The 125689-nt window shown below is 39.7% G+C and overlaps 4 protein-coding genes and 1 long non-coding RNA gene across 5 annotated transcripts; 4 read left to right on the plus strand and 1 right to left on the minus strand.

Moving 5' to 3' along the window:
- Window positions 1–402: 402 nt before the first annotated feature.
- fz2 (frizzled 2) lies at window positions 403–68713 on the plus strand. Its single transcript, XM_070284972.1, has 6 exons — window positions 403–442; window positions 11995–12020; window positions 25830–25880; window positions 34388–34439; window positions 51546–51601; window positions 66417–68713. The coding sequence occupies exon 6, from the start codon at window positions 66626–66628 to the stop codon at window positions 68711–68713; it is 2088 nt and encodes a 695-aa protein (XP_070141073.1). The 5' UTR covers window positions 403–442; window positions 11995–12020; window positions 25830–25880; window positions 34388–34439; window positions 51546–51601; window positions 66417–66625.
- Window positions 68714–68740: 27 nt separating this feature from the next.
- LOC108083048 (hssA/B-like protein 36) lies at window positions 68741–70993 on the plus strand. Its single transcript, XM_017178677.3, has one exon. It carries the CDS (start codon window positions 68741–68743, stop codon window positions 69074–69076), a length of 336 nt encoding a protein of 111 aa, XP_017034166.1. The 3' UTR covers window positions 69077–70993.
- Window positions 70994–73684: 2691 nt separating this feature from the next.
- nan (transient receptor potential cation channel subfamily V member nanchung) lies at window positions 73685–76729 on the plus strand. Its single transcript, XM_017178640.3, has 7 exons — window positions 73685–74083; window positions 74219–74445; window positions 74515–75308; window positions 75378–75604; window positions 75659–75810; window positions 75878–76409; window positions 76464–76729. Exons 1-7 carry the CDS (start codon window positions 73685–73687, stop codon window positions 76635–76637), a joined length of 2505 nt encoding a protein of 834 aa, XP_017034129.1. The 3' UTR covers window positions 76638–76729.
- Window positions 76730–91267: 14538 nt separating this feature from the next.
- Window positions 91268–93220, plus strand: D (Dichaete). The gene has a single exon (XM_017178613.3). It carries the CDS (start codon window positions 91479–91481, stop codon window positions 92646–92648), a length of 1170 nt encoding a protein of 389 aa, XP_017034102.1. The 5' UTR covers window positions 91268–91478; the 3' UTR covers window positions 92649–93220.
- A 16946-nt stretch (window positions 93221–110166) lies between these two features.
- On the minus strand, window positions 110167–111820 carry LOC121502253 (uncharacterized). The gene is made up of 5 exons (XR_005990897.2): window positions 111508–111820; window positions 111326–111441; window positions 110818–111023; window positions 110311–110503; window positions 110167–110242 (listed from the first exon to the last, which is right to left on the minus strand). It is a non-coding gene; the product is annotated as an uncharacterized lncRNA (long non-coding RNA).
- Between the last annotated feature and the right edge of the window lie 13869 nt (window positions 111821–125689).

The raw sequence follows: 125689 nt of genomic DNA on the forward strand, positions 1-125689 counted from the left end.
CCAAAGTAACTGCCTGTCACTGGCCATAACTGGACAGGGCTTTTTCGCTCCTTCTTACCACTTTCGGGGCTGGTCAATGAAAAACTTTTCCATTTCCTCTAGTCAATGACAGACTCTTTTCATTAGGCAAAAGGCACTCGACGCAAAGTTGGCGGAACTTTTCCCTTGTTATGGCTGGTTCTTGGGCTCTGGGCCGGGTCTTTGGACCTGGACTTGGACCTGGACTTTGGCCAGTGGCGCTGGGAGGCTTGTGACATGGGCAGACATTCCACAAGTCTGCGCAAGTACTATGACCATGTAATGGCATGTGTTTTGTCGGCTTTCAGGAGTCACTTGATCTCGAACTTTGGACTAACAAACATTCGTTTTCCTCTGTTTTTTTTTTGCTCGTTGCAGACATTTCTCGGAGAAGCCTTTAAGTCACCGAAAAACAGGAACAACGGTAAGTGTCAAAAATGGTTAGTGATACCGGGGAAAAGAGGTGGACAAAGTGGGGGCTTTCCCCCTTTTGTTTTCAGCAAGTGAGCGAGTGAGTGAGTGACATTTGCCAGAGCGCCTAATTGTAGGCAATTAATTTCTGGCACATCAAAGCAACGGAAGGAAGTTTAACCGACAGGCAGAGCAAACAAGGAAGACAGCAAAGCAAATGCAGCTGGTGTCCGCTCTTGGGGGTTGGTTTTCTACGCTTCGGTTTGGTTTTTCCCCTGCCCCAGGAGCCGCGGCTCTTGGCTAACCGCACCTTTTTAACCCTTTGAATCCGACTTGGGGGTAAAACCGGAAACCCCATGCAGCTCTAATGTGTTGGCCAAACAGAGAAGGGAGAGAGAGATAGACCCTGGCCGAAAAGCAATTTGCTTGCCATTGCCCGGGCGTTAAGTAATAATGAAGAACGGAAAAGCGGCAAAGGCCATATTAGATAGTCATCATGGCGTATACGCAATATCAATGACTCGGTGTATTTTCAGAGGGGGCACAGTCGCAGGAAAGAAAATGTAACTTTAAACTTTTGAAATATAAAAAGGAACTTTCATAAATTGTTGGCTGGTTAGCTATCTTCCATTTTGTATAATTTTTAAAGGCTTTAAATACTTTTATATTGAAGAAGTATTTATTTTAAATTTTTGTACAAGCCTAAAATATTCTATTTTATTCATTGTTATTATTATTTTCACCCGTACTGTATTTTAATATTCTTCATGCTATTTTTTTCCTGGAGAAACCCTGACTTATGGAGCAGGTCAAAGGGTGTGATGGCCAAATAAAATATTTATGAATTGCCCAGCCAACGACGAACCGAACATTTTTGGGGAGCGATCTAATTGCATTACCCGAGATATCTCCCAGTCGATAAGTCCTAGGAAGTAACCCGCCCTTGCCTCCCTAAGTAGCACACGGGTGCGAGGGGTACTGTGTGTGTATGTGGGTGAGTGAGTGGGTAAGGGATGGTTGTGGATTGTGGATTTGGGGACTGAAATTGGAATTGGTTCGGCTTTTTGGGTAATTGTGGCTACAGGGCAAAAGGCATTACAAGTGCGGAACCTGTATTCCCGCTGCTTTTCTGTGGCGGGGGGGAGGGGATAATTTTCCTGGTTTGGGGGGGGTTGTATTGCCTGCAGACACTGTTGCGGCGAAAATTTGCGAAATCAATCGTGTGGAAATTGTACAAAATGGCTTTCCGAACACTAAATCAAAAGGAGGGAGAAGCTGAAACAAGTGGCGATGCCTTTTGACAAAGGATAACAGAAAAAAGGGGATATATGAAGAAGGATATAGAAATTATGGGAGAATTTTAACTTGAATTGGAACATTAAGGATTAAAAAAGAAAGAAAATATAATATTACAACGAAATGTGGGGATAAATGAAACATTTGGTCATTTAAAGTATCAAAAATTCCATAAAATGCCACAAAAAATATATTAAAATTCAATTCATTTAAAATTGTACAATAAAACGAACACCTTTATCGATAAATACCCAAAATCAAAGTAAATAATTAAATAAAAACAATTTAAAATAATCCTAAAGCTTTTAAACTTTATCACATTTTCCTTTATTTTCCTCTATTTTCCTTCCAAAACTCATTGTTTAATTTCTTAAAATGTATTTGCCTTACAATTTCGTTTGTTGTTTCTGTCATCAAATTCTATTTCAACACATTCACATGTAAATCGCTATTGCCTCTTTATTTCTTTCTTCTACCATTCCACAGCTTCCACTTTCCTCCCTTTTCGCTGTGTATATCTCTAAGCGTTAATGTGCTCAATTGTTTGTTTGCCTCGTGCCTTCATTCGCCTGAATTTTCTCCCGTTTTCCCCGCTTTTCCGCCCACACCGCTTCATTGTCAACGCAGGGCGCTGTGAAAATTAATCAAAAAAACTTTTGCCAAACAACATTTTCAATTGACAATTTAAACTTTTATCTTGGAAGACATTTTACATAAAAGTTTTGTGTTAAAAAATTTGCCCAACTAAAAATGAAAAATGCCGACTGAGCAGAGCCTTAAAGAAAAGCTGGAGCTGAAGCTGAAGCTGTAGCTGAAGCCGGGGAAAGGCAGCGCCAAGTCACTTGAGTAGGCAGCTCACAGGCTATCAAAACTTTTGACGCTTAACTTGGCAGCACCAGGAATCCAGGGAGGAGGTGGAAAGGAAAGGGGCTCTTTGTCTCTTTGTTGTTGTTCTCTGGGTTGATGATAGGCTGCGTAAGCAACGCATAATACTCACAAAAGTGGGCTCTGAAAATAGGTAAATATTTGGGGGCAGTGCCCAGAACCAACCCCTTTGGGGTTAGCAGGAGGAACCATAAGCCTTCACAACAAGGCGCTGAAACCAGAGACCAGAATGGATACCATCCAATATCCCTGTCCACAAAGCATATGTATTTTGGAATGGTTTATGCGGTATAAAAGGAGTATAAATAGTTAAAAGCTAATTCACTTTTTCTAATTAGGCTCAAATTTATTAAAAACTTAAATAAAACATTACTAGAGGCAGAAGAAAATGTTGACCAATGGAGGCAAATGTTTCTAGGAAAATGTTGATAAGCATCCTTATAAATACAAATTTTTGAGATGAAATACATTTTAAAGTGCTTACAAACAGTTTTTGGTTTGTATATAAATTTAACCTAAAAGCAAAGCTTATAAAATTTGATTTTCCGCTAAGGATTCTTTCTAAACTTTAAATATTTAATAATACATAATATAATAATTACTTCTAAATACCATTTCTTGCCGCATAAACCTTTCAAATAATCCAACTAACCAAACAAAAGCGATTTTCCTTCTTGGTCGTGTCTCTTCGTATTTATTTACATTTTACAAGTTCCAACCAAAAACACACGAGCACGTGAAGGCAAGGAGCCAAGGAGGTGGAGGTGGAGTCCTGAAACATGACAACAAGGCGCAAAATTATGCACAGAGTTGCCATTTGTTGTCTCCTTTACACTCGGTGCTTGGTCCTTGGGGCCGCAAAACGATGAAATCCCAGCAGCGTTAGCGATGTCAGCGATGATGTTGCTCCTGTGCTGTTGATGTTGCTGTTGCTCCTGCCTTGTTGATGTGTGTGCGACAGGCAGAGGCAGCAACAAGGTGGTATGAAGCCAGGATACACACTTCCAGGCTCAAGGAGGGGCGGCACCACATGTAGGAAATTCAATATGGCGTCAGAGCTGCTGCTTCCGACTGCCAACTTCTGACAGATGACTGCCCTTGTGACTCTGCCCACAAAGTAAGGCAAGAAAAACCAACAGAGGCAGCGGGGAAAAGCAGCAGCGACAATCAAGTAGAAGCGGGTCTGTGGTGTCATATGCCTGGCTTATAATGCGAATTTCTGTAGAGTCTAAGGACGAGGTTATACCCTGTTAAGTGATATTAATTTGAGAGATATAATATTATTTTAAAATGTTATATTTTGCTGAATATAAAAAGATAAACAGACATTCAAAACAAACATTTCATAGAAGATTGTACCATTTTTTAAGGTATTTATTTGCTCTATAAATAAAGTGATTAAAAGACTCATATTTATTAGCTTTTTTTTTATTCCAAACCCTTGAAATACCTTCTAAATAATATGTATTCCTCATATTTCCTAAAACACTTTATCATTATTCTCACATACCTTCTACTCTTAGCCCTTTGCTCGCCTCGACAATATGCTTTTGATGATGTTTTCCCACCCAATGAATTCCCTTCTTGTCAACATCAGCAGTCGCTTTGATTTTATTGTAAGCATTATTTGGAGAATTTGTGCTGATTCCGATTTAGTTTGATTTCGCTCTGAGCTTTGCAAACTTTTCAGCGTCTGAAACTTTGAACATAAATTGCTTATCGCATTCGCAATTCTCTCCTCTGAGCATATATATATATATATATATATATACATGTACACGATAGGGCCTAAACAATAATTTTCATTTATGCCAAAGGAGAGCTGCCGGGGGGAAAAGTTAGGCAAGTTTGCCTGTAATCCAATTTACCTAACAACAATTACGGAAAAAGGCGAGCGCAAATTATGTATTATAATTTATGTTAATTACTCAATTACATTTGGGCCTCCAGAAGCACCAGTAGAAGCTCCCACCCCCCAATTATAAATTCCAAACACAAATGCGCCTCATTAATAAATATGAAACGTCAATGGGGGCGAGCGACACTATCACCGGAAAGAAAATGGGGGGCGGGTTCTAAGAGGTATGGGCGTGCCGCAAAGATTACGCAAGAAATCAATATTCAAGTGGGACGAAAAATGGGGTTGAAGCACGTGGAGAAGGATACTCCAAAGACTCTCGACCCTTAAATTTAAATAAATTACACACGTTCGACTTTTTCAGTTCGACTAGCATTCTGCTTCTTACCTAATCTGCTGGCATTCTCCTTTTCCTGTGGGGTTGACATACGAGCCGGTAATTTTTCAAGGGCAACTTCCAGAACTCCAGAAGGTAAAACAAAAGGAAAGTCAGAGCTGCATGCACAGGAAAAATAAAGGGGTAGGTTTTCTTAAAAAGAAAATCAAAATAATTATAACAAAGGGTTTTTAAAAGTTGAAATAAATAAATTTTACTATAAATTCGATATATTAATCGATATTTGATAGTTTTTCGATATATTAAATTATTATTAATTAAGGATTAATTGCAAGGTTAACTTTAAACTTCTAGCAATATACTTAAAAAATAATTAAAACTTCAAACTAAAACTTTAGACATCAAAGAAAACTCATTTATTTTCAGTGCATAGAAAATGGAAGCTTTGGGTGTGTTTTTAGGGGAGTCCCCCTCATATTAAGCAATTTCCTCGTATGTTTTTTTTTATCCTGCTCCATTTTCATGCCATTGCCAGACTGGGAAAGATTAATGAGGTTTTTTGACAGCGAAAAATTAGGCAAAATGTGATTTAAGGGTTGCTCGGGACCAAAGCCCACCTTTCAGCCATTTTCCCCCATTTCACTTTGCTGGTGTGGCCAGAGATAAGCTTCCAGAAAAAAAGGAGAGTGGTAGAAACGAGAGTTAGGGATGGTTGGGAGGGAAAAGGGGGAAAGGGGAAAAGCTCTGGGCAATTTATTTTATTTGCCAAATAGTTATATGGAGCACGGCAGTCAGGCAACACTATTTATTTGATGATGTATTTTTATTACGAAAGAATTTATTAGATCGTGTTTGCTTCGCTCTCCGGAGTTGTGTTCCACTGAAACGGAAAAAACAGATATTGGCCCAAGCTTTTTGTTTCACTTAAGTGAGGCTAGATGGAATATTTATGGATTTTTGGTTTATGAGCGGCCATTTATGAAGAGCATTTCTGTTTTTAGTTGGGCATAGAAGCATTCAAGAGTTTCAAATTTCATTAGGTTTTTTGTATTATTTATTTTAAGAATTTATGTGAATTATTAAAGCTTGTTGTATTAGTAAACTAAAATCTTAATGTTTCTTTAAATGTAATTTTATGGGATTCATATTTGAAATCAATTGAAAAAACATTTAGTTATATTTTAAAGTAGCCTTACCCTCGTTATAATATAATATACTTTCTGTAATATATTTTTCTTTAAGTTACAAGTTCATTATAAAAATTTAAAAAATTGCTTACATTAAATCTGCAAATGAAAAATTGCTTAATAATGCATATTAAGTGAATGGCCTCAACTCGAACGATTTTCCTGGTCGGTCAACCATGCTTTCTCGCCTTTTGATAATTTCAGCAGAGCTTCCCTTAAAACTGGCCTGGAAACTCCATCAAAATTAACTCGCTGAGAGTGCGAATTCTTTTCGCTGAGATGTTTTTCACGCGACGCACTCTGCACAAACTTCCTGCCTTTTTTCCATTTTCCGACCTAGGCCATCTTCTTCCTTTTGGCTCACTTCCGTCCGAACAACCGCTGACAGCTTAATGGCCGCCTGCTCAAACATTTAAAAATGAAAACGAAACGGAGAGAAAGACAGCGACTGGCTGGGGAAAATCTCTTATTTTCCATTTGAATATGAGGAAAATTCTTCTTTGTAATCATATCATTTACAGACCGCCAACGTTCCGCCTTCATCGTCATCTTTTTTTTTTATGTTCATTTTCTCTGTCATTTTTTACGCAATCCGCCAATGAAATTGTTTGTCAACGCATTAATTCTTTTGCCGGCAACAATCTCGTTGATTTAATAAGCGATATATTTATGAAATCATTTGTCGATTGAAATTTCTTAAGCATTCGAAAAATGTTCTCAACTGATTGTGCAATTAATCAAAAGTTTTGCATTTTTCAAAAATATTTCAAACTTTGTGCCTTCCATCAGCGCCAACAGAAATATTTTCTAAATGTATATCAGAGCTTCCAGTTTATATGGGAAATGGTGGAAATAGTTGAGTGCCTCTAGATCAAAGGCAAAATCGTATTGCAATCAATGTCTTCGTTCCGCTGCTAATGAGCCAAATTTGATTTTATTGAGTTGTGCGCTTTGGGTTGAAGTGGTTTTTGGTTTTTGGGCCTGGTTAAGGGTAGAATGACGTCAAGACATCCTGGGGAGATGATGACAGACAGTTTGTATGAGGCCAGGAAAATCAGGGGTTATTTATTTTACCCAAGGTTAGATTTTAATTAATTACAAAAACTAGGAAGTCAGTTTGAAGGTTTTTTTTGTGAAATTTAGTTTTTCAAACCTTAAAAAAATATTTAATATTTTCACCCTTTTGATTTCCCCTTTATTACATTATTCATCTCTAATTTTAATATATATTACCTTGTTTTAGCGGTTTTTTCTGTCTTTTCCTGCGCGTTTTTCCTAATTTCATGTAGCCTTGTTCGTGTAGCTTCTGAAGCAGAAAAATAAAATGAATGCTTGTAAACATTTTCGGTCCCCATCGGTGTTGGTGGTCCCTTCATACATTTTTTTTTGGGGGCCCTGGCGAAATTAATAAATTAACTTCCTTGTGTCATAAATCATTTTGGTTCTTCTTCACCAACTGCGAACATTTTGCGCCATTAAGCAGCCGACGGCTTCCTCTGGTTGCGGTACTTTTCACTTACCCTTAACCAGAGCAAAAGGAACCCGGAGGCCCAACACCCGAGACCGAAAGGAACCGCAGAGACCCCAAGCACCATTATCATCATCGTCCACATTCCAGGGATTTCATCATGAAGCTTGCATAATCAACGTGTTACAGCTGCTGCTGTTGCTCCACTTGGCAGTAGGGATAGGCCTAGTTAAAGGGATGGCTTTGGATGCACAGGGGAAAATTTAAGTTAGGTTCATACAAAATACAAAAAGAGCTTAGATACAAAAAATGAATATACAAATCTCTCAAATATGTTAATTATAGGGGGAACTCACTCGGATTTTTTTAATAATTTAAAAAGGTTTTCTAACATTTTTTATCTTAAAAGAAATCAAATTTACTCTTAATTTCAGTAACACAAAAATTTCACTTCACACTTTTAGACACATTTTCAAGGGTTCTAAAAACTATGGACATTTCTAAAGCACTCTATTATATCTCCTATCAATACTATAGATTCTAATAAACCCCAAATGTCATATTTTTATTCTCCCTGTACAAGGCATGACCACCCAAAATTTTCCTACACCCCAATCATAATTTGTGCTTTACATAAATTAATGACCCACCCCCTGTGCGGAGGTCTGTTTTTGATTTCATTCCGAACAAAAAATGCTTGCACATAAATTTCTTGAGATTGTTTGTGGTGGAGGCAGAAACGCGAGGCAAAAACAGATTCTTAAAGGTGTCCAAAGGCTTTTTTGCCCCACTAGATTTCCACTACTTCCTGTTGGGTGCTTGTGGGTCTCTCTCTCTGCTCCCCGATATCTTCCTCATCCTGCAGCTCCTTCTGTTATTTACACACTTCTTCATGTGTTTTATGGCATGTTCTCTTGGATTTGGCGAAGGGGCAGCAGGAGTCGAGTCCCTTGCAAAGATTTATGAGTTTGTCCTCGGTTTGTTTCTCTTTGGTGGTCGTGTTGTTGGGTTGAGAGTGTGTGATTGTGGCCCCTTAACCCCATAATGCCGCCTCTTGGCTTTAATATTCCAGTTGGGTGAATGTCTCCATAATATCAACGAGGCCTATACTAATTTGCTCTTCAATATTCAACCTCGAATTGAGTTGTTGCCTGGGTCAAATCAATATTTACGACATGTACGAGATTTGCTTGCCTTTCTCCAGTTTAATAGCCACATTTCCCCCAACTCTCGTCTGGTTCTCTCACCCACACTCGCTGTAATTGTCGTAAACTTTTCCCCAGTAAAAATTAACGATCATAAAGTAGAGCCATGAAAATTATACCGAATGAAACACAGAAAATACAAAGGAAAGGCAACAAAAAAGCGAGCTGAAATCATAATAAAAATGCATTCATAAACATGAAATACTACGATGTGAGGCAGGGGTGATGTTCTAAGCGTGAGTCTATTAAAAGCGCATAAAAATAACTTCCCGATTTTACGAGGTCTAAGCCCAGGCATAACCTCTGGGAAAGAGCTGCCTGTAGAGGGAGGGACAGTGATACGATACCCTCATCGCCATCATAATCATCATGTGGTCGCCGTGTGCGGCAGGGGTTAGCCTGTCTGTCTGTTGTGACCCCCTCTGCTGCTGCTGCTGCTGCTGCTGTTGCACTGGCGGGTTAATTAAATGACGCCAGTTTAGTTTTCGTGCCGCACACGTGTTGGCAATTGTGGACGAGCCAGCGAGAGGGATTCGGTAAATGCATTTTCCCTATTTTCCCCTCCATTTTCCCGGCTCAGTTGCTCCACTGATGGCCAGTGTAATGGATGGTATTGAATTAGAATATGTCTCGTAAATGGATTAGAAAAACTGTTTTACGACGGGGAATATATCTGGCAACATCTGTATTCGGATGGATACACTCGAAAAGAGCCAGCAGATGAGTTTTATGTTTTTGAAAAGCCAACGGAAAAGCGTATAATTTATGACTAGGTGAGACTTTAATTTAATGTTCGCTCTTAAATAAACTTAAATATAAACGTATTTATTTACTTAATAACTCTAGGATATTAATACATTTCAGTTTAAAGAATTTAACTATGCTTTATCTATTAAATATGCAATTTTGTATGCAGAAATTGATCCGATATATATCAGCCATCGCAATACGATATCTGACTTATCTACAAACCATTCATTTTGAGCCTGGACTGCAGTCAAGTTATTTATTTATGCCCTGCTAGTTACGTCCTCTTAGTTTGATTTATTTTGCAGACCTTTTCGTTCCTTGATTTATTTTTTCCTTACACTCTTCTTAATTAAGAAAGTATTTCTTTTAATTTAAAAGCTGTTTGTACATTGCTGGCTTCACCACACGAACCCTCTCTTTGGTTCCTGGCCCTGACAGCTGTCAATCTGGACAGGAGGTCCATCCCGTGACGGCACCGCCCCCTCAAAATTCCCTCAAAATAAAACAAGAAAATGCTTACTGGCAATGTCCAATGCAATGTCCACATAGCCAGCCGTCATAATTGATGAATTTATGGCATTTCTTGGAAAACGAATCGAAACGAAACGAAACGAAACGAGCCCCAAGTCTGGAAGCTACTCGAATTATTTTCTGTATTCCGAATGCTTCAATCTCTTTGTTTTACTTTGTTTCGAGGCGATGCAAACGTGCGAATTGCTCAATTCCTCAATTCCTGGCAGCCCGATTCTTGCCACGCTTGGAAATCTTGGCGCGGCGGCTTTTCATTGACCGCAACCGAATGGCAGAACAAGCAATGTACTCGTACTACACAAAATATGCGAAAATATGAGTGTAAAACCGACAAAACTCATTTTCAAATTGTTCACCGACTACGTGACTTCCGCGAGAAATAATCTAGAGTGTGTGTTGTGTGTGTGTGTGTGTGTGTATGGAACCCTTTGATGACTAGAACTGCAATGGCAATGGAGTGTGGGTAACACTAATAAGGAAAACGGTTGACAGAGTCAACAAATTTTTAGAGTTCCTGAAAGCACTCAGAAAAAAGAAGCTTGCAAAAGGGTCTTTTAGATGGAATTAATAAAATTATTACTAAAATTATTAACAGAATACAACTAGTATATATTGGGGCCTTAAGTTTAAATTTATAAAATAAATCAAGGTTAATTTTAAACCTCATCAACTGAATGTTTTTTAAAGGCAATCATATTTAACTTACATTTAATTATCTAAAAGGACACCACTCTCAATTCCCGTGTAGCAAAACTATTCCATTGTATCTTTATATTATTTTTCACCCTTCTCTCCTTCAAAAAGAATAAGCTATAAATTTCATATATCAAATTCAGACATCAGACATGAGTTAATTGCATTTCATAACTGCCCAACTCTCGCCCCCATCGTCAATTAAATCGAACACAAATCATTTGTGATAATTATCGTTCCGATGATCATACCATTTATCTGTCACTTATTTATGGGTTTTTAAGCATTCAAAATCGAATTGTATTTTATATAGAATTTAACAGCCAAGTAAAGTAAGCGAATTATACATGAAATCGAAACAAGGCAAAATTAAAGATGCCTTTAATTAAAAACGGGTTTTCGATTACGACTCTGATGTCTCCTTGAAAGGCGAAAAATATACAAGTCTCATTAAGGCGGTGAAATGACGCCAAGAAGAAGGTGGCCAGACGGCTGTAAAGTTGTCAAGTTAAATAGGAGCAGACTGCCAGAAAAAAAAGAGGCAAGGAAAGGAAAGTTTTTCCTTTTCACCAATGCCAAACACGTGCTGTTTTGCGGAAAATTCTGCCTTTAATTCCCAAGCAAAGCTTAGAGTTCCCCTCAAAAAAAAATATCCTAAAAACCAGAAACTTTTTCATTCACTTGTTAAGCGCAGAGCAACTTTATGGCCTCTCTAGTTTCGTCTCATTTTCAAGTGGACCGGCCATAAATCTTATGTTAATTTATGCTAAAACTAAAGACCAAAACAAATTTCTGTTGTTACCACACACACACACACACAGAGAGAGACGCCAAGATCCAGCCATATAAATACAAATATTTTGTTACCAGTTTTTATGCCTTTTGTCGTCGTTTGGTGTGGCTGTTGATGACTCTTTGGACCGGCTCTTTGGAGAGGAGCTCCTCCACACCACCACCTCCACTTCACTCCGAAAACTTGCTTTTGGCCCAGCGACTCGCTTGTCATAAAGAAATTTTAATAATGTGCGGCGCCAAAAAAGTTTTTTCTTGTTGTTTTTATGAGCCGGCGACGTTTTGGGAGTTTCATATAAAAGTGTTAAATTCAAATGAGTTCAGAATGGGCTAAAAAAGCAAATGGCTTTTCCAGCTGGGGCCAACAGTGCGTATGTGTGGTATGTCAAGTCATCAATAAAGCATTTATAAATCTGATTATATAATAAGTTTTGGGTTTAGCTTTGAGCTGGGGGAAAATTACTTGCATAATATGAGTTTGATAATATTTTTGGAATTATTAAAATAATAAATATGTATAATGTTTACTTTTACTAATGAACATTTCTTTTTTATCATTTCAGGGTTGTCTTTGACGTGTAACCAACTTGTAAGTAAACTTAGTTATATAATTTTTATGAATTTACAAATTGCTAGCTTAGATTTATTGACTATTTTGTTATATTATAAACACACCTAGGACTTAAACATATGTTTTTCTTTCTTCATTTCCCTTTAAAAACAAATTAAAGTTTATTTTTAAAATCCATTCAACCAATCAAACATTTTTAATGCATTTCCTTCCATCTTCCCCACAAAATGTCAAGCATTTGCTACGCTTTAGTGAGGTATTTGCCTAATTTGACTTGGCACTATAGCTCATTCTCCAGCTTTGTGATTCCTCCAGGGCTAAAAGTGACCCACAAATCAAGAGGCATTAAACTGTCTGGCTCTCTGTCAATCCCCCTGAAAAGGCATTCAACTATCTTGGGCATTTATCGCATTGCTATGACCACATATTTACATCAAAGTATACTTGTATATATATATATCCGGGGAAGATCTCCCCTCTCCAGTTTAATGATGGCATAAAATCCACGAAATCATTTACACAAATTAAAAGTTAACTCAGGCATAAAATTACCAAGTTAACACCCGCTGAAACCTGAAGAGAGGAGGGTCCATAATTTTTGCGAACCAAAAAACCCACCTGACTAGGCCACTTCCAGTTCCCCCTCTTGGCAGTTTTCCTTTCATTAAAATTTTCGCCTCTCTACACCTTTGTTTTTCTTTTTATTTGTCTCAAAGCTTAGCTCACTCAGTGCCATTACCCATGTCTGTCTCTATGTAATTTGCAAATTTTCTAATTGTCGTTTGAAATTCAAGCCTTTTTGAGAGTGACGTCCGACCCGGTCCGGTTGGGTCCGGTCCGGAACCGGCCTAGAGAGTGTCCAGGTGTCCGGTTGTCCTAGTGTCCTGGTGTCCATTTGTCCTGGTCTCCGGTCTTCAGACTAGGTGTGTTTTGTGTTTGCTGGAAAGTAGGTCGGTCGGTGGCCAACGCAAAACTCTATTTAATTGAGGGTGTTCATTTCGCGGCGTCTCGTTGCGTTCGCTCTCGTTCAGCTCAGCTCAGCTCGGCTCTTTCCTTCAGCACTCAACTTTAATTGCAATTAAGTTTCAGTTTCAATTTTTATAACCATATTTTTTCTGTTATTTTTCTGCTCTTTTTCCTAAGTAAATTGAGCACAAGGCCTTGGGGCCATGCAAGAAAATCCAATTTATGCACGGAGCCTCTCAACTATGTAGTTTGATTTGATTTTTTTCTGCATATTTTTTCATATTTAATATGACGTGTGTGTGTGTGTGGAAATTGTAATCACAATTTTTGACATTTAATTATGGATACCCTGTTAAGGGGTTGTAAGTTTGACCTTTCAAGTTGTTAATTAATTCAATTAAATAATGTTAAATTTTCTCTATTTAACACAAATATTCAGCTCTAAATATAGCCACAAATATATTATTTGCTCTTAAAATTATTTAAACTCTCCTATATTGAAACTTATCCAGGGCACCACCTATTCGATTTCAAAAGACACCCCTTTCATCCTTTGCAATTTATTTATCTGCATGACATTTTTTTTCCTGGGTTATACCCCATAAATAATTCACAATTCATTGACATATTTTTATGAATATAACTTCCGATCGTTAAACAAGGCGTATAAAAAACTGAGAGGGCCGGCAACCAACCAACCAACCAACTGACTATCAGCATCTGTCGGAGCCCCAACAGAACCCCCTGATTTTATAGGGAAGGCCCATTAAAACAACATGAACGCATAATTTAATTTATATTTTTTCAAGCGTGTTCTCCACTCTGGGGCGACACTTCATTGTTGCTGAACAAACAAACTGGGGGGAGGAGTGGCTGGGAGGGAGGCTGTCCTGCCTCACATATCCACCACACATACCCCTCATATATAACCGAGTCATCGTCAACCTTTTCGGAAATATAATCACAGCATAAAAATCAATTCCAAACGCGTGTGCAGAGAGTAAACAGACAGCGTGGTCCAGAGTCGCTACGCACACATGGCATCGCCTGTGTCCCCCCCCAGAACCCCCAAACACTGCTCCCCAATCGCTTCCATGCCACCGCACAAAAATGTCACAGATTTGTTAAACATTCGTGAGTCTCAGTCTGCAACGAGTTGACACCCCTTGCCCCAACTTCATTTTAACCAAAAAATTACAAACAGAAAAAAAGGAAAACCCTCTTGTCTCTTGTCTCCGATTCAGCATCAGCTAAGTAAACAACACTGCACTGCCAAACTGCGGACGGGAAAATCAGCATGCAGATAAAATAAAATAAGCAAATAAGAAAAACAATCAAATAAATGTGACAAAAGTTCGAGGGAAGAAGTGTAGTATACCCTTTGTGGAAATAAATATTAATAAAAGTAGGGAGAACTATGAAGGTGTTTTTGGTAAATTATGAGACTTAATAAATTGAGAAAAATTTTAAAAGAGGAGTTGTCAAAGGGTTCTAAAAAATTTTAGAAAGCTCTAAAAAATCTGAAAATTATCATTGCATAATTTTAAGCACCTCTCTAAGGGAATTGAATCCGCTTAATCCTCTTTTTTTTATAAAAAATGATATTTTCTTTGCTAACTCTAGTACTAATATCCCCACTTTCCCAGGGTATTTTAGCTAAGCAAATCCGAAAGGAAAAAATGTCGCGCGAAAATCATAAATAGCTGGAAAACGAAGTCACCGCCTGGCAGGAGCCGAGCCAGGAGTCGCGCGCTGTAGGTTCAGCTCCTGCTGCCGGATTTTCCTGCCAGCGACGAGGCGCAAATAGGCTGTCAGCCGCATACCAAAATGTCCCCCCAAAACACCTCCCTTATCCGCCCAAGTCACAGATGTGTGTAGGCGCATTAATATAGCCAGAAAAAAAGCTATATATATATACGTATATATGAGAGGAAAATGGGAAATACTTTTTTGTGATTTATGGGAATGTGTAGAGGAGCCCCGGAGATATGCTGTAAATGCGTAGAGCTCCGCTGCATACCACCCGCCCCCACCCTTCTCTCAATGTCACACACAAAAATGTTTTACAAGCAATTTTCCAGCTGGTTTTTATGTGTGTTTGTGCATTCGTTTAACTATTTGGGCATAAAATATGACAACGATCCCCCGCACATTTGTTCTTTTTCCTCCCAATCTATAAGCTAAATTGTTTTTGCCTGTCGCCAGTTTATGGCCACGTGTTGGTGTCCTTCTGGCCTCTCTCAATTTCCTCCTCTCTTGGCTTTTCCCTCTTCTTTTTTTCCCGATGGCTCCTCCACTCTTTTGTGTTGTATTTGAAGTTGAGTGTGGAAAATTTTTATAGCCAGTTGGCAATTTTTTTTTTTCGAGCCCAAGGCAAGCGCCCGGCAAAAAGTTGTCATAAGTGCTAAGATACGGTGCATATTGGATAAGAGGGATGATTGCAAAGAGTTGGGTATTTGTGAGTACTTAAAAAAATATTGAATTAATTTTTATTTAAATATATAAAATTAATATTAAGTGTACTGGCAGAGTTTGTACTTTAAAACTATTTCAAACGACTCTAAACATTTTCCTTTTACGGTTTAACAATTTTTCAGCGTTTTGATAATTTTGTTTATGTTTTTTTTTATTCTAAAATAATTTGCAAGTATTCTTATTTAATATATAAAATTCTAAGTATTCTAAACATAAAACTTGCAATTTTCCCTAACAATTTAAAAGCCCTCGAGAAATAGCAAAGTTGAAATTTCTTTATATATATTTACGGCTTTTTTACTTCCTAAATATTGTATACAAATTTGTTGTGGTCCTTTAAATTGTTTAAAAAATATTTAAAATGCCTAGTTATTACTGTCAACGTGCTTCCCCATGAAGCTGTAACTTTTTTTAAGTTGTTGCTGGCGCTCTCGAGTGGCATAAATCTTCAAGACATCAACTTCAACAATGTATCGTTGTCTCTTGAGGCTGCCACATTCTCTCCTCTCGGCCTCCCCCTCCCCCTTGGTCTTTCTCCAAAACCGTCAAGTTCAAGTGGCACTTGCCGCGTTTTTTAACAACTTCATAGATACAATGGGGCAGAAGACGAAATCTGCGGGTGTAGAGGCTCTGCCACAAAAAGTTTTGCGTGTGCCACTTGTAAGCAATTTCAGCTGTCAATAGCTCTGAAATCTGAATACGAGTGAACATAAACAAATGAGCGGAGCGAAAACTGCTTAGGTTGACACCCGAGCGGCGGGTCTAATAGCTCAAAACAGAAAAAAAAACGCCGAGCTGGCTATGGAAACTTGTTTCTAGACCCCGAATATGGCATGTTGCGGCGTATGGGTATTGGCAAACCCATTCTGCTGATTTGGCAAAAGAAATCTCCGAGATTCGTATCTTACAGATGCAAAATGGGTGCCACTCATCCAGCCAGCCAGCCATCCATCCATCCATCCATCCATCAACAACTGTGACAAATGTCCATCCGGCAACCTTTGGGTAGCCACTCGAAATCAATTTGCATGGCATACTTCCCATACTTCCCATACCCGAAAGCCATAACTAAATTATAATTTATAGGCCCTAACCCCAGCTGCTGCCTGGCGAATTCCTTCTTCACCGTCGCCCACAAATAATACCACTTCTTGGCCAAAGGAAAATATTTTCAACAGTGGGTGGAGCTGTGAATATTGGCCATTAAATTTATGCCCAGAGATAATAACGCAAGCGGCAAGTCGTTATAAGTACAGGGGCCCAGAGCTGGATGGGATATTGCAGGAGCCGGGCACAAGAAGCGAGGAGGAGAGAGGATGGAATTGAGGATGCGATGCGATGACTAAAAATAAAATTATTGCTTAGCAAACTCGTCTCGAGATGCAAAGGCTGCGATAGAGAGACAGACTCGAACTCAGCTCCAGGTGGTGACGGCAGTGCCACTGCTGCCTGAGAGACGGGAGGAGGAGTAAGCAGAGCAGAGGGAGGACCTGGACCTGGCCAAGAGCTGGACCCGGGCACCTTGGCCAATTACCCAGAGCCCCGCGCTCCGGCTGTCCCTTGTTTTCACTGCCAGCTACAGTACAGTGGGACCAGGAGAGATGAATGCTAATCAATATTATAAGTTAAATGGGTAAATAATGAAATCGGTTGTTGATTATTATTTTTCTTATTTATTTAAAAAAAATATTATTATATAAATTCTTGGATGCGGCATTTTAAACACATGGAAAATGTTCAAAAGTAAAATTTCTGTTTAAGAGAAAAGAAAAACAAAAGTTACACATCGGATTGTAAAAAAGACACCTCCAGCTCCCAGATCTAGACATCTTCCGTCTTAAATTGTCACTTTTCTCTATGCTTATTGTTATTAAAAGGTTTTTTGTATACGCAGCATCATTTAATACTTTAGAATAAACCTTAAACACTTATTAATATAACTAAATAATATTTAAAACTAAAATTTCTACATCATCTAGTCCTTAGCTTTATCAATATTTTTCCAGTACTTTTTATACAACCTCGTATCACTGTTTCGTTCTCTCACTTGTTTTGTGTCTGACTGCAACAATATTTGGTTGCCAACTTTGCCAATGTATCAACAGCGTTTAGGCTGCTGCTGCTGTTGGCTCTGTTGGTGCTCCTCCAAGTTCTCCCGATTCTGCTTCTGTTACTCCAGGTTGTGGTCGGGTGTATCGTTTGGTTTGTGTCCGTGTTTGTGTTTGCATTGGGGCTCAGGCTCAGTCTCTGGACTCGGACTCCAACTCGGACTCGTCTCGGGCCTCAGTTTTGGTAAATATGTGTGGACGGGCCCTTGGCTAGCTGATTCTCCACTTGTAGGCAGCGACTAACAGCCAAGGCACACATCCACATCCACGTCCACGTCCTGTTGCTTAGTTAACTATGCAGTCAGCCAGCCTTTCGTGTGTTTTGCCCACTCCTCGGTCCCTGTGCTCCTATCTGATATTGCCAGCAGCTCACCTTCCCCTCCCTGCCGCTCAGTTCTGTGTGTGTGACTGTTGTTATTGGCTAACATCGGATCCACAAAGTCATCAGCATCATCATCCTAGCAAAGGCGGCTTCAGAGGCTATGGCCCAGTGGAGAGCTGTTTAGCTGTTTGACTCACCCGCCTTGTGTTTGGGCTGCTAATATGCAAACAGAGTTGCCAGCTTAATGAAATTGAAATGAGCAAATTAGACAACGTTTGTGCAATGGGCAATGGGGGATTTGGCTGCGAGGACAGTGTCGGGAGGAAATATTCCCCAAGATGCAAGAGCAGCGCATTGGAAAGTCGACATGGCCGAGAAGAGCTGTCAAAGGCACTAGGATATGTTGAATTAAATGAAACATCTATTAGTACACATGTAGAAAGAGAAATAATGAAATAAAATCCAAATAAAATTACCCTTCTAACTTAAAAACAAAGAACATTTCAAGAGATCAGCCAGGAAGATGCAAAAATGCATCCCATTTGCCTTCTTCCTGGAGAAAAGATAAAAGAATCGACATGAATCAAACAGAACGAATGCCAAACTTGGCTGCATCTACTCCCCCAAGCGAAATCATTTCAGACATTTCAGCAGTAGCCAAAGCCCATAAATCTCTCATCTCAATTTCTCAACTTAGCAGCTGCTGCCCCCATGGAAAAACTAGTCTAGCCATTAGGACACTCTCCAATAAAAATGCAACTCCCACAAATAGCATGAAAAAAAAGAGGAGTCCCGAGACTGTAGACTGGAAAGTGTAGGTGAAAGGAGGCGTTGCAGATGGAAACTCACATGTCATGGACTTTGGTGAAATGCAACTTCGATACCAAAACATACTGATAGATACAAACGACGTCATGAGGATACAAAAAGAACTCCAACGATGATGATGATGATTTGCACAAAAAAAAAAAAAGGAAAACCTCTGAGGGAGGGAAAGGAAATTTATTTTTTCAACTGTCTGCCTCCTCATTGAATTGGCTAAGCAAACGGACGTTTGATACGAAAAACTTGACGAGCTCAAGTGGCAGCAGTTTGGACCAAGGAATACTGTGGATCAATAAATGCAGGGAGTGGAGATGATTCAACTCATTAACCTCAGGCCCTTGCCTTTTGTTTATTAAAGTTTAGCATAGCGCAAAGTTAAACCGTCATGGTCTCTCACTCTCATAAAAATTTATGTTAATTTCATTTAGAGTCCCGTCCCGGCTGCAATCTGTGACTGCATGCGTAATGAGCTGTTTCGAGTTAGGTAAACACACACTCGCAGCAAAGGCAGCTAGCTCCCCTCCACTTGCAGCTCATTAAAACATCACGAACAAATCAAAAATTTAAATAATGATTAACGCCGGGCCCCAAAGAGTGTTTCGGATAAATCCACCTACAACGGCAGAATCTCTCTCTCCTCTTCGTAGAAAACTTCATGCAATAATTGAGAATTTCTACGAAAGATGCTCGTTTCGTGAAAATGCAATGTAAACATTTAAAGTAAACAGAATATCTCGACGGCGACGTGAGTTCAACAAATTAACTGCAGTCGTTTTTTTTTTTTTTTTGAGGAGACAACGCGTCGTATGAGCAACCATCGAAGCCTTTGTGTTGCTTTATTTGTATTTATTTTCCAGTCAATATAAACTATGTGAATTTTTACTGTACATAAAGAAGTAGCATCCAGAGTCGGGGCCAAGTAAATAAATCAAATGCAACAGCACACGATCCAAATAGTTGAAATGACTTCAGTCGCGCATCGTCTCCGGTTCGGGTTTTTCTATAGCATTTCCCTGGAAACGCAAGCCAGGCTGGCTGGGTAAGAGTTTTGTAAATAAACAAAACTGATAAACTTTGAAATAAATTCTAGAGTCTGAGTTGGTTATCTCTCCATTTGAAAGGGCGATAGATTTCTCTATTGATTAGGGTCCATGGAAGATGGGGTAAACGATTGATTGCCTTGACTCTTTTTTTTTTGTGGGGATTATATGGGAGCTTTGAAAAGAAAACTGATCTGTAGTTGTAAGAAAAAACCTTAAAAGACTTAATTTTCAATGAAAAAGAAAGCGGAATTTCAAGTTGAACTAAAGGGTAATTAATTAAAGTAAGAGAAATTGGTTGATTAATTAAATTTTAAACCAAATTAGGTTGAGGGTAAATATTTTAAATTAATTTCCAAGACAATTTACTTTCTAGGAATTTTTAATAATTATAATAGTATTTATTTAGTAAATGCCATATTATTAGATTTAATTTGCAGAGTAAAAATAATCTCCCTTTTTTGTTTTACTTAAAAATACTTTAAATATAAATTGCAACTAGCATTAATCTCTCTCCCTGACCAACAAAATTTCCATCCGCTTATAGAAGCAAAACCGCCATGGAATAGTTTTTGTTGTGCATTAAAATTCCTTGAGTGTAATCTACTAGAAACGTTACGCTCTTGCAACCTGCCAAACTTTTCCTAGCCACACACAAACTCAGCCACGTTATATAATATAAATATATATAAATGTGTATATATATTTACCCGGGGATCAGGGCCTAATCTGAAACCCAGGCAACAGGAGAAGCTGCAAAAAGGAGAAACCAGGGGATTCCCCATTTCAAGTCAAAGTCATTTGCCAAAAGCTGAGCAACAACAACAGCTCATCAACACCTTTAGTCGACCATTTTTCAACATGGCGATAATGTGGCCTCGCAGGCACACAGGTAGGAAAAAGTACACTGAAAGAAAAGAAAATAGAAAGACTTAGAAGTATTTTTAAACTAATTTAAGCTTAAAAGTTTAAGAAATTCAAAAATACTAAAATAGTAACTTAGAATTAAAATAATTTAAATTAAAACAAAATCCTTTTCAGCTTTTTCTTCAGTGTAAAGTTAGGCAGAGACAAAAAGAAATGTAAAGGAAAAGCGAGGCAAATACGCAAAAACCCAGGCGCACACTAAATCCACTTAAATTAATTGCAAAAGGTGATTACGTTGCTGTTTTGCCTGTGGAGTGCGGACTTTTTCGCCTGGCAGCCAACAGACAGCGAGCAGACAGCTGAGAAATGAAGCCAGGACCAGGGAAATCAGCCCTCCTGGCCTCCCTCCTTTTCCCTGTATCCCCATGGCCCACGCAGGATATCAAGAAGCTGCATAAGGGACTTAGTACCTGCGACCGGGCAAGCGTCGCCATTTCTCTAATGCCAGCGGGCAATGGCAAACACTCGACGACGACAGGCTGCGAAGCTGTGGATAGATATGCAGCGAGTCCTTGGTCCTGGCTCAGGGATCCTATTCCACACGGCCACCTTACACCTCATTCTCTGTAAAATAGCCTTGCATATCTGCACTGCGGCAAAAAAGGACAACCTCACCTTACATGTTGTAATGGCGCAAGTTCAGGGATATGACAAAATCCCTAAGCAATTAATAACTAAATGGGTTCAAAATGTGTGGAGAATATGAAATATGAAATTTATACATATTTTTGTTCAGTTTGTATTACATATTTCCCGGAAAACATGACACATTATAATGAGAATTAATTCTCATCTTGTGACTTTTGATTTTAATATTTGTTGCCGTGCATAATATATGTTTCAGTTGAAAACCTGCACCAACCGCTGTCTCTTCATTTTTGCAAAGTAATTTGCAAAGAGGCAAGCCGGGAAAAAGGTGGAAAAACAGAAAGCAAGTGCCGCCAAAATGCAGTCAAGGATAAAACAGCAAAAGACCCGAGATGCCGGGATACCAATAACAGGAGATGAAGGCTTCCTGCCTTGCTCAAGGCTGCTCCTTTGCTCTCTTTCTTCTTTTGGATGCTCGGTTCCTTAGAGTAGTTGTTGGGCAACAACGTGTTAAGGTGTCTCGAAGTCGTTAACTGTCAACTGCGTTTGCAATTTGCGTATATGCGGGCCCCTAAATTACGAAGAATTGGGAGTATAACCGCTAATTGTACTTGAAGTTTAAGGCTCTATAAAATATAACGAAATATATTAATTAAAATATTTTTTAAATATTTATTTTTATATATATTTTATAACAAAACCCATTCTTAATTTTCATTCACTCATAAACCTTGTTTTTCCTATATTTCCTTTCCCAACTTCTCCCCATATTGCCTTTTTTTTTTTTGCATACGTGCGTGTTTGTGTGCTTAAAATGGCATTAAAGCTCGAAAGGGGCGTGACTGCCAGGACAATTTCAGGAGAAAACCAGAAGAGGAAAGCCCAGAGACAGAATCCAGCCAAAGACCAGAAGCCAATCGAGCTGTGTGTGGGTTGGCAAATATTTGGGGGAAAATACATATACATATATATATTCCCCACTCGACAGTTCATAAAGACCATCGAGATGTCTTCGACACGAAGATAAAAGCCAAAACATCCTTAATAAGCGTCTGGAGGCTTGGTGGGGGGCGTGGCATCAGTTGAATTTATTGATAATTGATTATTGCTTCGTTAGGTCGCATTTAGGCGGCGCTTTGTGGTTCCGCGCTTATCTTTCTCCTTCCCCTTGTTTGTTGTTGCAAATTGAAAATGCAAATTGCCCAGATGATTGCTCCACCGGATCCCGTTTTCCGTTTTTTTTTGGTTCAGAGTTTTTCCTTTTTCCTCACGACTGCAGTTTTGCTTGTTTTTGTTGTTGTGTCTTTTGATGTTTGTCGGCTTCCTTTGGGGAAAAACAAATTTTCATAAATTTTTAAAACAAACATACGAGCTGCTGGGGAAGTAAAGAAAGGCAAAAAGGAAAAACTGAACTGAAAGGAAAGCAAAAGCTAAGAGCCTCGAGTGGCGGCATTTTTACCACCATTTTGTGGGTACCCTGTAATTTAGAGGGTGTCGTGTTAGGGGATACTAATGGATTTTCTTACCTAAAGTTTTTAAAAAATAAAATGGAAATTATAAATATATATCCTGCAATTTTATATATCCCCATCTTAAATGAAAGGGTATCTCATTATTCATCAATCTTAACCATAATAAATACAATTTTTGCAGCCTTTGTTGGTGCTTTTGTCCCTGTTGTTGTTGTTGTTAGGACGTGCCTATGTGCATTGCTTTTGCTCACCTTTTGAGCTTTTAAATTATTTTCCAAGCACGTAGTCTCTGTCGGCTGTTTGCGTATTTAAACATGGCCAACATAGGTGGGTGGTAGGGCGGTTTTTCGAGGGGGGGCGGGGGCGTCGAGTGAAAAGCGCGTACCGGCATTCGCTTTGCCATTGCCTTTAAAAGGATTTGCGCAATTTGCGTTTTTCAGGGGTTCCGAGGCTTCCGTTATTTTTTTCAGAAGAGTTCTCTGTGGGGGTTTTGGGTGGCATTTTGTTGAGGGTGTGATGGGTTCGGGTTGTTGACAAACAAACAGCAGCGTTGAGTGACGCCGAAGACAGGCCAAGTGAAGCGAAGGACCTAGGATATGCTGAACAGGACAAGCGGCAAGCTTTGTGTTTGACAATGTCCTTGCTGATGTCGCGCTTTACCCCCGCCACCCACTCGACCCATCCTCGTACGTGACTTGCATTTTATTTTTTACCAAGCTTCAGCCCACCCACCCAGCCGTCCGCCTGCCAGAGAAACTCGTTAGTAATTTAGCAACGGGAAAGGGAAAGAGCTAGAGATTCAGCCTCTCAGATATAGTAGAATGCGGAAAAGCAGAGGCACACATATTCAGCTGAATGTTGTTTTCAAAGCAATCAAATTCGAGTATATATTCCAACTAAAAATATAAATCCCGCAGAAAATAGTTTAAAGTGCCCACAAGTCTATACTTTTTTTGGTGTATGTGAAGTGCAAATAATTCAATCATCGAAATCGTAAAATTTTGGGTATTTAATAGAAACAGAAACCGGCAAGGGCAACGAGTGATAGCCACTTGAAGAGCGGCCTCTGTTTTGCCTCCATTTTTAGATACACTGAGAGTTTATAGTAAATATTTCTTATGTTCTTAAAATTTTGCATAATGAATAGTTTAAGAATGTGTACTTATAAATTTAATCCAAATATATATAATATTTTAAAAGCTTTTTTTTATTTTATTTTACTTTTTTTTATATATATATTTACGTTTTTTTTCTCTGTTTTTCCACTGATATTTCCCAGCTGCAGTGTCCGCCAGGGAACTCTTTTTTTGGGTGGGCTTTCGGGCACAGTGGGGCACAAAAAGAAACGCACTCTTCTACAAACTACATACTACTGCTTTTGAAGGGAAATCCCAGCATGTGCAGTTTGAAAATATTTGTCGGGTTTCGGTCCTGGGTGGTTTTTCGGGGGGGTTTATTCAATCCTTAATGGCCTCAGTCGCAGCGACGAAAGAGTTATTGAAAATGTTTTATTGTGTGCATTTGATTGCTGCAAGTGCCGAGACTCTCTCTCTGTGTGTGTGTGTGTGTGTGTACACGGTTTGGTGTCTAACTTATAAATATTTCAATACCATTTGAAGAACGCCCGCTGGCGCACCGCCACCCGAAATGTAAATGCACTCTCCATTGTGTCCGGGTGTCTAGTGCTTTTGGCACTCCAGATTCAGATCGTAGGCCATAGCTGCTATGGCACTTGCCATATTTGGATTTTCAATCCGACAAATCAAAAAATACCAAATGCACTCAGTTTGTGTGGACAAGGTTTATGCGGTGGAAAAAGAAAGCTAGATTTGGGTTTAGAAAAAAGAAAAGTCGATCAAAAAACAATCTAAAATTAAGACAAGCTTGTATCATTTTTAAGAATTGATTATAAAGTTATTGTTTTATTTTTAAACTAATAAAAGGTGACGAAAAATGATGTATTATGAAAACCATATTAACTGTATATTAACTAGTTTTCCAATAAATACTTATGTCAAACACTACTTAAAATATTTAAGTTTAAGTCTACAATATCTTCTCGTTTTATATTGTTCAAATCATGAATTTCTCTTTCCAATTTCACCAACTTCTGTTTCCTTTTAACCGCATAAACGCACAACTTCTGACCCTATTTGAATGGGCTTTTGGCTTGTGTTGTTGTTGGCTGGCATTTGTTGGCTCGCTAGATGAATTCTATGGCACGTTCGATATGGTTCGATATGCACACACACTCTCTGGCAAACACTTTCAATTGCCGGCCTGAGTGAGTGTGTCTATGTGGGCTTTAAAACTTTCCATGGACGAACTAGAAGAGTTTCGACCCATCGACTGATGCAATCGTCGGGGCTCACTCCATTTTTCCTAAAAAAAAAAGCCTTTGGGCCTGGCCTAGAAAAGTTTAACTCAATTACGGACCGAGTCGACACACGTGACTAACTGGGATTCTGTATCAGATGAGGTAAGGTTAGCCGGGGTTATTCAAGACTAAACCGAATGGCTGGGAGTGAGCCAGAAAGCTGGCCAAGCATTAAGCAGGTCGACACAGGCCACCTACAAATCCCTTTTTCAAAACTCATTAGCACAAATTTGTGCCTTTCAATACGAGTAGGGGAGGAGGAGGACCCCCAGACGTTCCAGGCTTCCCAGGAAATTTCTGTGGAAGCCAGCCACTGAGGCTAATTTGGGCTAGCTGACAAAATTTATGCTGATTGTGGGGCAATTTACGAAAATTCCTTCAGTCTACAGTTGGAAAATTGGCCGTTTGCCTGCCTAGTAGCTTGAATGTAGAAGAAGCCTTTTGCCTTAAAATACAAAATGTTGTGTTTCTGTTTTCCATGAAAAGTACAGGTCACTCAGCCTTGAAACAATGGAAATAAAAGAAAAGGGACCTTTAGCCTTTTCTTTTACCATTTCGGTTGGTCTTTGTGAAAGGGTTAGTTAGGAGTCTGGATTCTTTAAATAATAATTTAAAAATTGATGTACTATAAACACTTTTAGGCATTAAACTTATAGAAAAATATTTTAAAATATTTTCTAGTCCCAAACTCCCAACTAATTTTTCACTCCTTTCTTTTCTTTTACAGATCCAAGCTTGACTTCTGTCTAGTTTATTGAGTGCAGTCGCCAAAGAGAAGGTAAGCTAAATAAAAAAAATCCTTTTTTAACCCTTTTTTCTCGAGCCAGACTCTCTTTCTATATGCAAAGTAGAGTTAAATGATAAATGAGGGAGTGGGTGAAGTGGCCTCAGCCGACTCCTTGTGCATATATAAATTGTATAAGGCCCGAGGTCTTTGGTCGTTGCTTGGTTTCCGTTTCCGCTTTTGGCTTTCGCTTTTTCATTTCCGCCTAATAAACTACATAATTAAACTGGCAGGCAATGGGATTAAAGGATTCGGCGGGCGAAAGCCCCGAAGGAGTCCAACTCGCACACATTCACTCGCGTATCCTGGCTCCTGGCCTCAACCAAAGTTTCGTGGACGAATTAAGCTAAATTAATTTTTGCTCTCTGCCGCCGTTTGTTGCCAATGCTACTTAAGTCCTTTGACTTCTGGCTCGTTTGATGATGAAGCTCTCTCTAGCCGTTAGTCCTTTCTTCTAATATATGTGCTGGCCTCGTAGCTACGTCTTAAATTAATGATGTGTTTTATGCCGTCCTCGTTGTTGCCCAAAAAAAGTGTATATATAGAGGGGGAAAATGAGGAGGAAAAATCACAGAAAATGCGATTTAGACGTCAAAAGCGCAGCATTAGCAGTAAATAAAATAGGATAATGCGGCAAGTCGACCGCATGGCAGAAGCTAACTACCCGAGCCAAAATTAAAGGCAGCCAAAAAAGGAGGTATGCTACGGGTAAAGATAATTTAGAAAGAACTCGTCGACTAGAGAATGAACTTTTTCTGGCAGTTTAAGAACTTCTTTATAATGTTAGAGTATTATTTATGAAATAGATTCATAAAATATAGTACTGTTGTCTTTTTATTTCCATTTTAAAACAATATACTGGATTATATGATTACATAATCAGTTATAAATCAAATAAATATAAATTTAAAGTGGGTTCTCTTAAACAGTTTTCTAAATAATCTTCAATAGTAAACATATACTTACTTAATTTATACATTTCCTACAATTAGTCTCAAACCAAATCTCCCTCAGCTAGGCTTCTACCAGAAGGGTATATCAAGCAGGACAGATGCTGCAATGCAGGAAGCCAAAGGATAAGATTGCTATGACAGGGCCAAAGGATTATGTGCTCTTAGGCTTCCCCGCTCCCTCTCTCTCTCTCAGCTGTTTGTCTCTGCCTAAGCCAGACATTTTTCATGGCCAGAATAAAGCCAGGAAGCCGGGGCGTTACACCTGGACATTAAACCAAGCCACATATCCAGGAAACTCTTTTTCCTCACAAATGACTCAATGCACTCTGACTGCTGGCATCGATAAGGACCCACAGAGACGGTTGATTGTGTGTAAACAATATTTCGGCCTACAAATCGGTCTCAGAAATCTGTTTAGCTCCGAATGTGGATTGCTCTGAGGTCTTACACAAATATTTTGACAAAACGCCTGCTGTTTTCCACATAAATATTTATATTTGCTTGCACACAGACACACACACAGACACAGAGACACTCAGAACCCAGACCGAAGGATACACGCAGTTTGTCTTATCGAGGCATCTTTACCTGCCGCAGACTTCGAGCTCTCGAACCAGCATCATCGTATCTGTATCTTTGTATCTTTGGCATCACACGGGCGCATTAATCCGTCGTGCGTATACAAATTCGGGGCCCCTCTTGCTGTATCCTCGGAAATCGAATCCACAAAAATGCAGTTAAATAAATTACAAACGCTCTGTCACCCAGCGGTCGAGGTCTGATCATACCCAAGGGCGGCTCAAGTTGGGCTAGGGTATATAGGTTACTTAAGATATATTTATTATAGATCAAAATATACATAAGAATTTTTAAAAATATTTCTCAGAATAGAAAGTATGTTTTAGGGAAGAATATAATATTTTCTATTAAATTCATATACATATTAATTTATTTAAGAAAGATAATAGTAAAATTTACAAAAATTATAGGGTAAATAGGGTTCTTTTAGAAATATTTTCTCTTAAATTAAAGTTATAAGTTTAGGTTAGTATATTCTAAAAATATTACTAATAGGTACCTCTTGGTCCTGAGAATTCTTCAAGTGGTTCTCTCTTATTTCGACTCGCATGTCGCGGGTTTATCGTTGGCCGGGCATCGTCTTGACTTTTCTTATTCGAATTTTTCTCTTTAATGAATTTCTTGGTTCTCGGTCTCTCCTTTTTCCAATTCCACATCCACTACCACTTCTCCTTTTATCCTGTCCCCCGATCAGCGTGCTAATGAAATAAATGCCCGGACAGCCCGAGTCGTTTTCTCGAATAAGTTCTCAAGTTACCCGCTGCACTGGAACACGAACATGAGCAATCTGTGACATTGCCCACATATGGTAAACGTTCGCGGCCGATAAAAAAATATATATATATATGTGTACTAAGGGGACTTTAAAAATACGATACGATACGATACAGAACAAAATGCATACAGAAATTATGAGACAGTCATGGCACATAAATTCCTCAATGTGTGTGGGATCTCCAGGCCAAGGAGTGTTTCTTTTGAGCTTGAGAAAGAGTAATCTTGGAGGAATCTTGTTAGGCTTTGTGTGGCTTGGGTTTAACAATTTTATTAGAGTGATTTATCAGCATATTTCGTCTGGCTTTTTATAAAGGGTTTTTTTGTGTGCCTTGTATTTATTTTGATTTAATTATATGGGAGTTTAAATTGATTCATTAGAGAATGGAGTAAACAAAATATACCAATTAGAATAGGCCTTATTTGAAGCTTATTAAATATTTTATTTGTAATATATAAATATTTCTAAGTCTACCTCACATCTTTCATTCTTGCAATAGTTTTTGCTACATCAGGCATTTCAAAGCCTTAATCTATATACCTTTATTTTCACCTCTCAAAGGCAATCCATCCCCAAAAAAAAAAAATGTAATCACACTTCGTATACAAACCAATTGACATGGGCAATAAATATTCCCCCCAACCTCCCAACTTCTAACTCCTTGCAGTTGTGTCTGCTTAATTATTAATTTCGCATTTACCGCAAAACGTTTATTGGACTTCGTGTTCCGTTCCTGGCAGCCACATCTACATCCACTTATGCCCCCCCCAAAAAAACCACCCAATACTCAAGCAATCCAAGCCAGGAGAAGCCGCATCCCGCAAGCAATCTTGCTCAGTCGTTGGACTTATTTCCTCAATTGCATAAATCGAACAGAAATTTGTGTTTTGGCGCGTGTCACGAATGAGCAAAAACAAGTTAAAAGACCCGAAAAAGACGACAAAGACAAGAAACCAAAGCGGCAAACTCCTTCTCTCTAATTTTTTTCCCCGGCTTGCGAGACAATGTGACAAGCTCTGGCCGACGGCCGCCCCCAAATAGCAGTCTATGGTCTATAGTCTGTTTGTCACCCAAGTCATTTACATGCTCCGCCCGGCTACGTGACTCACATAGTATATAGTTAGACCGGCCCTTCTGAGATATTTCTGTGGGGATTTCTGCGGCTGCCAGTGACTGACTTCTTGGTCCCGGCCACATTTGATCAAACTGCGAACGTCCGTTGGGAGAAAGAGAGAAAGCCCGGCTCTGGGACTCAAGTGAGTCACGAACGGCGTCGATAAAATATTTAAAATTCATTTCTAACATTTTAGACCGCTCTACTCGTCACCAACATCGATTACTCATGCCATCGAAGATGGAACAGAGCAAGGCTGCAGTTAAATGCACTTGAAAAAATTGAGAATTATAGTTTTTTAAGTATTAAACCAAAAAGAAAATACAATTTAAACATTAATTTCTTTTTACGATTTATTTGCTTCGATATATCAAGCAGAATATCGATGTAAAGCAAATATATATGTATAGAAATAGTAAAACTTACGTGTTCCTTTCACAGTGTAGATAACTGTTGTTCCAAGCTGCTAGTTTTGTGTTGGCTTTGCCATATCTTGATAACACTCAAGTTGTGCTTTGATTTATGCCCGTGCCGGTTGCACTCACCTGGCCAAGATTGTATCGAAGGTAAATAGCGCAGGAATCGTTTGGCATCGAAACGCAGAGCACCTGGGGTGGTCGATTGGTTGGTTGCCTCAATAAAACTCGCACAATTGCAGTTTATTAGTTTTGCTATTGAATTACATATCAATGCATTTCTCATTCGCCTGGCGAGTGTGTGTGTCTGCTCAGATACAGATGGATGAAGTGATACCCATGGATCGATGGCTCCATAAAGTAGTTTGGCTACCAAGTGTTGATTGTTTGTCATAAATATCTGAGCAGGATTTTATGGTCATGACTTGCTGCTAAAGAAGCATTTCTGGAATTCTAGCAGAGATTTATATAAATTTAATAATTTCATAAAAAAAAAAATCATATAGTAAACCAGATTAGGATTTCTCTATCTTTCTCTTGGTTAAAGTTCTGCTTTGCTGATAATATCCTTAACATTCAGTTTATCCCTGGCAAATATTGAAGCCATAAACATTTCACATATTCCCAACCTTATCAAACCGAAGGGTGCCCTCTATCATATTTTATATATGTATATATAGTATTTCTTTTTTTTATTTATTTATTATTACATGTTATAGGAGGTCTTCGGCACACCCCATCTCCTCCATCCGCATTCCGTTGATAAACCGGGCTGCCACTCACCTAAACTCACTTCAGTTGAGTTCAATTCCTTTGTTGATTTTTCTAGATTCGAAGCACTGATTGTGCGCATTTTACAACCGTGAACGTAACCATAGTACCTCCGATTCCCGCCCCGGACTCCAATTTCCTCCGGCAAGGTGTGAATTGTGGTGGAACTCTGAGACTGCAGTCTGCACTTGGAACTGGGAACTGGGTCTGTCTCCCTTTTGCTTTTTTGATCGACAGCTTGCCTAAAACTGTCAACGCGTTTCTTTATTTCTGTTTCGATTTCGGCACCGGGCACCAGTCCGTCCTCCTTCCCCACATCCTGTGTTTTATGGCACATTTCTTTCGATTTCCAGCGATTTGTTTGAGTTACCTGCCGGTTTGTGTTTGCACGGCTGCACCGTGGATTGTCGCAGTAATTGTCGTTGTCATCGTGTGGCCTATACGGGGATCGGAATCGGAGGGGCTTTATATCACAGTTGGCTGAGCGGATCGGGGTTACGTTAGACCTCTCTGAACAGACGCTTGGATTAAGATTAAGGGCGTCTATTGTCGGCATTTATTTTCTACCTTTTGGCCTGTCACAACAACAGTTTGGTAATCATAAATCAGGGGAGTTATAATCGAGCAATATGGTATTGGAGGGGATTATTTCAAGAGTCAAAAAGTATTATAAAATTTATTAAAATTACTGCCTAGCCTTGTTATATATTCTAACTATTAAATAATAATATTTTAAAAATATTTTATAGTCTCCTATTAGTATTTATTATGTGTAAAGCTTTTATTTCTATAATTATTATAAATTTCTAATCCTTCTTCTTTGTTTGTTTTCTTGTCTTAAAGTTTTCCTCCCATACGAAACCATATCTCTCCACCCGTCTCTTCACTAAACTTTAACCATCGAGGATAGCATTTAATCAATTTCCCATAAATCACATGGCAAATCAGCTCCACGTCAGGCTACTACTTGAAGGGTTCAGTGCAACTTTTCATCTAAGCTCCCCTGCTTCCACATATCCCCTGCATATATATCATGACTGCAGAAAATTGCTTAACTGTATGGAAAATTGACAAGTTTTGATGGCTGACAGTGCGGTTGGGCCGCAGCGCTAGTTTCCTCACATTACCCACAGTCAAGCATGATTTTTGCAGTGGAAAATGCATAAATGGAAAACTTGATCTAAAAATTGCACGGCCACCCAAACGGTAGTTTAACAATTTTCCCTTCTGCAACTCGTTTACTTTTCACTTTTGACATGGCGTGCTGCAATGCATTTGCCATTCGGAATTATTTCTACGTTTCTGGCCAATTTTGTGAAATAGAAAAAGTTTTCCTCTTTTTATTTTCCACCGCTTTTGTTGTTGTTTTGGTACGATGATTGACTGACAAAAGGATTGAGGGGGTAGAGGAGGTCAACGGGAGTGGAGAGTTGATTGAACCTCGGCGACATTTTCTCCAAGAGTCATTCATTGATTTGGAGGAAATGGGTAAACAATTTGTCAACGGTGGATGGCATTAAACGATCCATAATATTGTCTAAACAGAAAGTAATTTCAAAAGCGCTGAACCTTAGATGTTGAGACTGCTTCCGGTGTCCTGTTTAGGACACTTGGAAAAATAAGGAAGAGGTAGCTGTAAGAATTTTACCTAAAGACACAAATATATATAAATTTATAAGAACATTTCATATTAAAAGGTTGTTAAGCAATACAGAAATATTAAATTAATTGCAAATATGAATTTCTTAATTAAAAAAATAATTATAAAAAATTTACAATATAGTTTTTTACTCTTGCATAAGCCAATAAATATTATAAATATATTAAAGTACTCCATTTTTAATAATAGCCAGCAACATTAATCAATATAAAAGCGTTAGATCCACAATTGTTGCTCAAAATATAACCCCATTTAAATTACTACAAATTTCTTAAAGTAAACTAGGTACATTTCTCCCTGTGTACATTTTCCCCGCCCGCCCGTAGGGACCAACCGCAGTCGCAGACGAGACATGTCAACTGCTAATGTCACTTAAATGCCAGTGCCGTGTCTATCACAGCTATACTCCTCCCTCTCTCTCTCTCGCCTGGCTGGTGCATGTGTGTCCTTTGGCTTCTTTTGTGTCGTTTTCGAGAAAATGCGAGGACCACATCCGCTTAGGCGTGCTGGAAATTGGATTTTCACAGCTGCCAGACAGAGACGCATTGAATGGAACTGGACGAGAGCGAAGGCCATTGAGGGACCCTGAGATTTAACACGCTTTAGTTTTCGTCCCGCTTTGTCTCCATGGGAATTTCGCATTGCCCGCTTAATACCACGTCCATTATCCTTTTTTTTTTTTTGGGCAATTTCAAGCCTCATTATTAGCACTGGCTGGCCAGACAAACAATAAACCAAAACAAATATCCACTAATTGAATTGGCAATAACTCATTGGGATTGAGTTTTCAGGGATTTGAATGTGAATATTTGAAGGGATCCTGTGTAAGGAATGGCGGTGTCTCAGGGGAAAAATTACAGTAACCTTAGGTAGGAGTAAAATCCAATTAAAGAATGAAGGATTTAAAATTGACAAACTGACAATTGATCGGCAATAAAAACTCCACTATATCGATCTTGAATATTTGTCCAACTTTTAATATCTTTTTATTAAAAGTTGATCAAATTTTAGTTAGAGAAATTTATTATAAAAGCTGTAACATTTGTTATTGTTACGCTGGAAACACTTTCCATTCACAGCAACTTAGCAATCCATCACGCAGCCACCTGCACCTATCCATCCATCCGTTCATCCATCAGTCCACCGGGATAACCATGGCCAAATCCATTCAGCTCGACCAACTTCCGGCGGCCATTTTGCCAGAGTCGGAGATCCAAAGTAATTTCCTTTACCACTAAACTGTGTGGTTGATGACAGATAAGCCGAGTCCTGGATTCCGGCATCCTTTCGTGCCCAGGCCCAAGGTCCGGTTCCCTTTGGCCGCAGAGTCCCATGAATAATTCGCAACTTCTCCGGAACTAGCTCCCTCTCTTTCACGCCTTCTCCTTCTCTTTATCCAAGCGTATTTCCATCTCCCTCTGAGACTCCAAAATGGCAAATGCATTGAATGATTTATTTGGTGTGATTGCTTCACACACACGTACTCAATGTGCATATACATACATATATATAGAGGATATATACTCCCAGCGATTCCTCTTTGATTTCCCTTTGGCAGCAATCAAACAGCAGTTGCCGTTTGCGGTCAACAGAGGGCGCACACACACACACACGCACAATCCTGCAAAGGACGACGGAAGGGAGGCTCAACTCGGCTCTGCTCTGTGGACTTTTGTGAATTTTAATTGCCACGTTTGTTAAAGTGTTTTGATTGCTTTGTCATTGCACTAATCAGCACTTGTTCTCACTGCCTCACTTGGGGGCATTTATTAATTATAAATTCCCTTCGATTGCTCAAAGCGCAGGGAGCAGGAAGCGACAGGGGGCGCCACTCAACCGTTCAGTTCCATTGATTTCTTTCGAAGCTTCAAGAGTGAAACAAGCCCTCTCTCTCGTTCTGCCCCGATATGCCCCCTCTCGCTCACTGGCCGCTATGTAAAAAGCATTTTCAATTGAGATTTATTGTGGCGTGTATTGGTTTAGGGGGCGTGGCAGCTTCACTCGCTTTGCATTTTCCAGGGCACTACTTTACAGAGCAGTTCCGATTTGATACACTTTCAGGGGGTATTTTTATTTTGGCTGAAAAGAAGGGAGCCTACGATATATTGAATATATTGAAATATATTTGTAAACTTTATAAAATTTAACAAAATATATAAATAATAATAGCAATTAAGGCTTGGAATATAAAATATAATTTTAATTATAATGTTTTCTTTTTTTTCTATTTCAGGTAACATTACAAGGAATATTTGCACCTTTATCTTCACTACTAACTAAGCCAAGTAAGTACAATTTTAATACTATAAAAAACGTATTTTTCAGCTTTCCTTGTATTTTCTAAGCACAGTTTCACTACCAAATCTTCTATATATATCATCTTATTAGGGTATTTTATAATTCAACCTTTGAATCAAGCTATTCATTCCATTTTTTCTCACTCAGATCAGAACAGAAGCTCTGCTCTCGGGTGCCTTTAGTTAAGTTTTTAGATTGAAATTTATTGTGGGGGGAGGTCCCTCTTTTTTTCCGCCTCTGCTGGCAAAGTCAATTCCTTTGATTTGTGGCGCTTTTGCGTGCAATTTTTTAAATTGAAAATCACTGCCTGAGCGCAATCCTTTTTACATCCTTCGCTTGGTTCAAATGAAATCGTTTCGGTTATTTTTTTTTCCATTCGTACTTTTTTGTGTGAAATATGCAGCACTCGTATTTACTTTTATCGAGATTTATGCGCCACAATTGATATTGAGGTTAATAAATTGAAGGCTGAGCTGTGCCAGAAACCAAAAAAACCGAATCCGAATCAGAACTCACCACTCCGAGCCATCCAATCACTTTTCAAATTGAGTTCAAGTGCAGCCAAGGCGAAACGTAACTCGGTTTTATTTTTCTAAAGTTCATTTTAGAGTAACCCGTAGAAGGGGTCACTTGACTAGTTAACCCTTTGGCACGGATTTCGGGTTTCCGTTCGACTTGACCTTGACCAGCCATTGTCTGACTTTAACGGCATTTTCCCAAACGCTTTCGAAATTCCCCGGAACCTCTTTTGTTTATTTTCGTGTTTCCTTTTTATGGCTAACGGAGATTTTACGACTGCCAGCGAGTTCCTGAGGTCAAATGCGCATTTTTCGTTTTGCCTATTTGACGGTTAGAGGGGCCTGAAGGTGTTGGGTAATTTTCAATGGAGGCGCACAGCTGGTTAGCGGAAGGAATGAACTTTAAACCGGAATAGAAAGGAAATGTCAAAAGTGTGCTAAGACTTGTGACATTTTCTAGAATTTAATGTACTTAGACTTGGCGACTCTAAATGTACTATCTTAATTATAAACAAATTTCCATACTTTTTTACAGAAAGGTTAAGGTACTTTAAAATTTTTTTATATTATCAAAAATAATGTTATTTGAATCTCCCTTCGAACTCTCAAAAAAGCATTGGTAGAAACTTCCTGTAAACTTTAACTTTTCCGCAGGGAAAACTTTCCCAAATGACACGCACTTGCAGAACTTTCCGCCCTGGGCACCTCATAAATATGATTTTAATCGATTTCGCCACACTCACATTTGTGCCCGATAACATTCAAAAACCCATTCGAAAACAATGAAAAAGCAATCAAATCGTGTTCTGCTCTTTTTTTTCAAGTATTCCTTGCTGAACTTAACCACATACAGGGTCGCGTAGAGGCAAATGGAAAACTTTGTAGCTAAAGTTTGCCGTAAAAAGAAAATATAAGAGAGATGCGAAAAGCAAATGACAAAATTTTGCGCATATTTTTGCAGGCAAGTAAAAACTGCGAGTACCAACTACGAGATGGCAAACAAGTTGAGTTAATGTTGCAAAACAAAAGAGCACGAGCCAAAGTTAAAGTTTGTTGTTTTCCCGACGTTCTGTGTAGATTTTGACAGTCATCTAGCTCCGATATGTGTCGATAAACTATCTGTATAGTCTGAGTGTGTGTGTGTGTGTGTGCTTCTTGCTATTGTGCAACTTCGAGTCGCTTGGTCTTTGGACTTGCCATTGTTACTATCTGATTTCGGCAACTGCATTTGGCCCACGACCTGACCTCACCCACTAGCCACGCCTCTTGGTCCTGTTGGCCGTCCCCCTTTTGTCACCAGTATTTCGGTTTTTGGCCAAAAGTTTCTAGCGTTCAACTTTTGTTTAGTGGAGCAACAGCCAAAGCAATGAACCAACCCAAAAAGCAGTTGTCGCTCGATTTGTCTTCCTTTGCTGTCCTCGAACTACACAGAGCGACAAATTGTGTTGGTAAATATATTTAAATAATTAATATTTCACTAGATTATGGTTACTATCTATCTTCTCTAGTGATTAATTACAAATATTCTTAGACAAAATTATAGCTCTGACTTTGCCTTATATTGTGCAAGAAGGCCTGAAGGCAGCTCGTTACGCATCTTATTAATCCTATATAAATTAAATCAAATTTGGATATAATTATTAGATATTGAAACCTAAAAAGGTATACCACAAAATTCAGATTGATTTTTCTATATTTTCAATTATCGAACCCAATATTATCTGTATACATTTTCCTTAAAAATATATCTTAATATCTATACTTTCTATTTTTCTGTGTACTGCATTGCTTTGGCATGTTGCACATTGTTTGCCGCACTGCAATTGTTCCGCTCAGTTGATCCGGGTATTCCCCGAAAACCCCCCTTTAATCTTTAGCCCCCATCGATGTTGAATTTTTATTTTAGCAAAGTTTTTTCATTTTGCCCCGAAAGCAAAGTGAAATTCCTTCATGTCAGCCAAGGATTTTCCTGCACCCTGGCTTAATGAATTGGAAGCGATTTTCAGAGCTGGCGACATCTGGGCTAAGTAATTTTGTGGAGCAAAAGCTAAGTGAATACGCTCACATGTGAGCCATTCCCGTTATTTACAAGCTCAATTATGCGGTAGCCAAAAGAGTCATATACAGTTATAGTTAGTTTTCTGTTTATGGAACCCACGTTATATTAAGTCACCCTTCGCAGCCCTCCTGTCAATTTAGGTGGGTAATAAATTTCAATATTGTACTCATTTCTTTTTTTTTTTCGGGCCTTTCGGACTCGGGGAACTCCGGGGCGATATCTATGCGGGTTATCTTCGGTGTGACGTGCGGTTATCGGAGGGAATGGAATACAGCCGGACTATACCATAATTTGCTTCAAAACGGTGTGAATTATTTGTTCGTTGCTGCCTGGGATACCATGTGGATTATTATATCTTAATTTTCTTTAATGGTTTATTATGATCCGTCGACTGCAGTTGGCCTTTTGTTTGCATTGCGTGCCAAACGCTCTGGCACCTCTCATCCTTAATAACAACACTGATAATTTCGTGTGATTGACAATTGTTTTCTTCACAACAGCTTTTTGGTTGGTTCGTTTTGCGATAATGATAATAATATGTAATAATATTTATTTCGATGCCCCGGCATCGTCTGACAGTCATAAATCGTGCTTATTTATGGAAAATGAGATTTGTAGTGGCGCATTAATTGTCCGTCATTCTGGCTGTCTGAATATTTCTATATCTCTGTCATTGGGACATGCGATTGGAATGCTGAGACCCCAGTACTGAACTCATTGCAGAGCGATGACATTGATATTGTCTTCTATAATGTGCAATACTTATAAAACTGCTAATGAGAGATTAACTATAATTAATTATATTGTTTACTTGACTAAAAGGTGATTTTTGATTATCTGTAAGAATTAAAAATAGAAACTAGGTTTCACAACAGTCTGTGAGCTTGAGCTTGTCTGGCTTTAAATATAAGAAATATCTCCTGGGATTCCCCAAATTTGTTTTGATCAGATCTCACAGTTCAAAGAGCCTATGATTTATACTCATAATGGAACATCTCTTAACAATCTTTAATTGTTTTTATCTATGTACATAGCTCAACGAATTCGATGCAATAATTCAACTTACTCAGTGAGATTAATGATCCCTTAATTGATCCCGAAGATTTATGAGCCTTAACTTGATTAAAATCATTTGTAAGGCGACGGTTTATATTGTACTTAATTCTTTAACTTCTTGGCACCAAATTGATTTGTCAGCTTGTGGACTTGAATGAGGCATCTCAACTTAACCCAAACCAAAGACCGAACAACCAGCTTGGATAGCGACTCCTCGCGAATGCTGTGAGCGATTCGATTCCAGGGAAGTGAGCTGTTATGGGATGTCTTTAATGCCCATTGACAGAGCGCCGGGTGCAGTCCAGCCGGCGAGGGCAACAACGCCACTGGTTGTCTAGTTAAAGCCAAAGTTAAAGCGAAATTCCCCCTGAGAAACAAACAAAAGCGCAGACGATCGATCGACAAAGTACAAACAAAAGGCATGCCACAGCTAAAATGCCAATGGATGGGGGGGACCTTAGCCAAAGGGAAGAAAGGGGATGAGGGGGACCCCGGTACCACCCAGGAAAATCACGATGACGAACCGATGCCCGGCCAGATACGGATACATGGCCTGCAAAGGCAACAACGACAGAGGCAACACCTCTTGTTAGTTTTACTGATCATGATCATGACAGCGGTAGAGCGATGCACTGTTCGAAATCTGAAGATTTATGATGGTTTATCAATGATCATCTATATAGAATATGAATATTAAACGGGTCTTGGGTTTAGATATTTTATTTAAATAATCTTGATAATAAGATTGACCCGTTTCTTTTGTCCTGGGATAGAAATTCAAGTTTGTCGCATAATATCATTAAAAATCTATATATCCTTGTGCAAATTGTTGGATATCTATAGATCCAAAACATTTATATACCTATAAATATTTTTCAATATAATTTTTATATAATATTCTATAAATAAAACTCCTCTTTCTTGACATTATCTGACCTCTATTATAAGACCTCTAATTCCCCAATTCGATATTCATCTATTTCCCAAATGATTTTCCCCGAGTGCATACCATTTGAGCCCTGCCCAGTGGACAAACTGATTGAGGCACGAACAGGCGAAACTCCTTCGTGGGTCAATCATTGGGTTGCAAGTTGCAACTTCAGGCTGCAGCTAAAGCTGGATCCGAAGAATCATGGTCCGAGTCGAGTTCATGTTTCACAGTTTGCAAATAACTCTAATCGGGGCTTTCTGCATCTGTGTGTGGGGGTGGGTGCCTTCCGCCGACTCCGTTTATAAGTCCCCCGGCCAGCGATCCTGCATTTTCCTCTTCATTTTGGATCTGAACAAGCCATGCATTGTAAGTTCATTAGCGGCCCAAGTGCACGATCCGCTCGTTGTTGCTATTGCTTTTGTCGTTGTTGTAGGACCGTGGATCTGACTTTAGTGCCTACTCCTCCTCCTCCGATGCCCCTTGAAATGCATATAAACATGAGATTTTTCTGCACCTTCTGGCCAGACTTTTATTTTTGGATACCCTAGGTTTGGGTATACAAAAATTGGGTGGGATTAGTCGCAGAAAATATTAATTTACTTAATTAATGTATATAAGTAAATTAATTATATACGAAGGTGTTTACATTGTTCATAAGATTCGCTTTACGCCATGTATCGCTAGAATTCCCAACTGGTTCTAGTGTCTTAGACATGACAGAGTCTACATAGATAACTTTATAGAATTCCGCCCATAAGGGAATTAAATATTCGACCAGCTAAGCTTGTCATCCTTTCTTGTTTACTTTTATGTTGCTTTGGCATACCTGGGAGCTCCTCCTAACTAACTAGGCAAAATCACTCATACTTGCAGCCCCGGTGCACCACATGTGGTCTGAAGAGCCGAAAACCGGCTCGCCAGGAGCAAAGGCGGGTGGGGCAGAGGAAAGGGAACAAGGAAGAAAGAGAGAGGATGGAGAAATCTTCGAGGGGCACCCTGCAGCTAAAAGAACGGGGTGTATTGAACCGCAGCAGGAAAGCAGCACAGCCAACAATAAAAGCAAAGTCAAAGCCAAAAGTCAAAACGTGAGCCTGGATTGCAGGCGATCTTGTGTTTTCTCCTCTGCTGTGCCCTCCTCTTCAACCCTATCTCTTTCGCTCTTATGAGCTTACCTGGGGATCTGGAAGGTTTTTTTTTTGTTGTGTTCTACCTTTTTATCGCTCTTTTAGCAAGCCAACCGGTGACGCTAACAAGGCAAAAGAAACAACAACGTGGCCGAGGAATAGGTGGAAGAGTCGGAAGAAGAGGGTTAACAAGAGGTGCGGCGGGAGGGGAAGGCAGGGAGAGAGCCAGAGAGACTGAGCTCGTGGACTGACGGCGTTATCTGGTAACAACGTGTTACGAATTACTTTTAACAAGACCCTTAGCAGATAAAAACCAGAAAACCGGTTGAGAGAGAGTAGCAGCAAAGAGAGCACCGAAAAGAGCGTGCGATTGGAACGTGCGCTCATTAGCGAGGTGAGCATATAAACAGGAAGGAATTGCAATTAAAGCCTGTCTCACTTGGTTCCCGTGATTGCAGAGGAGAGAGAGAGCCAGGGACCGGGGGGAGGACGAGGACAGGAGACACCCTGTATCTAACCACCACCACCAACCCGCCTGAAGAAAGTTGAAGAACTTGCAGATATTTCAGCAGGGTGCACTGGAAAAATCAGGGAGCGGTGGACGCTGAAAGAGAGAGTGAATGGAAAACCTGAAAATATGCCAGACAACAACAGATGCCTCTGAAAAAAACTGGAAGGAAGAGAGGGCGCCTTTGGGAGGGGGTGGTAGGTTGGCATGCGAAACGCAGCACATGTGCAGCCTGAAGAGGCAGAGAAATCAGGAACCGGGTGAGGCATGGATGAGGGGTGTAGGAATGGGAGTGTTGGTGGAGGGGGATACGGTAGCTGTCAAGCTAGTCAGAGATTTGTCACCAAAAGAGAGAGAAAGAGAGTGAATTTTTATTCAAGGGTTGGGAAAAGGACAACTGGGTTAAAAAGTACAAATAAATTATTAAGCTACCAAATTTTGCAATAAAAAATAAACCCAATTGAAAATATTTTAAAAACTTATTAAAATCATAAAAAAATTGCTTATCGTTCAGTATATTTTCCTGACGTCTGAACCAGAATTTCGAATGGACAACAAATAGTAAAATTCTTATACAAATATTAAAAAATAAATAAAAGGGTATTGCAATTATTATGTAGCCAAAACTAGCGCAACAGGAAATCGTTGTCGTAAAGCAGATTTACATCGATGATAACGAGGCCATTAAAAGCACCTTAGAAATGCCAAGGGAAAACAAATGCAGCCAATAAAATGAAAACTTCTGCCCATATTTATTTAGCTTATGCAAAAAGTAACGAAATGCGGGGCAAAGCAAACAGCAAAGAAAACCCCACCGTAAACAAAACATTTATTTAGCTGCATTTAGCGTATGCTACTATCCGCTCTCCGGCTCACTCTCCCTCATTCAACCTTTCTCACCAACACAGCATGGCATTCTCTCCCTCACAACCGCTCTGCGTCAGCGAACAGCCAGCTCTTACTAGGCCTTCCAGTTCTCTTTCGACGATCGGAGCGTTCGGTTCAGCGGACCCATGTCGCTCGAGCTACCAAAAGATACTGAATCGCGACGCCTAATTACACCTTCCAAACGCCAATTAATCAATGAATATATAACAAAGTGAATATATAAAAAGCTTCCCTTTGTGCACTAATTGTGAGCAATAACAATAGTCGTTAATAAAAAAGAAGTTCCATAAAGTAGCCACCAAGTGGCGTCCTCGAAATAAAGCGACAGAAACGAGTTATGAAAATACAAATTGTGGCCGTGCCATGTGAGAATGTGTGTTAAAAAATTGCTAAAGAAAAAATAAAAACGAGTTGTTATTGTTGCTATTCCGATCTGTGATCGGTGATCGACAAGCGCCAGCTGCAATTGGATTGGAAATAAGCCCCAAAATAAGATTGTAGAGAAAAACATCCATCCAACGACACCCTAACACCTGAGATAGTGACAACATTTGGCGCTACATGAAATTTTAATTAAAAATCTGTCCCAAAATAAAGTAAAAATCACTTGCAGCGGCGAAAAGTTTGCGGGTATCTGTGTATCCGTCAGATACTTGCTGCTCGCTCGCTGCCCGAGTGTGTGTGTGTGCACTCCTCCAGGTGTCGCCGGTGCCTGTGTGAGTGTTTGATGTAAGCAGACGTGAAATTGGATTAACTTTGACAGACGCACGCCGGTTTTTAATTACCACCAAAGACTTTTTTTTTTGGATTAACAGCGAAAAGTTGGACCATCTCTCCAAGGTAAATATCATGCATGAGAAAATGGGGGACTGCGGAGACTTCCATTACACTGCAAGTCAAAAGATCAGTTGCGGGAGATCCGTATAATGGGATATGTCAGTCAATGGGGATATATATGGGATACGCAAAGGGGAGAACTGATCTTTCGAGGGGAGAATAGTACCATCTCAGCATATACAAATTATTCTGAGGAAATTGCTTTAGCTCAAGTTAATTGAATGGGTCTTAAGCTGTTCTGATCTTTGTGGGAACTTTTCGAAATAATGATTTCAAATAGTATTAAATAAAACACAGGAAATTGAAGAGAACAGTTTAATATTTTGTGATATTTTTATACAGTTTATTTAGGGAAGATGATCTTATAGGTTGAAGATCATAATATTTTATCATAATATTTTGTGATATTTTTATACAGTTTATTTAGGGAAGATGATCTTATAGGTTGAAGATCATAATGTCGTCATAATTATGACCTAATATACCCTTTAAAGAATGCTAAGAAAAATCATAAAAACTGAAGTTTGAAAATGTTTCTTGTATTCCAATATATTTGTTGGATATTATACTGTATGCTATTATACTCCGGGATATTTATAAATATGTATGCTAAAACTACAATACCAAAAAAACACCATGAATGTCCGTAAAGCTCCAGTGAATCTTTGTGGGAACTTTTGAGTTGATCCCTTTGAAAATACTACAAATCCATAAGGTACAAAAAAAACTCATTGAATATTTAACCCCAACAACAGTTACACACATCGTTATTTTTACCGTTTTATTCGTTTGGCTCGCCACCTTATCTCTACTCAATTTCTGTTCGGCTTCACTGTTTGTTTACTCAACAACAAAAATTGCGGCAGTTGGGTTCTTTTTTTTCGACAATTTTCGTTTATTTCATTCGAATCAATATTGCCGTCAAATGAATGGAGAGCCACGAACTGAAATCTTATCTCCCGGAGGGGAAAAGTGGGGCTCGGAATGCGTATGTCTGTGTCTGTGTCTACATTATTTCATTATTTGTTGTCAAAGTTTTGGCTGCCGAGGCAGCGACTACCAGAAATACTACCATGCTATCGATAGAGTTGGAAAATCAGAAAAAAAAAAATAATAACAGACAAGAAAATACAGTGGGAGAGAGGTGGATAGATAGGCAGAGCGAGAGCGGAGATTGCAGGTGCTGCTGGCTCTACCTGGAACTACTTGGAGTTTGTCTCTGACTCTTCGGCTTAATCTCTAATCAAGATAAGCCATTGCATGTCGATCGCTTCGTGTTCGAGATGCGAGATTCGAGATCCCCCCAGATAGTTTTTCTCTTTTCTCCGTTTCTTTCTTTATTTTTTCATACATCCATATGGGTCTGTGTGGAAAATTATGTTTCTCTGCGGTCATAAATTATGCGTAACGTGACACCTTCGTCTACAGGTTTCCAATGGGTCGTTAAATATTTTATTTCATTTTTATTGCTTTGCCATTGGTTTTTCGCAGGACGACTCGGATCGTTGAGACGAGAAATGATTTCATTAAATTTTCAGTTAACAGCGCGCAGACGCTGCCAAGGTTAGGCCCTGGACAAAGAGTCCGCCAGAACCGGCAAAAAAAATATCAATTTACATACTGAGACGCATAGGGACATCATGCGGTGCCCGGCTCTCGGCTCTCGGTTCTCCTCCGGGCCTGGCCCGCACTTTCGCAATTCGAAAATTCGAAAAATTGCGCTTTGTCACACAGCAAACGACTTTCGGCCGCCTGCTGGGGCGACACTCAAATGCCAGGTTCTGCTGTTTGCCCAACTCTGCTGGTTATAACTCCAGAGTGTTGCCTGTGGCCTGCGGCACAGTGGCAAGATGTATGAAAAAATTGGAGAAAAAATATTAAGAAAAATTTGAATATGTAATTAATGCCTGGTTATTTTATTAAAACATGTCAAATTTATAAAAAGAAAGTTAAATCTGGAATTAGAATTGAAATTTATTGTTTAAGATGAGTAACATTACCTATACTTCAGATTTAATGTTATATTCCTTTATATTTTTTATTTGTTTATTTATAAATTGATTTTTCTAGCCCGATATTCCTTTTTTAGACTTATCACTTATTTATTTAAATAAATAAATGCGGCTAACCATGGAATTTGTTTCAAATTCTTCCGAATTTCAACAACTCCCTTTTCAATATCTACATATCCTTGACCACTGTGCACAGTGACCTCCTGTAGCTTTCCGGCATGTCTGGTTCTCCATCTTCCCGTCGCTCTTTGCGCCTCCTCCCTGTCTTCCGAACAGGTGATCATTTTACAAACGTTCCTGACTACCTGCTCCCGCCATTCCCGCCGATCCGAGAATCCCGAAAGTCGGCGATAAATTATGTTTTGTTTGGTTTTTGGTCGCTCTTTGGTTTTTTGTCTCCTCCATGGGGCTCGGCTATAAATTTCTCGTTGACTTTTTCCACTTGTCAAAGTCTCTTGATTTTCTTGCTGCCTTGCTGAATTTTTTTATATAGTTTTTTTTTATTTTTTGGTTGGGTGTCTCTTCTCCAGCTTAATTGTGATGGCGAACGGATTATCTCGTTTTTTAAGCAATTGGCTGCTGCGAAAATTTATTGACAAGCGCATTGACACTCTGCCAGTGAGTCAGTCAGTCAGTCACTCACTCAATTCAGTGGGGAGATGTCAGTTGACTTGTCACTCGCGGTGGGTTTGTCAGTTTTGTATCCTGTTAACCATTTTTTAGCCGTCTTTTTTCTGATCAGCCATGATGGAGCTGTCAGCTTAGGCGCTAATGTGCATACTAATGTCGGATTCTGCTTGGGAATGGGATGGCGAAACTATATTGGAATGTTTTGGGATCTTTTTTATAAATGCACAGGAACAAAAACTTATTTTTCTACTTGAAATATAACAAGTTTCTTATATTGAGAGACTTAAATATTCTAAAAAATAATTCTATATAGATTTAGGAAATCAATAACTACCAATAATACCCAATATTTAGTATTCCAAGTCTATTGATATCATTATAATTATATATATGGATGGCATCTCATGTGCCTTTCAGTTCCACCTTTTGCCTGTTCCACCTCCGTTTGCAATTAGTCCGCCGGGCAGTGGCATTATGTGTTCCCATGATCATTTACCGATCTTGTTATAATTATAAAACCCACAATTGTCTCATTGCGGGTATCGTCTGCCCGAGTCTAATCATGTTGAGGCCCGGGCAACTCCTCCAATGGGCAAACCGATAATTTACGGACAACCTGAGCAACGACCCTCGTAATTATAAAAACGTTTCCCCTTTTTCGGTTGCACTCTCTTTTCCTCGCACATTGCTTGTTTAAATAACAACAACATATTGATTAATTTTCGAGGCAGAGTTGAGGACGGGACTTGTCGTGGTGGTTCAGAGCGGGGCCGAAAGCAGGTCTCGAGTCGTCCATCAAACTGGCCAAGTCAACTTGGAACCCGTGCTGCAATTCATCAAACTGCGGGCCCAGAATGTGTGTTGGCCTTCTTTGGCGTCTTGCGGCACCGAAAGAAATAATTTTACTTAAAGAAAAAGTCTAGAAATATATAAATGAAATATTGATTTGATATTTTTTATAAAATTTAATTCAGACTAAAGTACAGATTATTTCTTACATTAATAACAGATTAGTAGATATATTTTTGATGTTCTGCTGATTCTTTAATCACTAATATCTTGATTGATATTTAGTTTTGTTAAAAAATAAATTAAAAGTACATTAATTTTCCTGATAAATGTTTTCCAGTGTGCTCTTGTATTTTGGTTTGGCTCGTTTTATTTGATTTATTTTGCAGCTCCTTCAATTTTCCCCCATTCAGTGGTATTATTAGGCTTGAGGCTCTCTCTTTCCCCAGTTTTTTTTCCCCCCATTGTGGTTAGCGGAGGAAAACCGAAATCAATTTGACATGATTGCCATGGATCATAATTTTTTCTTTCTTCTTTGTGTTCGTTTGGTTTCTTCAACGCTTTCTTTGGAGCCCAGGTTTTTTTTTTGTGAGTGTTTGTTTTGAATATTTTGTTTGCCGGCTATTAGGTTTTGATTATTTATGAGCTGGACCCGTGGGGCACACACACATGGCTCGTTGGAATTGGCCCGGCAATTAGCCAACACGGACGCCTCTCCAACCGAAAAACGATTATTTGTTTTTAAATGAAAAATCACCAAAAAAGAGCTGCGTTCGGCACCTTAGATCCCTGTACTTTTATTATTATTATTTTAGCATGCCCCCAAACTATTTGTCTTTGGCCAACAATCCAGCCAGAAATTGCCTTTTAATGGCAGTTTACTTATATATTTATTTGTTTATCTTTACATATTTCAAAGGTTTGGCACCAAAAGCTAACCACAGCTAAGCTAACAGCAAAAAAGATCTTTCGACTCCCCAAAACCCAGCAGACCAGACCGATTTATCTTTTATAATTTTTCAATAAATTTATTGTTTCTCGTTTTCTTTTTTGTTTGCATTTTTTGGCGATTGTTTACGAAAAGCATTTATTATGCATAGTTTTGGTTAGACAGGCGAGCAAGCTATCAATTTTTCACCTCTCGTATCTGGCAGATACATCAAACAAAAAGTCGAAACTTGTTGCTTGGCTTCGCGTCGCATGGCGGCTTGCTAACTGTGTCGCTAAATGTGCCTTGCCGTGTTGTTGGAGAGATAAATTCCATAAAAATCAACAGAAACTACAGCAACACACTCTAAAATCGACGACTACCTCTAAACAACAATAACCATGAGAAATGACAAAGGCAAACGACGACGACGTCGACGACGCTATCTGAGGGAGAACTGATGATGATTTATGAGCGTCAGAAATCAAGTAGAAAATTACGGTAATAGAAGAACACAAGGCAGACTGCACACACATATACAGATACGCACCTATACATAAATAAAATCCACATAGATACACCTTACTACCTAGGCTTCCAACTGAAAATACAAACCGTACATTGGGCAATTTTAACTGGAATTTATTTCGTTTTAGAACCAAAAATAACCAAAAAGAAAGAGAATCAAGAACAAGTTATTCAAGAATATTTTTCGTTTGGGGAAAATACGTTTAATATGCTAATTGTCAATGTAAATATTGATCATACGCCTGGTTGGAGCAATTTGCATTTTATCCCGAACAAAACTAAAAGTGTCGGTTATAAATCTAATGGCAAAGTCACACATGTGGGAGAACACAAGATATAGAAACACTTATTTATGGGGTTTTTTCTATCTCTCTCTCTCTTCGTTCGCTTTTGAGTCTAATTCATTTAGCAAGACGACACCTTGTTAGAGCCCTGACTTGTGACGGGATGCGGGGGGATCTTTTCCAGCTGCCATGTGTGTGGGTTCTTAGCTGGAAATGTAGCGACTAGGTGTTAATTTTGTTTGTTAGGCGACCAGTCGCCAGACCCCAGTCTCAAAGGAACAAATAGTTCACAAACATGGTTCTAAAATAAAAATTTATATTTAAATGAACAAGACATGCGGGCAGGAGTGTAGGTGTTTGTAGGAAAAATGAAAGAAATTGTAGAAACAAGTGAATAATTTAAGGGGAAATTTAAGGGTCATAAAAATGGGAGATTAACTTGTTTATGTTGTGTAGAAAGATTTTATTCATAAGGTTTTTATATACTTTCAAAGCCAGTATATGTTAATGAACATGTTTACAATTTTTAAAAATATTTAAAAATGTTTATATATAATAACTTTAATTTAAACTAATTCTTATAAATAAATCTCAGTTAAAAGTTAAAGTATCTTATAAAATTCCTTTAATTAAATTACTATTTACTGGCCTTCTTAGAAACTAACCCCTGGCACGTCCTTTCGATCCCTCTGAGTTGGACAAAAACAAGCCCAAATGAAACTTATTTAATATGCCTTATAAAGAAAGCAGTTAATTAAAACGACCCTGTAGGAGGGCGGCTGTTGCTGGAGCTGGAGCTTCCCTTGAAATCAGTTAACAAAAGCCCAAAGATAAACAGAGCCCGCTGAGGAGGATGGATGCAAAGTAAAGGGGCAGGGAGAAACCGCGGGAAAAAAGAAGGAAACCAAAATAAAATAAAAGAGGAGAGCAGATCCAAGTTGAGTGCATAAAAATGCCCAAGTTTAAACAGAATTCAGATCGAGATCCACGGCAGGAAGGGCAGTTCAGGAGGAGATGAGATGGGATGGGCAGGCATCATTAATTCTCACCCAAGTGTTGCACGACGACGACTTCTTCGGACCGCTGTGCATATTTCCAATTAAAGCAACTTGCAACTCTAATGAACTTGAAGATATCAATCTACGCGCTGTTAACCCTAAAAAACCACAGACAGACGAACGGTCCGAACGGCACGAAAAATAAATGTCAAGCTAATTAAAAGTCAGGCAAAAAAAAATCTCGACTTCTTGACGGCGATCGGGCATGCAATATTAGTCATAAATATTCCGTCTTGCCCCTCGCCAGATGCAACTTTGTGTGGAGGCAGCAAATTAATTGAAATAGTACCAAAAATAGAAGAACTATTGCTGTTGCTGCATGTATCCAACAGATACGCATCTCTGGGATGCATCTACGCACATGTTTCAGCCTCTGTCGCTCTCTCTACTCCTCTTCCTGTCCCTCTCCAAGTGAAAAGGAAGCGCTCGGCTCGCGTTAAAACAAACAAAAACATATTTTTCTTATAAACAGAACTCTGAACAAAATAATTTTATTTTCAGCCAGCAGGCAGAGCATCAGGTTCTCTTGTATCTTTGTATCTTCCTTTTGCTACACCTCTCTTTGTCTTTCTTTCGAATGTGCAGTGAGAACAATGGGGATGTGCAAGGAAAAAGGAAAGTTCACTTCCGATTTTTGACTAAAAAAAGACAAGAAGAAAGTCTTTAAAACATCGATAGTTTTAGGGAAAAATCTATTATAATATATATATTCTAAATATAAACTAGTATCTTTATAACAAAATTCTTCTGACGAAAAAATAACCCAAAGGATCTCCACTCCTTAACTATTTTTCTCTCCGTGTAACCAGTATCTTTTTTGGGCTCTCGCATCGAAACATAATTAATTTCTGTTTGTTTAAGGTCTGCGCCTGCGACTGACTGTTGTTTCCTGCAAACAGCCATGACGATGGCGATATTTGCTTTCTCGGCGAGCCGAGCCGAGGGAATCCAGGAGCCAAGAAGGGGGTTCTGCTCCTTGAGATTCATTGGAATTTCAATTTTGAAAAACACAACGAAAAAAAAACGATACTCCACACAATACATATTCATTGTCGTCGCTCGTCGTGTTGGGCATTTAAATGCTTGCTCATAAATTTGCTTTTTTCTTTTTGCAATGTCATAAATTAAACATTTTGGAAACTGATACGTTTCGCCCCTCCCTTTAGCCATTTGCCTCTTTTATTCTTTTATTGATCGTCAAGTTGACATTCGCTGGCGGAGAGAGAGACAGTGGGAATATTTTGCCATAAATTATGCGCTTAATTAATTGGCCTACAAATTCCAATTCCACTCCGAATCTTTCCCAGTTAATTAGTCAGAAACAGAAAAGCGAATCAAACGAGTCTTGAGACTCTCAAGAGCTCCGAGAATCTCAATCTTGATACAGCAGGTTCTTTGAATTTCTAAGATTTTAATGCAAATGTATTTGTGTGTCGCAGATTTATGACTTCGAAGTCGCATTCAAATTGAAGTTTTCTCAGAATTGGTTTTTTCTTTAAGCTTTTTAATTGAATAAAGCATAATTTCTCAGATTTCGGAATGCAGGGATTTGTGGATTTAATGAGAAATATAAAGAGAGAAAAAACATTAAAAGATGGAAATTAAAAATGTTTCTGCTTATTGGGAAATTCCCCTTTCCCAAAATAGCAAAGCCAAGAATTCAATTACCAAGAAAACATCCCATCTTTGCCACACATTTTGCCATAATCTCGTGTTTTATCTCAATTAGGCAAGCCCCACCAGCCACCGGCAAGCGGTTATAATTAAAAAATTGTCATTTTCTTGTCGTTTGCTTAACTTTATCTGCAATTTGTTACAGCAGAGATTACACCTGGCAAATTGTGAGGCGAGGGATGTGGGTACACATGAATCAAAGGCGGCAAGAATAGAACACTGCATTGTGGTTCCTCAGACTTATCTGAGAAGTACTCTTTGGTTAGGCAAATCTTTTGCGGCGCACACCCACCCACGCCTGCCTGCAGATACACAGATACAGATACAGAAACAGATACAGATACATAGGCCCCGGAGACAGCCACAGATACGGATACGCAACCTCTTCTGCGGCACTTTATTTGTCGCTGGCTGATTAAACTTGCATTATATATACACATAAATATATGTACAAAGAGTGCCGTTAAAGCAAACAACAACAAGGCGCGTTCTTTAATAGGAAATACAAAAAAAAAGTAACGTAAGGGGGGAGAAAAAGTTAATTAAATTGTAAGCGAGTTGCTTCTTCTTGGCTTCCATTGGCACACACGCGACTTCTTCATCATCCGGCGAGTGTGTCTGGCCCCTTAATCCCGTGGCGTGATTAAAGTAGTCCACTTTCGGCTAGGCCCAGGGATACAAACAACTCCCCGGCCACTACCCATTTTCCAGCATTTTCCATCATCACACTTTTTGCCCCCCTTTTTCCTGTTTGCTTTTCGGTGGGAGCTGCTGCCTCTGTGTTTTTCTTTCGGGGGCTCTTTCCTCCCTTTGAAGTGCTGCCGCAGAGACAACTGCAATTGTTCTTTAGCCGCCCACAAATTTACTGGCCAAATATTAACATATTTGCCGCGGGACCCAAAGAACATAACTCAGGCCACAAATTGCGGCAACTCTTTTGGCTCAGACTGTTATGTCGCCAACTAAGCCCGCATATTTTTTCCAGCCAAAAATTTCCCTTCTCGCCATCGGGCATAAATCCAGTTTTATGCTCATTGCATAATTAAGTTATTTGGGTTTTAATATTTTCTAATTATACAAGATTTATAAACATTTTTTTACGACCCTCTTTACGATAAAAGAGATTCGGCGAGATGCCCGAGATCTCAACAGGGGGATTTCGCTTTATGGTAGTGGCTTGGTTTAAGCTTTTATGTCCACCTCTAAAATTGACACTTATCAGATAACTTATCAGTCGTTTTCGTACCTCTTTTTTGCATTTCATTACAGGCCAGCCACAGGAAATTCAAACCGAAAGCAGCTCAACCAACGGAATGGAAAAAATGGTAAGTGGAGATAATTTTCTTAGATTTTATTATAAGTTGGGGAGAGTAGATTGATTTGTTTTAGGAAATTCCCTATGCTATATATATTTGTAATCTTAAATAAGAAATTTATAAACTCTCCTTAATTTTGCATATAAGAAAGACATCATCAGCTAGACGTAAATATAAATAAGAGGCTAGAAAACTTGACCTTTCCTTGGCCAAACACTTTGCCCCTTGGCTACTTCATTGCGCTTAGTTTGCGGCACAATGGAGAGAAAAATGCCAGGGCGACCCGACCCTGTGATGGCAGCCAGTGTGCAATTGACCAAGGAGCAGAGAGCTCAGAGCTCAGAGCTCAAGGAGCAGGAACCTCCTAGTAGTTGGCAGGCAGCATTCAGCATCATCAACCTCGTCTTCGTCTGCGGTTGTCGGCAGTTACTTTTCAACGCCAAATTTGCTTTTCAAAACGAGCCAGCTCTTGATACACAGAGAGAAATTAAAGAAGTTAATTATATTTTTAAAAATATTACAACGTTTGTAGCATTTAAAAGAAGCAAAGAAGTATCTTGAGTGGAAAGTAATGTCCTTAAAATGATTAAATCCACAATATTTTCTTGTACTTTAAGGATTTATTTTATTTTATAAAAATTTTAAAAATTCTAAAGAGTTGTTTTTATAATTTTCCCCTGTGTAAGAGCACAAAGTTTTTAGCCTGAGCCTGGTTTACTCGTTTTTGATGCCGTGGGCGATGCATCTTCAGACGCGACTTGTTGCCCCATTGTTGGCTTACCCTTTTGAACAGAGAATCTGAGAATATGAGAATGTGGCTGGGGAGAATGAGAATGAGAGAGAGAGAGGACTGAATCTGAATCTTGGGGCATATCTTTTGCCACTTTAACGTTAACGAGCTGTTGACTTCTTTCTGCTTTAGCCGGTAGTTGAGTTGCCAAGTTCCCCCAGTTCTTTTTCTCCTATCCATCATTCTCTCATATTTCCCTTTGGCTTAAAGCTAAATAAATGTCCTTTCAGTCTAGTTAGCATCTGTCTCGTATTTGTTTATTTTTTATTTATATTTTTTAACCAGTTTTTTTGTTTAAGGCTCATTTGTTATGCGAGACATTTCGAAATGTTCTGGCATGTAATTAAATCATGAGAATATTTCCATAAATACACACATTGATTCATCATCATCATAATTCTCAATCCGTTCGCCCGATCTTCGTGTCTTTTTTTGTACAGTTTTTGTTTACAACGCTTTTGTTTGAAATTACAAATAACTAATTTAATATGCCGAGCATGCAACGTCTCCCTTCGCAGCATGTGGCGCTCGACTGCGTCAGGGGGAAAATCGTTGGGATTATTCGGTTAATTGAATTATAATTGTAGACGGCAGGCAGGCATTTCCCCTCTTTTGGCCACTCCCTCAACGCATTGATCACGTCGATCATGTCGAGCAGTCAATCAATTCTAGAAAGATATTTTCATATTCTCGATGTCTTGCGGTTGTGTACATATACCATATATTCTGTCTATATTCACTGAGGCTCTAGGCAAAGTTCATTGGAAATGCCAGTGCAGCGGGGGATGAGTTATGTTTGGAAAAATGAATTGTTGTGATATTTAGATTTTTAGGAATTTCTTTAGAAAGTTTACTAAGGGAATTTTTTAATAGAATTTATTACAAATTAAGGGATGAGTTATGGAAGTCAGAGGAGAATTCTTAAGTGAGAAAAGTGTTATAAATCAAGGCTGTAAGCATTCAATATTCCCTGTAAAGGCTTCTCCAGATATCTTTACAGTTTTTAAAACCCCTAAAAAGGCATCTAAAAATGTTCAATTTAATTTTAGAGCTACCAATTTCAGTGTACTTTTGGTTTTTTTTAAGATTTTCCCTCTGAAATATTGAAACCTTACGAATTTCATGTAATTTTTCTAAGAGAAAACCCCAACATCATATATATTTAATTTTATTCAGCTAAATAATATGATAAAGACAGCTAACCTTATACCAAATTTTGTAAATGGAACTCCTGTGAAGATGAAATCCGTTTGGCCAAATCAGTTTGCACCTCTCGTGATTCGATTCAACTCAATTTCAATGGAATCGAACTCAACTTTTCTGGCACGTCGGCAATGGCGTCAATGTAAACAACAGTGGATATCCACCTAAGGCGGATCACGCACAGTGGAACCCACCCGTTGAGTGGGCCGTGTGGGGAGTGGCTAAGGTTGGAGTGGCGGAGTGGCGGTGGTGGTACATCATCCGACATCCCTTCGTGCTGTTTCCTGCCCGAAAAACACGCGCTGATTGCTTTGGCTGTTGAAATGCGCTTGGAAAAATAAACCAAGAGCCCAGGGAGAAAAGGCATAAATTATTTGATGCAACAAAAACTCTCGCTCACCGAGAAACGCCTTTGGGAAAATTAAGGTGACCATATGTGGCCGGAGGGCACCCGACTGAGAGCCAAGTGAAGCAAGAAAAACAGTTCATAAAATCAACAAACAACAGCAGAAGCCAAGAAATGGCATTTCGAATAGGAATAGGAATAGGAATCTCGAGCAGCATTTGGAATGCCATGCAGGGAATTCTTGGCCCGTGTTGCTGTTCGTGTTTCAAATAAACTTCGAAATGCATAAATAGTTTACAACAATAACAAGCAGCGCGATTCCACGAGAAGCTAAGAAAAACAGGAACAAGTGCGTTGATTGCAGCCAGCCGCCGCCTGCACTTTGCAGTGGTAGGGAGGTGGGAAATCAGGCGGAAACTCGGAAAAGTGGGAGGTGGAAAAGCGCCTTGTGTGGGTTGGGCTATTTTGAAAGCGTCTGCTGAGAGGCCGAGAGTGCAGAATGTTCCGAATGGAGCTGGAAAAACGGACAGAATGCAGAATGCAGTTGCATCTGCAGCATACCAAGAGTTCATTGGTTTTCCACATCCTCTGCTGCTGCTCCTCCGACCCTCTTCAAATTTTCCCATTTTCATTCTGCTCATTTGAATGCTTTTTGTTGTTCAACTCATTTGATTTTCCTGGACCAGGGGGAAATCAAACCTGGCTAAGGGGAGATTAGTTGGAGAATTTACTAAAAGTTCAAGTATAGTATCAAGTTTTTACAAGCTTCTAGTTTTCTAGCTAAACTTTTATTACTAAATTTTAAATCAGTTGAGTTTTATCTTCCCTACAAATCGCTTTCCATCAGCGAAATAAATTCCCCCCTCAAACCAGTTGCTACTTCAATTTTCTTCTTGCTACAAGTGCAACATTTTATTAACCCTCGCAACAATTTTCCTACATATTTTGGCGCTTTGGCGTCGTAAATATTTTTATTGCCATAGCCATAAAAAAGAATAACAGAAACGGGACGGGGAGGTTGGAAAAAAAAAGTGCAATAGACTATCAACAGTTTCACGCCTTCCCTCGGCCTTTTGCACACACACAAATATCGGTTGATATTTTCTGTCCGTTTTGTATCTTTGTATCTTTGTTTATGCCACACATGTTACGCCTACGAAAAAGTATCGTATAAACCGTCAGGGGAAACACACACATCCACCTAAACCCTGTCGCATGTCCCGCAGGCCTATTGTCTGGATCCAAGTCGAGTTGTTCCTACATTTGCCAGCCATATGTGGCTTGAATATGCTAATGGCGAAACTTTGTTTCTACCTAGAGTTTGCATACAGAAAAAAAGTAACCAAGTCTTAAGAAATTCAATGAAAAGGTTGCTGAATATTAAATTAAAGACTGTTTTTCCAAACTGAACTAAGAAATATTAAAAATTAAATGCTACTATCAAAAAAATTGACCTGCTTCACCCTTAAAATATTTCTACATTTTCCGATAAACAAAAAGTAAAGTCACTTGATTTGTGGCGTACAAAGTTCATCTGTCAGCGAGGCATCCGATTCGAATCCGAATCCGGATCGGTATCAGGAGTCATGTGTGTGTGCTGTCCACTCTCCAACTATTTTTTTTTATTTTAGGGTAGCGGCATTTCCACTTTGAAATGCCACAAAGTGCCACAAACGAAAAACGGGCTGATAAGCCCCCGATTTATTTATGATTTTGTTCGATTTGGGTGCCTGATGCTTTCATAAATTTAAATTCTACATTGGCCCTGGCGTTTCAATTAAGCAATTGTTGTAAATTGTTTTTCGATTTTGTTTCTGGTGTCGCGTATCGATATTGATATTTGATATTGATATTGATACTGAGTGATATATGGCAGCAGCCTGTGTGTCTCGATAAGATTTCTGTTTGCGCAGGCCAAAAGAAATTAGTCAAAGTTGGAAGCGCTTGCATTCAAATTACTGTTATGGTCAATTTGGCCATTAGCCACAGCGCCATAAATTATTAACAAGAGCCCAAAGCCAACAGCCAGAGATGTGGGATGCCTCATTGAAATTCCCCTATAGCCAGAAGGCAGAGAAGTCCAAAAGCCAAGACGACTAGTGGGACATGTGCTAAGCATTTCAAATTTACATCTACATATATATACAGATTTATATATATTTTTATACCCTTGCAGGGTATTATAATTTCAGTCAGAAGTTTGCAACGCAGTGAAGGAGACGTTTCCGACCCTATAAAGTATATATATTCTTGATCAGCATAAACAGCCGAGTCGATCTAGCCATGTCCGTCTGTCCGTCTGTCTGTCTGTCCGTCTGTCTGTCTGTCCGTCTGTCTGTCTGTCCGTCTGTCTGTTTCTACGCAAACTAGTCCCTCAGTTTTAAAGCTATCTGAATGAAACTTTGCATATAGTCTTCTATATGCTCTCACTGCTATATATGTCGGAAAGGGCCGGATCGGACGACTATATCATATAGCTGCAATACAAATGTTCGATATATTTGTAGAAAAAAAATTAGAACTTTGATGTTTTTCAACATTTTTGCACCATTTTTTATATATGGCCATTCTATATTATTTTAGAATTTTGGTATAAATTTTATCAAAATCGGACGACTATATGATATAGCTGCCATAGGAACGATCGAGAAATAAATAGGAAAAAAAATTATAGTTTCGTTGTTTTTCAACGTATGTTTATCTACTCTAAGGTATAAGCTTTTTTTATTATTCTAGAATTATGGTATAAATTTCATAAAAATCGGACAACTATATCATATAGCTGCCATATAAACCGATCGGTAGATGTAGAGAAAATGTAAAACTGGGAATGTAAAACTGTAACTGTCAAACTGTAAACATAATAAGTATAGGTAAAATGTAATGAAACTCTGTTTTGTGAGTGTTTTCAGCATTTAAATCTATAATATAAACATCGAAACCAATCTGCAAGGGTATACAAACTTCGGCGTGCCGAAGTTAGCTTCCTTTCTTGTTATATATATAACCCCCAATATATACGCAGATTGAATTTGATAATTTGTGGTCTCGCATTGGTTTATGCATTTCCATTTCGTTTCGAATTGGACTGCAACTTTATGACTTGAAGAGGGTGCTAAATTAGTTGGAAAATATATGGAAAAGTGTATTTCTTTTGGGTGGGGAAAACCCCATATTTGTGGTTTCTACTATTTATAGAATATTTTAAGGGGAGATAAATTAATCAGATTTTCTAAATGATATACAAAATGATTAATTGAGGTGTTTAAGATTATTTATTTGAATGGTTTTTCGGTGCCGCTTTCACATTTTTAATAAATGTATTCTTATTTTGTTTTATTGGAATCTTTAAGCTATTTACCAAACGCATTTCATGTCTGAAATTTACGCAACTAATTGATTTTGATATTTATTTAACATTTTTACAAGAAAGCCAAGAAAAACAAACGCAGCAGCAGCCAAGCCATTAAAAGCCATTAACTGAAAACTTAAACGCATGCCAGAGACACATACGAGAAGGGGGTGAATGACGGGGAATGTGGGGTTGTGTGGGGTTGTGCGGGGTTGTGCGGGGAAAATCGGGAAATTATGGGGATGGGTAGACCGGCGACCGGCGACGGTGGCTGCCGCGTGTTTATCGCTTGGCGTCGGGTCGCGCACGCATGCCAACAAAATAAACCCAGCTAGAAATGCCATTAAATACAAGAGAAAAATACAACAAAAAATACAAAAAAATACAAGAGGAAAAAAACATAAACATACACATCGCACATATAATACAAAAGCAAGCCAAAAAGAAAAAGAGAGAAATGGGGAAACAGCAGCGTCAAACAAGCATAAAAATCAATGCCGGGCGAAGGAAGAGCCACCCACCAGGATACCAGAGAGAGACCCCCGAGGCGTATGCGTAATATCGACTGAGCAGGACAGCAAAGTAGAATGCAGAGCGAGAGCGGCGACAAATTTATAGCATTGAAATAGAAACCAGACATCGAGACGTCAAATTGCCCACACAAAACACACTAAACACACAGAACCCAATGAGCGAGCGAATTTTCAAAGTCAAAAACTATACAAACCACTGGCCAAAAACAAATAAATAAAAAATCCTTTTTGCCAGTCTCTGGTCGGTCTCTAAAAACGGAAATTTATGAGCCATATGAAACGTTGTTTGCATTGCATTAAATTGCATAAATTAATTGCCACCAATCAAGAATGATGCCAAAATGCGTTGGCGACTTTTAAATAAATAAACTAAACGTTGGCAAATTAATAGCGAAAATTCGAGCTGAGCAAGCAAATCATAAATTATGTTTAAAATAATATTTGGTAATATTTTGAGTATGTTTAGACAGGGATTTGAAATTCTACATAGAAAGAAATTGTTGCTAAAAATATTGTTTATTTTAAAAACAACAGAAATATTTCTGAATGAAAATTTATTAAGTGTTGTTTTGTTTTTAGAAAATATTATAAATAATTACTGCTTTTCTTGCTGTATTCCAAAACTTTTTGTGTTGAAAGCAAGTTTAGTGCTTAATTAAAAGTGTACTCATTCTGACCCAAGCTTAGCAATTAAGCACCTTTTGGTGGAGGTTACACCCACACAGAGACACACGGACAGCAACACAGACACGACCTCTAACCCGATGTTCACCTATGAAGGTATCCACAACCTCACCGCCTCGTAGCTCACCATTAATTATCCATGTCAGCGGCATTTTGTCACACAACAACACGAGCTAGGAACACATCCTCGCATTTTCCGGGAGCATGTTGCAGATATATTTCACTTAATTTCCACACTGACATTAATTAATACTCGTATGCCCACGTGTGTGTAGTAGAAAGGGGGCCAGAGCCAGAGAGGTTGTTAGTTGACAACAAAGGGCACTAAAAATGTTTGTACGCTAAATGGGGAGGAAGCCTCTAAGCAGGGACATGGTAGAATGTCAACCTAGAACTTCAGGCATTGCCCAGGCATCACTCAAACATGTAGGGAATACGTATACGTATATGTGTATGTTGTAAGGCCCCCCTTTCTTGCCCTCTTGACGCTTTCAAATGACCATAAAAATCGTTTTTATTGCATGTGTCACAACAGCCGGGAAAACTCTTACCATAATAGTTTCTTCCTCGCTCTTTTTTGTATGTCAATGTCGCCGGCAGTTGGTTATTTTTTTTACTGCGGTTCCCCTTAATTGCCGTACATATGAAACAGCCACTGGGAATGTGGCCCACAGACAAACCGGCGGCATCGGCATCGGCGGCTGTCGTTAAACCATCTTTCTTTCCCTCTTTTCCCGCAATTTCAATTAGTTTTCCATCAACAAATATCAGCATATTTTTTATTTCATTTTTTTTTTAGTGCCTAGCGAGCTGCATTTATGATTCAATTATTTTTATTACCAAATCGGGGTGTAAAAAGTGCCGTCAACGGAATTAGCCATAAAATGGTCGATTATCAAATATAACCATAAATGTAAAACGTAGATAAATGGTAATGGCTGTATTTTCCTTTTCGAAAGTTGAAAAACCAAAAAATATATAAAATGAAAAGATCGTTAAATGAAAAATAAATAAATGTCAATTGAATAAAAAGGCAGTAAAGCCTTCTTTCACCGGTTTTTAAGCCATAAAAATATAAATTTTAGAATGAAAATCATAATTGAATGCGGAAAAGAATAAAACTATAAGTACTTGCGGGAAACTAAACATTTTTATTTAACAAAATTCATTATAAAATCTAGAAAACTAGGCATATATTTTACTATCAGCACTTAATTTATCTCTGTAACACCTCAATACAAGGGAAAAGTCATCAAGATTTTTATAGTTCCTTTCGCGCCGATGTTTTATGAAGCCTTAAAGTTGCCTCATAAAACCCCCTTTTTTCTCTCCTCTTGTTTTGCTGCCGGAAAATTGTTATTTTATAAATGTGCCACATCCTAAAGCAACAAAAATTTTACTTATATTTTTTTTTTTGCTGTATTTAATTTGTGCCCCACAGAATTTCCCTCGGATGTGTGGAGTGTTGTGTTCCCATTATCACAGGCAATTCGTTTTTAATTGTTTTTCTTCTCCCCTCCGAAAGTGGGCTGGGGGCGTGGCAACAACTGTCAAAATAAAAACGCTGGCTCATGCTGCAAAATTTGAAATGGAAAATAAAATCTGCCAGAACAGGACAACCACCCAAAAAAACATGAAGGATATACGTGCACATTTTTTGCCTTTTTGCGGGGAAGACACTTGACACTCGACACTCTTTTGTATTTAGTCAGCCAGTCGACAGTTCACACCCCCTCAAAGACACCCCACATTTGGCTTTCCACTGCAGCTGCACTTTTGTCTTGTTATTAGCAAAATTTACCAAAGCAAAGAAACGGGGGCTAAAATCGGATATTTAATTTTATTTTCATGTTTTTGTTTCCCCTCGGAGCTCTTACCTCCTTGGATTGTACACAGAGAAGAAATTTTAGGACCTTTTAAGGGATTTTATATAGTATTTATGAAGTATATTAAATACTTTTTGCTCTTAATCTTAATGTGGTTTCATTTGAGATCAAATTTAAAGACCAAAAAATGTTGTATATTTTTTTAAAATACCTAAACAACTTTGAAGTAAAAGTGTAAAAATTTTTAATAATACTTCCAATACATTTTATTCATAAAAGAACTTTTACAATCATTTCCCAATCTATAAACTTTAAAAATCAAATATTTTATCCCTGTGTATTGTTACCCTCTCTGGCTTTGCCCTTTTGCCTGTTCCAGTCGCTTTCTGCGGTGTCATTTAGTCCACAGTAAGAGTTTTAGCACAAAACAAGGACAACAACGACACAACAAAATAAAAAAGAAAAAAAACAAGGACAAGAAATATTCAATAATAGAAAACCCTAAATGCTAAAATCAACCCCTCGAAACAAACTCTGCCCTGAAGGGTGGTTTCAAGTTCTTCCGGAAATATGTAGCCAACATAATTTGACATTTGCTAAGCGTTTCTCCGAGGATCTGTGATTTATCAAAGGAGCCAAATGAAGCCCCCCAGAGAGGGGATACAAGAATTATCTAGCAGAATCACAATCAGCAGAGTCAGGAGGGGGGGCGTCCACTTAATTAAAACTTAATTGTAAAGGACTCACGGTGGTTAAGCTCGGCCTGGGATAACTATGCAAAAAAGCATTTAATGACGGGGCCACATGCACAAACAATTTGCATTCTGCTAAAACTTTCACAAAGCAACAAAGGCCGCCGAACATCAAAGGGTTAAAAAGTCAGGAAAGAGTGCTCCTGAGCCCCGAGTCCCGAGTCCTCCTCTTTGCAAAAAAATGTTGCAAAAGTGTGACAGCAAAAGCGGGCTGCTTGTAAAAAAAAAAAAGAAGCACGTTTAAATGTCAATGATTTTAATGGGCGGACGCGCAAAAATCTTGAGCCAGTTTTGTGTTTATTACGTTGACAAAGCTCCCGAAGGGAAAAGCTCACAGGAGACCCAAGCAGAGCGGTCCCCTCTTTCCCCATTTTCCCATTTTCCGCACCCCTTGCTTTTCAACCATTTGAACTCGCTGCGTTTGTAAGGTCATGGAACTTGTCTGCATTGACTTTGAGTGGAGTGAGAGTGGGTGTGGGTGTGGAAGGGAAAACTCCCCCTTTTTGGTTGGAAAATAAAAACGTTGCCATTGGGCCTCTCTTTCGCTCAGCAGCTACCTGTCTCTCTCACTTTGGAACCTACCGTGTCGACAAACTGTTTTCATTTTGCGCCGCTACGCGCTTTTTGATGCCGCCGCCAACAAGGCAAACAGTTGCTCCTGCTCCAGCTCCGACTCCCGGAGCAAGCTCCCCGCTTTTCACGGTGAGTTTTTCAATTGATTTTCGCGGTTTGCTTTTGCCAAGGCCACTGCTGGCGGGAGGAAAACTGTGCAAATGGGATGTGGGTAGGACTGTTGCACCTGCTAGCCCTTCGAGTTTGTTGCTGCTGCTTCAACGCTTCTTTGTGTGTGCTGCATTTTGAGGGTTGGGGAAAGGGGGATCCCCAAAAAAAAAAAATATATAAAAAAAAAGTCTGAAAAAAAAATGGAGGAAATTTCCTCCATAGAAAGTTTAAGTGCTTTGTGGTTGGCAAGTTTTTCCTTTTGACTTGACTCTCCATGTTCCGCTTCTTATTCCGCCAACGATTTCGACTCGTTTTGTTCGATGCCGCTCTTTTTTTTCGCGTACTTTGCCTTTGATTGATTGATTGGCCTCCATCGGGGCGATAAGTTATCGATTAGCATTCTCCCTTTTGACTCCGAAACGATGAAGGTTTATCGTTGCTGTCCCCGGTCATTGTTTGGTTAATTGCTTATCATCATTATCTTGAGTGGAGTCCCGATTTACTTCCTCCAGCTTTAGAGTCTCTAGTTAAGCTGTACTTGTAAATGATATTAGCTGTTAAATGTTTATGTCTCTATCAAGGGTTGAGTTGGAAATTTGGAAAGTTTTTATAGCACTTCTTTAGCTTTTTCCTGGGAACCTTGTCTTTTTAGGCTGTAAAGCTAAGGTCCTAAATAGCTTTCATTGATATGAAAAAGGTTTAAGGAAGTTTATAAAGTATATAAATACAGCTATCTTATAAAAATCCAAAGAAATACATGAATCTCAGTGCATATCTAATTATTCTTTGAATTTAAATGAGAGCATTCCTTTTAGAGTTGACTTGATATGGCACCTTCCTGGAACCGCTCGCCTTGTGCGGTTTGTTTGTCTTGGGTGTTGACTGTACCTTGTGAAATTGCCAGCACTTGCTACTTATTTGCTCGTTGGTGTCGTCTGTCCGCTGTGTCTTCAGCTTGTTTGTTTAATTAAAACAGTCAGGTTGTAGTTGTCGTTGTCGTTGATGTTGCTGTGGCTGCTGTGCTACCAACTTTGGTAACAGCTTCCGCCCGGCCAGGCGAGACGAGACGACCTCTTTAGTGCAGTGAAGCGCAGCCATTCACCGATCAGGGATCTCTTTCTAGACACACACATATATATGTTTATGTGTGTATCTGCATTCTCGAGTCTTTAGCAAACATGGCCAGGAAAGTCAGAGCCAGATCTCTAAGCCATCTCAAGAGCTGGAGAGCTTGGACAAACATCGTTGAGACTTGCTGGCAGCGTGATTTTGTATAAATTCTCGCCGGCACAATGATTGGCAAAAATACATGGATTCGGTGCGAGTAATAATTTGTTACTCGTAACGAGCTTGTAGCGTCTGAGCCGCACACGCTTGTTAACAATTAAATAAACAATATGAGTCTGCACTAAAAATCCAAGTCAGAGAAACTCCAAATCACTAAGCAAACATGGGCCAAGTCGATCGGCCAAAAAACAAACACTGAGAGAAGCAGAGAAACGTAGAATCCGAGAGTCTTTAGAGAAGTGATCCATTCGTCACCGCCACTTGAGACATTTTTCTCTATTAAAAACAATATTTATGCATTCTGGCTTTTTATATTTCTGCCCTCCACTCGAGAGAAGCACGTTTGCTATTATTTCCAGGCCATTTCCCATGAACACAATCCACCTATTAGCCGTAGTTGTGTTGGCCAGCAATCAGAACAGGGCCCGGGACTGTTCCTAAAGAGGACCCAAAGATCCCATGTGCCTGGTCATACGCATACACACTCCTCTGGCCACTTGAGGCTTTAATAACAAGAGCAAGTGCCACGGTGGTTGGCTGGCTAAATGTGGAAGCAGTTGTGAACGTGGCTTTTCCATAACCAAACACATGTACATACGCCTGTTTTCCCTCTTTATTTTCATTTCAGTACGGTCCGGTCGGGTCGGGTCTGCCATTTTAGTCACGTTCCCTGCATTTCAATATGATTTTCCTGCGTCGGACAAACCAATTAGACTTTTTCCCCCGTTCCTTCCGTTCGGTGATTGTCGCATTGTTTTGGCTTAAGGCTAATTTTCACTCTCGGTTTTGGAGGAAATGTTACTCGACTTCCTGCCAAGCCAATGTAATAAACATTTCATTCGGGGAATCTTGTGTGACTCTAGCATTCTTTCAAAGAAGCTTGCGTTTATATTTATTTCCAACTATTCAATTTCAAATTATGCCACTCCAACCTTGACGTATGACAAGCCACCGGATTCTTTGCCAGCTGAATTTGTCATCCGAGTAGGAGGCCATTGCGCAATCATCTCCACAGCCGATAGACGCCTCCATCTACTTCTATATACTCCATACCCACTATATAGTATACTCGCTGAATGCATTTGCTGTAATCGATAGCCGGAGCAGCCGACTCACGCCTGGCATTGTTTCTCACGATCCGATTGCCGATTGCCTGCCTGCTGCCCACATTTCGATATTGGATTTCAACGTTTATTTTTGGCGCTACCCTCGAGTTGTAATCACAACACTTGGGCTTGGGCCTGGGCTTTCGCCCCACGCTGTCCTAGAAACATTTTCCGTGGCGTATTTACTTAATTATTTTCAAGTGCCCGGCAAACATTTTAACACGAAAAATGTTTCACCAAGAGCAGCACTCTGGAACTTATTTTTCGGGGGGGTTGTTGGGATGATGGACGACGACTAACGCACACAAATGTTATTAATTAAAATGTCATTCATTCGGGGAAAAACAATGAAAGGACTTTCTGTTAGCTGTGAGAAGTGTAAAGTCCAAAGTGGAGGGGAGAAACAGGACAACAACTATACTTTATTCGCAGCTGCCGTTGACAGTTTTTGCAAGGGCTTTAAAATCTTTAGACTTTAGACCACACGCAGCTGAGATCCCAAACTGAATAAGAAAAAAAAATATGAAACCGAGACGAGATGCCCGCAAAAGCCACAAATATGTATGTCACTTGACACTTGCTTAAAACTGTATCTTGTAGATAAATTTCGTGACTTTGAGCACAGAAGCTGCTGGCAAGTAAATTGCCCTTCACTTGGCTCTATCCAGCTGTCAATTTTTGGGGCGAGCATCTCCGGGTATCCTTTTTGGATCTTGGAGCATCTTGGATCTTGGAGCAGCTGCCGGTTGACTTGACCACAAACCGCTGGCATCGACATCAGCAGCTGCTGCTGCCACACGGTACATAAAAAAGGTGTCACCCATATATATAATGATTACTTAGTCTCGGGAATGGGAAACCCGACTTGATGGGTGGCTTTACAGCCTCCATTTTGAGTGCTCGGAAAGTGAGCAATTGTCTTGAATTAATTTCTGCCTCATCACATCCAATCCATCAGCGTTTCACACCCTTCTTTCAGATGGAGAGCCAAAGCAAACACTTTCATCAAGCACACATTGAGAGAAACTAGGGTTGTTTATAAATAACTAATAATTTTAAGTAAAGGAAAGCATGATATTAAAGAAATTATAAGCATTTTCTTGAGTGGCTAAGTACGTTTTTTAATATAATTTATAAACCCTTGCAGGGTATTATAATTTTAGTCAGAATTTTAAAACACAGTGAAGGAGGTCTTTCCGACCCCATAAACCATATATATTCTTGATCAGCATTAACAGGAGAATCTTTCTAGACATGTTGGAGCGAAAACAAATTTTTAAAATTTTTTTTTCAAAATTTGATGTTCTTATAATTTCAAATTTAGAATGCAGATTTGTTGACGTAGAAAAAAATAGTATAATAAAGCTTTCTGAATTAAAATTAATGGACTTTTGGCTAAGTTATGATAGATTTTTGATTCGATGGGCATACAAACTTTGGCTTCACGAAGTTAGTTTCCATTTATGTTTAAATATAATAATAATATATAATTAATAACAGACCCTAGGATTTATACCTTGCTTTAAATCTCAACTCTTTAGTACCCTTTTCTTTGAGTGCACTTTAACCAAGCGCTTGCAGCCAGCAGACGCCGTCAAATTTAATAAAAATCAGTGATTTTGATTGATGCGCCTCTTGGTCAGCAGCAGCAGTTCCAGAATGGGAATTGGACTCGGAATCAGTACCAGAATCATCAGCGGGGACAGCCCGGCAGCGTCAGCAAATATTGGCAGAAGGGTTGACATTTGTTGAGGAGGAGAAAGGGGAGGAAGAGGGGTACGAGGAGGAGGAGGACGCTCGTAGTGATGCGGGGTTGGAGTGCCGAGTGCTTGACATGTGACATGGACGTGTCGTCCAAGTGTCGCTGCGCTCAATTGAAACAAATGAAGCGCAAAAGTTCTCCGGAGAGAGAGAGAGACCCCAGAAACAGGAAAGAGCAGTTACCACTTGTCGCCGCTTCATCAGCGATCCACCATAAAAGCTATTGCTAACTGCTCTGACGTCTGTTTGGAAAATCTAGACTTGAAAAATCAGTTGATTTTCGGCAGTCACAGAGTTAAAAGCTAAAAATAGTCTTAGATTTCGGTACAAAATGCATTCCTTCTTTAAGAAACCAAATTCAGGATCATTAGAATTACAAAGATTATTCTCTAGATTATTTAATGAAATTATAAGCTTTCAAATAACTAATTCATAAAATTTCTCCTTTTGTTTAATTCCAGCTAGGCCACGCCGTTCGTCGAGCGTTGACGATTTGACGCTGAGCTGTGTGTCTGGACGAAAGATAACTCGCTTCTCCGGCTCTCGAGGCGCCTCCACGCGGAGCGAGGTGCAAGCGCAGAGAAGAGCCAGCAAGGTGGAACTCGGCACCACCACCAAGGCACAACCCAAGAGGTTCACCCAAACAAAGAACTACACTAACACGCACAAAATGAGCCACAATCGACTGAGAGTCCTTGTACTCGCACTCGTCCTGATCCTGACATCGTGCCGAGGGGACGGACCGCAGCACAGTCCCGACCATGGCCTAGGCATGGGCATGGGCATGGGCGGTCACGGCTTGGACGCGAGTCCAGCGCCTGGCTACGGAGTGCCGGCCATTCCAAAGGATCCCAATCTGCGGTGCGAAGAGATCACCATACCCATGTGCCGGGGCATCGGCTACAATATGACATCCTTTCCCAACGAAATGAACCACGAGACCCAGGACGAGGCCGGCCTGGAGGTCCACCAGTTCTGGCCCCTGGTGGAGATCAAGTGCTCGCCCGATCTCAAGTTCTTCCTGTGCAGCATGTACACGCCCATTTGCCTGGAGGACTACCACAAGCCCCTGCCCGTCTGCCGGAGTGTGTGCGAGCGAGCGCGGTCCGGTTGTGCGCCCATCATGCAGCAGTACAGCTTCGAGTGGCCGGAGCGCATGGCCTGTGAGCACCTGCCGCTCCACGGTGATCCCGACAACCTGTGCATGGAGCAGCCTTCCTACACGGAGGCGGGCAGCGGCGGCAGCTCTGGTGGTTCGGGAGGCTCTGGCAGCGGCTCGGGCTCAGGAGGAAAACGGAAGCAAGGAGGAAGTGGCTCCGGAGGAAGCGGAGCCAGTGGCAGCGGTGGCTCCACCAGCAGCGCCAAGTGCCGTGGACGCAATTCAAAAAACTGCCAAAACCCCCAAGGAGAAAAGGCAAGCGGAAAAGAGTGCAGCTGCTCGTGCCGCTCCCCACTCATCTTCCTGGGGAAGGAGCAGCTCCTGCAGCAGCAGGCGCAGTCACCAATGATGCATCATCCCCACCACTGGTACATGAACCTCACTGTCCAAAGGATCGCCGGCGTTCCAAACTGCGGCATACCGTGCAAGGGTCCGTTCTTCAGCAACGAAGAAAAGGACTTCGCCGGCCTCTGGATCGCTCTGTGGTCGGGTCTGTGCTTCTGCAGCACGCTCATGACCCTAACCACATTCATCATCGACACCGAAAGGTTTAAGTACCCGGAGCGGCCCATCGTCTTCCTCTCCGCCTGCTACTTCATGGTGGCCGTTGGCTACTTGTCCCGGAACTTCCTGCAGAACGAGGAGATTGCCTGCGATGGCCTGCTCCTGAGGGAGAGCTCTACGGGTCCGCACTCGTGCACCCTGGTCTTCCTACTCACCTACTTCTTCGGCATGGCCTCCTCCATTTGGTGGGTCATCCTCAGCTTCACCTGGTTCCTGGCAGCCGGCCTGAAGTGGGGCAACGAGGCCATCACCAAGCACTCCCAGTACTTCCACCTGGCTGCCTGGCTCATCCCCACGGTGCAATCCGTGGCCGTGCTCCTGCTGTCGGCTGTGGACGGCGACCCCATTCTGGGCATCTGCTATGTGGGCAACCTCAATCCCGATCACCTGAAGACCTTTGTGCTGGCCCCGCTTTTCGTTTACCTGGTGATTGGAACCACCTTCCTGATGGCCGGCTTCGTGTCGCTGTTCAGGATTCGATCGGTGATCAAGCAGCAGGGCGGCGTTGGAGCCGGCGTCAAAGCCGACAAGCTGGAGAAGCTTATGATCAGGATTGGCATCTTCTCGGTGCTATACACAGTCCCGGCCACCATTGTCATCGGCTGCTACCTGTACGAGGCGGCTTATTTCGAGGACTGGATCAAGGCGCTGGCCTGTCCCTGTGCACAGGTCAAGGGACCCGGCAAGAAGCCCCTCTACTCCGTGCTGATGCTCAAGTACTTCATGGCCCTGGCCGTGGGCATCACCTCAGGAGTATGGATCTGGTCCGGCAAGACTCTGGAGAGCTGGCGACGCTTCTGGAGGAGACTCTTTGGGGCGCCCGATCGCACGGGCGCCAATCAGGCGCTGATTAAGCAGCGTCCTCCAATCCCGCATCCCTATGCCGGATCTGGTATGGGCATGCCCGTGGGCTCGGCGGCGGGCTCGCTGCTGGCCACACCATACACCCAGGCGGGCGGCGCCTCGGTGGCCTCCACCAGCCACCACCACCTGCACCACCATGTTCTCAAGCAGCCGGCGGCCAGCCACGTATGACATGGAGAGTCGGGGGGAGCATCGACCATGGGCGGCGGCACCCTCGGCGGCGGCGGCGGCAGCACCATTGGGGGCGGCACCCTAGGCGGCGGCAGTGTGCTGGGTCACGGCACGGCGATGAGCAGCAGCACGGTCGGCATGGGCCCCTGCCCTCCCCCCGGCACCTTGATGCACGGAGCCAACGGTGGCAACGGTGGCAATCCGGGCAATGTCTACGGCAACGGCAATGGCGGCGTGGGCGGCCAAAACACAGCACCTGGGTCCGTGATTGATTCGCGGGCCGTCTCCGTGGTGGTGACGCTGCCGGGCGGCCCGGGTGCCCAGCATCCGGGCCAGGCGCTCAGCGACTACGGTCCCATATAGTTAATGGTACGCCCGGACACCGCGCACTGGGTATCGACCAGCAGCTTCAGCCAGCTGTAGCCGCTGAAGGTTGTCGAATCGCACGCCCGGCCTCTGTCTCACTCGCACTCTTAGGCTCTCGCTCGCACACACTTTCTCTCTCCATTTATATCCTTCAGTCTGCATTATCTCTATATCCTTCTCTTTCTCTAGTTAGCAAAGGTTTGAAGAAATGCCATATTAATTCGTGTAGCCGTAGTTTGTTTATTAAGTGGAAAGAGCAACAAGGATCCGTTTCTATAACCAATTTGAGGTATACTTAAGGGAAAAGGATTCGGAAAAAGTATATATTTTTTGGTATATTGAAGTCCTTCTGATTCTGAGTACATCTTGAGTATTAAATTCATAAAAGTTCTACATAAAAAAGAAAGTGTATTAGGATTGGTAGTAGAAACAGGGTCAAGCTAAGGACCTTAAAATAATAAGATGCATAGCGCGTCTCTTGAAAGCTTAACGAAGAGAGAGAAATCAAGCGTTTATGTGCGTACAGATCTAGAATGCGGCTCTCTTTCTCTCGTGAGAGCTTAGAGCCTTCTCTAGACCTTTCAATTGGCGCTACTCATCCTGTTATTATAAGGACTTTGATCAAAAGAAATCATAGATGAGGTAAACAATCATTCTGCATACAAGATTCTAGTCCAAAAAACCTTTGTCTTCAAAAGCAGTTGAGCAGAGCTTAGGCGTAGCGAATCGGAGATTCTCCTCCAATATATGATAACATCCAGTCGCGTTTGTTCCACCTGCCATTTGCTATTTTCCTATTAACGAAAATAATTTAAAAAAACACACACACACTTTTTTTTTTTTTTTTGTTATTTCCCTTCTACGAACACACTTTCCTCAACGAAATAGACTGAGAAACGCAAAACCAATTAAGTAACCGCCACGTAGAGAACTCGGGGGGTAAAGTTAGGAGCGGAATCTGCCCACACTGCCAAGTCAGAGCCACGAGCCATATTTCGAAATTACAACTAACTTTTAATCAAACTAACTACACTATTAACCTTAACCTAAAGATAAACATTAAACATAACGAACGCAAGCAAACAACAAAGAGAAAAAAAAGAAAACAATAAATACAAAAAAAAAGAAGGAAACACTTTAAATGCCCGTAGAAAGTTAGTTGCGATTTAAGGGTTGTCGCATTATCAAAGAGCCGGCGGCCAGTGTTGCCAGAAACCATTTGTAAATTATTTAACCTAACCTAAGGCATTATCGAACACTAGTTTTTGTAAATATTTTCCAATCGCGCCTAGTTTGTAGACGACTTTTTTTGGTTGAGAGATGAGGAAAAGCGTGGAATTAATATAGTAACTTGCATTTCAGCATCAAAAGCAACTCTGCATTTAAGCTCAAACATTGAATTTAATTTTTACAAAAACCCAAAAAGCAAAATACTACCAAAACCCGTATTCCCCCCTCTCCAAAACTAATATATGAATAAATAAAATTGCCAACTTTTGCAGCCAACGCAGGGCATTTTTTGCATTTATAAAAGCAGCAAAAGAAAAATTGTATAAAGTTAAAACATTTATATAAGAGTATTAAATTAAATGTAATCCTAGTTGTAAACGAAAACAAAAACAAAACAAAAACGGCAAACAAAGGAAACGAAATATCTATCAAGCATTAAAAACTATTGTCTTTAAATTTAATATTTATATTACGTGGTAAAAGCAACAATTTAACTGTTGGCATTTCAAACCATTTCAATACGAAACAAAACAAAAGGACGAGCGAGGATGTTTGGAAGTATATATTATAAAGTATATGATATAGCTACAACTATGTGTGTAATGTTTTAAGCACCTATAACTACTTCTATAAACAGAATAAACAAAAATACGAGAAAGCTGTAATAAAAACATTATAAAAATATTTATTTCTTATTTAATTTCTTATGGTTTCCATATTTTGTTTTTATGCATGACAAGTAAGTATTTTTCGTTGGTTTATTTCGTGATTTTCTGTTGATTTGTAGCCCTTACAAGAGAGTCCCTCTAACACTTATACGTATCATTAAAACGAAGCTCTCCAAGCTAAGCAAGCAAAGCAGAAAGTAATACCAAAAACAAAAAAGAGTAACATTTATTAGCAAATTTTTCTACACGACGTACAATGTTTAATATACACATATTATACATGCGAACGCAACAAACCCCAAATCCAAATAATAATACAACCACTTACGCGTACTATTTGATGTTGTTAATAAGCTTAAACAAATATGCTAGCTAGTAGCCTTTAGTTTAGTTCCCTAAGAAGGTGTACGGGGTCCCCAAAGGACCTCCGCACTTCTCCTTTAGTTCGTGGCGTACATAGCAAACGCTTTTATCTATACTTACAAATATTAAAGGCTAACGAGTGTAACGAATATACGTAAATGGAAAACCAAATGAAACGGTAATTGTAAAAATAATTAATGCAAATATAGTTCAGTTTTAAGCGACTCGAAATATTTTCCGTTAATTTTTGTGATTGAGAATTCATTTACTAAATTGATGAACAGAAATTGATTGCAATTTGCGAATGTATACGATTTTTAATTTTAAAAAGAAAATATTTCATAGCGGAGTGGATTTTAGATTGATAGGTCAGGATAGAGGATAGAGGATAGAGCAGGATCGAAGGCTGGACGGTGATTGATGGATTAGTGGAAGTTACACGGAAACCAGAAACTTGACGTCAAGCGTAGTTGTGAATTGTATTTTGTGAAATGTAATTTAATAACAAAATAAACAAAGCCCAAAGCAAATATATATACAATGCATATTTAAATGAATCGAACGTGCGCACAGAGGAACTGGCAACAGAATTCTTTAACGAAAACTCATGCCGACATTATTTTATTTACAAGGAAAATGCATTTTAAAGATAGAAATCAAAACAAAGCGAGGTAACGTTGTTGATTGTGAATCCACTTTTATGCACACATAAAAACATATAGCAGCAACATACAAGTCGAGAATCAAATGCGTTAACAACAACAACAACAGAATATACGAAAAGCAGCCGCAAAAACAATAATATTAAATACATTTGTAATTGAACAAGAAAAACCATTTAAAATAAAATTTAACAACATAAGAAGGTTGACTTTTCTTTGTGGGGGGTGGTGAGATTAGGATGAGCAGAGCCTTGGTTCGGTTTAACGGTCAAAATGTTTAACCAAAAGTATTCTTTTTAAAGTAAGTGAGATGCCATTTTGTCCCAATAGTGCAACATAGCTAGATGAGCATCTCTATGCAAGTGAGCTGCACTTTTGTCCCAATAGCAGCAGGTGTCGGAAAACTGTTAGAAACTGTTATAAAAATGGTTTAAAACTTAAGGCCCTTATTACGTGCTCCCCAAGAGTATGCAATAAAAAATGCAAAGGTCGCCATATAATAGTGCATCTTTTGGGCTGAATTAATTTGCAACAGGCGGAAGTGCGAATCCATAGCTTACTTATACGCTGAGTTGAAACTCGGCACAATTCGAAAGCAATAGTTTGATTTTTAGCCTCTAGATGGCTTCGAAGAACAAAGCAGTTTGTAAGCAGTGCGAAACTGCTTTCTCCGACTGTTTTGTCAAACTGCTGACGAACTGCTTGCTGAACTGCTTCGCCGAACTGCTGACAACTGCTTGACTTACTGCTTGCAAACTGCTTGGGCGAACTGCTTAGTTTACACTGAGAGAAAAAACCTGAAAACAGCGTTGCCAGACCCAGCGACCAGTGTTGCCAGACTTTTCGGTCCCAGCCAGATCGGGCGATCTGAGGGTTTCGCGTTCGAGTGTGCCCAGACGCCACGAAAGCGCGTTTTTTCCTGGGATTTTCCGATCTCTTAGGTTTTCAGCGGAAACAACTGCCCAATGAGAAGACCCCCTATAATTTAGCTTACTCTATTGGTTTTCTGCTACAATCCAGTGGCGGATCCACGGGGGGGCAAATTAGGAAATTTCCCCCCCCCCCCCCTTGGAACCTAAAAATGTTACTATTATCCTATATAATCTGTCGTCTCTGGATCCGCCACTGTTTTCTGCGATACTGAACTATATGCCGCGCAGACGTCCACAAGTAGATTTTGATACAGAATAGGAATAATAAATAATATCCGAAAGACTAATGTGGTTTCTCAAGCAAGAGAACATTCTCTTCCTCAATCAACAAGTTATAATAACCTTTGTATCACTAACATATCGATTATTAAAATTAGATCAACTCCTTCAATTTCTTAAGAAAAGCCATCACCTTCTATAAAAACAATCAGCGTTAAAAGTTGCCCCCTCGAAACGAAAGAAATAAATAAACAAACACAGTGAACTGGACTTGTTGCAACAGGTGCAACAGGTGAGATGTCCTAGCAACGCAGCGTAAACAGCGTAAAGGAGCTCAAGTTCAGCTGTTGCATTGGCAACGGACGAGCGATGGAATGTTTAATCGATAGCCACCAACGGACAAGGACCACGCCATAACAAACAGCAAATTCCAAGAGCAGCCAGTTCCTCCAGCAATGTCGCGCTACAAAAAGTGATTGGTAAGCGGAAAAACCCAGGCTAAAGTGAGCTCGCAAGGATCGGGATCGGACCATGGGGAATACGGAGAGCAATGTGACCAGTGGGGTCAAAAAACAGGCGGGAGTCTCAACCCAGGCCCTCTACAAGTTCGTGAACCTCAAGGGCGGCGGCCTCCTGGTGGACATGATGAAGAGGGCTTGCCAGACGAAACAGTTTGCCGAGATTGATCACGCCATCAAGACCAAGGTGGAGCCTTTTTTGTATAACAAGGGCGCCGGAAGATATTTTCCCATCTCGAAGCTCGTCCTGCTGCGGAACAGGGATCGACCCCGCACCCGTCAACTGCCAGAGATTCGGGCTCTGGAGAATCCCGATGATGACTTCAATATCCACGACTACTGCCCCGAAGTGTCTGAGGCGGAGTATATCTCCAATCCAAGTGCCTATCGATTTGTTTGCTGGGATTTAAATGTGAGTAAGCTGGGAAAATCATTGGGAAAAGTGTTCTATATTAATTAGGAAAGAGAATTTTAATTTAGAGAGACTTTAAGTTCATCTTTTCCAACATTTACATTCCATATTCTCATAAATTTTCCCCCCTTTCAGATGCGCGGTGCTGTTGGCGAAACCATCCTCCATTTGTGCCTGTTGAACGCCTCCTCGCTACACGCTGATCTTGCCAAGCGGCTGCTCAAGTTCTATCCTAAGCTCATTCTGGATATATACATGAGCGACGAGTACTACGGAGAGAGTGTCCTGCATATAGCCATAGTCAACGAGGATCCGGCTATGGTAAAGTACTTGCTAGATGCCAATGCAGATGTCCAAGAGCGGTATGTAATAACTAACAACTCTCTCTATTAATCATTTATTTAATTTAAAATGTATCTACTTCCTTTCAGCTGTTGCGGCGCCTTTATGTCAGCGGAGGACACCAAGTTCTCCCGCACAGATTCCCCAGATCACGAGTATGTGGCTCTTTGCCCCATGACCAACTACGATGGCTATGTCTATTGGGGAGAATATCCCCTAAGTTTCGCCGCCTGTCTCTCGCAGGAGGAGTGCTTTCGGTTGGTCTTGGCCCGCGGAGCCGATCCAGACTTCCAGGACACTAATGGCAACACTGTCCTCCACATGCTGGTCATCTACGAAAAGATTGAAATGTTTGATGTGGGCTACGAGGTGGGATCAAATATCCACGTGAAGAACATACAGAATCTCACTCCTCTTACCTTGGCCGCCAAGCTGGGACGAGTTGAGATGTTCTTCCATGTGATGAGCATCGAGAGAGAGATTTACTGGCAACTGGGAAGCATCACTTGCGCAGCTTATCCTCTTTTGATGATTGATACTATCAACGAGGAGACTGGGAATATCAACAAGGACTCTGTGCTTAATTTTGTGGTTTTTGGGGACAAGCTGGAGCATTTGGAGCTGCTCGATGGCGTGGTCATTGATCTGCTCAAGACCAAGTGGGACACGTTCTGCAAGTCGCGATTCTACAAGCAGTTTTACATGTTCGCCTTTTACTTTCTGATCTCGCTGTTCAGCTTTATCCTGCGACCAGGTCCAGACAACAAGGACGAGGAGGAGGAGGGAGCCAACAGCACCACGGTTAAAAATGATTTGTACAGGCAGAATGGCTCGGAATCCTTTCACCGCCAGACAAAAAGGGGATCTTTGAGTACAGAATATAGTATGTTATGTCCACAGTTTCTTTTTTTATTAACTATAAAATATTATATATAAATTTACCTCTTTTCAGAAACCTTTTGGCTTAACTTTACCGATTACTATGATCCCTCCGAGGTGGAGGTCCTGCCTGCCTGGTGGGAGAGCTATGCCCAGTGTCCCTTGATGAATCTGGAATCCGATTTGGCCAAGCTCCGAATTATGGCGGAGTTAATCAACTTTGTGGGAGCTATACTCTACCTTCTGGTGGCCCTGCGCGAGGCTCGTTTCCTGGGCGTCAAAATGTTTATTGAGAATTTGGTAAGCTCTTCCATAAATATATTTTACGAATTTTTAACTAGAAATCTTGCCTAGATGACGGCTCCCTCGCGGGTTATGTTTCTGTTTTCGTGTGCCCTGATGATGACCATTCCCTGGCTAAGAGTATCCTGCCTCACCGAGATCGATGATCATGTGACTGTTGTGATAATGCTAACCACTGCTCCGTATTTTCTGTTCTTCTGTCGGTGAGTTTTTTACTTAATATATTAAATTATAAAAAAGTTTATTTATACATTAATATATTATCTGCAGTGGCTTCAAGACCGTGGGTCCCTTCGTGGTGATGATATACCGCATGGTCATGGGAGATCTACTCCGATTCGTCTCCATCTATTTGGTGTTTGTTTTGGGCTTCTCGCAGGCTTTCTACATAATTTTTCTGACCTTTGACAGCCCATCTACACCGGAGGATCAGGATGCGGAATCCAATCCAATGCCATCGCCAATGGAGTCTATAGTGGCCATGTTCCTGATGTCGCTCACCAACTTTGGAGATTACTATGGCGCTATGGTGTCCACACAGCACGAGTACGAGGCAAAGATCCTGTTCTTTCTCTTCATGGTGATTGTGAGCGTGCTCCTGGTGAACATGTTGATTGCCATGATGGGAAATACCTACCAGAAGATTGCCGAGATTCGCAACGAGTGGCAGCGCCAGTGGGCGAGGATCGTGCTCGTGGTGGAGCGAAGTGTCCCACCCGCCGAGCGATTGAAGAACTTCATGCACTATAGTCAGCCAATGTCAGATGGACGACGAGCCCTGGTTCTACGCCTCAACATGACTGTGGGTCTTTAAATATTTTCCAGAAAATTAATATATTAATATAACTTATTTTAGGACGAGGAGAAGGAGGAGATGAAAGAGGTGCAAGAGATGAAGCGCATCCATCAGCGATTCTCCAAGAAGCGGCAGATGGAGCGGGAGGCCCGGGCTCGTCGTCGCCAGCAGGAGTACGAAAAGTTCTTTGGCGCCGCCCCCAAGTCGGATAACTCCGAAAACAATAACTTTTAATGATCTACATGTACATCTAGAGAAGCCAGAGTCCCTTAATTAGTTCAAGTTTTATTGAGCCTTGTTAAAATGTATTCGTTTTATGCAATAAATGAAGAGTCTACATTGCCTTTCACAACCAAAGCAAGGATTAGATGTTCTCAAACTATTTTTAAAATATATTTAGAAGCGCCAAATTGAGTGCTTTAAAATTTGAAGCACTTGCCATTGACACATAATCGATGACTTATTTAGGAAAACTCCAAAAATCTGTGGCACAAGTGTCGATGCATGCGAGTGACAGGACGCCCAAACAAACAAATATCAACATCAAATTCACTCAAAATAACATTTAACAAAATCAATGTGCTTAAAAAGTTTACCCCCCCAAAAAAAAGAAAGGAAGGAAGGCTGGAAAAATGTACAACAAAAGCCTCGAACAATCATCCATTTTCCGGTGGGTACTAGGTAAATTTGCATTTCCCAGCGGAGGGAGTGGGAGCCATAACTCAACGACTCGCACACTTTTCCAGCTCTCATGTGCGTTGACAGTTCTAAATCAAAGAGCAAAAGAGTAAAGCACAAGTGCAAACAGAGCCCACAAAGGTCAAACCCTCAACCCCTTGCCAAAACGCAATCCCCTCAATCGGCGAAATAAATTGCAAACTCTGCTTTCTTTTGCACTTTGATTTGCATAAATAATTTACTTTAAACAAACTCTCGAGTATCGGCAAAAGAAAGCAAAGAAGAAGGCAAACCAGGGAAAGTCGAATTTCCTTTGAGTTCACCTGGGAATGGACCATAATTTTTATTTGAATATTTGTTTAACCATTTTTTAGCCTCCTCCCACAACCAATCCTCCAAGGGCTTCAACAAGGTTTTCTTTTCAAAATTTCGCTCATTTTTTTCTTTAAGATCTTTGCCCGTCGAAACAATTACGGATAGTTAAGGCCAAATCACAGACGGCATTTAAAAGTCATTTGGCGAACGCCCCTCACAGAAATTGCGCTATAAACGATGTTGCTCAAGAATCATAAAGCAGAGCCCGTTTTCCGGGAATACCTACAATGTGAAAAACTGTCCGTTTGCATTACCATTTCGTATTTTCCTCGTCCCATTACCTTTCAGCGCTTTTATTGTTATTGTTTTACAATGTTTGTGTGTGTCGGAGGGCGTAATTAAACAGCTTTCTCAGCCTTTTTTATGGCGGGAAATTTCTCAAGTCGAGTGGACAAACAAGATAAATATCGCAGGGTTGTAAAGCGTTATTACTTTAGTTTAGAGAGTATTTAAGGTAGTTATATATGAGGTTAGAAGTATATTTAACAGGAAGATTTAAACATTACTTTAATGTGTATAAAATATATTTTTATTTAGACATTTCTTCAGGGTTTCTGAAATAATTAGGATAGTATAAAAAATACTTAAAGGACTTTCTTGAATTTGTCATAACTTATTACAATCACTTCAATTCATCACCCAGTGTAATCTGGCAAAAATATTTACATTCAACAATTAGGGGAAGTAGGCGTTGACTCCGCTCTGTGGGCGTGCCCACACCATTGACAGCTGCTGGTGAGGCTGCCGTCCAAAACATGTGATTACGCAACGAACTCGACACCTAGAACGCAGACTCAGACTCCGAGGTGTGTAATTACATGGCCAGGACACAATGCAAAGCCAATCGCCAGCGCTGGGAACATACTTTCTGGCCACACTGTGACACATTCAAATGGTAATTGTCCGCCAACAAAAAAACGGGGTGACTGTGAGTGTGTGGGGCCAAGCTAAACCCCTTTTGTTGTGATCTCAAGGGGTGGGATACCATATCATTAACGCCACACCAAGGGAAAACACATTTTTCCAGCAGAAACTTGGCTGAGAACTTTTGCGCAGATCGCAGAAGAAACGAGAGTCCCGATCGCAGCGGGCACTAAATTGCTCTATTCAAACTCAATTAAAGTCAAGCTGAGAGAGCTCCGATTGTGAGTGATCCCTGTGCCCTTTAACACTTTCAGATGCCGTTTTAACCCCCTCCGTCTGCCTTTGTCCGCGACTCCCAACAAAGAAGGCTGCTAAACGCTTCCGGTGAAGGGAAACCTGAAGGATCCTTCCCGACACCGCGCAGATCGGTTCACCTGGGTCGATTTCTATACCGATCCCACACTCATAAAAATATTTTTCTAGATTTAAGAAAAATCGCCATAAAAAAAAATCGCCCTTAAACTGAGAAAATTTTTCTGGAATTAAGAAAAGGTTTTCATAAATTTAAGACAGGGCACCGTAAAATTAAGAAAGGCCGCCATAAATACACCTTTTTAGGGTTAATTTACATATTTTCCTCAAATGTAGGGCAAAATTTTCGGATTTGCTTCGTTCATTTTCTTTCTTTAATTACGGGCGAATTTTCTTAGATTACGGGAGAATTTTCTTTGTTTTGCTGGTCAACTTTTCGTAAAACTATGGCGAATTCTTTTGGCAAATTCCACACGCGTGCACATACAATTCCCAACTGGTTCAAACGTCTCTGGCATGAGGTGACGGTGGCCGGCCAACACTTAGTAAGAGCAAGTCTCTTTTGCAACACCAAAAGTGTTAGCATTTGGCCGCCTTTGTTAATAAACAATAATAACATTGTTTTTGTTGTAATACAACAACAAAAAATATTATTATTAATATTTATTAACAACATTTTTACAACAAAAATAATATTTTTGCTTATTTATTAACAATATTTTTTACAACGAAAATAATATTATTGCTTATTTACAAATACAGCAGCAGCAACAACAAACAATTGCAACTTACCTTCAATTTTTCTACATTCAAGAAAAATCTTTCTAAATGTAAGAAAAAATTCACCTTCAATTTGAGGAAAATTTTTCCCATATTTAGGACAAATCACCTTATAAACAAGACAATGTTTCTTCATTTAAGAAAAATCGCCCTAGATTTAGGAAAGATTCTTTCCTCAAATTTAGGGCAAATTTTCTCAAATCTAGAGCGACTCGCCTTTGGAACCGTTTCTATGGCGAATTTCTAAATACACGGGCGAAAAGCGGCTTTTCTAGGGCGATTTTAGGCAAACATTTTTATGAGTGCACGCATTATCCAACAACGCTCCCATTGATGTCAATCACTGATATCCAACAATGCAAGGTGTCGGCCCTTTGTGCCCTCTTATCTATATCTCTTCCTTTCAGCCTTTCAGAATCGAGACTCCTTCATCTTTTCTTTTCGGGCTTTGTGTTGCTGCTACAATTGCAATTACGTAATCGTTATCGTGATGTGCAAATCGATAAACGGATGTTGTGCGTCTCGAAGTCCCCATTAGACTCCATCTTTATTGGCCCAGACTGGTCGCATAAAAGTTGTTTGATTAATTCAAATGGCCGCCACTTGCCGCGAATCTTTTCTGTTTGCCAACTCATAAAGCGGAACTTTTACGGCTCAAACAGATGGCTCCGGGGTGGGTCATAAAGACGTGATAAACCGGATTCGAAAAGGACATTTCAAGACTGTGGCATTGAAGGAGGTTTCTTGTAAGGGGAAATCTTTGCTCATAGTTATTGGTATGTTTGTAGTTTATCATTTATATAGTAAAATAATAAACTATGAATTTATCTCTTATAAGTTTCTTTAAATTTACAAAAAATTGTCTTCAATTTCGCTTAATCATTTGTATTTTCTCTTCTAAAATATATTCAAAAATCTAAATATATTTCCTTAATCAAAAATACTCGTCACATGTGTAAACTCACCTTTAATGTATTGATCTAATCCTCATTCACATCTTCCCCATCGCTTCAATAAAACTTCTCGATTTGATTGAAAACCACTTGAAGCTCAATGGAAGGGAGGGGAGGCTGGAGAGGAAAGGAAAATAAAAACAAAATTCGAGCAGAAAAAACCGCAAAGTTTTAATTGAATTTACTGAACAACATAATGTTTTGCCACTTGAGTCTCGCGGGAGGACGCTAAGCAAACAATCAACAACGGCGGCCACAAAAACGTTGACGGCGACGCCGGCAAGTCTGAATGACTGACTGACTGATTGACGGCCAGATTGAATGGGATGGGGGCCGAGATGGGGCCGGGGCGGTCTTGGTCTAGATATGCATACACACTCGGTGCGAGAATTCAATTCGCCAAATCAAATCACTTGAGTGAAAATGTTGCATTCATCCCAAGGAAATACATAGAAAAATACACAAACAAAAATGGGTGAAGAAATGGGGGCGGTGGTGTCAAGGTGTCTTTGAATTGCTTAAAGGCCGCCTTTGATCTCTGCCAGCCATTAAACGCGCTCAATCAAACCCTTTGACTTTGAGGGAAACCATTTGCCAAATGACTAAAATTAATTACGCGAAGAAGCCACAGGAAAATAAAGCGAACCAAAGAGCAGGTGAACACCAAAGGATAATTGAAATGGGACTTTGAAAAGCAGCTAGGCGATGGTTTTATTGAAGAAAGATTGCTGGGAGAAAAATGTAATAAAAAAATATTTAAGGTCAGGTAATAAGTTAGGAAACTAAACTTACCTATATAAATATAAATATCTTAAACTTGAAACCCTTGCATTTTACAATAAACTTATTAAAAAGGGTTTAAAAATATAATAACTAAGCCATAAATGCTTCTGACTTTAATTACAATACCCTCAAAGAAGTATTAAGACTTTTGATATTTATCCATAATTTTTATATGATAATTTTGGGAAATGTAAATCTTAAAAATATCATAACTAAGTCAAAAAATCATTAAATTCAATTCGGAAAGCTTTTTTGTGCTAGATTTTATCAGGTTAATAAATCTGCATACTGCATTTAACATGTAAAAAAATTCAAATTTTTCTAGATTTTTGAAAATTTTAATGATGTAACCCCTTATCAAATTTTGAAAAAATGGCTCAAAAGTTTTTTTCTTCCAAACATGGCTAGAAAGATTCGCATGTTAATCCTGATCAAGAATATATGTGGCTTATGGGGTCGGAAATGATTCCTTGACTTAGAAAAATATTATTTTGTATTATAAAATCTGATTTTTATACCCTTGCAGGGTATTATAATTTCAGTCAGAAGTTTGCAACGCAGTGAAGGAGACGTTTCCCACCCTATAAAGTATATATATTCTTGATCATCTAGCCGAAAGCCACAGCAGCTATGGCTGGTATCCATCCTGTAGCTTAATTTAGAATTAAGCATACAGCGTACAAATAACTACCAATAATTTTAGGGTCACCAGAAATGAAGCTGGAGGAGCGAGCAGCTGGCAGAACAGACCTCAACCGGATGGCAGTAGAGGACGGTGATCGGATCTTGGCTCCGGGCTATATGAAAGCCTGCAGCAGGAGTAGATAATTAAAATATTTATAAATGCAATTTAAATATGTAAATGTAATTGATGGAACACACAAATATGAATCAATAAAAGATGGTGAAATCAATGTGCAATTTTTTTGTGAAGGCGGCATTTATTTGGGATCGTTTGGGGAAAAATCTAATTATTTTGAAAGCAAAATCTAAATTTTTAAATTTGTTTTCTGAATTTTAAACATTTTTTTCGGATGTTTTACAATTCTTCTAAATTTTTAAAAAATTGTTCTAAATTTTTAAAATTTTTCTGAATTTAAAAATTTTTTTTCTGAATTTTTAAAATTTTTTAGATTTTTTTATATTTATTTAAGAATTTTTTTAGAATTAAAGAAATTTTTTTTAAATATTTTAACTGCCAAATTTGAATTTGAATTTAACTGCCAAATTTGAATTTGAATTTAACGACGATCAGTTTCAGTGTGCCCAGGTGCAGTTGTTAAATAACACCTAAATTTGTATTCAAACGGTTTGAGTCTGCGCTAACTTTCGCCGGCTCCGAAATGGTTTGAAACTTGGACAAAATTTACAATATGGTCACACTGGCACGCTTTTCGTGGCCCAAAGTTTTTATAACAGTTTATACCAGTTTTCAGCTGCTTGCTGCTGATTTCTGTTCGCCTGGTACCCCAATTTGGGAAACAGGCAATTTGCTTGGAAATGTTCGGAAATTTGGATGGGCTGCTGTAGGGATGTTGTTGTAAAAAGGTTGTTGTTGCCATAAGCTGTTGTTGTCGGCAACAAATAGGTATAAATGCATAAAATGAAATATAACAGTTTATACCAATTATTATTTTTGCCCAAATGTTTTTATAACAGTTTATACCAGTTTTCAGTTGCTTGCTGCTGGTTTCTGTTCGCCTGTTACCCCAGTTTGGAAAGCGGCCAATTTGAATGAAAAGTTTTGCTCACTTGCATCAGTGATGCTCATCTGCATCAGTGATGCTCTATTGGGACAAAATGCATCTCTCTAACTGCCAGTGATGCTCATCTAGCTATTCTGCATTATTGGGACAAAAAGGCATCTCACTAACTGTTAGTGATGCTCATCTAGCTATTTTGCATTATTGGGACAAAATGGCATCTCACTAACTGCCAGTGATGCTCATCTAGCTATTTTGCATTATTGGGACAAAATGGAATCTCACTAACTGCCAGTGATGCTCATCTAGTTATTTTGCATTATTGGGACAAAATGGAATCTCACTAACTGCCAGTGATGCTCATCTAGCTATTTTGCATTATTGGGACAAAATGGAATCTCACTAACTGCCAGTGATGCTCATCTAGCTATTTTGCATTATTGGGACAAAATGGAATCTCACTAACTGCCAGTGATGCTCATCTAGCTATTTTGCATTATTGGGACAAAATGGAATCTCACTAACTGCCAGTGATGCTCATCTAGCTATTTTGCATTATTGGGACAAAATGGCATCACACTAACTGTTAGTGATGCTCATCTAGCTATTTTGCATTATTGGGACAAAATGGCTTCTCACTAACTGCCAGTGATGCTCATCTAGCTATTTTGCATTATTGGGACAAAATGGAATCTCACTAACTGCCAGTGATGCTCATCTAGCTATTCTGCATTATTGGGACAAAAAGGCATCTCACTAACTGTTAGTGATGCTCATCTAGCTATTTTGCATTATTGGGACAAAATGGCATCTCACTAACTGCCAGTGATGCTCATCTAGCTATTTTGCATTATTGGGACAAAATGGCATCTCACTAACTGCCAGTGATGCTCATCTAGCTATTTTGCATTATTGGGACAACATGGAATCTCACTAACTGCCAGTGATGCTCATCTAGCTATTTTGCATTATTGGGACAAAATGGAATCTCACTAACTGCCAGTGATGCTCATCTAGCTATTTTGCATTATTGGGACAAAATGGAATCTCACTAACTGCCAGTGATGCTCATCTAGCTATTTTGCATTATTGGGACAAAATGGCTTCTCACTAACTGCCAGTGATGCTCATCTAGCTATTTTGCATTATTGGGACAAAATGGAATCTCACTAACTGCCAGTGATGCTCATCTAGCTATTCTGCATTATTGGGACAAAAAGGCATCTCACTAACTGTTAGTGATGCTCATCTAGCTATTTTGCATTATTGGGACAAAATGGCATCTCACTAACTGCCAGTGATGCTCATCTAGCTATTTTGCATTATTGGGACAAAATGGAATCTCACTAACTGTCAGTGATGCTCATCTAGCTATTTTGCATTATTGGGACAAAATGGAATCTCACTAACTGTCAGTGATGCTCATCTAGCTATTTTGCATTATTGGAACAAAATGGAATCTCACTAACTGCCAGTGATGCTCATCTAGCTATTTTGCATTATTGGGACAAAATGGAATCTCACTAACTGCCAGTGATGCTCATCTAGCTATTTTGCATTATTGGGACAAAATGGAATCTCACTAACTGCCAGTGATGCTCATCTAGCTATTTTGCATTATTGGGACAAAATGGCATCACACTAACTGTTAGTGATGCTCATCTAGCTATTTTGCATTATTGGGACAAAATGGCTTCTCACTAACTGCCAGTGATGCTCATCTAGCTATTTTGCATTATTGGGACAAAATGGAATCTCACTAACTGCCAGTGATGCTCATCTAGCTATTTTGCATTATTGGGACAAAATGGAATCTCACTAACTGCCAGTGATGCTCATCTAGCTATTTTGCATTATTGGGACAAAATGGCATCTCACTAACTGCCAGTGATGCTCATCTAGCTATTTTGCATTATTGGGACAAAATGGAATCTCACTAACTGCCAGTGATGCTTATCTAGCTATTTTGCATTAATGGGACAAAATGGCATCTCACTAACTGCCAGTGATGCTCATCTAGCTATTTTGCATTATTGGGACAAAATGGCATCTTACTAATAGCCAGTGAGCTCATCTAGCTATTTTGAATTTTTTACATTTATCTCTCACTGACTGTCAGTGATGCTCATCTAGCTATTTTGCATTATTTAGGCAAAATGGCATCTCACTAACTGCCAGTGATGCTGATCTAGCAATTTTGCAATATTTGATGTTTTTTCCATTGTCCAACGCAAGAATGCCCTTCTATTGAGCCTGTTTAAACTATACCACCCAAAAAAAAAACCGCATCCTCCTCACAAGTCAAAAATAAAAAATTTTTAAAGGTTTTTATTTACTTCAGCTTTAAATAAATAAAAGAAGAAAAGGTGAGGTATGTGAATATGTCGGAGGTCGTTTCCAGAGGTTTCGGCTCTGTCTTGGTGGCACCCTCGTCGTACTGCCCCAGCACCTAATCCGCTTCTGCTCCTTCTCGTCCTGATCCTCCTTGCCAACGCTCTCTGTCTCGCCATCGGCATCCGCTTTGAGTTCCTGGCAGCTTCCTGCAATTAAATTTAAAAAAGGATAGTTTTTGGGAAAAAAAACGAATATTCAAAAAATCATAACTAAGTCAAAAGTGCATGAAACTCAATTCGAAAAGCTGTTCTGAGTTAGTTTTTCTAAGCTTAACAAAACTGCATACTACGTTCAATTTCATTTTTTCCCAATTTTTCTCAATTTTAATGATGGTAGTACCATCATGGTACCCCTTACATATTTTTGAAAAAATGGTGCGATTTATTTTGATCATTTTTGGGAAAAAAACCTCTTTATACTCTTGCAGGATATTATAATTTCAGTCAGAAGTTTGCAACGCAGTGAAGGAGACGTTTCCGACCCTATAAAGTATATATATTCTTGATCAGCATAAACAGGGGAATCATTCTAGATATGTCCGGAAGAAATCGATTTTTTGGCCATTTTTGCGAAATTTGATAAGGGGTAACATCATTAAAATGAGCAAAAATGGCAAAAAATTTTGATTTCTTAAAATTTTAAATTTGGCATGCAGTTTTTTAAAATTAATAAAAACTAACACAAAACTGCTTTCCGAATCGAAATTAATGCATTTTTGGCTTAGTTATGATATATTTTAATTGTTACCTGAAAGGGTATACAAACTTTGGCTCGCCAAAGTTAGCTTTCTTTCTTGTTTTTTTTTTTCAACAATTTTCCAATAACTTAAAATGTCCTTGATCATTACGGTATTACTTGAGCCTCCAAATTAAGTAAAACCCGCTAAACAAACCGAGAAGGCGTAGCCCATCAAGGCACAAAAATTGCAGGCTGTCAAAACGATTCGCAGCATCACATCCTGCGGGGTGGGAAAACTGCCTTTGACAGCCTCCCCCACCCCCCCGTCAGGTGGAGTGGACCTCATTTGGCTGCGGTTTCACTGGAAACACGCCCACCTCGCCCCTAAAAATATTGGTGTTTTTTATTTTATTTGCCCTCGGGCCACAATGGCCACAATTTGGACACAAATTTTTGATTTTTTGGCAGCTAATCCAGGGAATCCAGCTGTACCCAGGCTCGCTGAGACCGTTCCAACTGTGCTTGTTGGTCGTAAACACACACCGTGGGATTCGGCACGCCGGCCCGGAAGGAAACTCACCTCTTCTCCATTCGGTTCCAGAATCCTAGGCACTCCACACCGCTGGCCCGGTCGGGACCCACTTGAGCAGAAGTCGCCTCGAGTGGGCACTTTGACGGCGACGATTTGCTCGGAGAGGAGCGACAACAAAAATTAAGCATACACTGGAGGAAAATGCAGTTAAAAACGAAGAAAATAAGGATGTAATTACAGAAAAACTACGTCAAAAGAGAGTTCATATCAAAATCTTACGAAAGTTTTACGAGAATTTAATAAAAATAAATGTATTTCAAGGATAAACTCTGCACTCCTTATTCTGCAGTGCATCGAGGCTCTTATTATTATAATTGTACTTGCCCCCACCCCTAAGAAGTCAACCCCTAAAATTGCAAGGAGAAAAATATGCAAAAAGAATGGAAATGAAATGAAATATGAAAACGAAGGCATAAAGAAATTTGACTCAAGGATCGCGGCGGTTCGTTAAGTGGCTCGTTTCGATTACAAAACGAGTGAAAAAGGCCTCGGGAGGGACAAGAGATCCCAGGCAGAGTCGTAAGTTAACCCCACCGGGCCGCCACTCGAACTTCGTTTAAGAAATTAACATCGTTTAGTCCAAGTGGCATCGACGAGGAAGGGCCAAGAACAATGGTGGCCCAGAAGGCGGCGGCGGAGGAGGTGGGGTGAATGTGTGAAGTTTCCTTGGTTAATCTGTTATGACATCTAGGACCTGGAACCGCAATGGTCTCTAATCGAGCATGGATTATGAGTGGCCATCGAAGACCTACGCTCTGACAGCTCCGACAATTGGATTTGCCTGGCATTTTCCCACATTCATCCAGGGCTGGACTTACACATGTTTTTCACAGCAATTATCCTTTGGGCAAACACCGCAAGTTGCTCGTTGAATTGTTTTTCCTCGGGATGATATTGCGAAATATTATCAGTTTTGTGTAACAATAGATGACCCCGGAAATAGTGTTCTGTACAAATCGGTAAACAACGAGATTGTTTCCTCGAGTTTTTCTGAATTGGTACAGGACACAATGGGTGCACGGAACGGATACAAAAGTTGTAGGGATTGTGCAACAGCCATGACACCACGAGAACCGGTTTGCATCAGGTGAAGCCGAAACGGAAGTCGACGGCACATGTGGGCGTCCTTATTTCTCGGGAGTCCTGTGTAGTCCTTTCCGCTGAAGAATGGCCTGTTTTGTTCTTATAATGATCTGAGCTTGGGATGAGCTGAGAGGCAAAATTCCTGGGACAATTCTGGCCATTTATTGTCACAAATCACGCCCGGTTCCGAAAAGGGAACTCGCAGGAAAAAATTATATTATAATCCAATTTCTTTCTTTAAACCAGGTTTTATTTTCTTTATGGTTGAATTATTCAAATATTAATTTATGTTATATATTTTCTGAGCTATCTCTCATCAAGGACTTTTGGATGATTCACCAGCAAACATGTTTTTATTATCCCTAGCAGGACCAAGACCAGCCCTCCCACAATCTCCCCTCTTCCAGCGGACATCAAACGATAAAAGCGCCATAATTTTTCATTTTTCCAACCAAAAACGAAGCGTAGAAGAGCAGCAGAAATGCAGAAGAAAGGAAGGGAAATTCGTGAGCATGCCAAAAATGCTCTTAACTGCAATGACATGTGAAAAGCGCCAAAATCCGTGAGGCAATCAAATGGACACGTACAGCGGCAGCAAAAGGAAATCAAAGGGAAAATCTGGTGGGTGGAAAATGGAAATGCAAAATGTACAATGGTCGAGCGGAAAAACGTGAGAAAATCCAGCTAAAACGATTCAGTTTCCATCGGCCGACGCCAGGTGTGAGACGATCCGAGTGATATAACTAGAATATAACTCTAAATGAGGGTAAATCGAGTATAACTTGCAAAAATGATACATGCATATTCCGTATTAATAATTGAACAATTCAATCAGCCGAACAAAGGTTGGAATGTAACCTCATTTGGCTTTTATGTTCGTTTCATTTTTGTCATTATCATTGATGCTCGCCATTCTGGGCATTGTTAAGCCGCACATTTGCTCGATTGTTCCTGAATTTAATTAAAAAAATATATATAAAAAATTATATTTGCGGAGTACAAAAAGAAAATACAAAAACCAGCTCCCCAAATGACAATTGAGTGACAACAACAATAACGATCAACAATCGAAGGCAACAACAATGCAGGAACAAATAATGAAACGTGAGTCTCTCTCTCTCTGTTTCTCCACAGAGAATCAGAGAAACGAGACTGAGAATGGGTTGAGCTGGGGTTAAGCGGGACAGCCAGCGAGGGTGGTTTCGGAGACAGGATAATGGTTAATATTGTTTTCGGATAATAGTAATCACAGGAACAACTTGACTTAACTCTCACCTGTCACCAGACGATGAAATTTAAATTGTGATTCATGATTGTAGTTAATAGAATAAAAAGGAAAGTAGCTTTATACTTAAATATAAATAAATTAAGTGTTCTTATGAATTGAGAAAGTTTTGTATAATTTAGAAGCATTTAGAACAACCCCAAGAGTTATGATAACAAAGATTGCTTGTAGATATTATAAATATTTATAAAATACAAATCACAAAAAACACAGAAAATATATTACAATATTTATAAATATAGAATTCCGAAAAACCGAGGCTCTAAACCCTAGCAATTTGCAATTGTATCACTAAAATCGATAATAACTAAGCCAAAATGTATTTTTTTTAATGTAGAAAGGTTTTCCATGGTTAATAAATCAAAATTTGAACATATAATATTAGTTTTATTATACAATCACGGAGAGAAATCTATATATCTAATATATTATCTAATAACCGGATATCATCAACAGTTTTCTCAATTCCTCACAGTTTTAAAAATTCATTTAATAAGTTCAAAAACTCTCGAATAAAGCTTCTTGGACCAAGTAAATAATCGATTATTTGAGATTTTTAATTCCAAGCTATAAATTTAAGGAATATTTAATAAATATTATTTAAGAAAACATAAAAAACAGACAAATGTTGACAAATTATGACGCTTGAAATGTACATATTTTTTAATGGAGAATACAATACATTCCACTGAAAATGGAAAATAGGACCACAGATTCAGAAAAATCTTAAATGGCATACAAGTTTCAGAAAGCAAAAGCCGCTATATATATATGTATATTTTCGTGGATTTATCTCACTCCCAGCGCTATTATCACTCACTTAGTGTCCTCGTCTGCTAAGTGAAATGCTGAATACTTAGAAAGGAAATGTGGCCCGAGCAAAACTTTTTCCATTACACAACGTACAACAGTTTTTTTTTTCATTATTATTTCAGTCTCGTTGTTGTTGCCGTTGTCCTTTCGTCCTTTTTCTTTTTTTTTTCCTTTTTTTTGGGCAAAAGCAGACACAAAGGAACGTTGAGAACGTTGAAAGCTTTTTATGCTCTTACGCTATGTATGGGCCAGGTATAAGAGCTTTGTAAATGCAATTGGAAATTGCACTAAGCTCTGCGTGTTAGTGTGCGTGTGTGTGCGAGTGGGTGGAAGAAAGAGAAAGGAGAATGGGTTGGGCTAGCTTTGGTTTTAAGGTTATGGTGATTTTTCGGAATAAAACTGAAGTCTAAGAAATTTTTATCCTGATTTTCAAAGATTTATTTAATTAGATATTAAATGAAGAAAATGTTTTATAAATAATTCAAAATACAATAAAGATTTGCATTATACTTCTAGGATTTTTGTGTTGTTTATTTTAAATAAAAGAGCCCAAAAGGCTTTTGTAATCAAGCTTCCCTGAGCTCTGTACTTCCATCTGGGTGAAGATTCGCCTCACTTCCAGTCTTTCTTTATTCATGCTCGCTTTTCTATGGCCAAATAAGTAAATAATTGCATTAATATCCTTTTTGGAGCGGCCAGGAAGAAGTGAAAAAAAGGGAACGGAAAAGAATAGCGAAGAATGGCGGGCGAAATGAAAGAATGCGAGAATGGAGAGCGGGGCGAGAGAATGGAAAGCGTGTTTCCATGTCCTTTTCACAAACTAAAAAGTCCTTTCAGACACACACACACACACACACACACTGAAGCCGAGGAACACGCGCACAGTTCACATAGAGAGTATATAGCCTAACACAGACACCCACAATGGACAAAAATTCACACCAAGCGCCCATTGTGATTGGCCCAACACACACACTGGCACTCACACACTCACGGGGAGGCAGACTCGCTCTCCCTCTCTCGCCCGCTATCAGTCTCTCTTTCTGGTTGCCTGCAAGCTGCGGAAGTGCAACGTCGCTGTGCAAAACAATAACGGAAATTGTGTGCCCACTGTGCGAAAATCAATGTGCTCCCACTTTCCCTCTCTCTCTCTCTCTCTCGCTCGCTCGTTGGCGATCCTGGAATGAGAGCAGCAACAAGGACGACACCGGGGAGAGAGCACTAAATCGAACAACACGAAGCAGAGCCGAACGGCTGCCTGGCTTTTGGCTCTATTCAGCTCTTCTATTGAACACACCCTCAATGCGAACAACTATAACCGAAATAAAGGAGCCAATGGAACAAAGCCAACAACCGGGCTCGAACAATAGGCCCAGACCAAAGAGAGAAGGAACGATGGTTGACGGCGGCGCAGCTCTCTCCCAGGTAGCAGCCCCAGCATCCGTCCCGCTCTGTCGTTCAAGCCTTACCTGACAGGGGTATGCTCCGAAGAGAGAGTCTGGATTTGGCTCCGGTCGTGTCGGTCTCAATTGAGCGGCATTCGAATCATTCAGAAAATAACCGTTGAGCTGAGCAGAAGCACTAGCAAGAGCGCAAGCAAGGCAAAGACAGTTGAACAGAGAATACAACAGCGGACATAGCGATAAGGCCAGTTACGCGAAACTCAGATACAAAGATATAAAGATACAAAGATACAGAACTGCAGAACCACAGACATTGTGAGCCAAGTGAAGTGCATTTAACCAAGTGAATACCGCAAGGAAAGTGTTTCGAGCCGCAGACATGGCCACTTTATCCACACACCCGAACTACGGCTTCCATTTGGGCCAGGCCCAAGGTCTGGATCTGCCCGCACCGGGCGACTACGCTCCCCAGGGCCAGCTGCAGCTGAGTCCCGGCATGGACATGGACATCAAGCGCGTGCTGCACTACTCCCAGAGCCTCGCTGCCATGGGTGGATCGCCCGGCGGCAGCAACGTCGGATCTAACATGGGCCACCACATGTCATCCGGCCACATGGGCTCTCACCACATGCACCAAGCGGTGTCCGCCCAGCAGACCCTCTCCCCGAACAGCTCCATCGGCTCTGCCGGGAGTCTTGGCAGCCAGAGCAGCCTGGGCAGCAACTCCGGCTCCGGAGCCGGCCACCAGTCCTCGGGAATGCACAGCCTGGCCACCTCGCCCGGCCAGGAAGGGCACATCAAGCGTCCGATGAACGCGTTCATGGTTTGGTCCCGCCTGCAGCGTCGCCAGATCGCCAAGGACAATCCCAAGATGCACAACTCGGAGATCTCGAAGCGTCTGGGCGCCGAGTGGAAGCTGCTGGCTGAGTCCGAGAAACGGCCCTTCATCGACGAGGCCAAGCGCCTGAGGGCACTGCACATGAAGGAGCACCCAGACTACAAGTACCGCCCGCGTCGCAAGCCCAAGAACCCACTCACAGCCGGACCCCAGGGAGGCCTTCAGATGCAGGGACAGCAAATGATGGGCCAGCAGAAGCTGGGCGCTGGAGCAGGAGCCGGCGCCGCGGGCTACAATCCGTTCCACCAGTTGCCGCCCTACTTTGCGCCCTCGCACCACCTGGACCAGCCGTACCCGGTGCCATATTTTGGCGGCTTCGATCCCTTGGCCCTGTCCAAGCTTCACCAGTCACAGGCGGCGGCAGCGGCGGCGGTCAACAACCATAACAACAGTCACAGCCACAAGGTGCTGGAGGCCCAGGGTCAGGCTCCGCCCCAGCTACCGCCCACCTCGCTGAGCAGCTTCTACTCGGGCATCTACTCCGGAATCTCGGCGCCCTCCCTGTACGCCGCCCACTCCGCCAACGCCGCCGGACTGTACACATCCTCGTCGACGTCCTCCCCGGGATCCTCGCCCGGCACCATAACGCCCAACGGCATGGACGGCTCCATGGACAGCGCTCTAAGGAGACCGGTCCCGGTGCTCTATTAGGGCCAGCTCCGTTAGGGTAGAGTACAGAGTAGAGTACAATTGTTGAAGCATTCCCAAAGTGATCCACTGGTTTTAAATCTTCAAAAGCTCTAAGTAAGCCAATCCTCCCAGCACGTAACTCCGCTTAATCCTAGTACAATCTTTGCGCACTCCAGATCTAGGGAATAAGTCAGACACACGCATCATTCCTAGCCAATATACAAACTAAAACTATAATTTATTTTGCGCACTCACTGGATTTAAGGCAGCACAACAAAAAAACAGTAATTGTAAATTAATTTTATTTAGTTTTAAGCATTGAGAGAGCGCCTCCTCCTTGTTGTCTTTTTTTCCTTCGAGCATCAGCACCAACTTAAAACGTAGCTTCTAGTTTTAAAAGTCTAACCCTCTCAAATTGTAAATATCCCAGCAAATTTCGTTATAGTCTCAGTGTAGCCCGAAACGCGAGGAAAAGAACGTACATCAATGTATTATTGTATTATTAATTGTATTAAAAGTAAACGTTATTATCTAAGCAACAAAAAATGGTTCATGAACAACCAAGACAAAGCAAAGACATTTAAAAATGAATAAAAAAACAAAATTATCTGAGAAAACCAAATTTCAAAAACGAGTCTTATGATTTTGAAAACTTTACAGGGTTCTGGGGATATCTGGATCTATGTTGTTATGAGGATAAAAATATATTCTGTGACGATAAAAGGATAAATAGCAACAGTTACTGAAATATATTCTATAGATATATAGATATAAATATGACTCTAAAGGTCTAAATAACTACCCAGGGATATTCGAATATCTTCTTTTCTCTACACTTCTTGAGTTCTTTTTGATTTTCAGAAACGTGTGTTTATAATTGGATTATCATGTTAGGTTATTTTATTTTCATCATTTCATAATTTCCATTAAACTCTGAACCAAATTAGTTTATGTTCTCCAATCACATCAGTCTACAAAAATTCATTATCAATTTGAATATTCATAGGGCCATTAACATAATATTCTCAACTCGATTGAGTGAGTCATTCGGATAAGCTCTTAAAAAGCACTCATGCCATCATCAACTTAATGCGAATGACTTTTCACCTTTTTGCTGTGTGTGGATCTCTTAGCCTGAATTCCTCTCCTTTTACTAAACAAATTAACCTTGTCTCAGGGTTTCTTCGCTATTATTTTACGCATATTTTTTTATTTGGTTAGCCTACACCCGCTGGGAGGAGAAGAAAAAAACTAAATTTGATTTGCCATTATACAACTATTTGCCGTTGTGTATTAATTTCTATTGATTAATGCGCTGTTTATTTTGCGCCTCCAAGACAGAATTCGATAGTCTGAACAAAGGGTCGTCTCTCCGATCTTCGGATGGGGGTCGCATTGTGTGTGTTTCTGTTTTTGGAGCAACGGGGGGCCCTCTAAGACCTCACTATCCGGAGTGTAACAGAATCCCCTGGCGAAAGAAATCAACGCGTGTTTTTCCGTTTTGATTTTTTGGCTTCTTCTCGTAATAATAATAAGAATAATTGCGGTCATTAATAAATCCACTTGCATTGTCTTCCCGCGATCTTCAGCTCTTGATGGTTTCTATTCACCTTGCCCTTCCCCATGCCCCCTCCCTTCCCTCTGTGTATGTCAAATGTGTTAAAATATCAAATATTGATTATTGTTGTTATTATGCGTATTGTTGATATTGGTCGTTTTGTTGTTTGGCTTTGTTGTTGTCGTTGTTGTTGTTGCCGTGTTTCTCCTTTCCTCATTCGATATCTACATTTCACAAATATTTACCCAGCATTGACGTGATACTGAATAATTATATAAAGATTGGATTCTTTGGGCTTTGCTCTTTCGGATAGTTTCTGGCTGAAGCTGAAAATGGGTTAGTTGATACAAGGAGATGAGGGAGAGAATGGTTCTAGATAGGCTTAGTTGATATATAATATTAAAATGAATTGGAAATCATAAATTTTATTGATATATTATATATCTGCCCTTTAAAACCCTCAAATAAATGTATTCCTTAAATTTTAAATATTTTCTATATATTTAAATATAAAAATTTCTTAGATAAATCAAAGCTTTACAAAACCATAATTAAGTCAAGAAAGCACCAAATTCAATTCGGAAAGCTTTTCTATGCTAGTTTTTTCTAGATTAACAAGTCTACATACTACATTATAGATTTTAGGAAATTCAAAATTAGTCGGATTTTTGAGAATTTTAATGATGTAACCCCTTACAAAATTTTCAAAAAAATTAAAAAAATTAATTATCATTCGGATATGGCCAGAAAGATTCGCCGGTTAATGGAGATCAAGAATATATATGGTTTATGGGGTCGGAAATGGCTTCTTCACTGCTTTCAAAGCTTCTGACTAAAAAGATAATACCCTGCAAAGATATATTGATCTTGTTGTAATATTATAACATAATATATCCATTACACAAATTACATACAGGCTTAAATGGTACGCCTTAAAAATTAATCAAAGTCTCAAGAAATGTATTTTTTTTACACTAAACCCAAAACGGAAGTGATTAGCCTGATCCTAAGCCAAATCCAGTCACATGTTTAAGCCTAGATTAAACCTAAAACACATCTCACGCCTTCCTGATCCGCAGTTCCCCCTTTCGTCGGGGAAATGATCGTTCAGTTTGCCATGAAATAATTGAAATTCCACTTCAACTCGTTGGGTTTTTAAGGATTGTCGAATACATTTTATGGTTCGACTCGCCTACGCCTCCTACTCCCGAAAACACGCCTCGCACGAACCCATTTGGTCATGTCTCTGTGTATACAAATATAATTTGCAGACCCGGGTGCTTCGATTTTTTTACGACTTTATGGTCGGGGATTAGCGTCCGGTCCGCAGAAAGGAGTGTGCAAAATGTCGCGAGATTTTTATGCATCTATCGGCGAGTGTTTGGGTTGTTGTTGCTATTTCCCGTGGATCGGTCGACTACCTGAGGCAACTAAGACCCGGATTAGCGTCGGCGGCGGACTCTTGATTTCCTTCGCGTTTTCCCAAAAACTCCTTGCTGTTTTTGTTCACTTTTTTAGGCGAAAGATGCGCTCGCTAATCCGGGGGATTAGCGACAAAGGACCAGACGGATTAGCATAACGGTGATACAATTTGCCGGCAAAATGATTGCGACGACCTCGTCGGCAGCCGACTCTTAGCCTCATTTTCCAGCTTTTCACATTTCCAAATACCGTTCTTACGCGGAAGGTCCAGTTTATTGGCCATAAACCATTAACTCTATGGAAGATCGGCCTGCAAAGGGGTCAAGTCAAGCTGTTGTCTGTCTGCTAACTTGGTTCCCTGTAGTTGTGTATCTGTCCCATCCCTGGATGTATCCGCAACATGGCGGCGTTGTCTGTCGCCTGTCAATTCCTCCCACTTCCCGCCCTGCGTTTTGGCTACCCTTTCCCCCTTGTTGTGTCACTGGTTGTGCAGCCTAATTTGTGGGTGGTGGCTTTTTGTCAACTGTTTCATATTTTCAGCGGCATAACAGGGTTGCTTATCGGGCGACACTGTGCTGCAGGTTTGGGGAGTAACTAAGGATTTGAAAAATTCTAGAGGTAATGCTGGTGAATAATATCATAATAATATAAAATATGTAATATAATAGTAATACAATTCTTAATATTAAGACCTTGCAAAATAGATCTTAAGAAATATGTTTTATTTACAATTTAAAGAATAAGATATATTTAAAACTATTAAAAGTAATAACTTAGCCACATATATTTATACATCTCTTGAGAAGGAAGTCAATATATGTTTATATACATTCTTTTAAATATTCCCCACAATTTCCCAACTTTATTAAAACTTTTCTGTCTAGTGTCCTGTCTCATATTTCATTCAAAATCGAGAACGACTACCCCACTTCCACTCCCTGAAGCACCACCCACGAACTACCCTAGAGCCCCCAACCACTACTCCAACCACTGCCTCGACCCCTACCCCAACCCATTCCATCCCAGTCCATATACCGTCTGGACGTGAAGCATATTGTCGAGGGTGGCTACACCAGAGGCTACAGCTATAGCCATAGCTGTATGCCACTGCGACTGTGGCGCGTGGTTGACAAGTAGCAAAGCGTGGCGGCTTTTTAAGTGCTAGTTTGACATTTTTTTTCTGCTGCTGCTGCCTTCCACTGCGACGGTTTCCCGTCCACCGCCACCGCTGTTTCCCTGCGCTCCTCCTGCGGCGCTAACCAGCCAACCAGACCGTCAATAAGTCGGCAGGCTAACAATTAATTAAAAGCCTCCACCGCACAAAAAGCACGGCGCACTTAGGCAAATGAGCAGCGACGGCAAAAGCGGGCGACCCGCGTCCCACGGGGCGTATGCGCGATGCCAACTGGGACATAATTTGTCAGCGAGCACAACGCGTCAAAGCAGCTAGGAAATTGCAGTCGTAAGTGCAAGGATAACGCTGATTTGCCTCGAGTGAAGTCGCGTTCGCGTCGAGTTGTTGTCAACTCAACAGCGTCATTAACATTTGGCACGAACGCCAAATGGAAATTAAATGATGATAAATTCGCAACCAGCCGCAACTTGACAACTGATTGCTGCAACTGGAGTGGCGGCAACAGAACAGGACCTACCGGCGAAAACATTTGCATAAACGTCGGCTGTTCGGGGCTCATTCAGTTGTATCAAATTTGATTAGGTGCGAGGCATTTGTCAAAGCAGAATGTTTGGGAATATTGCGCCCCGACCGGGCGATAAATTTGTGGTCTGCCATCCAACCCTCCAAAAGCGACAGCGATTGATGAGCTCTTGGGCTCCGTTCTCCTGTCTTCGGAGCTGGACGCTCGGCGTCGAGTGCCAAAACACTTACGCCCTGCATGTGAGCTTGATGATCGCAGTCTGGGAATTGAAAAATCACACATATATTTAATTAGCAAAAAAGGGTGAAAAGCGAACAAAAGGATCATCGTCATTAGCAGGCAAATAAGCTGTGAGGAGATAATTTACAAAAAAAAAGTTAGATTAGGGGATTTTTGAATTTTAAAACCTATAACAATATAACATATGTAATCGTTTTAATTTATTTAAAAATTTAAAAAATTTTTTAAGAGAATATGTTTCTTTTCTTTGGTCTTTGATTTAACAGAACAAGTTTTTCCTAACTTTAGATAAATTCTGTTAATTAAATATCCATTTTCAAGAAGGTTACTATGCCAACTTTATGTTTGAGAAAAACTCTTTGTAAAAGAGAAATAAAAGTAATCAAGTTTTATAAATCTAAATACCTTACCTATAAAATAATTAAACAGAAGCTGAAGCTTTAGAATTTAATATAAATATACTCTTTTGTAAGCTATTTTTCCGCACTAGTCAATTATTTTCACGGCTTCCTGCTCTTTCAGAGCTTAAAACCTACAATTCTTTGATGCTGATCAATTAGCTTATAATTCCTTTTTAAAAACCCTTATTTTTCCTCTACAAAGCCGACTATAATGTGTCCAAGTTACCAATAGAGCTCACATTTTTTTCGTAATTATTTATGGGAATATTTATACTTGTTAACATTTTATCAATTGATCCCAGGGCTCTTCTATATATTATTTGAAACTCTTGGCGGGCGTCCAGCGTTCGCATGACAATGGGCCAGCGAACTGAAAGGATTTTTATGACGCGAGCCGAGTGGAAAACTTCCGTCCTGTGCTCCTCGCCGCTCTTCCTCAACCACGTGTCAGGAGAGCTTGGAGCAGGGGGCGCGCTAAAAGGGACTGGGACTTGAATTAAACCCCGGGATGTAGCCGCATTGTCTATTCTTTTTTACACTGAGAAAATAGCTTACTTACTTCTTTTAAATATTGGAAAAATTGTTTACTAAAATATTTATAAATTCGAAGGGAGAAAGATATATAAGGGATATATTTATACTGAATTTAGGTAATTCTAAACTTTAGTTAAAGATATTTTAGGTACTACACTTCATATATGTATATACAAGAGGTCCCGTATATGATATACAGTTTTTCTTCAGTGCATTTGACTGAGATCCATCCTTGCGGCTTCCTAATGCAGTATTGTTCCTGTCCAGTGAAACGAGGACAACAACAACAGCGGGAGCAGCGGAAGGAGCCGGAGTCGAGGCACAGGAGCAGCAGCAGATCCGGCAGATCCGGGAGTCTTTATGGCATTTCATAACTGCTCTCGAGCGTAATTTGTTTCCTGTTTACGCGCAGCAGGACATCGCACATCGCGTGCGCATTGGCGTATAAATTATTGCCCGAATCATGGGCTCAACGAGTACGGAAACCACCACCAGAACCATGTGACCCATCGCTGGTGCATCTCTCGGACTTGGATTCGAATGCGGATTCACAGTTTCAGCTTCGGCCTCAAGTGTTTGCCCATTAATTTGCTTAGGCCAGGCCAGGCCAGGGTGCTTGCTAGGGTGGCTACCTCAGCCCTCCCCTGCCACGCAAATATTTGCATAAATTTGTAATAATTTTATCGTCAATTTGTGTTTTATTAGCATGTTTCCCCGGAGAGGGCCCTCTCGTCTGGCCTGAAGCCTGCCTTTGATTTGTGGCCTGTTGCGGGTGTCTTTCATGGTTTTTAATATTTTTTATTAATTTGTTTAAAATTTGTCACTTCTGCCGTGGTGTTTTTCAATGGCCACTGATTATGATAAATGGTTGCCGAATGATGAAAGCGGGCAGTCGGTTGGAAATTTTTGAAGAGCGTTTTAGGGAAGGCTGTGAAAATTTCGCACTTCAGACAGAAGAGCAGCGAGTTGGGAATCCTTTAAAGTTTTACAAGGAAAACAAAATAAATAATTTACTTTTGGGTATTTAAATTATTAACATAAAAGGTAAGGTTTTGGGTAAAAATATTGGTGAACAAGAAAGCATTAGGAGTTGCTTGCTTGCTATATTAAATCTTATAAATATATCTATAAAAATATTAAATAATTAACTGATGATTATTGTTAAGCTCCTTAAAAATATTTACAGTTCCTCCAACATCTATTTGTATTTAACAAAAAACTCATAGATCAGCCCAAATGGTATTAATAAATACCAAAATCCCTACAACAAATACAGGAACCAACAAAAGCAACTAACCATTATTCCCCATTAGTCCTTTAAAGGAAAAGGCTTAATTCTGGCTTGGTTAGCGCAATGATTTGTCCCGTGTCCCCGCACAAAAGAGGAGTTACAGAGCTCCAAATAGGAAAAACGTAGTTGAGGGTGCAGAACCAACAACTGGCGCAAGGCAAACAGATGATGATGAGTCGAAGGACCTAACGAGTTGGGTTCCCCGGTCTCTATTATGACATAATTAACTCCTCGATGTGGCCCGACATGCGATTACATAACGCTTACTACTAGTCTGAGGGCGGGGGGATTAGGCAGCCGATTACGCAAACTGTTTACATTTTTGGCAAACAACGAGCGGAAATGCAGGCTCCCGGACAAACAAATAACCCGTACACCGGGACCAGGAACAGGAAGGCAGGGAATGGGTATGGGGATGGGCAGAACAATGGTCCCTTGGCGCACAATGGCCGGCATCCCATCCATCCATCCATGCGCCATCTGCCCGATGTCGAAGCGACAGAAGAAAGCCGGGCCAGAAAAGAAAGCAAAACGTCGCTAAGAGCAGAGAGACAGCAACCGAAACAAAAATAGAAACAGAAAATAGAAAATAGAAAAACAGAGTCTTTACTTTGATAACTGCATTTCGCCCATTGTGGGACTTGTCCGATCGGCTCAATGGGTTAAACGCCACCAGATGGTCGGGTTCCGCGTCTGCTAACTGCCAATAGCTTAGGATTATAACTGTAACCCCGGAGAATACACTTGGGCCAACGGAATTGTGCTCTCTTTCTTCTCGGACACTAATCACATTTAATAACAATTTTTTGTTTAGTTTCGTTTTTTTGGCAACAGCTCTGAGGGGCTGGGGGGTCGGGTCTGCTCAACTCATCAACACCTTGACGAATCGCAAACAAAACCAAATTTGAGTAATCAGCTTCATTCAACAAAAGTTGAAAAGAGTTGAGAAACGTGTAGCAAAAACACAGACGGACAGAGAGACTAGATACAAGGCGGAATAACGAAAATGAATTATGGAATATATATATTATTTTTATACCCTTGCAGGGTATTATAATTTCAGTCAGAAGTTTGCAACGCAGTGAAGGAGACGTTTCCGACCCTATAAAGTATATATATTCTTGATCAGCATCAACAGCCGAGTCGATCTAGCCATGTCCGTCTGTCCGTCTGTCCGTCTGTCCGTCTGTCTGTCTGTCTGTCTGTCCGTCTGTCTGTTTCTACGCAAACTAGTCCCTCAGTTTTAAAGCTATCTGAATGAAACTTTGCATATAGTCTTCTATATGCTCTCACTGCTATATATGTCGGAACTGGCCGGATCGGACGACTATATCATATAGCTGCCATACAAATGTTCGATAAATTTTTAGAAAAAAAATTATAACTTGGCTGTTTTTCAACATATGTGCACTATTTTTGACATATGATCATTTTATATTATTTCTGAATTTTGGTAAAAATTTTATGAAAATCGGACGACTATATCATATAGCTGCCATAGGAACGATCAGGAAATTAATAGAAAAAAAATTATAACTTCGTTGTTTTTCAAACTATTTTTTTCTACTCTGGGATATAAGCTTATTTTATTAGTTCAGAATTTTGGTATAAATTTTATGAAAATCGGACAACTATATCATATAGCTGCCATATAAACCGATCGGTAGGTGTAGGGAAAATGTAAAACTGGGAATGTAAAACTGTAACTGTCAAACTCTCAACATAATAAGTATAGGTAAAATGCAATGAAATAATATCTGCAAGGGTATACAAACTTCGGCGTGCCGAAGTTAGCTTCCTTTCTTGTTTAAAAGTGATAAACAGGGGATACTCTTTAGAATTATCTTTTAAAGTTATTATGTTTACAAATGTAATCTGGTTATTGTTTTAAGTAATTCAAGCTTAAATGGATCTTAACTTCTTAAAGCCTAGGATCTCTTATGCTAAATTTTAAAAATTGTATTCTTAAAGAGTTTACTAATCAAACATACTGTTAATTTAGGGAAATGATTGTTTCCATTTAGAAACTTTTACAGGTGGCAAGAAAGGTTCCAACAACCTCTAGGTATATTTTATTTATTTTTAAGCTCTTCAGATTTTATTTTTTATAAAGAATATAAAACTTACCACAAGCCCTGGGGGAGGGTATCCATGGCAAGGTCTGCCCAATGCTCTTTCCCACCAGTCAGCACCGTGGTAGGATCTGGGAGCCGGGTCATGGAGCTGCGGGGTCATCGGGGGCTGAGCTGGGGGCCCCACAATAATAACAAAACGCAAACAACAAAAGCGCTTAAATGAAACAAAGCCCGCGGACAATGGGTGCGCATTATTTTCTAATTTATCGGCATTGTCTGGGTTGGAAGCCCCTCGCTTGGGATCGGATCGTCGGCTCTGTGGGGATGGGATTGGTTCGGGGCTTGTTCGATTTTCTGTTTTGATTTGGCCTTTTTCTCGGCCCGAAAAGCTCATTGTTGTTGCTTGTTTTCATTATTGATTTAAACAAATCGAACAGCAAGTGAAGAGCGGTATTAATGCGGTTTTAATGAAGTAATAAACAACAGCGACGAGTCATCGCGATTTCTTTTGGACCAAAATCGGACCCAAGATTAGAGCCGTAATTAGTTGTAATCTCGCAGAACCCATCGCTCGGACAATCCCTGCAATTAATTGCATTTTGTCATTACAAATTATAGAATAGCAACGCGAGTCTCAAATAAAAAACTAGGCAGATAATCATTTGCTGGTTGCAGTTTGGCACGCAATTTGATTTGGCCCAGCATTGGGTTGGGTTTTGGGAATGGGTTTGGGTTTGGGATTGCCCAGTTCTGGCGTTGGGTTGGGCCAAACACTTTCGCCCAGAGCCGACTCCATTCTCTCTGGCGGTTTGTGTGACAAATGTTACGTTCCAATAATTATGTAAAGAGCCAAACGGAAGGTTTGGCCAGTCGAGTGACCCAGTTTACTTTGGTCATTTATGTCGAACTACCGATTTCCATGAATGGATGTTTTTGGCTTGCAAAACGGAATCTAGATAAGTTTCGATTTATAGGTTTAAAGTGTGAGAAATCGTACAAAAAACTGTACATAAAATCCAGAGTCTAAATATTTTCTGGATTGCTTTTCGATATTTATATAAAATAGTTAACTTTAAGACAAGATTTTGCTTTAATTCCAAAAGTATATACCAAGGGTAGGGGTTTTTAAGTCCAAGTCTCATTTATTCTAATAATAATTTAATATAATTTCGAAATTTAAGAACAGTCATATTTCTTCAAAATATTTATATAAATATTTCAGTGTTTACAGTGTTCACCTGATTATAATCACATGATTCAACAACCTTCATTATACCTTGCTAATGGTTATAAATAGCAGCTCCCTTTGTTTACCACCACCAACAAATTAATAAATTTCATAAGAATATTGTATTGCTTCGCTAAATAAAATTCAATTAACAATCAAATTCAATTTAAACAATAAATGTTTAAAATTCAAATGAGCAGTATAAGGATTCCCCCCTGAAGAGTCCCAAAAAAGGATTCAAATATTTGTTCAGACTTTGTACTCCTGTCACCGAACCCTGTTATTACCAGGAAACGGGAAGCTGTCTCCCCAGAGGCCAAACACAGTCGCGACAAAACCAATTGACAGAATCCTGTCGAGCCTTGGCGACTTGGACCAATGTTAATTACAGAGATGACTGAACCGTCAGACAAAAAGCGAAGCGACAAATTCCAGTTAATAGTCGAGAAGAGAACAACGCTGTCCGCGTATGTACAAATCAATTAACAATAGTTTGTGATGGGACCCAGCTCACGACTCCTACAAGGGCCAACTACTGTGTGGATCTGTCTGATATAAGCCATACCATATTATTTGACTTGACTGCCGGCCACTAAACGATGGCAAACAGAGGAGCAACAGGCCCGATTGGCTGCCAATCGACTGTGGAAGCGTCAACTGGATCTTGCAACTGCAGTTCAGAGATTTGATACCGATTGAATTTTGAGAAGAAGGGTATATAGTATTGATAGAGGAAATGTAACATATATTTTATGACAAGTTCTTTATTTTTTCGAATTTTCCTAATCCACTTTTCACTCAAATAAAAATGCTACAAGATATATATAATCTTATATGATCCTATAAGTTTATCATTAAACAATAATATTAACAATATTCTTGATATATTTTAGCACAAACTTGGCTTAGTTTATAAAGAAATATCCCCACTTTTAACTCTAAATTTATTTAAAAATAAAACCCTACTGGGTATCCACACAGTCGATCCCTTTCTCCCCATTATTATAAGACATTCTCTGCTCTTATATGCAAATGAGCCCCTACAATGGGAGTAGTTTCGATCTGTTTGTTTTGGGCCATTTGTAGTTTGACTTTGTAATTCGTAGCTCCGCTTAACACTCGATTGGTTTTGTTGTTTAGCACGAGTGCCCCGATCATGGCTACCTATGGTCCAGAAACCCTCGACACCCCACTCCAGGCAGCTGCCTCCTGGGTGCCCCTGTTCGATATCATTAGGGTTCATTATGTTCAATGTCCAGGGGAAAAGGTGTTCTGTTCTCCGCTGCATTTCGTTTGATTTGGCATGTTTATTGTTTGATTTTGTTTTTGTTTACGCTCGATACCATTGCGAATTCTATGGCGCAAACTCTGTTGCGAACATAATTACGTTAATTCTTTGTGCCCATCATCATCGTCGTAGTCGTCGGGCATATGAGGGTAGCAGCGGATCCGATATCGCTATAGGCTCTCCCCAAGTATATATATTTTGTTTGATTTATGATGTGACGGAAGTGTAGTGTTTCGGAATTTATTAGACAAAACATTGAGTCTGTCCGGTCTCGGGTTACGCAACATCAGAGGGATCTCCGAATTTCTGATGTCCAATGAAATGCACATTCTGCACTTTGAAAAAATCTTTAATAAAATAAATAAAATAGTATAAGACAGAACTATATAATATTTTTAAGAATTAAATATTAATGCACAAGTTTTTGATTGATTCTTGTAAATATAAATTTGGTTTCTTTGAAAAATATGTTCCACAAGATACATTTTTTATACCTATAATATTTATATACTATAATTTTAATCAGAAGCTTGAAAAGCGGCAAAGTAGTCATTTCCGACCCCATAAATCATATATATTATTGATCAGCATTAACAGGCGAATCTTTCTGTCTATATTCCAAAGAAACAAAATTTTTTTTCATTTTTCTGAAATTTTGATAAGGGGTTACATCATTAAAATTCTCAAAAATCTTCAAAAATTTTAATTTCTTAAAATTTTAAATTCAGAATGCAGATTTGTTAACCTGGAAAAATCAAACATTAAAAAGCTTTCCGAATTGAATTTGATGAATTTTTGGCTTAGTTATGATCGATTTTTGATTAGAATCATAGATCCTGTGGCTTTCCCAAGTTATTTTCCTTTCTTATTATATTTCCTTTAAGAAATATATTCTTTAAATTAAAGTCAAATTTCTTTTAGTGCACTGCATCTACTGGTAGCTGAAAAACTTGTACAAAAGGACTCGAAACTGTCACAAAAAGGAGCAGCGGCCTGGCAAGGAGCAGCCATTCGGCAACTGCTGTCACAGACGAAAAAGGCTTTGATATGGCATCGTATTCAATCGAGTGGGACTTGCATGCGAAAAAATTGAGAGAAATGCAAACTTTTGGCGAGACATTTTTCGCCGAATTCATATACGAAATATGAATACTGTGGGTGGGTATAGTCATGGTCAAAATGATAGTGTTGAAGATTAATATCTTGGATTTTATAGATAAAAGTATGGACTAATATAATTGAGATTTCAAATTAGCCTTTCCAAGAAGAAGTTTATATAAAATTGACAGTTTCCTATGCTTTGATTTTATAGATAAAACTGAAAATGGGAGTAACAATATAAATGTATTTCTATCTCCAACATTAAAAATTTACAATTATTTACAAAATCTATCTTTCATAAATTTAGGGAATTGAAAATTCCATTCAAGTATTTTTATTTAGACCTATATTTTCAAGACTCACTGTAAATATAAGCCTGTATCTGTGACATAAAGGATTGTGGCTTATTGGGGCGTGTAAACCAATTAGCGGACGCTGAAATTGTTACTATGGCAAAGGCTATACAACACAAATTTTAATTTGACGAAAAACGAATGGATTTCAATGGCAATAATATGCCCAATATATAAGGGTAAATGTATTTTTTTACAAAGCTTTAAGGATACAATTATTTAATTTAATAAACGAGACAAATAGATTTTTGTATCTATTAAATTTAGTTAGGAGTTCTAAAGGAACGGTAAGTTAACAAAACTGTAGGTCAGCTAACGTATTTTTTATTTCAAATATATTTCTTTAGTTCTTATTTGATTTCTGCACCTGTACTAAGTTTAATCACGATTTGGCTTTCAAATAATCTACAATTTTTGTATATTCTAAATATTGGCTTAATCCACTGACGAAAGTAAACGAAAACAGATGCTCTAACTTTAAAGGAAATTCCAGTTTAAACTAGTGCTAGTAGAAAATACACATTTTAAGCGATTAAAAGTAACAATATAACGTTTATTATTATTTAAGCAGGCTTTGTAAATAAATTTTTGGAAAAACCGTGGTGTGTTTTACTCTTATTCCACATTTTCAAGCCTCCTTTTTGATTGTATAAAACATAGAAACAGTTTCCCATTACCTTTAACAAATTTCTTTAAAATCCATTGTAAAAGCTCATTTGCAGTATATTTATTGTATTTTTATTTTTTGCGATAACTGGCTCAAAGTGGTTATTGGGTTAACTTCTGTAGAGACTTCAGCTTCTGTTGGTAGTATTACGCAATGAGGCGGGTAAACAGATAAAAAAATGGGTAACTGCGTCACTCTATTGGAATGGAATGGAGCAGCAACTGGCGATTGCACAGGTGTGTCTATATCGGTGTATCCAGCAAAGGTGTATGGCTTACAGTGCGGATCGATGAGGGTTTTTGTTCTCGAGGTCCGCCTGTTGCCGCTGTTACGCATTTCCACGGGTCAAAAATAAAAAGAGATAAATAATAGAAAAGAAGTACAATTAAATCGAAACAATTGCAATTACAAAACAAGTTGCCATTGTCTGTTCCATGATCGCTATTTGTGTTTGTTTCATTTCTGTATTTGTTCCATTCGACGCTGTTCTATTGCTCAAATGGTGCGAAAACTGCGCTTCCAGTTCTATGTTTTCCACCTTTGTGCTCCGATTCTTTATGTTTTTTTTTAACCCCTAGCCAAGTATAGCCTTAATAAATTTATTTACACTTTGTTGCGTTTTTATTTCGGTTTTTTGATTTGGGGCGCGAGTCGTTTGTTCGAGGATGATTTCCGGAATCCGGCTCTTCACTGCAACCCCTAATTGCCGGCCACTTGAGAGAGAGCAGAGCTCAGTCCGGGGTTCCAGCTGCACTTATCTGGGCCGGGCCATCAGTTGCTCGGCTGCTCAAGCTAATTCCAAGGGTTTATCGCGGTGCCTCATCGAAATTATCCAGTGGCCGAAGGGGCGGAGTGTGTTTTAGCTTTTGCGGTATGGTGGCTATAGCACACACACGCCCCGCTAATTGGTAAAATTCTTTTCACACGCGCCCATCGCCTCCTCTAGCCGCTTTCCTAAACGATTAATTTGACTTGTTTATTTGATCAGTGATCTGAATTTCCTGAATGGGCCAGTAGGCATTCGGTTAGTCCCCATTGAGTAGCTGACTTTTTTTCTTCATTCAGAAAATCGCATATTTTTGTGTCTATTTTGGGGATTTGAATTTATTTTCTACATCTTTTGTTGGACTTTTTGTGTGGTACCTTTTGTGGTGTGTTACCAAAAGCGCTAATTTCTGGTCAACTTCTTTTGTTAACATAGATGGGAGCTATGAATTTGTTTAGTCACATAATTGATTGGGGTGCTGGGGATGCTTTACATTTAGGCCTGAGGGTCTCTTAATGAAATATTCATATATATATATTCATTTTTGCAAAATATAAATGGTATTCTTAAAGTATAACCATGATATTTCATATCAGCATTAATCATTGATTGTATATTTAATTTCTTTTGATATATAAATCTAAAAGCCTCTCCATAGATTTTTTGATTTTAACAGAATTCAATTTCAATTAGATTTCCTTTTCCGGAAACGTGCTCAATTATTAAATTTTCCCCGTTTCCTAAAACCCTTCTATTAACATCTATTTAACATTTTATTATTCCCTCGCTAAGAGCATGCCAAATTCGATTTGTTTAAAATATTCCATAGCTCAGTCGATCATCACTTCCCAATTGTTATTGCCGATTGTTGCATTTAAAATTTTCCATATTGTGTTGGCCAACGATTGTGTTTGATATTATGACGATCGTAATTTGCGTTGCCAATTAGCGTTGCTTTTGGCCCAAAATGCCTTCGAATCGATGGCGACAGTTCCCTATTGTGGCTGATAGATAATTGTACAAAGTGTTTTCTTGGGCAACTATTTTCCAACTAAGACTGGGACACCTGGTTTAAGGAGCTGCGAACTTTCATCTTTCAGCTAAACTCGGGTGTTCCCAATGCATTTTGGAAGTCTGGCCGGAAAATCTGTTCCCATAGGCAGCCGCTGGCTCAAGTGGGCGGCTTCGTCTGCGGCCCACTTCAGCTTCAGTATTCGCACAATGAAAATGTTTTGCCCCGGTTTTCCACCCCGCCTTTTCCAAACGCTGCCACGAAAATCGCTCGCCCATTAGAGCATGTTTAATGTTATTTATTCATTAGGCTCAAGTGTGCGCGAAAAATAACAATTATAAAAAAATGAAAAGGAAACTCACCATTTTTTCGGTTCGCATACACAAAAAAAAAAGTACAAATCCGGGCCGGGGTCAGATTTCCCGAAAAACGATAATTGAGAGGCCAAGTGAAGTCGAGGCTGTGAAAACAGGAGTGCTTATCACAGAGGCGGGGGTGGGTTTTTTTTAGGAGGGTATCATAAGTAGAATGGCTAACAGGAAAACGTTTTAATTAGGAGATAATTAAAGAAAGTATTTAAAATTAAACTACTTTTTTGGTTATAATGTGAAAAATGTTTTAATATATCATTATTAAAAGCTAATTAGCTATTTTTATTTTAACAATAAAATGTCTTATATATTTTTATACTTTAAAGATATACTACCAAACCAAAGCTAAATATTTTCCTTCAAAATTTCGCCTAATTTATATCAAACCCCCCTCAAAACTACACCCCTGGCACAGTCGCCTCTCTTCTTTATCCACTAACATATTTTTCGCATTTCGTTGCTGCAACAGTATTGAGACCAGAGGGAAGGGGCGGCCGAGGGGGTGAATTGCGGGATGTGAATTTCTATAAAGATTCTGTGGTGTTTTTTTCATGGACTGCGGCTGAAAAGTCCTTGAAAACTTGAAGGGGGGCAGCTGTGGCAGGCACAATTAGACAGACAATTGGGCTTACTCAATCGGTTAAGCTATAGGAACGTATTTAAGGGTAACATAAGGCTTTATTGTTGTCAAATGGATACAAAAAATAAGTTATTTTTACTGAGTATATTTTTCCAAAAAAAAACTATGCTTCCTTGGAAACCAAAACACAAGTAAATCTTTATTTTGTTCTACTTATAATAGTTCTTACACATGCTAATCAAAGCCCAGGCTAATGTGGACCTGCCCTAACTTAACTTGCGCCACAGTATTATGCTGAGGTGTTGGCCACAAACCCACACGCAGGAACACAACACTAGCCGACACAGCACACCCATTTTAGCCATTTTAGCTTTGTGACCTTTGACAATTATGTGCCCCTGCGAGCGGAAAACAGCCACCAAGATGGCAGGCTCCGGCTTTTTCCACACACACAACATGGCCAGGAACAACTAGCGAGAGTTCCAGCACTTGACGGGCTTTCATTTAATTAGCCACAGCTGACAGTTAGCCAAAGAAAAGAACAACAGCCTCCGGAATGGTGGGAGTTGCAGTTGACACATGTGACTTTGGGCTGCGACTTAACCCAACTTGACTTGACTTCTCTCGAGTTGCCGTCGGCAATATTTCTGCACCAGAGTGTTAAGGCTGGTGGGGTTTTCGAGATTGCGGAGTTGAGTTTGCCATTTTCGCCCACTTGAATTGGCAGGCGACCAGCTGGCAGGGCAAAATCGCAACCTTCGACACAAAACCTCAAACCAAGTTCATGGGTGCACTGGAGAAAATAACCCCCTCATTTTCTGATATATAAAAAAAAAAAGATAAATAAAATAAAATATATTTTGAGATGAAATTTAAAGCTCATTTAATTTACTAAACATTCTGTTTTAAAAAAGCATTGAAAACTTTCAGAAAATATAATAATTTACTTTCGAAAGTTAAAAGCAACTGTGTAGTATTATTATGTTATCATTTTTATGATGTTATTTTTATGGTTCTGGTTAGAGAGTTCCAAAACTTGTTCACGTATCCTTTATAGTTTAATAATACTCCTATAAATACATTTAAATAATTAGCTTGACATTGTACATTTCGAATCTAGATTTATAATAAATTTCACCCTTTAAACACATTTTCTCCAAGTGTATCATTGCGGTTCCGGAACGGGCCAAAGCACTTGACGCTGCTTCAATGGCTACAAAATGCAATACATAATGACATTTCACTTTGCAATTACAATATTATATTGCGCGGGCATTAAACGGCTTCAACTCTGCGCCTGAAATGCACTCGAAAACATTTCAAGTGAATGGCTGAGTACAAAAAAACGGAAAACGAAAGAATTATAAATCAAAAATGTTAAAAAATACGAAGAGCCAGTAAAATCAAGAGAGAGAGAGAGAGAGAGTAGGAGAAGGACTATAAAGAGGTGTACTGAGGGCAGTCAAGCATTAAAAATTAATTATGAATTTCTGAAATATTCTCCTAAAGGAATTTCTATGATTTATGGAGTAGGTAAGAGGAGTCATAAATTTGACTTATTGAAGATGTAACCTCTGTGGTTCCTGGAGAGGAAAACACACCCCATTACCAGCCCATTTTCCATATACATACATATACCACTTACTGGAAAATTTCTCTTGAAGGCGCCAAATGTTTTGGCAAACAAAGCGTAAATTATGAAAATTATGAATTGCCCTCGGCATAACCATGGATATAAACCATTTTTATGGCTCACACATAGATCGGAGTCTACCCGTTTAGGATTGTGTTTGTGTCTCGCCGTCCGATTGTCTCCTCTGGCCAATGACATCTTTATTAGTTTCCACAACACTGCATCGGCGAGAATCGACGAAGAAAAAAAAAAATGTCAAAAATATTTATAATGAATTATGATGAATTGCCTTTCGTTCTCAGCGAAATCAGAAGCAAAGAAAAAATCCCGACTTGAGGCCAAGCCAGGCAACAACAATGCAGCCATAACAAAAGCCAATTAAAAATCAGATTTTAGGTTGATTAACAGAATACTCTATGGAGGGAGGATTAAAAATATTAATGATATATTATTATCTTAACTAATAATTCTTAAGAATTTAATTTCAGATTTTAATCTTAAGAAATTCGTAAGGTCTTACCTTAACTATTAATTCTATAGAATTCATTTGATTTAGATTTTAATCTTAAGAAATTCGTAAGGTCTTGGTTATTTGCAAGTTGTTCTGTGGGACTTGTAATTTGTTAACAGATTAACCTTGAAAGTATTATATTATTTCTTTTATTTTAACAAGAAACTAGTTTTATGTTTAGTAATATTTACTTTGAAGTTAAGTCCCTTCAAGCTTCTTCTCAAAAGGAATATACCTCAGTGAAAGAGTATTTATATAGTCCCATTTTGAGGCACCCTCACGGGATGACTCAAGGATTGTCTTGGAGCTGAAAGCCTTAAGCCAAAAGTAATATCAGATCGCGGAACCGCCTGCTGTGCTTTAGCTTGGGGATCAGCCCGGTAGCCGCCTGGTCAGTAGCGAAATATAGTTTCATATATTCTTTCTGCGACGGCCATTTTGGTATCTCGATTGTGTGCCCTGACATGCTCAGTGACATTTGAAAGCGCTTTAAGGCCCCCAGTATATTCGAATAGCTTTTGACATTAATTGTTTAGGTTCCTTAGCCCTTGACAATTCGAAATTCATTTCAGATCGATGCCATAACAATTGCGTCAAATTAAAAAGTGAGCCAAGTTTGGGGCTCGGACACCGCCGAATGTCTCTTGTGTATGTGTTTTTTGTTCGGATATTTTTTGTGTCTTCAAGTGGCACGTGCTTTTGTGATCGGTGAAACCGTTGCTCGCATTTGTTTAGAGAAAGGTTTCTTTTTGAAAACCAATCTTATAATATACATAACAGACTGTGACAATGCAACCGAATGCTTTGGAGATTGATTGGGCCCTGAAAGTGGGCCCTTATTTACGGATAGATTAATGTTAAGAGCTGGCTTCAAAGGCGGATGGATTAAGGTCACAGGAACAACTTGTGTCAATGTGCCAGTTTTTCCCAAGTTAATCCCTAAAATCATTAGCATTAATTAGCCAACACAACTGACCCGCAAATGAAAGATAGAGAATAAACCGAGGTTTCCCTGCGCTATCCTGGTGACCATTCACTAAATGCTGGTAGTGAGATCATCAATAAACTGATTGAAACCATGCTAATGACAATGATTTTTTGCCATTGAATTTGATTCCATTTTTTCCTTACATCTGACAATATTGCAGATGCGGGAGAAAACGGCAGGGAAAGGGAGTGATCGTTCGCTGACCGTTAAAAAAAACGAAACCAAATCGATCGATTTGTAACGTTCGAAATGAATTTTTATGGGACTTGCCGCGCCCCTTTTGGCTGCATAAATTTTCGGAGGCGAAGAAAAAATGTATATATATTTTTTTTGAACCGAAAAAGGTAGCGAGAGCACCGGCAATAAAATTAACATCTTTGACACTAAGCTCTGATTTACTTTTGTTTTAATGTCGCGGGCTCCTTTTGTTCACGTGGCCCGAACTTGATTTTTATATGATCCGATCGCCGCTGAACCTAACACGCCTACCTGTCTTGATTCGAATCGGATTTACATAAGGCATAAAATTGGAAAATATCTCTTTAGTTGGGGTCGAGAGGAGCCGCCTTGATTGGCCAAGTTGGAGCTGGAAAACTAGCCGTAATCTGTTTAGTAAAGTGGATCTCTGTGACAACTGTGTTAAGATGATTTTGAACAAATATGCTTAAGTTTCATTGGATTATCTGATTTAAATAGATTTGCGATTGTAATCATTATCATGGATATTTATTTTTAAGGGATAATCTCATGACCTTAGACTTTGGAAAAGGTTTAATGAATGTCTATAAATTTAATAAAGGTTGGTAAATAAGTCAATAAAAATTGTAATTAATTTTAAATTAAAACAAGAGTTGGTAAAAATATAGCTTAAATGTCTTGATTATATTTACAAAACTCCAATTAAGGAACTCTTAGCTTTAAGCCTCTGATATAAGTGACCAATCAGAACAAAGATGAACCCCTTTTCGAGGAGGTAGACATCACTAAAGAAAACACGGCAAATCCTTGTTTAACCTTTGCCCCCTGAGCCGGTAGCTATTTAACTTTGGCAAACACATAACATGTCCAAATTTTCGCACCGACAAAAACTTTTCGCACAGACCGGGTTTCCCGGGTTTTGCCCAAGGCAAAGGTACGTCTCAACCCCAAAGAGGAACCAAAGGGAACGGGTTCGACTGGAATTTGCATGTGGCAAGGGGACGTGTTGCTTATAATCTTCACGCAGTCCCCGGGATCGGGGATAATGGAACATTGATTATTATTTTGATACCACCACTCAAAAGTCTTGCAAATTAAGTACGCATTTATCTCAAGTAATTTGGGTTCAAATGTGCCGCAACTGCGGTCAAATTGTTCCACATACTTTGTGCGTTCTCAGACGAAAGCTTGATGACGTTAAATGTATCTACAAGATACTTTTGCCGGCCAAACTGGCTGCCATCATACGGCCACTTTGGTCCTTTTGCTCCTGCGGTCCTTTGGGCGAGTCGCCAAATGCTCTTCCTGTAGCAAATGGGCCGTCATTGGGTTCGGTTCGGCTTTGGTTCCTATGATAAATGGTTTTTTTTTTCAGCAGAAACATCGCAAAAAGTATCAACATTTTTTCTGTATTTTTCTCTCTTTGATTTTATGCTGGTTGAGGGTTGTCACTGTCGCTGGGACTGATACAATTTGGGATTTCGTGTTAATTACTCTTCTATTATGTTTATGGGGTGGAACCGGAAGTTTGGTTTTGGCAGTAAGGGGCTTTTTAATGGGGGAAAATGGAGAAGGGTTGGCCACAATGGCTTGTGTAGTTTTCTTTTTCTTACTTATTTCTTGTTAAGATGCTTAGAAATATAACTGTTTCACTTTTTTCAGTAATGAATACGTAGTTCCTATTTTATATCCTGAATTTTAACTAGTGAAAAATGATTTCCATTGCGCTAAATATTCTGATATCCTGTTGGTGTCCAGCTTTATTCCCATAAATCTGCCCCGCAGTTCGTCCAGGTGGCAATTATTCAATTAGTGCGGCGAGTGACGCGTAAAAATAACGCGTTCTAAGCCCCACAGCATCAACGCAAAGGTAAACAAAGGTCAGCCAAGAGGATGAGACGCGGTGTGGCAGGAGGACTTATCCTCTCCAGAGCACATTGAACGTGGGGGTCCCTTAATTGCGTCGGAATCATACGCTTATGCATGGTAGCCGACATTGGCAAATGTTTCCACATGCTTTGGCATTTCCGCTTCCGCTTGGCGCCACCTCGCATCACTCTCTCAGCGGAGTCGTCCTGCTGCCAAATCGTTTTCAGAACTCAAGTGGCGTAAATTAATTACAGCACCGCATGTGTGGGGCCTTCCTGATATATCTGCCTTTATGGCATTTGTTTTCCTCCCAGCCAACATTCTGTTGCCAAGGCCTTCTAATTGCTCTAAATGCTCAGTGGGCTTCGTTTCGTTTTTCATATCGGGTTTGCCGAGGTGCCAGGCATTGTTTGAACAAAAATTTAAAGAATTGTTTTGGTTCAGAGAAATCATGGCGAATTATTTTAATTGCAAATCCGAGACGAAGAGGATGATATAATTAAATGATGCTAAGTAAATTATGGTTTCTGGGAGGCAAAATAAAGTCTTTAAAAGAAAGAAGCCAACAAGATTTAACACTTTCTTTTTAATTAATTAATTTGAATTATCTTTTGTATGAAAACTTCCTAACATTTTAATACAAAAAACATTTCGTGAATTGCCTAATGAATTCTGAAAAAACCAAGGCTTTTAATATACTTTTGTAGATCCTTTTAGAGGTTATTAAAAGTATTCCTTCAATAATATATATAATACATTAAATGAAATGAATTATATTAATAGGTTTAAATAAAATGTCTTTGTTACTATTTAATTTCCATTATAGTTTAATAAAAGGACACTAGTTTATTTTAAATGGTTTTAGTGATATTTTCCTTTGATCACCTTACCCTCCAATGCTCCCTATTATTAACCAAGATAATGAAATCTTTATAATGACCTGTAAGGACTCTGAACATCTGGCCAGCGTGCACAAGTGGCTTAGAATGAAGGTACCATATTCCTTGGTCTATTTTGAAGCACGCTTACCACTAAACGTTGTCCTTTGTCTCTTTGCTACCGAGTGAGGACCTCCCAATATGACTTTCTGCGGTCTCTTTCTCCTCCTTTCTACTTGTGAATTTACTCTTGACAAAAAGACAATTCTTTAACGCAAAATTAAAATTTTAAATACGCAATTGTCCTTTTTGTGTGATTGTCCTGCCGATGCCGATCCACTGTCTCTATTCCATAGCCTTTTGAAGCGAACCGCGCAGCACAAAACAAGCAAACAATCGACAATGACAATTGTGTCCTGGGCCGGGGGTTCTCAGTTGCGTCTCTCAGAAAATTAGCATTTTTCGTTCAAGTTGCGCCGTGCCTGGGCCCATTCCCTAGAAGTAGGGCCATAAGCAGCAGAAGGAACTGAGTCTGAGACCCACCGCAAGGCTGAAATGAGACTCGTAAAACTCTGCAACGAGACGAGAGTGAGGGCAATAAAAGTAAACCAGCTTGAGAATCGCGTGCCTTGCAGCAATATTTGCATTGCCTTCCTCGGCCAGCCATCACCATCACCAATGGCCAGGGCTAACTGTTGCGAGGTGTGATTTATAACGTTTGTAAAAATATGACAGACTTGTCGTATAAATTTTCATATTGTTAGCAGCAGTGCAAAAAATGCCACCAAAAGCATCTCCTCCGAGCACCTTTTGTGAGCTCCCCCTTTCTGGTTGTTTTTTTGTAGCCTTCCTCCTTTGAATTCTCAATTCCCGATCAGCCTGGCCGTTGGGGTCACCAGCTCTTTGTCCGCTTTACCGGCTGCACGTGCTCTCCCCGTTGGGTAATAAAGCATTCCTCATTGTTTCTCCTCAACGCCAAGTGGCCCAAACAGAATGGGTCCATAAAATATACCACATAAATATTCCAGCTTAGATATTAATATTACATTGGCCACAAGAGCTAGGGAAGTCGAAGCCTTTTAGTTGGCAACACCTTTAACAGAAGCTGAAATTAGTTTTCCCTCAAGCTAAGACTAAAGTGTACATGTTTCATGTAAATTTGGTTATTAACTTTAACATAGAAGTGACTCTTCAGTGACTTTTTCATGTTTACCAAAGACCTAAGGGGGATATGAAGGAAAATGTATAATAAAAAGAGTCTTAATCAAAGTTTTTCCTTCACAAAGCAGTAGGTTATTTATTATTTATTATTCTTAAATATTTATTCATATATCTATAATTATCTTGGAGAAATCTTTGCATTTATATCTTTAGTTCATAACAGAGAAAGGAAATCGTAATAACTTATCCCAACTTCGATTAGTTCTGGCACTCAGAGCAAGCCTGATGACAAGCGGAAACACAGCCCACCCACTTCAGCCTTCCGCCATAAAATCAGCTATCCCTGGCAGGCCCGACGTCCTTGACCACCTCGTGTGATCACCGATCAGCAGTCAGTGCTTCGTGTAGGAGTGACGGCAAGGCGTTTTCGGTGACCTAAAGTTATTAGGCAAAGAGTGTGACCTTTATGACGGCTAGGACTTAAGGCCCGCGGCCTTTTCGGGACCATGTGAGATCAGCGATTTGATCCTAAGTAGAAACAGACGCGAGAGTCGCGCGATCTGTTGTGGGTATTTCCATTTTTTTTCTCGGGTGGGTGGGAAGGTCGCGTGTCCGCAGACAAAAGCTAAATGCCTGGCCCATTCCATTGTCGGGCTAATGCTAATGCCTTTCGGCCAGGTTCCCTGGCTGTTTGGCCTTATTAGTGTGTGCCGTTTTATTGAGTAAGGAAATTCCGAAATTAACCCAATCCCAACTTCCGAGAAGGCGAACGATTAGCGCTCGTCTCTCGGTCTCTGTGAAAATTCTGCGGAAATTTCACACGTCCTTGCGAGGGCGGGGATCAAGGCTGGGCTGTATAGATGGATCAGATTTGGCGATATACAGATGGCTAAGTGTATCCGATATTTGATACTTGATTGCGTAATCTCTGAACTCCTAAGTCCCCACCCCGTCGGCCGAATAATAATGTATCCTGACATATTAGACAATCCCGGATACAAAAGGTAAAAACGCAATACAAAAACATTAGGAAACAATTGAAAATGTTGAAACATAAATCCCCCAACCCCCTCCGCCGGCCACTCGAGACTTTGTGGATATCCTTGTGTATCCTGCGCAATATGTGTATGTTGTTGTTACTCGTTATTGTTGCCGCCTTTCATTATTGTCCGGGGGATGCGCAGGCTAGGAGGGAGCGAGGGAGAGGGCCAGAGTCAGCCTCGCTAAAAATATTTTTTTTTATTTTTCCCGCTTTGTTCGCTTTTCTTATTTTTTGTATTTCATTATTATCCCCGATATTTCCTCCACACTAAATGGGAATTGGAAAGCATTAACGTTTGTATATGGAGCAATAACCAAGTGCGCATTATGACAGCATTTGCCATGGGTTAATTGAGCGACTACTCCAACTTAGAGCACTGCGAGAAATTTCAGGGATTTTTATATTAATATTTTTAAAATCTAGGATATTGTAAAAACCAATTCAAGAAGTCTTTGGTAGGATTTAAGCTGCTAACTTATATTAGTTATAAATATTAAGAGGAACTTGGTAACTATCCTTAAGATTAACCCTTTTCTGGGTCTTAATTCTTTAAATAAATAGCTTTATTTAACCTAAAAAATATTCATAAATATATTTAACATAACTATAACAAATTAAAGGCCTTATATTGTTCACAGTGCACCTTTAAGCAGGCATAACTGTACCTAATCAATCGAGGACTGACACTCATCTAACAATGCCTCTGCTAACACTGTTAAAGGTCGTTCTCCTCACGATGACCGGATGTCCTAGAGCATGGTCCATGCTGATCTAATCTGACATTTGGTAGACAATCAATGCATCGCTGCACAGATTTACCAATAAACAAATTTGCACATGGAATAGATACACGTACTCACGGATGCAGGACCAAAAGATACACAGACATTCTGTGGCGGAGATTAGCGTTTTACGCTCGTTTGAATTTTTATTATACTAAGCTCGGGGATTTGAAACTCGGCATTGTTTGGCAATTGAAGAGGGGTTGTCCTGTCGATTGTTTTCGACAGAGAGAATGAGGGGTTTTTCACTTTTAGGGTCGCAATCGAGAGGGTAACTTGCCGGGTTGATGCGTCAAAATGTAACTGTCAGCAGGGATAGTAAGCTCTGATCTATAAGTGACACCTGAGTTCAGCCCTGAGCTAGTTCAACCCATTTAAAGAATTGTCATGATTCCGAGACACAAATCGTTTAACAAGCCGAGGACGCGAGGCTCACAAGGTGACTCGCACACCAGTTGGTCTCCGGGTCCTGCCAGACAGTTTGTCGCCACTCCAGGGCCCAGACAGAAACCGAATGCACATAAAACATTTAAAAGAAAATAGATTATGCCATGAATGAAATGAAACGAAATGAAATTTCAGAATGATCTCAGCAATTCTTTACTAATCTACGTAGCAGGGCCCATTGTTGGCCCGAACTGCTGATCTTGCCAGACATGCTGGCGACGTCGATCGCCCAACAATGAACCATCGGGTGGCAGGTAGGTTTCCCGACTACTCCCACTCCATAGGCCTCTCTCGAGGAAAGGAAGTCCATGCGGCCCTGGCCATTGTCCACAGATCATAGTTTATGCGTCTGCCACGGATACGATTCGAAGCGATCCCAGTCGATCCCATATACGATCCCATCCGATCCCATTGTTGGCCACACGCTCTTCGTAGAACAGTGTGTGACAAACAGGGGAACAAGGGAGACATTGGGACTCGTTGGAAGACACTGGGAGAAACGACTCCGCCGCGTCTTTCTATTCACATTTCCTCTGTTTCATCTGTTTCTGTTCATATTCTTCCATTATGGGCATTTATTTTGCTGCCTTTATGCCCAATGTGTTGCTGCTTATTAATGTGGAAATGCCTCTCCAAATTGGAGTGTCATTTGGTTTGATAGCCGGGGCCAGAGACAAAAGGATCCACCGTCAATAGGCCAATGCTGGGCGAAGTTGTAAGGGTAGAACCTCGATACACATTTATAGAGAGCTCTATAAAGTCCCCCCCGACCCGTAAAAAGAGTGTGAAAGGAAATATTCAGCTTGATCACAATGGGGCGAATGGTTACAATTCAAAAGACGTTCACTTTATCGAGGTTGACATGCTAAAAGTGCCACTGATTGAAGGGAAACCATGATAATAGAAAACTAATATGAATGTATGGCATTAGTAGTCCTTTGCAGTCTTATTCTCCTTTGCAATCTCCCCTCTCAAATAAGTATTTTATAAAAAGATCCATTTATTTTTCTTAAGTTAACAATTGAAATGCAATAAACAATATCCCGCTCAACCCAGAGAATAGTTAGCAAAATACAATTCTCATGGATATCTGTAAGTGCACTCGAGTCTGAATCCGTAATCCAGTAATATAAATGATACATTATGTCAGATCAAAGAGGAGAGAGACAGGGATACATAGAAAAGAGCAGGAGGCATTTGCCTATGTAAGCCCTGTATACATATATCAAAGAGATCAAGTACGAACACTATGATACCCTGACGCCGACGCGCCAGACAGTCTGTCGCCAGAAGAAAACGAAGAAAAAGAATAACAGACAGAGAGGTGAAAGAGGAAGGACAAAAGAAAGAACCAAAAAGTAGCAGGCGATCGACAAGAACACGCACAATGAGACAAGGACAGAGGTATGAGCTCGACGCGAGGATCACTTGCATGGCCAGCGGGAGGAAGCGAGATGCAGGCTCAAGACACTGTAAACAATGGCCACCTACTCAGTGGTGGTAACTGATCTCGTTCGGATCCCCGGGTCTCAGCTCTCCGATCTCTGCACGATTCCCAGTTACCAGTTCCCGACTGCCGAGCCCGTGCCCCGAAGCCATTTGACTTTTGTTATGCCCTGCACTTTATTTTCATTTGTTTTGGGAATTTCCCAAATAAAAGGTAGTTAAAGCCAAGACAATGCCCACACAGAACAGGTAGAGAGCCCCGGGCGAGTACAGTCTTAGGATGACATTCGGGGACATCGTATGGAGAAACACCTGAAGCACGGATCGGACTTTCCCAGGCTCGATTCCAGTCCAGCTGGTGTTCCAAAGACAACAACAGGAAGGAGTAAGCCGCTCCCTAAGCCGGCTTTCACTTATCAGCCCAGCGACAGATCCCACAGATAGGATCGCCTGGGACGACAGGGCAAGTTAGCCATGGCCGGATTTAAATGACCGCAGCTAAGCGGCGATTTGTATAATTAGAAGCCGCATGCAAATTGTGGGAATTTCTGCCTCACTGAGCCACCGATTTTTTGGGAAGTTGTAAACAAAAGAACTTGGTTTTAATACGAATCACATTCGTAGGATTTTAATCAAATTTAAAAATATAAAAGAAACCCTAAAGCTTTTTATATTCTCAGAGAAGTGAGCTTAATATTTTGTAATATTATTATAAATTTTTTAATTTAATTATAGAGAAAAATGAAAATGGGCTCCATAAAATAAAAGTAAACTTAGGGAATTCATTTTCACTTCAACAAAACAATTGTATAATTAAGGTAGCTTTGATTTGATATTTGTGATAAGGATTTAAAATTACTGAATTTCACAGAATCTATCTATATCTATCTTACATATTTTTCAGATATCTTAATACAGATTTCGTAACTTTTCTTTTGCTTAACAAAACCAATTACACTGGCCTTTCAAAATTGATTTATGAGATCCACATCGAATTCAAAACTATTTCCAGAACAGACACAATAACCCCGAAATTCTCCGACAAAATGTCAAACGAAATTAAAGAAAGTTGCGAAATTCGCCTTCGTTAGGAAATCAATTGTAAGAAAAAGGTCGCGGGTCGCGGGTCGCGAACCCTTTTTTCACATTCGCACAAAATCAAATCGATGGGCCACCCCTCGGCAAAGGTAACCTCACCTGCGCAGTTGACAAAAATAATAATGAAAAGGGAAAAAGGGTCAGGCACCTTTTTGCATTTGCGAATAAAATCCAAAGATGGCAAAAGGGGTTGGGGTCGAGTCGAGGTCGACTGATTGAGTTTTGCAGTCGCTGATCTTCGATCGATGCTCTTGCCCTTTCGATCGGATCAAAAGGTCTGAAATAATTGAGTTCAAACGGGTTGCGAACAAAAAATTTGCAAGCATGTAATTGTCAATTCTAACCTCCTAGGATTTTTCTTTGGGAAAGGTCGCACCACGAGAGGAAGAGTTGAATTTAGCTCCTTTGTTGTTTATTTATTGGCCTCAGACTCTGGCGCGGCTTCAAAGTAGAGCAGATCAGTCTGAGAATCGGCAAGGGGTTTTGATTTTTGCATTCGAATGCGAACAATGAATTCGTAATTGCAATAACATGCAAAGCGAAAATGGAAAAGCAAAAATTTGTCCTCGATAAAAGGCGCCAAAGATGGAATTATAATGTATTTTGAGATATTGAAAGGAATTATAATTAAATTTGATTGCATTGGAAATTCTATATCCAAGGCTGATCTGAGCTTCATGTCTGGGAAAAGGTTAAAAGCAATTAATAATAATTTCATTTACCATAATTAAATCACTTTCACTTAGGTGAGAATATTTTTTGCTGAATTTGAGATTTGTCTACCGTGGGCATTTTCGTGTTCAAAAAATATTTAAGCATTCAAAGCATTTTAAGCATCCTTAAGGAAATTCGAGAACAAGAAAAAGAACCCAAATCTATCTTAGGAATTGCGAAATCCGAGATATTTAAGTGCCCATCTTACTTATAAAAGGCAGATCTTTATAAAGATCTCTCCTATCATTTTTGCAATCACTTAAAATGTCGTTAGCGGTTTTAACCCCCCAAGAAATGAGCAATGGCCATGAATCAAATGACATTTTCACCAAAAGATCACACAGAGCCTACCGAAGTTTGCAAAAAAAAAGAGCAATCCTAACTAACAATTCAATAAAGTATCACTTTACCCCCAGTCCGAAATTTGCATTGATTTCTATGACCATTCAAAACCAATCAAGTGTGAGTACGCGATCTTGTGAGCGATCTATATGCAAATACGGCGGAGAGAAGTGTATTCAAAGATTGAGTTTCATTGCCCAATAAAGGCGAATTGCAACCGTGGCGAAAATCAAAGAAAGAAAAGCCTAGCAGGAGGCAGGGAAACTACCACCCGTCATTCGTTTCAAATCGGGGATCGATCGTGTGACATTTGAACTCGATGCGTAACGAAGATGCCTATTTTCTTTATTGCGAATGCGAATCCAAGACAATTGGCATCGGTGTGCTCGCATTTGCATGCATCTCCGGATTCATTGACATCGATCGTCTTGACTACTGTGTTTGTTGATTTTTAATTTATTTTTTGATTTTTTGCGCAGCTGCTGGCGTTTGCCAATTGCGGTTTCCTGAAGTGCAGGAAGGAGCAGCAGCACACCATCAAAGTGTCATCCATCATTTTGATGGGTTTCTGCCTTTTTGCGTAACTCCTGTGTTTTGTTGTTTACATGTTGTGCCTACTCGACGCAAAGTCACACGGATCTCTGTAATTGAATCTTTTATCCTGCCGGCCAGATCGCTGGGAAAGTCTGTTGCAAAGGCTTCAGGAGAGGGATATTAGCTTTTAGCCAAACCTCAAATGCTCTTTAAATATAGTTTCTAGGTTAAGAAAAGATATTTGTATTTATTAATATATTTAAAGAATTCTTAAATTTAAGATAATGATCTTTAAGAAGACATTTTAAGCACTTATATATCTGTTATAACTTTAATATTTAATATTAAACCCTTTACAAACCATTCACCTTAATAACTCCTTTTAAAGCAAGGGCATGCCAGAGAGTCAAATAAATTTGCATAAAATTCGCGTTGGTTTCTTTGGATGCGTGGGGGTTTCTCTTGCCACAAAAGGCCAAGGAGGCAGCCTAATGGGGCAACTTGAATAATAATTTTCCACTTATCCAGGCGGCAACGTGTGCCATGGGCAGGCTTTGGAGATCGTTGCCCCAAACTAATCAACTGTCAGGGCCAAAATAACTCAATTAACTTTATCTCGCCGGCGAGTTCCATGGAATTTCCAAATGCAACTGTCAAAATTGTTGTCGTATGTGCTGGAAATTCGAACGAATTTCGAGATCAAAACAATATGGAAATGCATTTCTCAAAGACAAGGGCCAGACCGAAGCGATCATTGATCAGCCTCACATGGTATAGTATATAAAGTGGCGACTGTCATTTCCACAACGGCCACGACGATGACTTTGTATGAAACGCATTTCGATGGCAGTTAAGTGGAGTGCACAGAGAACATTCAGGGAAATATATTAAAATTATGACGACATTTCATTTGCAGTGTTTATTTTAAGTGCTTTATCTAAGGTCTTAAATTTGTTATATTTAATTATTCTGACAAGTTCTTTTCAGCTCGTCTAATTTCACAAATTTATATTAAATCTATCCAATTTTTTCCTGTGTTCTTTACTGGGGATATGAACCTCTCACACTCGCACACAGCTGGTGGTTCCAGCCTGTCTGGTCTTGGCCAGACCAAGTGGCGACCCGTCGTCCACTGGCAACCACTTGTCTTGGAATGTTTTCAATGGGGAGGGAAAATGATTTCTTTCTTTCTTCCCGTCGCTTATTGCTGCCTGCCTCGAATTAAAAGGCAGCAACCAGCAATCAATATCCAATAATCAATAGAGCAGCCACATTTCCCTCTCCGATATCCATAACCATGCATCTGCATCCAAACGAATGACAAAAGCGCATCCACAGTTGTTACTGTATCCGTATGAGCAAACAATGCCAACAGCAACAACAACAACAACTATCGGAGTCACTCCTTCCCAGATACAACAACAATAACAATGACGTTGCCGCAAAAAAGTTTCTTACGAAGGCCCCCAGAAGAAGAATCGAACCTAATGAGTTGGAGAGCAGCACTTCGGGGACCGATCGACTCAGACCGGTTGCCTTAAGTACAATGGGATGAAGAATTAAACTTGGTGCATAAAATGGGGCCTAAAATGGGGTATACATATTTAGAAAATCAAGAGCTTCTGGCACTCTCAAGGTTGGTTCTGTTTTAAATTCGTAATCTAAGTAAGTTTTGACTTTAACAATTACAATTACTGTACAAGGATGTGAAACTTTTATCACTGATGATACGTTTTCTTATAAAATAAAATGTTACTTAAGGTATTTTTTAAATAACTATATATTAATATAATAATATATTATAAAAGTATGCCACTAAAAAACCCTTAAGTATGATGATAAATAAATTCTGATAAAAAGTTAGGCAACTGCTTCTCACTCTACAAATAAATCTTCTCATCCCATTGTACCCCATGAACTCCTCTGCTCCGGCTGTCTCTGATTGAATCCACTATTTATGCGCTTAAGGTTAATCAAAGCCCATTCCGGCCATGCCTTACACTTGGACAGGGGGACAGGGACAGCAAACAGACACGGATTCAGAGACAGGAGAGAGACAGGCAGGCAGACAGTCGGACAGACGGACGGACTAACAGACAGAACGGGAGGCCAGCAGAAACAATTGGAATCTTTTTTTTTGGTCGTGTCATAAATGCCAATGAATATATGGGGGAAATATGAAAAGAACGGCCGCAGGATATGCTGGCCCAGTGCCATCCATAAATAATCAAATTTTATGTCTTTCGCGGGCTCTTCTGGGGATTAACCAAAAGAACAGAATCCAGAATCCGGTGTATACATATATATTAATATATGGGGCACCATGGGGCGCCAACCGATTGTCCGTACTCAACGGCCTGTTTGTTCTTATTAAGAAAAAAGACAACCGCTACACAAAAATCTAAAAAATTTTAATGAAAATCCACACCAGCGAGGTATGAAGTTATGCATGCCTAAGTCCGTCTCGGATGACTTTCTTCTAGGGATGGGACCTAAGAAATTAGTATCGGATAAGCGATATCTTAGTGATTTATACATACAAATAATTCTTAAAAATATGGGAAAAGAAAGGTACAAATATTTGATTAAAAGACAATATTTTGAGCGTGATAATTGTACTATAAACTCCTTATTTTATTTTTGAGAGTAATTATAATTAATAGGATACCAATTTTCTAATGTAGACATAGAATATTTGACTCTAAATATAGGCCAACATCTTGCCAGCACATTATTAAATATTTAAATTAAATATTGTTAATTTAAGAAAACAAATTAAAAAACAATTTGAACCCATTTCGACAATAAATTCCTCTACAGGAGCCTATATATTTCATATTATAATTATTTTATAGTAATTTTTTAGCATTTTCT

The sequence above is a fragment of the Drosophila kikkawai genome, chromosome 3L (assembly GCF_030179895.1).
Source record: "Drosophila kikkawai strain 14028-0561.14 chromosome 3L, DkikHiC1v2, whole genome shotgun sequence".
NCBI classification, from domain to species: Eukaryota; Metazoa; Arthropoda; class Insecta; order Diptera; family Drosophilidae; genus Drosophila; species Drosophila kikkawai.

What these genes read in the sequence shown, in the direction of transcription:
- nan (XM_017178640.3), top strand. Translation starts at nt 73,685, where the DNA reads ATGGGGAATACGGAGAGCAATGTGACCAGTGGGGTCAAAAAACAGGCG. An exon ending in AAATGTTTATTGAGAATTTG is followed by an intron (nt 75,605 to 75,658) that starts GTAAGCTCTTCC and finishes AATCTTGCCTAG; the next exon opens with ATGACGGCTCCCTCGCGGGT. An exon ending in TATTTTCTGTTCTTCTGTCG is followed by an intron (nt 75,811 to 75,877) that starts GTGAGTTTTTTA and finishes TATTATCTGCAG; the next exon opens with TGGCTTCAAGACCGTGGGTC.
- D (XM_017178613.3), top strand. Translation starts at nt 91,479, where the DNA reads ATGGCCACTTTATCCACACACCCGAACTACGGCTTCCATTTGGGCCAG.
- fz2 (XM_070284972.1), top strand. Translation starts at nt 66,626, where the DNA reads ATGAGCCACAATCGACTGAGAGTCCTTGTACTCGCACTCGTCCTGATC.
- LOC108083048 (XM_017178677.3), top strand. Translation starts at nt 68,741, where the DNA reads ATGGGCGGCGGCACCCTCGGCGGCGGCGGCGGCAGCACCATTGGGGGC.